The 144,179-nt window shown below is 37.4% G+C and overlaps 10 protein-coding genes and 1 long non-coding RNA gene across 17 annotated transcripts; 4 read left to right on the plus strand and 7 right to left on the minus strand.

Annotated features, from left to right (window-relative positions):
- Positions 1 to 21,407: 21,407 nt before the first annotated feature.
- On the minus strand, positions 21,408 to 23,287 carry LOC104112548 (peroxidase 3-like). Its single transcript, XM_018776501.3, has 4 exons — positions 23,013 to 23,287; positions 22,529 to 22,726; positions 22,148 to 22,310; positions 21,408 to 22,037 (listed from the first exon to the last, which is right to left on the minus strand). Exons 1-4 carry the CDS (start codon positions 23,226 to 23,228, stop codon positions 21,613 to 21,615), a joined length of 1,002 nt encoding a protein of 333 aa, XP_018632017.1. The 5' UTR covers positions 23,229 to 23,287; the 3' UTR covers positions 21,408 to 21,612.
- A 1,769-nt stretch (positions 23,288 to 25,056) lies between these two features.
- LOC104112547 (uncharacterized) lies at positions 25,057 to 27,213 on the plus strand. Its single transcript, XM_009622500.3, has 2 exons — positions 25,057 to 25,196; positions 26,463 to 27,213. The coding sequence occupies exon 2, from the start codon at positions 26,509 to 26,511 to the stop codon at positions 26,938 to 26,940; it is 432 nt and encodes a 143-aa protein (XP_009620795.1). The 5' UTR covers positions 25,057 to 25,196; positions 26,463 to 26,508; the 3' UTR covers positions 26,941 to 27,213.
- A 420-nt stretch (positions 27,214 to 27,633) lies between these two features.
- LOC104112546 (serine/threonine protein phosphatase 2A 59 kDa regulatory subunit B' gamma isoform-like) lies at positions 27,634 to 33,665 on the minus strand. The gene is made up of 2 exons (XM_009622499.4): positions 31,964 to 33,665; positions 27,634 to 28,382 (listed from the first exon to the last, which is right to left on the minus strand). The coding sequence occupies exons 1-2, from the start codon at positions 33,236 to 33,238 to the stop codon at positions 27,993 to 27,995; spliced, it is 1,665 nt and encodes a 554-aa protein (XP_009620794.1). The 5' UTR covers positions 33,239 to 33,665; the 3' UTR covers positions 27,634 to 27,992.
- Positions 33,666 to 37,110: 3,445 nt separating this feature from the next.
- On the plus strand, positions 37,111 to 43,905 carry LOC104112545 (chromatin remodeling protein EBS-like). 7 transcript variants are annotated; one of them, XM_009622496.4, is made up of 6 exons: positions 37,111 to 37,494; positions 38,244 to 38,586; positions 38,713 to 38,781; positions 40,010 to 40,148; positions 43,084 to 43,138; positions 43,490 to 43,905. In XM_009622496.4, the coding sequence occupies exons 1-5, from the start codon at positions 37,422 to 37,424 to the stop codon at positions 43,108 to 43,110; spliced, it is 651 nt and encodes a 216-aa protein (XP_009620791.1). In that variant the 5' UTR covers positions 37,111 to 37,421; the 3' UTR covers positions 43,111 to 43,138; positions 43,490 to 43,905. The 7 variants fall into 7 exon arrangements, 4 of the variants coding, with proteins under 4 accessions (XP_009620791.1, XP_070037426.1, XP_009620793.1 ...); XR_011409518.1 differs by having other exon boundaries at positions 37,118 to 37,494; positions 43,069 to 43,138; positions 43,484 to 43,905; XR_011409517.1 differs by having other exon boundaries at positions 37,118 to 37,494; positions 43,069 to 43,138; positions 43,487 to 43,905.
- Positions 43,906 to 47,633: 3,728 nt separating this feature from the next.
- On the minus strand, positions 47,634 to 55,494 carry LOC104112544 (plant UBX domain-containing protein 4-like). The gene is made up of 4 exons (XM_009622495.4): positions 54,941 to 55,494; positions 53,498 to 53,771; positions 48,312 to 48,407; positions 47,634 to 48,207 (listed from the first exon to the last, which is right to left on the minus strand). Exons 1-4 carry the CDS (start codon positions 55,375 to 55,377, stop codon positions 47,827 to 47,829), a joined length of 1,188 nt encoding a protein of 395 aa, XP_009620790.1. The 5' UTR covers positions 55,378 to 55,494; the 3' UTR covers positions 47,634 to 47,826.
- Positions 55,495 to 56,256: 762 nt separating this feature from the next.
- On the minus strand, positions 56,257 to 58,702 carry LOC104112543 (glycine-rich RNA-binding protein 4, mitochondrial). The gene is made up of 4 exons (XM_009622494.4): positions 58,490 to 58,702; positions 58,306 to 58,374; positions 56,735 to 56,841; positions 56,257 to 56,651 (listed from the first exon to the last, which is right to left on the minus strand). The coding sequence occupies exons 1-4, from the start codon at positions 58,614 to 58,616 to the stop codon at positions 56,535 to 56,537; spliced, it is 420 nt and encodes a 139-aa protein (XP_009620789.1). The 5' UTR covers positions 58,617 to 58,702; the 3' UTR covers positions 56,257 to 56,534.
- Positions 58,703 to 68,506: 9,804 nt separating this feature from the next.
- LOC104112542 (pyrophosphate--fructose 6-phosphate 1-phosphotransferase subunit beta-like) lies at positions 68,507 to 76,968 on the minus strand. The gene is made up of 16 exons (XM_009622492.4): positions 76,659 to 76,968; positions 74,835 to 74,996; positions 74,597 to 74,718; positions 74,152 to 74,205; positions 73,910 to 74,016; positions 73,721 to 73,826; positions 73,348 to 73,411; positions 73,106 to 73,194; positions 72,060 to 72,191; positions 71,693 to 71,863; positions 70,973 to 71,088; positions 70,730 to 70,841; positions 70,546 to 70,630; positions 69,702 to 69,746; positions 69,509 to 69,577; positions 68,507 to 69,034 (listed from the first exon to the last, which is right to left on the minus strand). The coding sequence occupies exons 1-16, from the start codon at positions 76,819 to 76,821 to the stop codon at positions 68,958 to 68,960; spliced, it is 1,674 nt and encodes a 557-aa protein (XP_009620787.1). The 5' UTR covers positions 76,822 to 76,968; the 3' UTR covers positions 68,507 to 68,957.
- A 6,249-nt stretch (positions 76,969 to 83,217) lies between these two features.
- Positions 83,218 to 89,077, plus strand: LOC138896425 (uncharacterized). Its single transcript, XR_011409520.1, has 2 exons — positions 83,218 to 83,348; positions 86,629 to 89,077. It is a non-coding gene; the product is annotated as an uncharacterized lncRNA (long non-coding RNA).
- LOC104086799 (protein NRT1/ PTR FAMILY 6.4-like) lies at positions 85,384 to 88,452 on the minus strand. The gene is made up of 5 exons (XM_009591133.4): positions 88,315 to 88,452; positions 88,103 to 88,223; positions 87,800 to 88,017; positions 86,871 to 87,409; positions 85,384 to 86,446 (listed from the first exon to the last, which is right to left on the minus strand). The coding sequence occupies exons 1-5, from the start codon at positions 88,315 to 88,317 to the stop codon at positions 85,555 to 85,557; spliced, it is 1,773 nt and encodes a 590-aa protein (XP_009589428.1). The 5' UTR covers positions 88,318 to 88,452; the 3' UTR covers positions 85,384 to 85,554.
- Positions 89,078 to 99,656: 10,579 nt separating the features above from the next.
- Positions 99,657 to 105,393, minus strand: LOC104086800 (endoglucanase 11). The gene is made up of 5 exons (XM_009591134.4): positions 104,936 to 105,393; positions 104,614 to 104,826; positions 104,064 to 104,264; positions 103,557 to 103,811; positions 99,657 to 100,490 (listed from the first exon to the last, which is right to left on the minus strand). The coding sequence occupies exons 1-5, from the start codon at positions 105,170 to 105,172 to the stop codon at positions 99,849 to 99,851; spliced, it is 1,548 nt and encodes a 515-aa protein (XP_009589429.1). The 5' UTR covers positions 105,173 to 105,393; the 3' UTR covers positions 99,657 to 99,848.
- Positions 105,394 to 142,055: 36,662 nt separating this feature from the next.
- LOC138895258 (uncharacterized) lies at positions 142,056 to 142,673 on the plus strand. The gene has a single exon (XM_070179930.1). The coding sequence runs from the start codon at positions 142,056 to 142,058 to the stop codon at positions 142,671 to 142,673; it is 618 nt and encodes a 205-aa protein (XP_070036031.1).
- Positions 142,674 to 144,179: the final 1,506 nt, after the last annotated feature.

Here is a 144,179-nt window from a genome sequence, read left to right on the forward strand (position 1 = left end):
AACATTGCGTTCACGAGGCTGCCTTCGTGTTCGCGAAGAAGAAATTTGGGCAGCACAAAAATGTGCTTCGCGAACGCGAGGGAGCTGTCGCGTTCGCGAAGAAGAAACGCCTGGACAGAAACTTTAAGTTCTGAAAATGGGACTTCGTCCTATTTTCCATTTTGACACATTGGAGCTCGGGAAGAGGCAATTTTCGAGAGATTTTCAAGGAAAACAACGGGGTAAGTGTTCTTAAATTATTATTGGTTAAATTACCCGAATCCATGGTTGTTTTTAACATTTAATTGGTGAATTAAGTTGAAAAATTTAGAAAACATTCTTGGTTTAAATTGAAGATTTAAAGGCCGAGTTGACGTCAGAATTTGGTAAAATTTGTATGGTTGGACTCGTGGTTGAATGGGTGTTCATATTTTGTAACTTTTGTCGGGTTCCGAGACGTGGGCCTCACGGGCAATTTTTGAGTTAAAATTCGGATTTTGTTGGAAAATTAGTATTTTCATATGGAATTAATTCCAATAATTGAATCGAATTAAATGTGACTAGATTCGAGGCGTTTGGAGGCCGATTCGCGAGGCAAGGGTATAGGGAGTAAAGAATTACACGGTTTGAGGTAAGTAACACTTCTAAACTTAGTTCTGAGGGTATGAATCCCCGAATTTGGTGTTATATAAATTGTTTGGAGATGACGCACACGATAGTTGACGAGCGTGTGGACGTGCACCATAGAAATTGTGACTTGAATAAATTCTGTGAAGTTGTAAAATTAAAGAATCATGTTATTATCCGAACATTTTCCATGTGTTAGGAAAATTGAGCTAGGACATTTATTAAAGATCATGATTGGGCTACGTGCCGATATTTTGGGACCCACAGGGTCGTGTTGCTGTTGAATTTAATTATTTTAAAAATATATATTTCATACTCAGTCATGTTCATCCATTGTGAGTATATTTATAGGATCGGGGTTGCCCGCCTGCAGCAGGCCATATTGGTTTTATATATATTATTACTATATGGAACGGGGTTACCCGCCTGCAGCAGGCCTTATAGGCTTTATTATTATACGGATCGGGACTGCCCGCCTGCAGTAGGCCATATCGGCTTTATGTCACGCTTGAGCTGAAGGAGCCCCTCCGGAGTCTGTACACACCTCCATTGAGCGTAGATGACTATATATCCGGGATGGACTTCCCAGGGCATGGACTTGCCTTACTTATTTATATTATGATGAATTTCCCTGGACATGGATCTTGTCTGTATCATTTACATATGGGGATAACTTACCCCAGGGCTAGATTGGCCTTATACGGTACTAAGTGACTGACTGTCAGTCAATGTGTGTGTGTGTGATATATATATATATATATATATATATATATATATATATATATACGGGATAAAATATCCTTGGGTTGGATTGGCTATAAACAGTACCGAGTGACCGAATGATTAGTGACCAGTAGTATATGAGGTCTTTCCACTGAGATGTCATATTCCTCATATCATACAGTATTGATCTATTTTGCTTGTACTGAGTTTAACTGTTGAACTTGAAAGCATGCCTACATCTCTGTACCATTATTTATATATACTGGATTGTACCTGCGGAGCTCGTCACTACTTTCAGCCAAGAGGTTAGTCTTGTCACTTATTGAGTTGGTTGTACTCATACTACACTCTGCACCTCGTGTGCAGATCCAGGTGCTTTCGGACACGGCGACTGTTTGATTTCAGAGTGTTATCAGTTGGAGACTATCAAGGTAGTTGTCTGGTGTCCGCTAACCTTGACTCTCTTTCCTTCAGTTATTGTATTGTTCTATACTTTTAGACAGTATTTTATCAGTCAGACTTTGTATTCATATTAGATGATCATGTACTCAGTGACACCGGGTTTTGGGAGTGTTTATATATGTATTTGTGAAATTTCTTCCGCTGAATTTAAATTTTATATTTTCAAATTTAGAAGATATGGTGGTTTATTGAGATTGTTGTCTTGCCTAGTATTGAGATAGGCGCCATCACGATAGGTGAGATTTTGGATCGTGACAAGTTGGTATCAGAGCCTAGGTTACATAGGTCTCACGAGTCATGAGCAGGTTTAGTAGAGTCTTGCGAATCGGTACAGAGACGTGTGTACTTATCTTCGAGAGGTTACCAAACCCTTAGGAAACATTTCACTTTCTTGTATTCTGTCGTACGAAATTGTTGATTTCGGAAACTAAACTTTTTCTATTTTATTCTATCACAGATGGCGAGAACACGTACTACCAGATCGGACGGTCAACCACCAATTAGGGCCGCGAGAGGCCGGGGGTGTAGTAGAGGCCAGGGCCGAGGTAGAGGTAGAGGCGTAACTCATACAGTAGTTGGAGAAGCACCACCAGTTGCTCCAGCTCAGGAGCAGATTCCAGAGATAGCTGAGCTGACAGGACCAGCTTAGGCACCAGCTGTGCCCATTGTGATTCTAGGCCTTCAGAAGGCTTTGGCCCAGATATTGACAGTTTGCACTGGCCTTACTCAGGTGGTTTCGGCTCAGGCCGCACCTGCCACTTCTCAGGCCGGGGGAGGTACTCATACCCCTGTTGCCATACTCCAGAGCAGGTAGTGCAGGGACTTTAGATACCGGGGGCACTACCAGCCTAGCCGGCTACATCTGCTCAGGCCCCGGTAGTCCCCGTTATGGCAGATGATGAGCAGAGGAAAATTGAGAGATTTGGGAGGCACTACCAGCCTAGCCGGCTACAGCTGCTCCAGTGGATGTTTCGGGCAGCGGGTATTCTGAGGACCATTGGGGTCTCGTTAACTACATTCCAATTTTCTGGGGGTGCCTTCAGATGGTGGGAGGCTTATGAGAAGCGCAGGTCAATCGGTGCAGCACCACTTATATGGCAGGCAATCTCTGTTCTCTTTTTGGAGAAGTTTGTGACGTAGTCTCGCATGGAGGAAGTGCGCACACAGTTTGAGTAGCTTCGGCACGATGGCATATCTGTGACCCAGTAAAAGATGAAGTTTTCTGAGTTGGCTTGTCACGCAATTTGGTTGGTCCCCACTAATAGGGAGAGGATTAGGAGGTTCACTGATGGCCTCACGTATTAGCTGCGGTTCTTTATGACTAAAAAGAGTGTATCTGGTGCCACTTTTGATGAGGTAGTTGACATTGCTTGGCAGATAGATTTGGTCTGTAGCCAGGAGTGCGGTGAGAGGGAGGCCAAGAGGCCTAGAGGTTCGGGCGGTTCTGGTGGGGTACCTTCTGGAAGTCAGTTGTAATGACCCAACCGGTCATTTTAACTTTTAGAACCCCGTTCCCTAAAATAAAACTCCCCGTATGTACTTTTAATGATTTATGACTTGCGGGGATAGTTGGTTCGGGACTTGAAAGTGTTCGGGTTGAAATCGGAACACTTGGTTCCTTAAGTTGGCCTTAAAGAGCTAAATTTGACTTCGGTCAACATTTTGAGAAAATAACCCCCGAATCGTGATTTGACGGTTCCAATAGCTCCGTATGGTGATTTTGGACTTAGGAACGTGTTCAGAATTTTATTTGGAAGTCCGTAGTTAAATTAGGCTTGAAATGGCTAAAATAAGAATTTAAGTTTGGAAGTTTGACCAGGGAGTTGACTTTTTGATATCGGGGTCAAAATCCATTTTCAAAAAATTTCATAGCTCTGTTATGTCATTTATGACTTGTGTGCAAATATTGAGGTCAATCGAACTTGATTTGATAGGTTTCGGAACCCAATGTAGAAGTTGGAAATCTTAAGTTTCATTAAGCTTGAATTGGAGGATGATTTGTGGTTTTAGCGTTGTTTGGTGTTATTTGAGTGTTCGACTAAGTTTGTATGATGTTTTGGGACTTGTTGGTGTATTTGGTTGAGGTCCCGAGGGGTTTGGGTGGGTTTCGGACGGCTAACGGATCATTTTTGGCTTTTGGGAGATTGCTGATAGCTGCTGGAATTTTCTTCTGATTTCCTTATACGCGATCGCGTAAGTTGGTCTACGATCGCGTAGTGTAAATTGGACAGAGGCGACTTTGTTCTACGCGATCGCGTGAGATAGTCTGCGATCGCGTAGGCTTGTTTGAGGTAGTGATATTTTTATTCTTCGTGGTCGCATGAGTAGGGCTGCGATCGCGTAGGTGTGGGAATTTGGTATTCGCGACCGCGTGGAGGAGGTCGCGTTCGCGTAGAGTAAGTGGAGCAGCAGGGAAGTACACGTGTTTGTGCTTCGTGATCGCGTGAATTTGTTTGTGATCGTGTGGGCCTATAGGTTAGAACTTCGCGATCGCGTGTGATAGTTTTCTCTCGCATAGGGTTATTTTCTGGGCAGTGAACCACTCGGCAGAGAGTTTAAGTTCCATTTTTATCAATTTGGAACTCGGATTGAGGCGAATTTTGGGAGATTTTCAGAGAAAACAATAGGGTAAGTGTTCTTAACTCAATATTGGTTAAATTACCCAAATCCATCACTGTTTTTATCATTTAATTGGTGAATTAAGTTGGAAAAGTTTGAAAACCCTATTGGATAGATTTGAGGATTTGAGGCCGAATTGTTTTTGAAATTTAGTAATTTTGGTATGGGTAGACTCGTGCTTAATTTTTTATTTAAATTAATTAATTGTTAAAAGAAATTATTAATTCCTCTTATAATAAATATACTCTTCTTCCGGAGGTACATAAGAAAATGTCCTCCTTTCTCGTGAAGCGGGCCGAATGCCTCGGCAGGATAGATGCATCTATGGATCGCGCCGCACGTCCCTCGGCAGTGTACACGATACTCTGGATCGGGGCGTACGACCTCGGCAAAAATCGTGCCTAATAATAATAATTACACGATACTTTAATAGTTTATTGCAGCTTGTGAAGCTAATTGATAAATTAGAAATCTTTGGAATTTAAAGAATTAACTATCTCTGCTTATTGAGAAAATTATTGTTATTCCTGTAAATGAGGCTAATTGATAAATTGGAAATTTATTGGAATTAAAGGAATTTAATTAATATATTGAGAATTGTTGCATTTGAAGGAATTTAATTATTTTTGCTGGTTAAAGACAATCATTGTAAATTCTATAAATCATGTTGATCTAGATATTGCTATTTTTATTTTATTTATTATTATTGACTCTTAGTGAGTGTCAAAGTCGGTCATCTCGTCTCTACCGTTTCGAGATTAGGCTTGATACTTACTGGGTACACGTTGTTTACGTACTCATGCTACACTTGCTGCACTTTTTGTGCAAGATCTGAGGTAGGTACTAGTGGAGGACCTATCATCGTACATCCATGTTATCCAGAGGTGTAGTGGTGAGCTGCCTTGCTGAGTCATTCTGTAGCTACCAGTGCCTCTCCTTGTATTTTCATTCTGTCTATTTTTATTTCAGACAGTATTTGGAGTTTTGTATAATCTACTAGATGCACATACACTTATAACACCGGGTCTTGGCACACACATTGGTATACAGTATTTGGAGTTTTGTATAATCTACTAGATGCACATACACTTATTACAGGAATTATTTCGGTTTGAGACAAAGATGCCTCAGTTTTATTTGATCTAGAATCTATATATTCATATGTGTCATCTCTATTTGCTCCATTCATGGGTGTTTCTCGTGAGTCCTTGAGTACTCCTGTTTATGTGTCCACTCCTGTAAGCGATTCTGTTATTATGAACCGGATCTACCTGTCCTGTATTATTACATTCTGTGGTTATGAAACTAGAGCAGATATTCTATGCTTGAGATGACTGACTTTGAAATTATTCTGTGCATGGACTGGTTATCTCCATATCATGCTATTCTAGATTATTATGCAAGACTGTTACCTTGGCTATTCCAGCATTGCCTAGGCTGGAGTGGAAGGGTTCGTCTGTTAGTTCATTTAATCGAGTTATTTCTTTTATGAAGGCTTAACACATGGTTGAGAAGGGTTGTTTAGCTTATCTGGCCTATGTTCGTGATACTACTGCAGAGACTCCGGCTATTGATTCGGGAGTTCTCCGATGTATTTCCTCTATATCTTCCAGGTATGCCACCTGATCGTGATATTGATTCTGTATTGACTTGGCTCTAGATACCCAGCATACATCTATCCCACCGTATCGCACGGCTCCAAAAGATTTGAAAGAATTAAAAGAACAGCTTGAGGAGTTACTAGTCAAAGGGTTCGTCAGACCGAGTGTATCGCCTTGGGGTGCACCGGTATTATTTGTGAAGAAGAAGGATGGAACAATGTGGATGTGTATTGATTATCGCCAATTGAACAAAGTCACTATTAAGAACAAGTACCCATTGCCGCGTATTGATGATCTATTTGACCAGTTGCAGGGTGCTAGGGTGTTCTCTAAGATCGACTTGAGGTCAGGGTACCATCAGTTGAAGATTCGGGATTCGGATGTTCCGAAGACTGTTTTCCGGACTAGATATGGTCATTATGAGTTTTTGGTGATGTCCTTCGGTTTAACTAACCCCCCTCCCCCCCGGGCAGTGTTTATGGATCTGATGAACAGGGTATTCAGGTCATATATTGATTCATTTGTCATTGTCTTCATTGATGACATTTTGATCTACTCGCGCAGTAATGAGGAGCATGAGCAGCATATGAGAGTAGTGCTTCAGACATTGCAGGAACAAAAGCTATATTCTAAGTTCTCCAAATGTGAGTTCTGGCTAGAGTCTGTAGCATTTTTGGGGCAAATTGTATCGGGAGAGGGTATTAAAGTTGATCTCAAAAAGATTGAGGTAGTTCAGAATTGGCATCGTCCCACTTCGGCAACTGAGATCAGGAGTTTTCTGGGTTTAGCAAGTTATTATCGTCGGTTCGTGGAGGGTTTTTCATCTATTGCAGCACCTTTGACCAAATTAACCCAGAAGGGTGTTCCATTCCGATGGTCCGATGATTGTGAGGTGAGCTTTACAGCACCAGTGTTAGTGTTGCCTTCCGGTTCGGGGATGTATACAGTGTATTGCGATGCTTCACGCGTTGGCTTGGGTTGTGTATTGATGCAGGAAGGGCGAGTTATTGCATATGCTTCACGTCAGCTGAAGCCCCACGAGAAGAATTATCCGGTACATGATTTGGAGATAGCTGTGATTGTTCACGCTCTTAAGATTTGGAGGCATTATCTTTATGGGGTGTCTTGTGAAGTTTACACTGATCATCGCAGTTTGCAGCATTTGTTCAAGCAGAGGGACCTAAATTTAAGGCAGCGCAGATGGCTGGAATTACTGAAAGATTATGATATTACTATCCTATATCATCCGGGCAAAGCAAATGTGGTTGCAGACGCCTTGAGTAGAAAGGCGGAGAGCATGGCTAGTTTGGCTTTCATTTCAGCAAAGGGGAGGCCATTAGCTTTGGATATTCAATCCTTGGCTAACAGACTTGTGAGGTTGGATATTTCAGAGCCCATACGAGTTCTTGCATGTGTTGTAGCTCAGTCTTCACTATTTGAGCAGATCAAGGCTCGCCAATATGATGATCCACACTTAATGGTTCTTCGAGAAACGGTACTACGGGGTGGTGCCAAGGAAGTTACTATTGGAGCGGATGGTATTCTGCGACTCCAGGATCGTCTATATGTTCCTAACGTGGATGGACTGAGGAAAAATATCCTAGAGGAGGAACACAGTTCTCGGTAATCTATTCATCCAGGTGCTACGAAGATGTATCGTGACCTGAGGCAGCATTATTGGTGGCGACGAATGAAAAAAAACATAATGGAGTATGTAGCTAGGTGTCTAAATTGCCAGCAAGTTAAATAAGAGCACCATAGGCCAGGTGGCCTACTTCAGCAGATGACTATACCAGAGTGGAAATGGGAACACATCACTATGGACTTTGTAGTTGGGTTGCCGCGGACCTTGCGGAAGTTTGATGCAGTTTGGGTCATTGTTGACATGTTGACCAAGTCGGCACACTTCATTCCGGTTGTGACTACGTATACTTCAGAGAGGTTAGCCCAGATTTATATTCAGGAGATAGTTCGGTTGCACGGCGTGCCAATTTCCATCATATCAGATAGAGGCCCTCAGTTTACTTCACATTTTTGGAGAGGAGTACAGAGTGAGTTGGGGACCCGGGTAGAGCTCAGCACAGCCTTTCATTCGCAGACCGACGGGAAGTCAGAGCAGACAATTCAGATTTTGGAGGATATGCTCAGGGCATGTGTAATTAATTTTGGAGGTCAGTGGGATCGTTTCTTGACTTTGGCCGAGTTTTCTTATAATAACAGTTACCAATCCAGCATCGAGATGGCTCCATTTGAGGCTTTATATGGTCGGCGATGTCATTCGCCCATTGGATGGTTTGATCTCGGTGAGGCCAACTTATATGGTACTGATTTGGTAAAGGATGCCTTGGAAAAGGTAAAGTTGATTCAGGAGCGACTTCGTACAGCACAATCCAGACATAAGAGTTACGCGGATCAGAAAGCGCGTGATTTATCATTTATGGTAGGTGAAAAAGTTCTCTTGAAAGTTTCGTCGATGAAGGGAATCATGAGATTTGGGAAAAGGGGGAAATTGAGCCTAAGGTTTATAGGCCCATTTGAGGTGTTGAGATGGGTTGGGGAGGTTGCTTATGAGCTTGCATTTCCTCCCAATCTATCAGGAGTTCATCCAATTTTCCATGTATCTATGCTCCGGAAGTATCATGCCGACCTATCACATGTGTTGGACTTCAGCACAGTTCGGCTAGATAAGAGTTTGGGTTATGAAGAGGAGCCAGTTGCCATTGTTGATAAAAAGGTTCACCAGTTGAGGTCCAAGAGGATCTCTGCAGTAAAAGTCCAGTGGAGGGGCCAACCAATCGAGGAAGCGACTTGGGAGGCCAAGGAGGACATGCGGAGCAAATATCCACACTTATTTAGCACTCCAAATATTATTCTAAACCCGTTCGAGGATGAACGTTTGTTTAAGAGGTGGAGAATGTAATGACCCAACCGGTCATTTTAACTTTTAGAATCCCGTTCCCTAAAATAAAACTCCTCGTATGTACTTTTAATAATTTATGACTTGCGGGGATGGTTGGTTCGGGACTTGGAAGTGTTCGGGTTGAAATCGGATCACTTGGTTCCTTAAGTTGGCCTTAAAGTGCTAAGTTTGACTTCGGTCAACATTTTGAGAAAACGACCCTGGAATCGGGATTTGACGATTCCAATAGCTCCGTATGGTGATTTTGGACTTAGGAGCGTATTCAGAATTTTATTTGGAAATCCGTAGTTAAATTAGGCTTGAAATGGCTAAAACAAGAATTTAAGTTTGGAAATTTGACCGGGGAGTTGACTTTTTGATATCGGGCTCAGAATCCAGTTCTGAAAATTTTCATAGCTCTGTTATGTCATTTATGACTTGTGTGCAAAATTTGAGGTCAATCGAACTTGATTTGATAGGTTTAAGAACCGAATGTAGAAGTTGGAAATCTTAAGTTTCATTAAGCTTGAATTGGAGGATGATTTGTGGTTTTAGCGTTGTTTGGTGTGATTTGAGGGTTCGACTAAGTATGGATGATATTTTGGGACTTGTTGGTATATTTGGTTGAGGTCCCGAGGGGCTCGGGTGAGTTTCGGACGGCTAACGGAACATTTTTGACTTTTGGGAGATTGTTGATAGCTGCTGGAATTTTCTTCTGATTTTCTTATACGCGATCGCATAAGTTGGTATGCGCGCGATTGCGTGAGATAGTTTGCAATCGCGTAGGCTTGTTTGAGGCAGTGATATTTTTGTTCTTCGCGATCGCGTGAATAGGGCTACGATCGCATAGGTGTGGGAATTTGGTATTCGCGGCCGCGTGGAGGAGGTCGCGTTCGCATAGAGTAAGTGGAGCAGCAGGGAAGGCATGGGCCTATAGGTTTGAACTTCGCGATCGCATGTGATAGTTTGCGATCGCGTAGGGTTATTTTTTGGGCAGTGAAATTTGTGCTACGCGATCGCGTGAGGAAGTTCGCGATCGCGTCCCATTTTCCATTTTTATCGATTTGGAGGGCGGATTGAGGCGATTTTTGAGAGATTTTCAGAGAAAACAACGGGGTAAGTGTTCGTAACTCAATATTGGTTAAATTACCCGAATCCATCATTGTTTTTATCATTTAATTGGTGAATTAAGTTGGAAAAGTTTGAAAACCCTCTTGGATAGATTTGAGGATTTGAGGCCGAATTATTTTCGGAATTTAGTAATTTTGGTATGGGTAGACTCGTTGTTGAGTGGGCGTTCATATTTTGTAACTTTCGTCGGATTCCGAGACGTGGTCCCCACGGACGATTTTTAAATTAATTTCGGACTTTTATTGAAAAATATAGTATTTTCTTAGATAATTGATTCCTATAATTTTTAATGATTGTATCGAATTATTTTGGCTAGATTCGAACCAGACAGAGTTGGATAATCGTGGAAAAGGCCTTCTAGTGGACTAAATTGGAGCAAATTGAGGTAAGTCTCGTGTCTAATCTTGTGAGGAGGAAATTAACTCATAGATGATTAAATTAATAATTATTGCTAATTGTGGGGGCTACGTACGCACGAGGTGACGAGAGTCCATGCGTAGCTATTATTAATGCTAAAGTCCAGGCAGTTTAGGACTCAAAGCATGAATTACTTGTGCAAGTTGTATTCCTTACTTAATTAAAATTATTTGATATATATATATATATATATATATATATATATATATATATATATATATATATATATATATATATATATATATATATATATTGTGAATTGTTAGGTAAAAATATAAAAGATAAAAATCTCATATGCTTAATTTTCTGTTTAAATTAATTAATTATTAAAAAAAATTATTAATTCCTCTCGAATTGATCTTATAATAAATATACTCTCCTTCCGAAGGTACATAAGAAAACGTCATCCTTTCTTGTGGAACGGGTCGAACGGCTCGGCAGGATAGATGCATCTATGGATTGCGCCGCACGTCCCTCGGCAGTGTACACGACACTCTGGATCGGGTCGTACGACCTCGGCAGAAATCATGCCTAATAATAATAATTACACGATACTTTAATAGTTTATTGCAGCTTGTGAAGCTAATTGATAAATTGAAAATCTTTGAAATTTAAAGAATTAATTATCTCTGCGTGTTAAGGATATTATTGTTATTCCTGTAAATGAGGCTAATTGATAAATTGAAAATTTATTGGAATTAAAGGAATTTAATTAATATATTGAGAATTGTTGCATTTGAAGAAATTTAATTATTTCTGCTGGTTAAAGACAATCATTGTAAATTCTATAAATCATGTTGATCTAGATATTGCTATTTTTATTTTATTTATTATTATTGACTCTTAGTGAGTGTCAAAGTCGGTCATCTCGTCTCTACCGCTTTGAGATTAGGCTTGATACTTACTGGGTACACGTTGTTTACGTACTCATGCTACACTTGCTGCACTTTTTATGCAGGATCTGAGGCAGGTACTAGTGGAGAACCTATCATCGTACATCCACGTTATCCAGAGGCGTAGTGGTGAGCTGCCTTGCTGAGCCATTCTGTAGCTACCAGTGCCTCTCCTTGTATTTTCATTCTGTCTATTTTTATTTCAGACAGTATTTGGGGTTTTGTATGCTCATACACTTGTGACACCAGATCTTGGCACATACATTGGTAGAATTTGAAATTGTATTATTTTCTTGGATTTAAGTAATCAGTATTTTTTTATTTCTTTAATATTGCTAGAAAAATAATAAAATTACTTTCAAAATTATTCTGAAAATAATTGATATATGTTTAATTTATTTGTTGGCTTGCCTAGCTGTAGTGTTGGGCGCCATCATGACCTATAGGTGAAATTGGGTCGTGACAGCAAACCTACCACAACAGGGGTCATCCTTACAGGCACACCCAGATGGGTCGTCCAGTTCACCGTGGTGCATCATCCAGCCATGATTCATACAGTTCTCTTTTGGGTCAGTCATCTCTCAATGCCCTTTCAGCCTAGAGTACGCCCCATGCTCATTTAGTTCAGGGATCATCTATACCAGGTTCTTCTGGTAGTTATTCTGGTTCTCGATGTCCGCCTTAGAACTTGCCACTATTTTTCGAGAGGGATTGGTATGAGTGTGGAGAGCTGGGTCATGTGAGGAAATATTATCCCCGCCTTATGCGAGGTCCAGTTCAGTAGAGGAGTCAGGCTACGACTTCTGCACCAATTGTTCCACCACCCACCCACCCATCTCGGGGTGGGGCTTAGTCAGCTAGGGGTCGCCCAAGAGGGGGAGGCCGATCACGTGGTGGTCAGGCTCGATTCTATGCTTTTTCTGCCAGGCCAGATGTCATTGCTTCAGATGCAGTGATCAAAGGTATTGTCTCAGTGTGCCACAGGGAAGCTTCTATATTATTTGACCTTGGTTCTACATATTCGTATGTTTCATCAAATTTTGTTCATTATATGGATATTCCCCGTGAGTCCTTAGTTTCACCTGTTCGTGTATCTATGTCGGTGGGCGATACTATTATTGTGGACCGTGTGTATCGATTGTGTGTGGTAACTATTGGGGTACTGGAGACTAGAGTTGATCTTTTATTGCTTAGTATGGTTGATTTCAATGTAATTCTGGGTGTGGATTGGTTGTCTCCATGTCATGCGATTCTGGACTGTCACGTAAAAACTGTGACGTTGGCAATGTCGGGGTTGCCGAAAGTCGAATAAAGAGGTTCTCTAGATTATGTTCCCAACAGGGTAATTTCTTATTTGAAATCTCAACGTATGATTGGGAAGGGGTGTTTGTCGTATTTGGCCTTCGTGAGAGATGTTGATGCAGATACCCCTACTATCGATTCTGTACCGGTAGTGCAAGACTTTCCGGATGTATTTCCTACAGACATGCCAGGGATGCCACCCGACAGGGATATTGATTTCGATATTGACTTGGTGCCGAGCACTCAGCCCATTTCTATTCCTCCGTATCGTATGGCACCAGCTGAGTTGAAAGAATTGAAAGAGCAACTTCAGGAACTCCTTGGTAAGGGGTTTATTAGGCCTAGTGTGTCACATTGGGGTGTACCGGTTTTGTTTGTGTAAAAGAAAGATGGTACTATGCGGATGTGCATCGATTATAGACAGCTGAACAAAGTTACAATCAAGAATAAATATCCTTTGTCGCGTATTGAGGATTTATTTGACCAGCTCCAGGGAGCGAGGTTATTCTCCAAGATTGATTTGAGATCTGGGTATCACCAATTGAAAATTCGGGATTTAGATATTCTAAAGATGGCATTCAGGACTCGTTATGGTCACTATGCATTTCTCGTGATGTCTTTTGGGCTGACCAACGCCCCAGCAGCATTTATGCACTTGATGAATAGTGTATTCCAACCGTATCTTAATTTACTTATCGTAGTATTTATTGATGATATCCTGGTGTACTCACGTAGCCAGGAGGAACATGCACAATATTTGAGTATTGTACTACAGAGGCTGAGGGAAGAGAAACTTTATGCCAAATTCTCTAAGTGTGAGTTCTGGCTTAGTTCGGTGGCATTATTGGGACACATAGTGTCCAGTGAAGGGATTAAGGTGGATCCGAAGAAAATAGAGGCAGTTCAGAGTTGGCACAGGCCATCTTCAGCTACTGAGATTCGGAGTTTTCTTAGCTTGGCCGGTTATTATCATCGCTTTGTGGAGGGTTTCTCGTCTATTGTATTGCCTTTGACTAAATTAACCAGAAAAGTGCTCCATTCAGGTGGTCGGATGAGTGTGAAGAGAGATTTCAGAAGCTCAAGACTGCCTTGACCACAGCTCCACTTCTAGTCCTACCTTCAACTACAGGTTCTTATACAGTGTATTGTGATGTTTCTCGGATTGGTATTGGGTGTATATTAATGCAAGAGGGTAGAGTGATTGCTTATGCTTCGCGCCAGTTGAAGCCACATGAAAAGAACTACCCAATCCATGAATTAGAATTGGCAGCCATCGTTCATGCATTGAAGATTTGGAGACACTATCTCTATGGTGTGTCTTGTGAGGTATTTACAGATCATCGGAGTCTTCAGCACTTATTCAAATAGAAGGATCTAAATTTGAGATAGCAGAGATGGTTTGAGCTGCTAAAGGACTATGATATCACTATTCGGTATCATCCCGGGAAGGCCAATGTGGTGGCCGATGCCTTGAGTAGGAAGGCGGTGGGTATGTGTAGCCTTGCATTCATTCCTTTTGGTGAAAGGCCTTTTACAGTTGATGTTTAGACCTTGACTAATCAGTTCATGAGGTTAGATGTTTCATAGCCCAGTCGGGTTCTAGGTTATGTGGTTTCTCGGTCTTTCTTATATGACCGCATCAAAGAGCGCCAATATGACGATCCCCGTTTGCTTGTCCTGAAGGACATAGTTTAGCACGGTGATTCCAAAGATGTTACTATTGGGAATGATAGGGTATTGAGGATGCAGGGTCGAATTTGTGTGCCAAATGTAGATGGGCTGCGTGAATTGATTCTTGAAGAAGCCCACATACGCGGTATTCCATTCATCCGGGCACCGCAAAGATGTATCAGGACTTGGCGTATTACCATGGACTTCGTAGTCAGGCTCCCATGAAATTTGAGGAAGTTTGATGTTGTTTGGGTGATTGTGGATCGGTTGACCAAGTCTACACATTTTATTCCAGTTAGTACTGCTTATTCTTCGGAGCGATTGGCTGAAATTTATATCTGCGAGATTGTTCGCCTATAAGGTGTGCCATTGTCTATCATTTCAGATCAGGGCACGCTATTTACATCACAGTTTTGGAGAGTAGTGCAGTGAGAATTAGGTACGCAGGTTCAGTTGAGTACCGCATTTCACCCTCAGACAGATGGACAGTCCGAGCACACTATTCAGATATTGGAATATATGCTACGAGCTTGTGTTATAGATTTTGGAGGTTCTTGGGATCAGTTTCTGCCACTTGCAGTGTTTGATTACAATAACAGCTACCAATCGAGCATCCAGATGGCTCCGTACGAGGCTTTATATGGGAGACGATGTCGGTCTTCTGTGGGTTGGTTTGAGCCGGGTGAGGCTAGGCTATTGGGTACTGACTTGGTTCGGGATGCTTTGGAGAAGGTTAAATTGATTCAGGATCGACTTCGCACGGTGCAGTCTAGACAGAAGAGTTATGCTGACCGGAAGGTTCGTGATGTTGCTTACATGGTAGGAGAGAAGGTACTACTCTGAGTTTCGCCTATGAAGGGTGTTATGAGGTTTGGAAAGAATGGCAAGTCGAGTCCTAGGTATATTGGACCTTTTGAAATACTTAAGAAGATTGGAGAGGTGGCTTATGAACTGGCATTGATGCCTAATCTATCGGGTGTTCATCCAGTGTTTCGTGTATCAATGCTCCGGAAGTATGTCGGAGATCCGTCTCATGTTTTGGATTTCAACACAGTGCAATTGGATGGTAATTTGACTTATGATGTGGAACTGGTGGCCATTTTACACAGGCAGGTTCGAAAGTTGAGATCAAAGAATATAGCTTCAGTGAAAGTATAGTGGAGAGGCTAGCCAGTCGTAGAAGCTACTTGGGAGACTGAGCGGTAGATGTGGAGCAAATATCCACACCTATTTGAGACTCCAAGTGTAATTCTAAACACGTTCGAGGACTAACGTTTGTTTAAGAGGGGGAGAATGTAACGACCCGGCCAGTCATTTTGAGTATTACAACCTCGTTCCCCCATTTACCGCTCAATTTATGCTTTACAATGGTTATGTGACCGAGGAAATTGGTTCAGGTCCGATGAGGTTTTGGAATGAATTGGAACACTTAGTTCCAAGGTTTAAAGCTTAAGTTAAAATGGTGACCGGATGTCGACTTATGGGTAAATGACCCCGGAATAGAGTTTTGATGATTCCAATAGCTCCGTATGGGGATTTTGGACTTAGGAGCGTATCCGAAAAATTATTTGGAAGCCCGTAGCAAAATTAGGCTTAAAATGGCTAAAATAGAAATTTAAGTTTGGAAGTTTGACCGGAGAGTTGACTTTTTGGTATCGGAGTCGGAATCCAGGTCTGAAGATTTTTATAGCTCCTTTATGTCATTTATGACTTGTGTGCAAAATTTGAGGTCAATCGGAATTGAATTGATAGGTTTCGGCATCGAATGTAGAAGTTGGAATTCGTTAGTTCTCGTAAAGCTTGAATTGGGTGTGATTTGTGATTTTAGCTTTGTTTGATATGATTTGAGGTTTCAACTAAGTTCGTATGATGTTTTAGGACTTGTTGGTGTATTTGGTTGAGGTTCTGGGGGCCTCGGGTGAGTTTGGGATGGTTAACGGATCGAAATGTTCACTTAAACAGCTGCTGGAATTTTCTGATGCTTGTATCTGGTTTCCTTCATCGCGTTCGTGAGAGGAGTCTCACGTTCGCGAAGAGGTACTGAGGGGCTGGCAATATTTTCTTTTCGCGTTCGCGAAGAGAAGACGCGTTAGCGAAGGGTTGGCAGGATGTGCATCGCGAACGTGAGAAGGGTGACGCGTTTGCGAAGAAGGTTTGGTAGCAGTGAAACATTAAAGCTTTGTGTTCGCGAAGGGTAGCTCGCGTTTGCGATGGCCAAGCTTGGTAAAGCATCGCGTTCGCAAGGCTGCCTTCACGTTCGCGAAGAAGAAATTCGGGCAACACAAAAATATGCTTCGCGAACGCGAGGGAGCTATCGGTGAAGAACAAACGCCTGGACAGAAACTTTAAGTACAAATTGGAGCTCGGGAAAAGGCGATGTTCGGGAGATTTTCAAGAAAAACAACGGAGTAAGTGTTCTTAACTCAATATTGGTTAAATTATCCGAATTCATGGTTGTTTTTAACATTTAATTGGTGAATTAAGTTGGAAAATTTAATAAACCCTCTTGGTTTAATTTGAAGATTTGAGGGCTGAGTTGATGTCGGAATTTGGTAAAATTTATATGGTTGGACTCGTGGTTGAATGGGCGTTCATATTTTGTAACTTTTATCAGGTTCCGAGATATGGGCCCCACGGGCGATATTTTAGTTAAAATTCGGATTTTGTTGGAAAATTAGTATTTTCATATGGAACTAATTCCAATAATTGGTATTGACTAAATCGAATTAATTATGACTAGATTCGAGGCATTCGGAGGCCAATTCGCGAGGCAAGGGTATAGCGGAGTAAAGAATTACATGGTTTGAGGTAAGTAACACTTCTAAACTTGGTTCTGAGGGTATGAATCTCCGAATTTGGTGTTATATAAATTATTTGGAGGTGACGCACACGATAGTTGACGAGCGTGTAGACGTGCACCATAGAAATTGTGACTTGAATAAATTCTGTGAAGTTGTAAAATTAAAGAATCATATTATTATCCGAACATTTTTCACGTGTTAGGAGAATTGAGCTAAGACTCGTATTAAAGATCATGATTGGGCTACGTGCCAATATTTTGGGACCCACAGGATCGTGTTGCTATTGAATTTAATTATTTTAAAAATGTATATTTCATACTCAGTCATGTTCATCCATTGTGAGTATATTTATGGGATCGGGGTTGCCTGCCTGCAGCAGGCCATATTGGCTTTATATATATTATTATTATATGAAACGGGGTTGACCGCCAGCAGCAGGCCTTATAGGCTTTATTATTATACGGATCGGGATTGTCTGCCTGCAGTAGGCCATATCGGCTTTATATCACGCTTGGGCTGAAGGAGCTCCTCCGGAGTCTGTACACACCCCCAGAGAGCGTAGATGACTATATATTCGGGATGGACTTCCCAGGGCATGGACTTGCCTTATTAATTTATATTGTGATGAACTTCTCTGGACATGGATCTTGTCCGTATCATTTACATATAGGGATAAATTACCCCACGGCTGGATTGGCCTTATACGGCACTGAGTAACTGACTGTCTGTCGATCGATATATATATATATATATATATATATATATAGGATGGAATATCCCTGGGATGGATTGGCTATAAACAGTACCGAGTGACCGAATGATTAGAGACTAGTAGTACATGAGGTCCACTGAGATGTCATATTCCTCATATCATACAGTATTGATCTATTTTTCTTGTACTGAGTTTAACAGTTGAACTTGAAAACATGCCTACATTTATGTACCATTATTTATATATATTGGACTGTACCTGCAGAGCTCGTCACTACTTTCAGCCTAGAGGTTAGTCTTGTTACTTATTGAGTTGGTTGTACTCATACTACACTCTGCACCTCGTATGCAGATCCAGGTGCTTTCTGACACGGCGACTGTTAGATCTCAAAGTGCTATCAATTGTAGACTATTAAGGTAGTTGTCTGGTGTCCGCTGACCTTGACTCTCTTTCCTTCAGTTATTGTACTGTTCTATACTTTCAGATAGTGCTTTATCAGCCAGACTTTGTATTCATATTAGATGCTCATGTACTCAGTGACACCGGGTTTTGGGAGTATTTATATATGTATTTGTGCGATTTCTTCCGCTGAATTTAAATTTTATGTTTTCAAATTTAGGAGATATGGTGGTTTATTGAGATTTTCGGCTTGCCTAGTATTGAGATAGGCGCTATCACGATAGGTGAGATTTTGGGTCATGACAATACTCATAGCTACAGTCCGAATTGATCAGCACGCCATTAACAAGGAAATTAATAAATTTACTCTCACTTACCCACTCACCACTGTGTTGAAGTATAATTGGAATCAAAATTGAAAAAGTAGTTCCAACATTCACAATCTCCATAGACATTAGTTGAGTTTGTCAATTTTGTATCAATTTCACAATTTAAGAACGAAATCTCAACTCTATTAAACTGATTGTATGCCGCAATTGTGCAAAAACTTTAAATTTCAGCGCGAATTTTTTGGAGCTCTGCTCTGCGTTTACTCTTCAGAAACTCTAGAATTTATTTGACAATGTGAATAATTGGGCGACTTTTATACTGCTTGGGGGTTGAAGATTCCATACTGAAGGCGGGAATTTAGGATACAAAATCGTTTAGGAGTGATTTCCTTTTGGTTTGCGTTGAGCGTATGGTTTCAGGTTTTTCAGTTGCTAGCCTTTATTATTATTTTTAGGCTATGACATGTATGGAGTTATTTTGTGGCTATCAGGTGATATAAGTTTGGCCCCAGTGGCTACAAATGAACTTTGCTCATAATGGGAAAAAAACATATTTAGCCAATATTTAAGAAAATTTTACAGAGTCCTAGCACTAATAAGTAATTAACAAATATGGCACCTAATTAATTACATTTCTAACACAACCCTATAATGCTAAAACAATCATTCCCACAACATTCTCTCCCTCAATTAATGCATTACCTGCTCTCATTAACTGCTTTTAACTCTAATTGTTATACTTATAATATATTAACTTTAATAATATATTGTGTTGTATAATTAGTGAATACATGATGAATAGTAATATTATATATGAATATATATTACATTACTAGACCGAAAAATATTGCAACAATCTCTATTTTTGTTGGAAACTAATTCATATATATGTATGGTAATATCTTTTCCTATTTTTGTTGGAAACTAATTCATTCCATAACGGATTTTATACTTTCCATATATGGATCTTTTTACTAGAAAAAAGAGTACTAGTACCTTTTTATACAACATAAACTCTAGCGAAAGTATACATCTTTATATTTTAAAAAAATAAAATACATATGTTTCATGAAAAAAGTAATTGTATATTTGAGGTATATATACATTATAAATAATGTAATTTTATATAATTATTATACCAGGGAGTACTTTCTTATTAAAAAGATCAAAGGTATATTATTACATTAGTATTTCTTGAAATATCATTATACTAGTTATATATATGTTATACCTTAATACCATTATCATACATTGTATTTCTCTAAAAAAAATATTTTACGAGATATATATAATATTATAACTCAATAAAATTATACCATGTATATTAATACATTAGTATACAAAGAAAGCTGCTATATACACCTTATATTCAGTGAATTATTTTCTATCAACAATCTTAATGAGTTTCACCTTATTCTTTGCCATGTAATTTGCAGTTTACGATAAGAAGGGAAGAGGAAAGAGTTTTGGGTAAGATTTTGCCTTCGTTGATGAGAGAAGGAACGAAAAGAGTGAGATTTTGTGGTGATGGAGATATTAGTGGAGAAATAATCACTTGAAAATTTGGTGGAATATGGAAGACTTTTAATCTCTAATACATCATCCCTTGAATCATGGGTCAGTTTTAAAAAATAAAGACGGATGGTAATGTATCAATTTTGAGATATGCTATATATGTAAATGAATGTGCTACATATGAAATAAAACAAAAGTAATATTGTTTATATAAATATTTGCTTACTAATGGCTAAAAATCTCATAAACGAAACCATCAAATTGATAGGCCCAAAAAACAGAACATAACATGAGTTAAAGAAAATTAAGGATGGATTCGTTCATTTCCTCGTATTTGATCATGCGGTTTTTTTCTTAATTTTTTTGCGAAAACAGCACAAACAAACTAGAGTTATGGGGTAATGTTGGGCAATTTCTCACATATAATCCTACTAAAATAACACCAATATTGGGACAGGGAGGAAAATTATTTTTTTCCCTTTATTATTTTATTTTGGTTAACTAAAAAGGGAAAAAAAAATATTTGAATTTTCTTTCTCATTAATACACTAGTAAAGGATGGCCCATGCCGAGCATGGGTCCAACCACTATATTGCATGTTGAGTTTATTTTTCTAAATCTTTACATAAATAGTCGATTGGATTTACAATTTACTTTTTTTAGCCAGTATAAATAAATTATACAGTTGGTTATTTTTAGTTTAATCGGTTGGGTGGACGCATAGAATAAAATGTTGAAGTTTTAAATAGCAAAAGATTAGATAATAATAATCAAGTATTAAAAAAATTCAATGTTACACAAAATAATATTAAAAATATTCAATAGCTGAAAAAATGCACAGGTCTTTCTTACTCATTCTCATTTTTATCGTATTTTGGACTTTCAGTTTCATTTGTTACTTTCCATTATAACTCTTTTTTTTCCTTCTACTTAAGTATATTTACAAGCTGGAATGCATGGTTGTGGTACTTTTGGTAATTGGAGGAGCAAATAGTAGAATTAAATAATTTCTATACCAAGTGGTTAGTTGCAATAGAAAAAACCTGCCTTAGCTGATTAGCCCATATCACCAATCAAGAAGTGAATAAATTAATAATGCTAACACTAACAAGCAAAAACGCCATAGCTGATAGTCCCAATCAACAAGCAAGAAGTGTATAGATTAATGACTAGGTAAATTTTAAACATGTCAAGTGAAAGTAATGGAAGATGAGAATGTAGCTAATTCTATTTGTATGCCCCATGCCTGGAAATTATTCAGCATGATCAATGAGAAGATGGCTGACTTTACTCCGGAGCTAAAAATGAACTGACCTTTTCAAGCCCGTGAAAAATATATTTTTTCCAATTTCTAACTTCTATAAAAAGCGGCTCTTGAAATCTTAGTTTTATTTCAAGAAAACCATCAATATACAAGAATAAATTGGAAAAGTACATCAGAAAACATGATACACGCAATGCTTCCTAATCTCACCAAGGTTACACACAAATACAAACACAACAATATTGGAAATTGGGAACAAACACAAAGACTACACTTCACTATTCACAAATGCACATTGCTTCCTAATTTCACCAGCAGAGCCAGTCTTGACCTCAATACTGCCCATTTTCTCCATAGCCTTAGCGAATTCAGCGTTGAACTGTTTGAGCGATCCTTGTACTAGCTTGTTGATGTATGACTTTGTTGTCGCACTTGTTGTCAAGGCTGCATCTGATTGGAATAGCCCTTTTCTCTTTAGTAAAAGCTTAAAGTAGCTAAGATCAAAGGTGCTTGAACTGCCAGGATCCATTTCAACAATTGTGGTATTGTCATTGATTGATTTGCATTTCTTCGCCTTAAGATTAGCTGCATAGTCGCTGTCTAGAGACGGATCTTGTGTGCCCAAAACTCCGGTAAAATTGTATAAACGTGTTGAAAATGACGAGCAATGAGAAACTCCAATAGTATGTGCACCTAATAACAAATTGGTCATAGTAATAATGATTCTTGTTAAGAAAGACTTATTAAATATATGGAAAAACTTAATATAGAAGAAGTAGAAATATGAACTAATTTAAACTTACCAGACAATAGGACCAAATCTTTTAGGTCAAGACCTTTGCTAGCAAAAGATGTCTTTAAACTGGAAAAGTTACTAGTTGGAGGAGGGATGTTTGCCAAAGCTTCGGACGCGTTTGATATTCTTCCATCTCTTCTACCAGTTGGAACATTCCAGTAAGGACCTCCCTGTCAAGCAAAGATATAAAGGGAGGCGATGAGATTAAGAACATATGTCATCTAATTTAGCCCTTACATACTTACTAGAACTAGTTACTTCGGATTTTTATTAGTGGATTGAAGTATAACTTCAGCTCTATTTATTGGTCTGAGAAAGATACTACATAAGCAAATATGGTCTGACAAGTTGGAACCAATTAACAAGTTGGTTCTAGTTTTGTACTTACTGTGACCACAACAGAGTCTCTAGAAACTAATGCAACAATATCTGCACAAGAGACAACTCCAGGGCATTCAGCTTCAACTATTTTCTTCACATCATCAATGAATGAGAAGCCTCTCAGTGTTTGATTAGGGATAGCCACTTTTTCAGTCTGGTTTTTCGTGCTTGAAGTGAAATTCAGGAGCACAGATCCATCACAACCCTGTAAAATCCCAAATGAAAGATTAAAAAAATAACTACACTACTTCAAAAATGGTAGTGAAGGGGAGCCTTGACGCAACTGATAAAGTTGTTATCACGTGACCAGGAGGTAACAGGTTCGAGCCGTGGAAACAGCCTCTTGCAGAAATGCAGGGTAAGGCCGCTGTGGTTAGTCCCTTCCCCGGACTAGCGCATAGCGAGAGCTTAGTACACCGGGCTGGCTGCCCTTCAAGAATGGCAGTAACTGTTGAGTGAATATAAAGCTTGCATATATGTGAAAAACTTACCCTGACAAAACAATCGTGGAACTGCAGTCTGAGCAAGGCAGCTGCAAGAGATGGAGCATTTGGGATGTGCTTTTGGACATAATCTTGAATTATCTTCTCTGCTTTTGGACAGCTCTTCGCATAAAAGTTGAGCTGTAACTGAGCATGGCTAGAAGTCACTATTCCTAGTAGAATACAGAACAGTAGAAAATTACCCAAATAGCCAAAGTTAGCCATTTTAATTATAAGTTTTTTTGCAACTTTGAATTGAAAGATGTCTCTCTTTCTTTCTTCGAGTTGCTACACACACATCTAATACAATTGGATCAGAGAGAATTTATAGGCACATTCCTTTAGCTAACTTGCGTTAGTTTGTCATTTTCCATCTTTTTTAGTAGTACACAGAAAAAAATTGATTCGTTATAGACTCTCTCTTTCATTTAGTTAGATTCAAATGTCATGATCACACTCACAGAGCCAGGATTTCAAGTTTATGAATTTCTTTTTACGTTATTGGATTCTAAATTAATAATTTATTTATATTCAATGATTTTTTTAAGATAAATACATTATTTGAATCAAAGTTATTAGGTTCAACCGAACCGTAGTGGACACTCTGATTCTACCCCTAATCATACCAACCAAACTCTCACATATATGTTACAGCCACCTTCATAATGGTGCATGGGAGTCCCAAGTTCTTATGATAATGAGTAGTAATACCTGCTACAATAGTTGACATTTATACAAGTTGATACCTATTCATATTCTTGTTAATTTAATAGAGGGAAAGGTGGCTTGTTTCTTGTTTTTTCTCGGTATTAAGAGATAGTATAAGGTAGTATTTGGTATTAGTACCCCAATGTGGGGATTAAAATTTGTAATATTAGTTCTAAGTCAAAATATAGAAAAAGTTTGGATTTTTGTATAAAAAGTTGGAGCCCGGCAGTATTAAAGCTAACAACTTCACCAGAAACCACCAACCTCATATTAATGTACTTTCTTAGTTTCTTTGTGACTATCTTTAAATCTGTAGAGAATCAAATTAAAGTCCACTAGTTTCTTTGTGACAAGAAGATCGGGTGTTTATATCAAACTATCTTAATTTACTAATAAATTAAATTAAGGTGAGTATGTGTATTAGTTAACTAGTATGATTTAGTGATAATTATGTTTGTGAAGACACGTGTTATGTATTTATTGAATTTATGTATTAATTGGATTGATATAAACATCCGATATTGATAAGTTTTTATTGATACAATTTTAGAGGTCAGTACAGTTGACACTAATGGTTACACAATCTAAAGGAAGAAACAAATAAAATCATCAATCAAAAACAGAACATAATATGAGTTTAAGAAAATTAAGGAGGGAATATCTTGAATCATTTATTTTCTTCGTATCTGATGATATAAAATTAGGTCTGTGTATTTGAAAAACTGAAGGTTTTCGAGAAATATGAGACATCTAAGTCGGTGAAACGCGTAGAGAGCGGAAATAACATTTTCTAATTTTTTGTTTTTATTTTGAGAAAATAGCACAAACAAACGAGAATTATGGGTTAATTTTGGGCAATTTCTCACATATAGTCCTACTAAAATAACATCAATATTGGGACAGGGAGGAAAATTATTTTCTTCCCTTTATTTGATTTTGTTTAATTCAAAAAAAAAATGAGTTTTCTTTCTCATTAATTCACAAGACCGAAATAATTTTCTCTTTCTATTTTCTTTCCTCGTAGCCAAACAACATTAGTAAGAAAAAAAATAGGAAAAAGTTTTTCCTACGCTTTTCTCCTAACTAATAGTTTCAAACTTCTTTTCGGCCGAAAGTATTTTCTCGGGGTAAAAGTATTTTTTTTTTTTTAAATAAATATTTAACCAAGCTTTTAGAAAGCAAAAAAATATTTTTGAGTAAAAAAGAAAATAGCTTTTGAGAAGCAAAAAAATAATAACTTTTTCCCAAAAGTACTTTTTTAAAATATATTTTTGAAAAAAATACCTTGACAAATACTAATTGCTCTGATTTTAGAAAATTGGCCAAAAATGCTTATAAGCCTTAGTTCACCGGCAGGTAACTCTACCATTTCAATACTCTTCTTTTATCTTTTTTTTCAAAGGTTGGATAAGATAAAGCGACAGTTCTCTCAAGGGTTTTAGAACCAATCTACCATTCCCTGCTTCATCTGGGTTTAAGAAAAGGGTAAGCTTATTGTTCTATGAAACCTCCTTTTGCGTTTTGGTTGCAAACATGTATAGATGGGAACCCATTTCTTTTTTTATTTTTTTGCTCCTTTTTGCTTGAACAGAGTATCTTTTTTAGAAATTAGTGCTCCCTCAACTCCCTCTTATATCAAGGTGTTTTAATTGACTGTATAATTTGGATGTTAATCTGATTGTCTGTTATATTTGTGGTATTGAAGGTTGAAATGTTAGTTTATTAGAGAAAATTCACATCAAAATTTGAAATTTGAGTAAATAAATTTTTTTGGATGTGAAGGTTCTATAGAATCATATAATTAATAAATGGTGTAAATATTCTAGGAACATCTCAAAATGAGGAAACTGTATTTTAAATGTGAAGGGGGAGTAATAATTTTGCTGGAAGTGGATGGTACTACTCTTCCCTTAACCAGAGGTCTCGGGTTCGATCCCTGGGTATGGATAAATCATTGGCAGCGAGTGCTCCCCCAATGGGGGCCCTACGCGGCGCTAATCTGAATATAGTCAGGCTCCAATGCGGGTACCGGACACCGGGTGGGAAACCAAAAAAGAAAAATTTGGAAAATAGTTCATAGGCTAGAACTTAACTGAGTCAACTGCAGGTGCAAACCTGAAATTTTACATTTGCTTTAATATGTGCACTAAGCAAGGATGAAACTATCATTCCAAGCCCCCAATAGGTCTGATTGATACCATCCTGTTGCTACCGAGCAAACTTGGTCTTGAATAGGCTTCACATTCACATCTTTCTTTGGAAAATAAGAGATATGGGCCAGTTTCTCCCCCCAAGAAAAAAGGTTTCTTTTGATTGTATCAGGTCAAGGCGACTTACTTTTATGAATTCAGAAACAATTGGGCAAAAGCAGTTAATGTACTTCATGTAAATATATATTTGTTTGTTCTGATAAGTACCATTTGACTAGAAGATTCGAGATGAAATGCATCATAACTTGCTATAAAATGCTCTAGACATATGATATTTGATTGGTTAGTAATACTTTAAACACGATTGAAGGAGCTTTTAAGAAGAGCAAATTAGGGCTGTGGTAGTTCATTTGATTGAGATTCCTACATCAGGACTATTTATAAGTGATGCATCATAATCCATAAATCATGCTTGTGGGATTTGTACTGCGTAATTTGAGATTCTTGTATTTCTCTCTGACATTATGTTGGAAGATACAAGCAGTAATTGTGTGTATTTAATATACTTGCTTTAGACTAACCTTCTGCTGACATTGTGTAGCTGAGGCTGGCTCCTTTTTCTTGTAATAGCAATACATTTGTATCATATGGCGAGTTTCATAACAATGCCTGCTTTAAGCTACTTATCCACCAACACTAGCAGCCTAGAACGAACAAATTTCCGCCCATCCTCCAGGGGATATCAAGGAGTTAGGGCAATGAGGACAGAGAAACCACTGGAAGAGTTGTATAATGTGAGAGTAGAGAGAAATGTAACAAAAGACCGACTAATGGAGCTTGGAGTTCCACGATGGTCAATGTGGAAAACTGGCAAATGTAAGTTACCTTGGGATTGGCATGTGGATCAGTTGGTTTACATTGAAGAAGGTGAAGTAAGGGTGGTACCTGAAGGAAGCCAAAGATTTATGCAGTTTGTGGCGGGAGACCTTGTTCGGTATCCTAAATGGTTTGAAGCTGATCTCTACTTCAATGACTTCTACCAAGAGCGATATAGCTTTCGAGCATATGGAGATAGCTAGTGAATTAATTTCCTGCAACTAGGCTCATAAAGATTTTAATTTCCTGGTTTTTGTGGGGCAGTTCACTTACTATAAGTTATTTGTTTCATTAGCATATTCAGGTTGCTGTTTTTGTAACACAAAATGGCAGAACATTGGTCTGTCTGTATGGGTTGGTGGCCAGATAGCATTCACTTTAGTAACCTTAACTTTTCCTTGGCCTTAGAAATAATGTGTGCACTGTTTTGCATGTTATATCTGTGAAACATCTATACAGATCAACTTTCTAATTCATTTGAGATAGTTCCGCCCAACTAACGGGGAATGAAATAGGTCAAATATAAATAACATTTTTTTTAGTAAAGCACTTGTGAGACATGTTCCTTAATCTTTTCTAGATCTGGCAAAGCATAGGACTTATGATTTTTTCTCTTAACAATAGAACAATAACAATAAAGCTCTTTAACTTAACTAGCCACAAAGGGAAATATCATAAACTCGCATATTCAACTGGTTTAGTACGTACAAGCATACGGAGAAACTTGGAATACAATTCCACTATGCAGTATATGCAGTGTTTGGAGTTGATGGACTCTTTACATGTAAATAAACTTTGTAGAGTCACTGGAGTTCATCAACTATTTGCACCTGTAACAGGGACAGTCCCTCAAAAGGGTTGCAATTTACATTACTCTGGTAGTGCTCAAGATGCTATTGCTGAAATTCAAAATTGAGCATCATATACCAAATAATTATTCCATCTTTCAAAAAATATAACCAAATAAATATTACTATCAGCACCTTAAGTCTATAGTACAAACGCCCCGTGCAGATGGGACCAAAAGCAATGAGCCGAGCACACCAGCTCCTCAGCCCCCAAAAGAAATCAGAAATTAAGAGAAAAATAAGAGAAACTTGGTATCCACGAAACCCATTTTGACCTTCATTCTCTGGCGGCTAAGCTCATTACCATGGATGTGGGACCAAGTAACAAAATACAATTCTTGGGCCCACATCTACGGTTCATTAACTAGTAGAAAATAGTAAATTCTAGATTAGCAAGCAAGCTTTCTTCAACTACCCATATTTGTCCGTGAATTGGTGCTGGTAGCAATGACGACAGAAGAAGCGTATCTAGAGACGAGCACAGCTTCATTGCTCACAAAGTTGGAAGCTGCTACATCTTCTAAACGTTTCCAGGTCAATTCCCGTCTCTCCTGCGTCTCCTTGTTTTTTATCTCATCTTCTTGGAATCTCTCTAAACACTCATCAAAAAGTGCTTGATCAGCATCTGAAAAGATCTTCCTTACATTCGAGGTCAGACTTTGAACAGCTTGGTTCCAGTGACCATGGGTGTTTTTCTCCAAGGGGGAAAAAATTATGGGTAAGATCACTTCACGATTCTGAATTATTAGATTTCTAATGTGATCGTTATTCCACAGGAATAGAGCACGTTCAGCTACCTGCCAATTCAATGGGAAACGGAGACATTCAAGAGCAGAATAGACTTATGCAAATGATGATTCTAGAAGTAACAACTTGACAATCTTTTTCCAATAGGAAATATAGCCAAGGTGTATTTTGAGGTTTCTTACAAATAAAAATAGGCAGTGTGTATTTTGACGTTTCTCAGACAAGATTAGGTTGCTTTGTTATTCTGTTAACAAAGAACACATGCAGCTTGAAATTATCCTCCAGGCTCTAGCCATTTATAATAAAATTCAATTCATAAGTGACTTAGAATCATAATACAGAACCAACCAGGAAAATTGATAAATGGCAGTGTTAAAGAATTAAGGACATCTTAGCAGAACAAGAGAAATGAACCATGCGCAAAATATGAAACAGACAAAGAGGCAAAAGCATTTGACTAATTTGACGTATTCGTTACATTGATCACTGGAAAAAGTCAGGGAAGGCCGCAATTCCCAAGCCAAGCTATCTAAGTTAAATCTTCCTTTCAAAGTGGCTTTTTATGAGGTAATAATTTTATTAGTGTAGTGGGGGGAAATCCAAGGCATAGAGGGTAAACGAAAAGTAGATAACCTTGTGCAGAAAATTGCACCAAAATCTATGCTAATTGGACCTCATGGATGCCCCAAAAACTAACTAGAAGCAAAAGGCATGCCAAAGAGCTCATCTATTTCTTTATGTCCATATAACCCGCATAAGGGCCAAAAGGCAAGGGGTTACATCCTCGGCTCTGCATCTCAAGTTTAAAGTGTTTCAAGGTGATGAATCCTCCATTACACATGAACCCCCCCCCCCCCCCCCCCAAAAAAAAACACCCAGTACTTGAAAGTCAAGCAAACAATTGTCAACTACGAAAGCTGTGAAACAGTATACAACAACTAAGCCTCAATCCCTAGTTAGTTGGATTTGGCTGCATGAATCCTGAATATCATAAATGCTTTGTTTGGTTCCATGAAACAGTTTGTTAGGAAAAGGAAAGGGTGCCTACTCACAAGTAAAGCATGTTCCAACCATGTCTTGGAATTTTTTTTCATCTTTCTCACTCAAGGAATTCCACAATCTGACTAGAAATAGCATTTATTTATCATTTACTTCTTTTTTCTTTGAGATCATTTATATTTTCAAGTTAACTATAACAACATAAAAGCCTTGCCTTTCATTTATAGGTGGAACAATGATCCGCTTAGATAGACGCTCTATCAAACTTAAATCCTAGAGAATATCAAAAAAGTGCTGAGAAAACTCAACCAAGGAGACATAACATAAATCACAAAGGAGATAGCACTCTGCCCATGTGTTGTCGCTAAACACATAAATCACAAAGGAGATTAGCATTCTGACCATGTGTTGCTCTGCAGAACTCATAAATCATTAAAAGATATAGTTTTGCGGGAATAAAAGAGAAAACACCAAATACTACTTACTGTCCCTTTTCCTCATAGATTTTAATCATCCACCCACGGCACGCAATACTTTTACACTTCCCTTACTAGTTTTTGTTATGACTTATCACGAATTGACAATGTTTGAAGTTATCATGCAAGTATCTCCTTCAGCTTCCTCTTTGATTTACAAAAGGCTATACACCTTCCATCTCATTTTGTCGTACCTGCTTTCTGGTTTACTGCATAACAAATTAACCTCTTTTCTGATATGCCAAAATAAACATTGCCAATCATAACAATACTCTACACATACTGGCAGCAATAATAGTAGTGGCAACAACTATAGAACTGTAGTAGTAAATTGTTCTAGCTTCTGCCTCAAAGTTGCACCGCTTTCCAACACCTGTGAAAACTTTGTGAGCTGAAACAATCCACAAGAGTTTAATCGTATTCGTAGGTGCTAACAAGTCAAAATAAATACAAGCTGAAACTCAACAAAGGAATTTTGCCTTATCTTCTTGAAACCATAACCAGGCTCACCAGGGAATGTGAAGGGCAATTGATACCTAAATTCTGCTTCAAAATGAGGGACCTTAACCGTGAGTCATCCTTGATCAATCTTTCTAGCCTACTGCCGGAAATCTAAGAACATGTAAATAATGTCTACAGAAACCATCCATCAACATATAACATGTCAAGATTAATGGATAGACCTGATCTCTATTGGGAAAAAGCAACTATAAGTGAAGCTTTAGCATCACAAATAGCTCGTGAACAAACTTGCCGTGTGTGTGTGTTTACCTGCGTTTCTGTGTCTGTGTCATATAAGGTGCCTAAAATATGACAAGCTGATGAGGCAAGATGTGAGAGCTTAAACTGAGTCTGATCATTTCCTTTATACTTCAGCAATCACAAATATTTTTAATGCATTCTTCAGTAAACAATGCTTGCTAGGTAGACTGGTTATACTCTGCTTCTAGACTCAAATTTCTCCGCCTATTTGCTAATTTGGTATGAAATATATCTGCTGTTCAGCTGATTTGCAACTCTAACTAAGGAGTATTTAAACTTAGCCTAATTGCCTAAACTACTCCCAGTTGTGTATCTATCTATTTAAACTGAAGCTCAACAGCACTTTCTGTCCTCCTCCGTTCATATGATTGATGATATATCACTTGTAAGTTGTAAGCAGGGGCGGATGCAGGATTTTCGCTAAGGGGGTTCAAAAAAGAAAAAGTTAAGAAATTAAAAGAGATTGTGGCTAGTGAAAATTGAACCAGCCACCTCACAAAGGTTTTGAACCCCTTGACCGCTAAGCTATGCTTTTGGGTTGTCTCAAGGGGATTCAAAATATAATATATAGAGGCACAAAACAAATTTTGCCTTATATGTGCAGTGAAATTTTCTAGCGAGCCTGAACCCCCTTCTACCACCCTAAATCTGACCCTGGTTGTAAACCACTCATAAAACCTGGAGCACATGTGCTCGTCAAAGAACTAACAGCACGAGGTTCCTAAACCTATGGACTGGTCAAATTGAACGTTGAATAGGTCTTCCAATCGAAGCAAAAAAACGATATTAACTAAAGGAATGGTGGCGGTATGTGTATCATCAGCCCGTCAAAAGAAAGTAATAACAAAACTTTTTTAAGACCGAAACAGAAGAAGAAAAACAAGAATAACATGAGCAATAATAAGCATATACCGTTATTTAATCGTAATGTTTCACATTCATCCAGACATGACCAGTTCGCCAACTGGAATACCTCGTCATTTCTTCTTTATTATCATTCAAGAAACCACATTTGTGGTATTTCTTCTTTGTTATCTTTCGAATTAAGCTACAGTGAAATTATACTTTCCTCCATGCAGATACTGAGACAAACTTACTGAAAAAAACAATCTCAATCCAGTAGCAAATTTGTTATTAGCTCAGCTAATTCAATAACTGAAGAGATCAGTCATTATTCTCTCCTCCAAATATTTAATAAACCCACACTCCACCTGCGAATTCGTAAAGCACGGGAAACCCACAATAGGTTCCCTCATCTAACGAAGCACCGAACCAGAAAGATTTTTTAGTATGAATTGCCAAGAAGATGGAGGTAGAAACAGGGACCAACCCCAACATAAACTGAGAACTTCAAGCTAACAAAAAATGGAATCAAGAGGACCAAGATATAATACCTGAAAATGCGAGCAATTGAGACAACGACCAATCTGACGGAACAAAGGGACCACGCAACGTTGAAACTCTGCAGCTTGGGTAGCTTCCAGAACTTCCTCCAACTCACCAAGAAACATGACCTCCTTGCCACTATTGGTTACTGGCCAGTACTTCAAAAGTCCTCTGATCACAGTGTCTGCCAACTTGCAGTCTTTCTCCACAAATTGTGTGATGCAATACATGAGCTGTTGGTGATACATGGCTACACATTTAGGTTTGTGAAGGGGAATCAGTGCACGGACAAGAAAAAGCTTGTGCTCTTCCTTTAAAGGGAGAGCAAATCCATTGATTATACTGCCCAAGATCTCCAATAGTTCTGCTATTCCATTGTGCTTCTCAGTCTCAAAGATAAAGCGGTAAAATATATTATTTATGGCTTTCCTGATAAATGGCCTGTGCACCATGAACTTTCCATATACGCGATGAAGAATTGTCTTCAAGTATTCCCGCTCTCGTTGGTCCTCTGAATCAAACAGTTCAAGCAATCTCAAGACAAAAGAGTGGTCAATGTATCTTTTTGCAAGCTTGGCATCCGTCTCTGATGAAGCCACAAATCGCAGAAGAAACTCATAAACAACCTGAAGGTGAGGCCACGAGGGTTCCATAGTGGGCTCATCCTCTTCCGGATCAAACATATCCAGTAGCCCATTGTCATGATTCGGCGAGGGAAATGTCCTAAACAAATTGGCAGCAACCATTTTCGTTATTTCTTGCATCGTAACTTCATTAAACTTGGAATTCACAGATGAAATATAATCAACTAGTTCAAGCAATGTCTGCCTCTTGACATCCTTCTCCTTCAGATTCTTCGTAGGGTCGCCAAAATCAAACAGTACACAACACATTTGCAACTTCTTAATCAAAAGATTTTGCTTTTCTGAACTTGGGACATCTCGAAAACTTGGAAGAACCTCATAGGAGGATAACATGGAGTTCATAACAGAGGTTCCAGCCAGTTCATTAACCCGAAAAGGTTTTTTCCCTTGATTCGGCTTCACTGGGACATGATTCCCATTGCTAGCAAGCTGAGACACACCGGAACTTGTTGAATTCGACATTTTCCCTATATTTCCCGAGCCCTTTGATTTATTACTACTATTAGAGTTCGAATTTGAGTTCACTGATGAGAATGCTGAAACTTCACTATGATTCGAGTCACTGTTAGATGATGATGATGATGATGATGATGATTTTGACGGCTTCCGAGGAAGCTTCCCTAAAATCTGCTTAAACATGTCTACAAAAACCCCAAGCAAAAAACAAAATACTACCAACACTTGAACTACACAAAATGTGCATATAAAAGCCACAAAAATTGCAACTCTGTGGATTCAAATCGGAATTTGTCCATCCCATAGTAAGGCCATGGAAGGGCACAAAAGTAATTTCCTATAAATTGAAACAGACCATAGGCTTAAGTCATACCTTTGAAGAGTTAATGAAGAAATTCAAATCAGCTATCGAAATGGCTCGAATTCCCAAGCCGGAAATTGACAATACATTTTTGCCGCTATATTTGCCGCGGGCGGAGTTGACCATCGGCGAATTGAAGAAGAACAGGACGGAATTTGAATTTCGCAAAACCCTAGAATTTTGAACTATGGAGAGTGATAAGGGGAAATATGAGCTAAATTTTTTTAAGAAAGAAGGAAAATATGGCGAGGAAAAGGAATAGTGCAATAATACATAATAGTGGGACTAAAAGATAAAATCAATTAGTCAAAGGGCCCACATGTTCACAAGATGGGCCCACAACAGACAAGTTATCTCATGCTATTCGTGCTCCGAGGTTGCCTATTTACGCCTAGTCAATTTATGTTTGACTAAAGATGTCAAATGGGTGGATTTATACGGAATGAATTATGACTAAACTCATTTCGAATTTACTTGAGTAAATTAATTTGTCAATTTAAGTTAATCGGTTCTACTCGATATTATTCTTCATTTGTTCATTTAGTTTATAATATGTTTAATCTCTAAACAAAAGAAAATCTTTTAATTGAATAAAGATATTTTAAAAAGCATTTACTAAGATCGGCGAGTTAATAAATATTTTTTCAGTCCAACCCGCTAATTTGACGAAATTACAAAAATAGTTATTTTTGGACTAGTAACTGAAAATATCTGTATATTTAAAATTCGTTCAAAACCCACGATACTTATTATGGTGTTTCGTTGTTAAAAGTGATTGTTTTTCAACAAATTTTCGAACACAAATTATTTTTCAAAAATTGATACAAAATGACTAGACCGTACAATTTTTACTTAATTTGGATGGATTAGACAATTGTAGAGCCCGACTCGTAGTAGATGACTTTGAAATGTACCAAAAGAAAGAAACTTTGAAGTTTTATTTCGTTTTAATATTTTTCAGGCAATTCCATATGTTTGTTCACTTTCACTAATATATGACATTGCTCTATTATTCACATATATACATACAATCATATCATAATTTCGAGTAAACATCAAAGAGCATCATTATTTCTTTTATATCTGTAATCGTTAGTTTCATTTGCTTAAGTTTACTCCACTTTTGTAATATATTTATCGAAAAAGGGTCAAAATGCCTTTAACGTATTGAAAATTGCTCTAATTTGCCCCTCTTCCACCTATTGGATTATAAATGCTCTTAACGTTAATTTTCGGACTGCAAATGCCCCTTCTTCTAACAGAACTATGACACGACATATGTGGGGCTTTTATCAAATAGGTGGCACTGGTTTATTGGTACACATAGAGATATTAGACCCAACATAAATAACACAAGACTAATCCAAAAATCAACCCCTCTCGAAAAATAATTCATCTTCCTCAAAACCAAATCCTCTTTATCTCTAAACAACACTCAAAAAGTGATGGAGACTTTTCATGGTTGTCACTTGTCGATGGGCTAAAGGGGTTTTCTTTCTATGCTAACTTGGTTTTAAGGAGATGATAAAGATTTTTTATCGCTATGAATGGTGAATCTTTATCCATTTTTGTAGCTTCCAATCACTGTTTTTCCCCATTTTTTCCTTCATTCTAATTTTACATTCCATCGCTTATATTTTACAATTCATGAATACACATACCGGAGAAAAATTCATGAATAAACGTGAGATCAAATGTTTAATACTATGAATGAGTAAATAAATTATTGAATTGAACTTACGCTTGATTTTTACTCATATAGTGAGAGGGTTTATATATTAAGGGATGTCAACCTCTTACTATTCTTCTTGGATATTCCAATAATTAAAAGATACGTCGCTAAATTAGAAACCAAATTGAAGTATCTATAATTTATCAACAACATAAAATACAATCACTTCAAACAAAAGAAAAAAAGGAAAGAGAAGAAAAATATAAAAATTTAAAAGGATATAACTCTAAATTTTTCTTAAACCTTCTCTTTTATCGTGCAAGAGAATTTCAACCTTTTGTGACAATGGCTTTCAATCTTCAGATGGAAAATAGGTTTGAGATAAAATGTCTTGGGTTTAAGGTTAGTCTAAATGGGTGGGGTTATTTGTGCTGGGTTTGATAGCTTTATGTGTACCAATAAATCAGTGCCACGTGTTTAATGTAAAGCCTCACGTATGCCATGTCATAGTTCTATTAGAAGGAGGGGCATTTGTAGTAAAAAAATTAACGTTAAAGGCATTTATGGTCCAATAGGTGGAAGGATGGCATATTTGAGCCATTTCCAATACGTTAAGGTCATTTTTGACCCTTTTCTGTATATGTATTAAATATGTTTGTCTTTTATTTACATTTTTGTTGTCGCTTTTTTAGCAGTATATTTTTTACCAGAGATAAAATATAATCATTTAAGGTGTAATTGAACAATATTAAGCTAATTTCAAATACTTACAACCTTGTGGGGGTTGGCGAATCGTAACTAGGGGCGACCAATCCATAAAGCAAGTAAATCTGCTTTAGGCCCCACATTTGTGGGGATTCCATTTTTTGTTTACACCTAATAGGTTATGTATAAGTTTTTAAAAATGTTACGTTAAGTGAAAATGTTTGATTTTTTTCTTTAACAATTATAGAGAAGAAGGATTTGCAATTGCTATGATTTCTGCCACGAAAATTGCTCTTGAAATAAATATCGAACCCGAATTTCGTAAGAAACGTATAATATATAGGAAGTAATAATTTAATAAAAATGTTGATAATAAAATCTCAAAATCTTTCGAATAGTCCTTTGGAGTTGATTACTTTATACATAGTAGACAAAGCTATTTTTTTACTTCAAAATAGGTTTGACCAATTCGAAACATATGAAAATATTTTTGGTTTCTAGTTAGCGTAAAAATTAAGATAACTATATAATGAAAATTTGAAGAAATACTGCCTTAATCTTGAATGTTCCTTAAAGCATAATAATCAATTTGATATTGATAGTTTAAATTTATTTTTGGAATTAAAAATATTAAGAAAAATAATACAATTAGAAGATAACAATTTAATTGATACACTCGGTCAAATAAAAAGATTTGATTCTTTTTCCAATGCCTATATTACTCATGGAATAATGTTAATAACTCTTGTTACCGTTGCTTCAGCTGAAAGAAATTTTCAAAATTAAATTTGATAAAATCTTACCTAAGATCAACAATGTCTCAAGAAAGGTTAAATGGATTAATTATATTGTCAACTAAGAAAGACTTATTAGGAGTTATTGATTATAAGAATATTACTAATAACTTTGTATTTAAGAAACGCTAGAAAAATAGACTTCAAATAATAAATATTTTTTTAAAAAAATGAAGGCCCTTCGTAAAGCTTGGCTTTAGGCCACAAAACTCGTCGGACCGCTCCTTATCGTAATAATGTATATTTCTCTTATGTTTTCTATAAGTTTCATATATTGTAAAGGATTAATCCCCGAAGGGAATATTCTTAAAACGCTCAAATTTAGTGTCAGTTTTCCTTATATAATATGCTTAGGAGTTTGAGACACACATTAACCTCTCAATCCATCTAATATGAAATGGTCCAGGGTAATAATTTTAGAAAACTCAAACGGGAATATTCGATATTATAAAAACCCTATAGGTAAAAAGTGCAAATATCTCATAAATACAATTGAATCAGGGGTTGGACGCACGGTCCTAAATTGTCGCACGTATAGGAACAAAACCTCTGTCTCCGACCCTTCTCCTGCGCTCTCTCTCTCTCTCTCTCTCTCTCTCTCTCCCAGTCCTATGCTCTACTCTCCACCCCCCATTTTCCAGCAACTAGGGTTTTTGCTCCTCTTTTTCAACTAAAAAGGAGTTTTTCAACTGTTACCCCATTTCCATTTTTACAGTTGTCATCACCAAGAAATTTTCTTTAGTTGGTCATTCATTTTCACTTTAAAAAAGAAAATAAAAATTGAGTCTTTATTGCTGGGTTTTGTTCATTCTTGAAGAGTGAGCTGAAAGATTGATGGCTAAGACTAAACCTGGAAAGAAAGACCTTGATTCTTACTCTATCAAGGGCACCAACAAAATCGTTAGACGTAATATAGCTCTTCTCCCCCCCCCCCCCGGCTCTTTATTACTCTACCTTTACGATTGTGCTTGTGTTTAATTTATTTCTTGTTTTGATCAATTTGGATTTTGGTAATCTGATTTGTTATGTGCAAAGAAGGATAAAGTTGGTCCATTTTTGGTGTTACAAGATTTTTACTTTGTCTCATTGAAGTAATACTCTTTTTTTCCCCCCTTCTATGCTTTGTATTATAGATTGTCTATTAGTACTATCTTTTTGTTGAGCAATTTTTTTTATGAATATGGTGTTTGGACCAGCTTCTATACACCTCGACTACCTACCACCAGCATATGTACCGAATAAGTGTGGCCACCAAGACTTGGGCTTTGCCTCTACTTGGATTTGAACCTGGAACCACATGGTTTTCCTTCCACTTCATTAACTACTAGGACACACCCTTGAGTGCCTTTTGTAAAGCATTTATTTGTAGCTCATTGGGCTTTGCCTTCCTAAATTGTTTGGCCATTCTTTAACTTTGCTTTAATTTTTCTACGATCAGTGTGTAGTTGTTGTACTAATACACACACAAAAGAAAAGCACACATATTTTGTGTATTGTGGACTTTGATGAGATTTGGGGCGTTTTCTTCTCTTAAATATTAGCATTTGCACCCCCTCCCCCCTCACCGCGCGCACAGTCCTTTTCAGTTATTTAAGTTTTCGATTGTTGGAGGTCGTTAGACTGAAAAATTAAACTGCTTTGAACTTTCTTTCTCAGCTGGTGATTGTGTGTTGATGAGACCATCTGATTCTGATAAACCTCCGTACGTGGCAAGAGTAGAGAAGCTTGAGTCTGATCACCGGAACAATGTGAAGGTCAAAGTTAGATGGTACTACCGACCTGAGGAGTCTATTGGTGGTCGCAGACAATTCCATGGGGCCAAAGAGCTGTTCTTGTCAGATCACTTCGATATGCAAAGTGCACACACCATTGAAGGGAAGTGCATAGTGCACTCTTTTAAGAACTACACCAAATTGGAGAATGTGGGCCCTGAGGATTACTTTTGTAGGTTCGAGTACAAAGCTGCCACAGGGGGATTTACTCCTGACCGCGTCGCTGTGTGAGTTTCTACTAGCTTTGCTCCGGAACATGAGATCTATATTTTGCATTTTTAGTTTTGAATTTGAAAGTTATGCTCGTAGTGTTTACTAACACCTGGATACTTTGGGATGTTTTTATTTTGAAGGTATTGTAAATGTGAGATGCCCTACAACCCTGATGATCTGATGGTGCAGTGTGAAGGATGTAAAGACTGGTAAACTGACAATGTCGACAAAATTAATCTCCTTTACACATGAACATGTCTTTTTTGCTTGTATGCATGGAAGTCAACAAGCATAGCTCCATTTAATGCTCTAGTTGAACATAAAAGGATATCTTTATATGTGCAATTACTTTCAGTTTAGATCGAAAGCAGCGAAAAAGGCAAATAAATATACAGTCCGCATCAAGGACTCAAAGCTTGAAAAGGAAACAAATATTGCATCTTTCCCCCTTTCTCGTATATCAGCATACGGGGCAAGTTTAGTTGGTTCGTTCGTGCATATTTTATCTTGTAAAGTGGATTGTTAAATTGTATTGCCTTTTAACTGTCCACTATCTACATTATCTTACTATTTCAATCAGGTGCACAACAAACATACATAAATATTACATTTTGCAGACTTATAACTGTCATGATATTTTACTTGCATTTCAGGTAGTCTTGTAGATGAAATTCCTGTGTATCATGTAAGCATGAAATGCTGATCCATGTAAATTCGAGCTGCGACTGCCCTTTGTTAAAAATCCAGTTGAGGCAAACTTAAATAAGAAATTTGAGTTTGAATGCTGATATCACCCACGCATGTGTATACATATGTACTGTACCCGTCTATGTCCATGTCATTGCTGAAGTGAAAAATATTGCTGTGGGGCATTATTAGGTATACAGATACAATATTATATCATATGGAAGTTCCACCAGAATCTGGATTTGTTGCCAAGTGCCCACGTAGAAGACACATGGGTCCTGACAAAGTGACAAGTTTACGTTAAGTTTAAAATGGTTGACTAAAATATCTAGATCCAATTGGTGTCTTTATATCTTATGAATTGGATGCAAAGCTCTGATGGTGCCAGAAATCTTGTATGTCAAAATTACATGTGGTTTCAAGGCTCTATGATGAGTTCAGCAACGTCACATTGGTTAAGCAATACTTGAGGACTGTATTGTTTATATGATATGGCATAGAACTAAAAAAAGGAAGTGTAACTTCATCAGTATGGTGTGGAATGTGAATCAGGGAAAGTGAAAATGTTCTCGTCTTTTTAATTGCCTCCATTGGCTTTGGGTGAAATAGCTGCATTATTCAGCATCTGTATGTTAGGAGGCCTGAGTTGTTATGAAGTCTGTTTATCTTAATCTAATTGTCCGTGTTATGATTATCTGATAACTGTGTCTATAAGAAAGTCTTCTCATTTTCCGCGCAATTTTATTGCAGGTTCCATCCCTCTTGTATGGGTATGACCATTGAAGAAGCAAAGAAATTAGAGCATTTCTTATGTTCTGACTGTTCCTCAGAAGATGATGGCAAACGTCCCTTGAGCTCATTTCATGTTTCACCACCTGTTGAGTCAAAGGTAAAATTTCTGTTGCACACACTTGGTAACCTTTGACATGATAGTATTAGTATTATTTGCAGATGTTGTGTCTCAAGTCAATTAACAAACTGTTGTTGTTTGTGATTGAGAGGGTAATGGTGGTGGGTGGACTTTTTGCACTATGTTCTTATGTGTGGCCTGATGTGAGGATAATTTTGGACGGAGAAGGTTGCACTCAGTAAGTGGCGCATATTTAGTTTGGTTATATCTAACATATCAGATTCTATTAGAGTGAAAGGAGGAGCGGACCTGAGAAAGGGTATCTCCTAAGTCATGATGTTACCTGCTCATTTAATACACTGAGCTACTGATACAATCAATAACTAGTGACCAAACTAAGCTGGTTTCAATCTCTCGTTGTTGAGTTCCTCGAAGGAAAGAAAAAGGTTCAAAACATGGATGACCTGAGGATGGAGAATGTCGCAAGTTTTAGGCCTATGTGACAACTTAGATAACATGAACTTAGATCCTGCGGAACTATGTCATACTTCAGATAGGTTCACCATAGTTAACAAGTGGGATTACTCAAAATACTCGCTATTAGTAGTAAGATAGCCTTTAGAATTAGGAACTGCTTTCACTGACAATAGAAGTACATTGGTTGGGTAGAATCTCACTAGGTTTTACCAACATAAAGAAAATTTCCACTTTCCCTTTTGAAGTGTCCTTATTTGGCTGGACTTGGGAATGAGATATGGCATGAAGATAAGTTATAAAAGTAGGTATAAAGCTGAGATAAAGTTAACTTTTGAGAGATTTATGACTTTAAATAGTGTAAGTCTCTAGTATCACATCCATGTTACCTTTAATCAATGAATTAACTTTGCCTCAATTTCAAACTAGCCACTATTTTTCCGATTGCCATGAACCTACCTCAACCCCTCTTCTTTTATCCAAGCTTGTGACTGAAAATGCTCATATAAGAGAAGTTACCTTTGTATTTGTTTTTTAATTAGTCTTTAGGTATTGGAGAAGGATCTGATAAGGTGGGAAGGGGGGGGGGGGGTTACTCTTTTAGGAAAATGGCATATATTTAGAATAATTCAGAAGGAAAAGTTGGGCAATTACATGTGACATTAATCTGGGGTATTCGGTAATTGTTGCTTCACTAACCATATGTTCACGCTAAGGTGCAGAATTAGCTTCCCTTTGTATGGTGTCGTGTCATTTGGTTTTGAATCAAGCTTGTGAGTACTGTATCTGATTCTTTTAGAATGTCTGTGGTAACTTATTTGGAGATATATAGGAGTTCTGGTACCTTGGAACTGATGTAAATTGTTGCAAAGGTCTTTATAAAAAATAATTAAAAAAGGAAGAATCATTGCAAAGGTTAAATCTCAAAGATGAACTCCTAGATATTGTTCTAATCTTCTATGCTGTCTAGAGAGTTGCATATTACTTTCATTTCTTCCGCTTTAAATTTGCTTCATATAAAATACGCAGGCTCTGTAAGCTTGCACTATCAGGAAAAAATATTTAGGCTTTGTATAAGAGGAGTTAAGTAAGCAGTAAACTTTTAACTTGAACGTGAGGTTTGATGTCATAATGATATCAGGTTGCTCTAGACATCACCAGCAGAAGTTGTAGGACTGGTTGTCAATAAGTGATGATCATGTTATATGATGTTTTTAGGTGCATATAATCATGCATTTCATTTCCACTTCCTACAAATTCTCACCTTCTGATTCTTGTAGATTTCCATAATGTACCCTGGGACAGTTTTGATGGAATTAACAGGATAAATATATCTACTTTCAAAAGCTTTTCAGTTAGCGTAGTGCTGGTTGTGTGGTCATTCATATTTTATATGTACCTTTGGCATGCAACTCGTACACGGGGCTCGGCCCATCATATCAATAAAGTATTAACTTGTAGAATGTTCTATATGTTATTTAATTCATTTCTTGAGTTGCTTCATGTAATACCTTATTGTTCACTCTTCTTCCTTCTTCATATATTTTTTCTGAAGTCGAAGGGGTATCCAATCTTTTGTAGCTGAGGGATCTAGGGAAATTTGCATGTCAATAATTTTGGAGAAACGGAATCACTGAGCACATGCAAACCACGTGGGCAAAACCTCGCTAATCCCCCCCCCCCCCAACAACCCCCTAACCCTTTTGACACGGAGAGTTCTGAACCAGTGCTTGTCAAAGTTGATTTTAGATTTGGATCTTGTGCCCTATGAGACTCGAGTTTCTTAAGGTATTTTTTTTTTTGAGGTAATTGATGTCGATATTTCTTCCTATCATCGTACTTTATGTAAGAATTAAGAGGGAAGAAGAGTAGATTATGCAGTGACATTTAATGTAAGAAACTAAGGGTAGGGAGAGAAATGGCTGTTAACGGAAAAGTAAAGGAGGGTGGTTGATTGACTTCTCAGGTTGTTGATTCAAATCTCTTATCTTCCTGTAACGGTGAATGTTTAATAGAGTGGCAGAATGGTTGGTAATTGGGGTGATATGAGTGGCTGACTGTTAGAAGGAGAAGCGGATATGGGGTGAGGGGAGAGATAGGCTGGGCATGGGCATAGCTGAATAATCATATGTTGAGCTATTTATTGGAATATTACCTGCTGACATGTAGATAGGAATTAAAAAAAAACTACATATGCATCCATGTACATCCTTCTATGTTCCTCAAGTCACATCATTTTATTTTTGATAACTGAGAAATCCACTATTTCCAACTTTGAAACTCGGTGGATAAAGGCCTTTCTCTACTGTCAAAGGCTGAATTCAAACTCTCAACCCATGATGTGCTTATCTTCATTGAACCAAAGCTGTGGGGGTTCCTCGAGGGGATTGCATCATGACAATGCTATCATTGAAATTTAAGCTCTTGTTTGTAATCTTGATTAAAGTTTATCTGTAGTTGGCAACCATTTAATCTGAACTGCCAGTATTCCCATTGCTAGGTGGAGTCGAAGCGAAGGAAGAGATAAATAGCTGACCTTGATGCAGTATGAGGAGGTACGCATTTTCTTGCCTAGCTCTGGCATTGTTGTATGTGTTATCAAATTGTATAGCACTGAGAGGATACTATCCTTTTTCCAAAAGCCAGAAACCCTTCTATTATTTACTGTGGTAACTTGCTATTTATTAAAGTTTATGCACTAGACTGTGTTGTCAACTGAATGCAATTTGTGTGTCCTAAATGCGTAATAACTGTATATTGCAGAGTCTACCAAAAGATTAATCCTAATTGGTAAAAGTCATAAACATTTTAAGTCTAGGTGTCTTTTTCTATGTTTTATTTAGTTTATAATTATGACTTTCCTCTTCCTGTGTCTTCCCCTATTGTTCTTGAAAATGGAGAAGTAGGATGTCTGGTTTAGATAGGAAGCTGGATGTATGATGACAAGTCTCTAGGAGCTGATGCTGATCAAGAATTTCGTATTGACGAATAAGAACTTTGCCTGATCTCGAGTTGCAATATCTCTGGAGTCCTTATTTCATAGCGCTATAGCATTTGCTCTATCTCTATTTTAAATAGCAAACAACTTAAACTAGCACTTCTCGGATCAGGCTAGGCTAGCCTCTCCAGCTGAGTGGTGTCGAGGCCATGTATGTGCTAGCAATTGGTACATAGGAGAATGCAATCTGCAGATGCATATTGAGTTGGTTAAAATTGGTTTAATGAGTTGTGATCTCTTGATCTAGGTCCTGACAACATGCTTGTAAATTAGTGCCAGAGAGCCTGCTTCATCATCTGAAAATAAAGTTATTTTTGCTACTTAGTTGATTTTTTTAATTTAATTTTTGCATGTGCGCGCGCCGGGGTTTGGGGAGGGTATGTACGCAGATCTTATCCCTATCTTGAGTAGGGGTGGGCGTTCGGATTGCATATGGAAATTTCTCTTTGGATTTTCGGTTTTCGGATTGAAGAAATGACAATCCAAATCCAATTCAAATAAGTTCAGATTGGATTGGATTGGATTTTTTAAGTTCGGTTTTGGATTAATCGGTTTGGATATTTTGAATTTTCGGTTTTGAGCATATAAGTTGAGATGTTTCTTCTTTTTACAAAAAATGAATATCCAAATGAAGTATTCATGTTAAATTGTCTGAAAAGTTCCTCATTCTAGCCTCAATTATCAAAATGAAGTATTCAAGTAATGAAATTATTGCCAAAAAAATATAATAGACATTAATACGGCCGATAAGAAGTAGAAATAGTAAAATCATGTCCAAATAAAAAGTGTTCTCACGGTAACTTAGTAATTAATATATTGAATATGGGATAATATCTAATGGGTAGGGTATTGAACTTATTACTATTGACATATGGATAATGGACTAAATATCAAGTTATAAGAATTTCGGATTTTCGGATATTCAAAAATTCGAAGTACCAAATCCAATATTTAAAATTTTTTAAAATTAAATCCAAAATTAAATTCGTAATCTGAAAATCCAAATCAAAAATTCAAAAAATTCGGATTTCGGGTTTGCCCAAACTATGCCCACCCCTAATCTTGAGAAGGTAGAGAGGCACATGAGAATTGAATTTGAGTGGTAATTACACAATTTGGCTTGTTTGTCGGATCATGTAATTACTTGGTGTAATTTAGTCTATTGTAATTGAAGAAATGCGATCACACTGCAGTTTTCAAGGGGAGGGGTTAAGAATTGCTAACAACTGCATATTGTAAATATATTTAAAGAAGGCAACTTTTCAAATTTCTTTCTTATATTTCTATTTATAAATATAAATATAAATATAAATATAGCCTCCATCTTAAACATACTATTTCTTTTCTTATTTTTTGGCCATTTTTTGACAATGAAGTAAATGTTGAATTTTTAATTTTAATGACAAGAGTTGGTTAAACAATGACTTTGTCATTGAATCTCTGACTAACTAGCACAAATCAAAACTCAATAATTAAACAACAACAACAATTACGCCAAGCTGGGGTTGGTTATACGAATCCTCACTTGTTTGTATAAAAAAGTTGGTTTAAATTTTTTATATTCATTTTAGAAGTCAAAAGAATCTGAATATGTATATTCTATTTGCGAACAAATATGACGTCCACAAGCTACCTTGGGAACTTGAAGGAATCAGCCAAAAAATTCACTATTTAGGCTACACCCTGTGAAGCAATCCAACTTTGCTCCAAATTCCTCGTAAGAATTATTTTGAGCGTAAAAACTAGTCATTATTTAAATAGGAAATTGACAATAACAACAAATTCGGTGTATGCAGACCTAACCCTTACCTTGTGTGAGATAAAGATTATTTTTGATATACTCTCGGCTCAAGAAACATGTTTTTAGAACAAGTTTGAAAAATACAAGAATAAAAAAATTAAGATGAAAATACTGAAGAAAAGTTCAATAGGAAATTGATGAACTATCAAATTGATGTGTATAGTTAAAATTACAGTAATAAATATTAAACGTGATTTTTGATCACTCCCAAAACACGATATATCCATTGATTACATAATCTACAACTCATTCGTCGGCAAAAAACCAGAATAGCAATATTCAGATAAACAAAATAACTTCAAAACAACATCTATCTATGATGCCATTAACAGAGAAATTTTTTTCTGCTGATGAACTTCACGCCAACTTTTGTTCAGCTTCTCTTTGGCCTTTACCAATTCCTCCTTTTTGGACTCTAAATTTGACAAAATTCGGGGTAAAACATGTTTCGGATCTTCCTTTAGTCTTTTTATAATAAAGAAACCTTGTTCTTTGTATTCTTCCCTAATGCAACTGAGACTCACATCACTGATATATTTGTCAACAATATTAATAATCTGATATTGTTGTGTTGAGTCCCTCAAGTTTTTCAATAAAGCCTTTGCAGATTGCATAGTTGTTCTCATACGTGACAAGTGAACGTCAATTTCAAACATCTCATCTTCCATTCGCATGTAGATATTTCGTTCCTCTGCAGTTTTTTGCCTTTTGGCTTTGATTTCTTCACTACTACTACTTGGTGAAGATAAATTCTCTTCCTCCTTTTTTCTCTTCTTAATTTTCAAAACTGACGCAAACTCATCCACCAAATCTTGGTTTTCATCACCAAAAATTTTCTTAACTGTATCATAAGCCTCGTTATTGGAAAGTTCACTCTTTGTCAAAGCCTTGATAATCTTCAAGTATGCACAAATAACACCTTGATTATCAGCGAATCGATTCTCCAATTTATTCTGAAAATTAATGCAAGATTTTAACTTGTCCATATCTGCGACTACATTGTTCTTTCGGAATTCCCGAGGTTGGAAAGGCAATGATACATGACATTGAGGAGGCAAGAACATACGACATCCATATAGCAAATCGTCGTATCCTTTGAACAGCGTTTGCAATTCTGAAGCAGCAGTTGGTCCGTCCAACTTTCCACTTACAAAATTACTAAGGAGTCGAATGTAGGGAGTGTATATGTTAGGGTGGGACATTACACGGCGAATGAACGACATTGCCGCGCCAACGCTAACCATGTTTTGTTTTGTTTTGTTTTTTTCTATAAACTTTTAGATTATATAGAGGAAAGTCTGAGAACTCAATCCTAATTACTCTAGGAATATGTTTTATATATAGGAAAATCTAACAACTCAATCCTAAATACGCTAGGAATAGGTTTTCTTTAACTTGGTTTGACTTGTATACACGGATTTACAATATCAGACCATTCAAAAGCAATTAAAAGTAACAAAAAAATGGTAAGTAAAATATTTATTCATTTAGTAAAATTAGTTACGTAAACAATTTGGACATAGTTGGAGGAATAATGACAAACTGACAATTCTAATTGCTTTAATGTTAATTACTAGTATTATTTCTTTGGAGCTAAAGATATTCAGTTATTCCATCTAAATTGATATTGAAAATCATGTTTTTGATTCAATAAAGCTGGTTGCCTATTTTACTACAATTTCATGTACATTTTTATATTGAAATTAGATGCAAAGTTGTTAATTAATTTTTTATTATTGGTTTTTGCTAATAAATTTCTCTCAAATTTTTTATAATCTTATTTTATTTCTTACAAGAGAAACGAGATATTTTTGATAAACGCTTCTCAGGCGTACTTTTATCACGGAATTAGAATAGTTTAATTGATTGGTTTAACTCAACAAAATTAGATAGAATTTGTCATACCTTGTTTGCTCCTTTTCCTTGTTCTTCATATACTTTTTTTTTTGATCTATCATATACTTTTTCTAAGTGAAAGGCGTATCCCAATCCTTTTACAGTTGAGGAACTAGGGAAATTTGTATGTCAATAATTTACAGTTGAGGATCTAGAGTACTTAGAGTTGATAATGACAGAGGACAATGGATAACAGTATCTAAAAATGGGTTTGCCCAATATCTAACAGTTGCAGCTGTTTGAACTTTAGATGTAGTATTGTGATGCCAATCCTATACCAAGGTTTTTATCTTACTACAACATGTATTGGTGACATTTGCGATTCAACAATATGCAAAAAACAAAACGTAGCCAATGGAAAGAAGAAAGAAATTTCTGAGTGCCTCTCAACTTCATAAGATAAATTCATCAGTAGGCTGCAAGAAAAACATCAGCTAGCCCTGGAAGTTACTTGCGATTAGGAGTGCGTATATAGTTTAAATAGAGAGGTAAAATCAGCACGGTTCTTGGTGTAACTGCAGCAGATATAACATAAAATGAGTGCCCAGCTAAAGTTTCTGGATTACAACTGAATTGGCTAGGCCTGCTTGCTCTATTGTCTGGTCCAGATCTGAGAGTTGTTTGGGAGGAAAGCCCACAGTCTGCAGCTGATAACTCCTTGGTCCTCCAGGCCTTGATGCGTCAATAAACCCTCGAATATCTCTGATTGTGTGTTGGAAGTTAAACCGCGAAACCATTCGTGTACCATCTGCCAATCTCAGTTGAATTGAGGTTGAAGGCTGTGATTGATCAACAACTAGGCCCACTGATGGGGTTGGAGCTGCGGTGAATGATGAGACAGCACCAATTGACTCAACTTGTTCAGCATTGCTAGTGCTACCTAAAGTTCTTCCAACACCCTGAAATGTAGCACGGCGCTTCTCTGGAACCTGCAAATAAGATCAAATAAAAAATAAAAGAAGAGCGTCACTGTGAAAAGCAGAGATTTTTAGCAGCATAATCGAGACCCTTTGTTAGAGGAATAAGGACGTACAGGGCAGTCCTCCTCTCTCCTTGTCAGATTAACTCGCACAGATGTACTCCTATCTTCTGGTTCAAGTTCTTTTGGGCATTCAGACTTCCGGATACTCTGTATTACAGATACCAAAATATTAAGAGCAACTCTGGAGACAAAAAAACTACAAAGCAAAAGCATAAACAAGCAAAGCTCATATTGGTTGGTTCTGCCTAACAAGAAGAGCATAAAATTACATAAGAGATTTATCCAATTCCAACAAGCAAAAGGTCTTGTGAAACGGTTATACAGAATATCAGAATTTAGAGCACTCTGCCCAAAAAAAAAAGGGAATAAGAATTAAGAGCTTAATTCACAGATTTAAGTTCAACTAGTCAGAGCCATCACACAAGAAAAGAAAAAGGTTAAAACTTGGGGATATTATGTTTTTACTTTTCCCTATGTGAGGATTGGAGAAAATTGTAGAGGACATATACAAACACCAACATGGAAGTTGCAAAACAGTTTCATGATTTGACACGGCTAGGACACAACAAATGGTTCTCGATATATGCTTCAAGGGAGCACCTAAGACACCCTCAAATTTGTTTCTTCAGCTCCTTCCAGGGAAAGATCATGGATCTCTAGGAAATTCACTACTATTATTGCAAACTCTCTTCCATATCACTACCTTACACGTGATTACCTTCTCTACAATCATAACACTTGAATGATCTGTGTCCAATTAAAGTCCACTAGTTTGTTACTTTTTATTTTTTTTTTATTTTTTATGAAGTAAGGTGTTATATTGCTGGCATCAGGAAGAGGTTGATGCAAATCATTACAAAAGTGGTTGGTTAGCTACATTTACACAAAAATACAGTTCTGACCAGGGAGCTAACCAGAAGCACCAAAAGCCTATGGTTGTCAATCAAGCCAAAGACAAAGAGCTAATAAAATCTAGAAATGGAATTAAATCATTTACAGAGGAAAGGTTGCTCCAGCTATATAGATTCCTAAGGCACTTTGCTTTCAGGTAGCTGTTAGGAGTTGATATTCCATCAAAGCTTTCTGCCCAAATATACCAAAATATACTTGCTGGGATTATCTGCCAGATCTTCTTGATGGTTCTCTCAACTTTCCACTGACTCCAACTTTCAACTGCTTTTATCCCTTGTGGTGTCGTCCAACTTATGCCAATTGTTGAAAGGAACATGTGCCACAAATCTGCAGCCACTCTGCAGTGCAATAGCAAATGGTTTATAGATTCTGAGTTGTCTAGACACATGTAACATCTATTCACAAGCTGGAAATTCCTTCTACACAAGTTGTCTTGCGTTAAAATCGCACCTTTAAGAGCTATCCAGGTGAAGCACATGACCTTTGTGGGGAGTTTTGTCTTCCATATGAGCTTCCATGGCCAAAGCTCAGTTACTTCATTGCTAGCACACAATTTCTTGTATCCTTCCTTCACTGAATAACAACCTTCGTTCAGATTGCCCCACCTTAAACTGTCTTGAGCTTGTGTATTCATTTGAAAGCTTTCCCGTAGCCGAAAAAGATCAAAGAGTTCTCCAAGTTCCCATTCCTGCATCTGTCTTCTGAAGAGGGGATCCCATATGTTCCCTGATCTACATTGGGCAACTTTTGAGTCCGGATCAACTGCTATCAGGTACAGGGCTGGATGAGTGTCTTTTAATGGTTGATTGTGAAGCCATCTATCCTTCTAGAACCTAACTGAGGTGCCATCTCTAATTCTAAATGAAACGTCCCGAAAGAATTCCTCTTTCAGACTGTTGATAAATTTCCAAGGACCAACACCATGAGGGGCTCTACTCTGTTTGGTACTCCAGTGGTTTAGCTTCCCGTACTTGGCATTCACTACTGCCTTAAACATGTTCCTACCTGACCATATCTCCACCACCACTTCATAAGTAAACTCTTATTGTGCTTGGCTAAGTCTCTAACACCCAATCCACCTTGATCCTTATGTTGAATTACCTTAGACCATTTTACCAGATGAAACTTGTGGCCTTCACTGTTCCCTTTCCAAAGAAAGGATCTTCTGATTTTGTCCAGTTGTCTTTGGATCTTTCTAGGCATAGGGAATAAGGACATGATATAGGTTGGTAGGCTGTCCAAGACACTATTGATCAGTGTCAGTCTTCCTCCCATGGATAGGTATTGCATTTGCCAAGTTGCCAATCTTTTTTCCACCTTCTCAAGAACTCCATTCCAAACCCCTATTGCTTAGTATTTTGCTCCCAGTGGAAGGCCTAAATATGTTGTTGGAAAGGAGCCAATTACACAACTCATAATACTAGCCAACTCTTCCAAGTTAGGCACTGTATTCGCAGGGTAAATCACACTTTTTTGCATATTAATGTGTAATCCTGAGATAGCTTCAAAAATCAGTAAAGTCAAATTTAGGTACTGGACCTGAAGCTTCTCTGCCCCACAGAAGATTAAAGTATCATCTGCATAGAGTAAATGTGACACTGCAACTGGGTCAACTGTGTTGTTTCCCACCCTGAACCCTTCAATCCACTGCATTTGCTTTGCCTTATCAAGCATTCTACTCAAACCCTCCATTGCAAGGATAAAAAGAAAAGGAGAAAGTGGATCTCCTTGTCTAATTCCTTTCTGCGGTGAAAAAAACCAACTGGAGCTCTATTCACCAAGATGGAATACTTAACAGTAGTAAGGTTGTACCTGATCCATCTGTCACCAAACCCCATTCCTTTTAAAATAGAAAAAAGGTATGACCAATTAACTTGATCAAAGGCCTTTTCTATGTCCAGCTTGCAAAGAATACCTGGAACACCACTTTTCAACCTCCCATATAGCAGTTCATTAGCTATCAGTGATGCATCTGTGATCTGTCTATTTTTCAAAAAAGCATTTTGCTCTTTTGAAATCAGCTTGTCGATGACTGTTTTGATCCTCACAGCTAGGAGTTTAGCAATTATCTTATAGACACTTCCAATGAGACTTATGGGCCTGGAATCTCTGAGCTCTATAACACCTTTCCTCTTGGGAACTAGAGCAATAAAAGAAGCATTATTGGACCTCACCATATAACAATGTTGATGAAAATGATTAAGAGCACCCATTAAATCCGATTTAACAAAGACCCGTGACCTTTGAAAAAAAGCCATTGTAAAACCGTCCGGACCTGGACTTTTGTCTGGAGCACAAGAGTTGATTGCGGCCAACACCTCATCTTCCTCAAAATCTCTCTCTAACCATGCCTTCTCTGTGAGAGAAAGACTTGGCAGATTTGAACAGTTATATTCTGGCCTCCTTTGTTCATTCTCAGTGTAAAGGTCTTGATAGAAACTCAAAATTTCTGCTTTAATGACTTCCTTGTCTTCACATAGCTCATCTTCTATCATTAGCTTATCTATGCTGTTATTTCTTCTATTGGATTTTGCCATTCTTTGGAAGAACTTGGTGTTCTTATCCCCTTCTTTGAGCCATAGACACCTAGGCTTTTGTCTCCATGAGACTTCCTCAGCCTTTGCCATTCTTTTGAGGTCTAATTTCAGCTGCATGGATTTCTCTTTTTCTGCTTGGGACATATGTCTTGTTTCAGTTGCTTGTTCTAATAATGCGAGTTCCTCTAGCAGTTTGTTCCTCTGTGCTTCCACTCTGCCAAAGGACTCCTTGTTCCAAACTGTAATGTCCCTTTTCAAACTTCTCAATTTTTGAGTTAGAATGAAATCTGGACTGCCCCCAATTGTATAGTTCTGCCACCATCCTTTGACCTTGTCCATAAAACCATCTACTTGAAGCCACATATTTTCAAACTTGAAATATAAGGGATTGGCTTCCCAGTCACCACACCCCAACAATAAAGGCCTATGATCAGAAGTAACTCTTGGAAGAGCTAATTGCTTAATTGCCTTGAAGTTTTCATTCCACTCTGGAGATATTAAGAACCTATCAATTCTTGAGGCTTGCATGGAATCTTCTCCTCTGTACCATGTGTAGCATGGAATCTTCTCCATGTGTAGTGAGCTCCTTGAAGGGGAAGATCAATGATACCTAAATCTTGAATTGTATCTGTAAAGGATCTCATCGCCCTGGACCTTCTGACACAATTATATCTTTTCACTCTCAAATCTGCAGACGTTAAAGTCGCCCCCTATAACCCACTGCTCCTCCCATATACCTCTGATAGCTGCTAGTTCATGCCATAAAATCTCCCATAAATGTTGTATTCAAAATTTCTCTTTCCGAGAAAAGTTTCAGTTAGTCACTAACTTTAAACTGAGGATGTATGTTGGACACCACGATTAGGACTATAACATTTATGTATAACTAGAGGTCTGACTCTGAAGCGCTTGAAAGCAAACAAAATATAAGGGGTGTTTTGGGGGAGGGTTTTTTATGGGTGAAACCATGAATTCAGTCCTCTCACATAGCTACAGGAAGTAGGCATATAGCTGACGGAGAAGCCAGTATAATCTAAAGACTGTTTTTCGAACCTACAACGTGCCTCTTTTTTCAATTTTCTACATGCACAATACTTCAACAGTAAGAAATTTCGAGTTGTACAAGATAAACAGTAAGCACGAGGAATCCTCTACCTACTCCAAAGGTCATTTCTATATGATAATTCCTAATAAAACCCTTGAGTAGGAGAAGCCAGTATAATCTAAAGACTGTTTTTCGAACCTACAACGTGCCTCTTTTTTCAATTTTCTACATGCACAATACTTCAACAGTAAGAAATTTCGAGTTGTACAAGATAAACAGTAAGCACGAGGAATCCTCTACCTACTCCAAAGGTCATTTCTATATGATAATTCCTAATAAAACCCTTGAGTGTATCTCCGTGTAAAGTGTCTCTTTGTTGTGAAGTTTTTGTGTTCAATAGTCTGAATAATGCCATCACATTAACTAGTTTAAAATGGAGGTTTTGACTATTGAAACTGCAAGATCCAAGTTGTGCCCAAAGACCTATCTCTTGTCAAGGTAATATTGGACATAGCCTATTTTAAAAATGCGAAGTAGAATTGATTAAGCTTTAGTTGAGTTATGGTTCATATCAGTTTCAACTAAAAAAGTAGAATGGCGCAAATTTTATGAAACCCTATTTTAACAAACGGAGGTTTAGTTGACTCAGCTGAAGAGAATCACAATCTGTATAGTGAATATAAAACCACAAAGATGAAGAACTACAGGTAGCATTCAAAAGGTAAAACCAACATTGACATTACCTCTAAGAAAGAGGCATTTTCTGGATCATCAAACCTCCGCAAAGACCCATCATCTATAGTGAACCCATTGGTCCAGAAAGTGATAATATGAGTAATACTCTCAGGTGGCTGAGGAGCAGCGGACACAGTCTCACCCGTAAGTCTTCTAGCAGTTCCAGAAAAACTTCTTGAGCCAGAAGATGCAGGAGGTGCTTCAACAGCTGCATATTGTCTAGCTTGATCGAATATTGCATCCACGTTATTTGCTTTAGATGGATCTTGAACAAGCATTCCACTACAAAAAGACTTCGATCAGTAAATTACTAATGAGGGTGCACACTGCATCTCCACAATACAAGGCTGAATAGTATTCAAGTGTATCCATGTAACAGAACATCTTAAGAACCAAGAACTATGCATTTAAGATGTTTGCATTCTCCGTCTCACAACAACAGAACAAGAAATTGGATGATGTAATACAGTGAAAGATGAAGAGAGAACCTGTAGTTAAAATGATCTCCATATGCTCATGGACCAGAAACAAATCCTTACACAGCACTGCATGTATAAATTTTTTGATAACGAGAACCGCATGCTAAATCTTTCATATTCCAAAAAATTTAGAAGTACTTAAATACATGACAAATCATAAAGACCAAACCTCAACCTAAATCGTGAAATCCCACGACATTGTAATCGTAGGAATACTTCCAATAGTTATTTATTTATTTGATGAACGAGAAATCTGTCTGGGCCCAACCATTAGGACCAACCACAGCCTTCTCCACTTAAATACCAGGCTTAGTTCGCATGGTGCAGGACTCAAAACTGTCAGCTAAAGTCATTAGTCCAGTAGTCCCTCAACCTTGACATGGGGGCAGGATATTTCCGATATTTACACCACCAAGTGGCGAAAACATGTAGCATATAGGACACACTAGCAGGAAAAGCACATTGAACCCATAAATTAGACCCGACCCCATACTTCAACAAAATTTGAACCTGATGGTGTCTCAACTCTTTACTCTTATCACCTCCTTCTTTAACTAATAGGCCAAGGGTCCATTGGCTTAGAGCAAAAAGTTACAAAGCACAAACATGTTACATTGATAGTGATAAGCAACTATAGTGCAACATTATGATTTCACGATACATAACGCAATCCAATGAGCTGGAATGAAAGGAACCAAATCCTAGCAAAGGCAAAAAATATGATTTTGTTCTAATCCACCTAAGCATTGGAAGTCACCCGGTACCTAGTGGGAGGATGCAGGTAGCCGACTGCATAGTCAAGGTGATGTTTTCACATATTCCTCGAATTATTGCCTCAAATTTCTCTCTCACACATTATCCAATTCTTACTCAAAAACAAAAGTACAACATAAAGACCAATACTTTATTACTGAATACTAAAGAAGCAATAGAAAACCAATAGTAAAGTAGCAGCAGTAGTAGCGGCAATACCTTTTTTCTCCACCGGTATAATACTCTTGAGGCTCATCGGAGTCACTACCAGAACCAGTAACAGGCCGACGATTCAGATCAGAGAAAGTGTGAATTCCACCAGTTCTCCGCCCAGCAGCAGCAGCAGCACCACTAGAGGTAGAAGGGTTTCTAGGTCGAGGCGGAGACGGGGATCGGGAGCGCGATGGCGAACGGCGTTGGTCAGCGGCGAGGTTAGCGGCGGAGGAAGCAGGGGCATCGTTGTAATCCTCGTCAGCGGCGGCGGCGGCGGGGAGAGTATTGTTCTCGAAGAAAGTGGAGACGGCGGAATCCAAATCGAAGTTGTGGCTTTCGAGGAAGAAAAGGGCTTCGGGTTTTGAAGCAGAAGTGATTTCACAGAATGTGTTGACGAGTGCTTCTCTTTGTGGATCGGCGGTGAGATTTGCTTGATTTTCCATCTTTTTCTGCTGTTGCTTCTTCGTCTTTCTCTCCTTCTGCTTCTACTAGGAGTACTAGTATGTACTGTACTAATTTTTCTCTTTTTTAACAAGAGGCAGAGTTTGGTATATATTCGTTTCTTCAGGTTTATGACTTCGAGTCTCTTTATAATTGGATTTATTATGACTTGTAAGGGAAGAAAAGCAAAAACGTTAATATAAATAAATAAATAAGAAGAGAAAGTTTTTTCTTAATTAGTGATTTTTTAAAGATATTTACTTTTAAACGTATAGAGATCGGAGTCGGTACTGGATGCATAGTTAAGTCAATTAATTTATTTTACTTTTGCAAATTAATGTGCATGAATGTTTTAGATAATAAAGTTTCAAATAATATGGTGTCAAGTTTTAATATTTAGGTAAGTGTAAGGTCTGCGTACACACTATCTTTCCAGACCCGATATTACTGGATAGGTCGTTTGTTGTAGTAAAATAGTCTAGGAATGCAATGCAAGATGGTATGTTTAATTAATTAAAATATTGAATGAGTAAGCAGCTTAATTTAAGTTTTAATTCAGATTGTAATTTCAGAAGCTCCTGCTCTTTACAAAAGCGAAACATAATTTGGCACCCTCAATTACTATTTTGTATTCCAATGTTTTGCTCCAAAGTGACCTATTGGCCATCAGATTAAGCTATCCACCGAATTGTTTTTGACAATCAAATAGAAAGCAGTGCAGCTTCAGCCTGTTTAACCTAAATAAAAATAGTATGATTAATCCAAATGGCCGCTTTACCAGACAAATAAGGAAATTATGTCAACTAATTAGTATCTAAAGAATTTATAATAAGATCTTAGCACTGTCAGACGACAAAATGACCAAAAGAAGAAAAGCTACAAATCGGTAACAATTTCCTGGTTGCATCATAAGATTTTCTCATTGTATCTTAGGGATGTATAACAAGTATAACTCAAATTAACACATGAATTTCAACACAAACTACCTCAGCACTTGCTTCATTTCCTAGTAGCTTTTGAATACAATAAGCGCCTTTGGTTAAGTGTCCATAGAATTACTCAAGTACATTGATCCAGTAACAAATGGTATATTCACTTAACTATAAAAATGCAGCAGAAACCCACTCTTCAATGCCAGGACACTTCCAAAAAACAGAATTCAACGAGTCTTATTTATCTCGCCATTTCCAATGCCTGTTAGTCGAGGGACAACGACAGGTGCACCACGAACCTTTTCAAGGGCAAAGCTTACCCTCAAGGGGCGACCTAGAAATGCCTGAAAGAAAAAATAACATCAAATGGAAGTTCCATGCCATTCTGACGAGGCTGAAATATCACAGTATATAGTCGTCAGCTCACCTTTCCGTCCATGGCATCTTTTGCACAGCTGGCCTCGTCGTCTTTTGAAAAGTGAACAAACCCAAAGCCTCTTGATCGGCCAGTTTCTTTATCATACATTATTCTTACTAGACACATGAAAACGCAGATATTCAAGCAATTTAAGTTCAGCTCAGAAATACGTGGGAATGTGCATGTATGTTCAAACAAAAGGAAACAAGAAAAAGGATCTTGACAATCAGTAATATCATGCAATTCAATGTTACTGTCTGATTGTTGAAGAGACTCGAGTGGCTGCTATGTTAAATAATCTGATACTTAACCATTAAGAACTCTGCAATAAACCTCCTTCATCCCAGGGGAGTGTGTTCTAAAAGCTAATTCTTACAGTTTATGCTTTGAGTGAAGCAGAATCGGGGGTGATTACCTACTTTAGAAAAAAGATTTGATTGATTGATGAGCTAGTCAATTTTTTCCCTAGTCGAGTAAAGGCAGAGAAAGTTTGTCAGGAGCATCATCACGAAATGGGCTCTGGGGTGTGAGTTTCTACTCACCAAAGAGTGAGTTCCAATTGAATAATTTCTAACAACTGTGTTCCAGAGGCAACACAACAACAACAACAACAACCCAGTGGAATCTCACAAGTTGGGTTTGGGGAAGGTAATGTGTACGCAGACCTTACCCCTACCCTGGGGAAGTAGAGAGGCAATACGAAAAGGTTAATCAAGAAAGGATAATTAGTAGAAGACAAACAAAATTTCTTGTCAATTGCAGCCTCATGCTTGTTTGAAGGATGTGAAAACCATAAACCATTTGCTACTCCACTACTTTTGTAGTTGGCTGGGCTCTCTAGAGTCTTAATTTTAGTGCCACCTCATATTCATGCGTTGCGTGCAGAAGACTTTCTCGCTGTGAACCTTTCAGGTATAGTCTGTTCACATTCACCGCTATCTCTCATCTTTTATTAGTATGATGATTTCTTAACAATTTTTTAAGCTTCATCGAATTATACCATGAGCTTAATTTTTTTATGAGCTGACCGCTGGTCCACAGCTTTCTACACATTGGTGGTACCTAGCTCCTTCTGTCCTTCAATTCATGCCCTCAATAATAAAGACACTTGCTGCTTGTCTATTAAAAGAAACAAAAGCCATTAAGTCCTACAGGTACAGATTACCTTACCAAAAAATAGTTCTTAAACTGTGCCACCTGTAGCCAGGGGCGAAGCTATGCGCACCCTTCGCCGAAAAATTATATTGTATATAGGATAAAATGTGTATAAGGTAAAATATTAGTAGTACTTGTTATTGATAAAAAAAATTAGACTTTGAACAATCTTGCATAACCCACCGGCAAAGGGTGTGCTAGAATTTTGGGTTGATGTTAAAATCTTTTACACGCATAATTTGACCCTCAATCTCCCTCAACCAAATGACCAATTAGTTTCATATGAATTTATCTTCATGTAAAGTACTAAGCATAGAATTTCACAAGGCAGTTACATTTCATAAAGAGTTAAACCATTGGGGCATTTTATCAAAAAGGTAAACTACAACATATATATACTACCAATCATACGCTACTTATATTACCTTCTGTTACTTGCCCGAAAGAAGAGAATGCATCGTTGAGCGACTTCTCATCCACAGACCATGACAAACCTGTATAAGTAATTTACAATATGATAAAACTGATATAATATACCCATTAAATAACAACATGAGCTGTAAACAAGTTGAAGTTATAGGTTATTTGAGTAAAGAGGATTAATCATACCAGCGACGAAGAGCTTGTTATTGGGAGGTTGGGAAGAAGCTGAAGGATGAGAGAAATACAATCGCCCATTTAGAATGTTTGGAAGTCTTATTACTCTTCTGGAAATCTGTATCAAACTTCCCTTCATTTTTCTTTCCTTAATAATAAATCTCCAAAGTGACTACTATACGCTCCTTCTAGAAAAAAGGAAATTAAATCCCCAAATTTCATGATTATATGAATTTGTACGGTAAGAGATTAGTTTATTATTTTAAAAATTATTTTTATAGGTGAATTATATATATCTTCCTTCATGTTGCCTACGTAACATTTCCTCCCATTTCATATTAAATACTCATTTTTAATAATAATTTTTTTAAAAAAGTACAGAATCCAAAATTACTAGGGTTAAAATATCTAATCATTTCCTCTCATCACAGGTCGGCATAACATTCAATATAAATTTATAAGTGATCATAAAAATTAGTACGGAGACCTCTATTAATATTTGACTATTTCTTGAAGATATTTGCAAGTATATATGGAGTTTTGTTAGTATACTATATTTGTAAAAAAATTCTGGAGAAGAAAAATAACGAAAAAACAGAAATGTAGAAGAAGTAGAAATTAATCTGAGCCCACTAAATTCATAGTGTTTCCTTAAGGAACTTAATCCCCTCCTAGTACCCGAGGTTATGGATTATTTTCTCCCATGATAGAACGGATTACACACTAGTATAGTGGTACTTCAAACCCCAGTGTTTCAACGAACACAAATGGAAGCAGCAATCACACTTACGTTATTTGTTTTTGTACGAAAATAATGCAGAAAGGAAGAGGAGAATTCAAAATTTTCGTAAGAAAAATATGAGGTAATGGCCTGCTATTTATAGCCAACAAGTTGGGTTTAAATTAAGAGGTGTAGCTCTTCAAGATGATCGTTCATGTAAAGTGGCTATTACGTAAATGATTATTTACGCAAAATAAAACGGGAAAATAAAATCAGAGAGAAACTTTAAATTACCATTACAAAAACGGTCGATTTGGATTAAATATTAATATTTAACAAATAAATTTGGTCCAATCAATGAATTAGATCATTTGACCAAATCCGAAGCCGAAGCCGAGCCGAGCGAGCGACAACGACAGCGTAAGGCTTGCCTTCTTCTCAACTCTTTAAGAGCTAGAAGAAGTGTAATCATATATATATACTCAACAAATGAGCTTTTCTCCTCCATTATGGGACAATGTTCCTTTGTAAAGGAGGAAAAATTCAAATTTTATTTTTTCTTCCATTTTTCATTCACCCTATTTTAAGCTAAACCAAGCTTAAACACAATAATGCCCCACATGAATGGGGAATGGCTATATCATGAAAATATGCATGAAAACTGCGTGATTCGCCAGCAAGGATTAATCGCATCTTGATAAGTAGGTTTTCCTTTGAACTTTCTGTAGTGAACTTATGTCGAATATACTCGGTCAATAGGTAGATTTGATATCTTTGAACCGTCGAACTTTGGTGTATACCTAGACAACCATAAGTCACACAATCAACTCTTAACCGTCTTTGGTTCTCATTGTTATGTTCATTTCAGCCATGAACACTGCTTGGTTTCATTAGAGAACTGGCCTTGCAAAATTCTCCTTGAAGCGGCTAACACTTCACACTTACATAGGAGATTCCTAAACGTGTCATCCCGTAGATATACTCTTTAATATACCCCGTATCAAATTTAGAAACCATTAAAAAGCCTTAATGTTTTATCCTTGGTACTGAACATTGTCTCATCACGAGAATGGACTAAATATTTAGTTGACAATGTTGAACCGTCATTAATGACTTTGTTTGATCTCCTTGAACCTAGATCTTGGGATCTTTAGTCTTCTAGGTAGAGTTACCGCCACAATGACTTGTCCTCAGCCATAGTTCCATTCCCTCGATGATCTTTCAACTACCTTTCTAGTTAGGCCTTTTGTAAGCGGATCCGACATATTATCGCTTGACTTTACGTAGTCAATTGTGATAATCCCCCTATAGAGTAGCTGCCTAATTGTTTTATGTCTTCATCGTATATGACGAGATTTACCATTATACATAACACTCCCATCCCTTCCAATTGTCGCTTGACTATCGCAATGTATGCATATTGGTGCCAACAGTTTGGGCCAAAATGGAATATCTTTCAAAATATTTTGGAGCCATTCAGCTTCTTCACCGGCTTTATCTAAGGCTATGAACTCAGTCTCCATTGTAGAGCGGGCATTACAAGTTTGTTTGGACGACTTCCAAGATACTGCTCCTCCACCAATAGTGAATACATATCCACTTATGGACTTAGAATAATTTGAACCGGTGATCCCATTTGTATCACAGTATCCCTCAATCACCGCATGATATTTACTGTAGTGCAAAGCAAAGTCCTGAGTTTGTTTTAAATATCCCAAAACTTGTTCCATTGCCATCAAATAAGATTGACCTGGATTACTCATGTATCGAATCAATTTACTCATAACACAAGCTATATCTGGTCGTGTACAATTTATGATATACATTAAATATCCCAACACACGAGCATAATCCAATTGTGATATGCTTTGGCCTTTGTTCTTTGCTAGTGCAAGATTCACGTCAATTGGAGTTTTTGCAACTTTAAAATCTAAGTGCTTGAATTTTTCAAATATTGTTTCAATGTAATGAGATTGCGACAATGCTAGACCTTGATAAGTCTTATGGATCTTAATACCCAGAATTAAATCGGCAACTCTCAAGTCTTTCTTATCAAATTTGCTAGTTAGCATACGCTTAGGCGCATTTATGTTGGCAATGCCATTACTCATTATCAGCATATCATCCATATATAAGCAAACAATGACTATGTGATTTGAAACATTTTTAATGTACACGCATTTATCACATTCATTTATCTTAAAACCATTTGACAACATTGTTTGGTCAAATTTCGCATGCCATTGTTTGAATGCTTGTTTTAGTCCGTAAAGCGACTTAACAAGTCTACATACCTTCTTTTCTTTACCTGAAATCACAAACCCTTCAGGTTGTTCCATGTAGATTTCTTCCTCCGAATCTCCATTTAAGAATGTCGTCTTAACGTGCATTTGATGAATTTCAAGACCATATACCGCAACTAATGCTACTAACGCTTCTATGGACGTAATTCTTATAATTGGAGAGTATGTATCAAAATAGTCAAGACCTTCTCGTTGTTTATACCCTTTGATCACAAGTATTGCCTTATATTTATCAATAGTGCCATCGTCTTTCATTTTCCTCTTAAAAATCCATTTAGAATCCAACAGTTTATTTCCAGAAGGAAGATCAACCAATTCCCATATATGGTTGTTCAATATGGATTCTATTTCACTATTGACTGCCTCTTTCCAAAATAATGATTCTGTAGAAGGCATAGCTTCATTAAATGTACAAGGATCATTTTCCAATAAGAAAGTCATAAAATCTGGTCCAAATAAAGTAGACGTTCTTTGACGTTTACTACGTCTCTGATCCTCCTGATTAGATGCACTTTCTTTTGTTTCTTCCCGAGGTCGTTTAGATCTTTCACTCATCTACTCACATTCCTTTTTATACGGATATATATTTTTAAAGAATTCAGCATCATCTGATTTTATAACCGTATTATTATGAATGCCGGGATTTTCTGATTTATGAACCAGAAATTGATATGCTTTACTATTGGATGCATATCCTATGAAAACACAATCAACGATTTTCGATCCTATCTTTACCCTTTTGGATTTATGAACTTTCACTTTTTCCAAACACCCCCGCACTTTAAAATAATTTACGTTGGGCTTCCTTCATTTATATTTTTCAGATGGAATGGATTGCGTTTTGCGATGGGGTACTTGATTTAGTACCCGGTTAGCCGTAAGAATGGCTTCCCCCCATAAGTTCTGTGGCAAACCAGAACTTATCAACAAAGCGTTCATTATCTCATTTAATGATCGATTCTTTCTTTTCGCAATCCCATTGGATTGGGGCGTGTAAGAGGCCGTTGTTTGATGAATAATTTCATATTCTAAACATATTTCTTCAAAAGGAAATTTGTACCACCCCTATCGCTTCTTTTTTCAACTTCTTTTTTTGGTTGCTTGAATGCATTTATTGCTTCATCTTTACTACTAAGTAAGTAAACATAGCAAACATATGCAATCGCCTATAAAAGTTATGAAACTTCTTTCTACCACGAGATGGTATTGACTTCATGTCGCAAATATCTGTGTGAATTAAGTCTAAAGAATTTGAATTCCTTTCAACGGATTTATATGGATGTTTAACATACTTAGATTCCACACATATTTGACATATTGATTGATCGCATTCAAACTTAGGCAATACTTCCAAATTAATTATTTTTTACAAGGTTTTATAATTGACATATTCCAAATGTCTATACCATAAATCATTTGACTCAAGTAAGTAAGAAGAAGCTGAAATTTTATTATTCTCAATAATCATTACATTCAGTTTGAAAAGGCCCTCAGTGAGGTAACTTTTTCCTACAAACATTTCGTTATTACTTATTATAACCTTATTAGATACAAACATGCACTTAAACCCAATCTTGATGAGAAGTGCAGTAGAGACTAAGTTCTTCCTAATTCCAGGAACATAAAGGACGTTGTTCAGAGTCACCACCTTGCCAGAAGTCATTTTCATAAAATATCTTGCCAACATCCTTCAATCTTGACCGTTGCAGAATTTCCTATAGAAAGCGTCTCTTCGGGTCCAACGGGAGCATATGTAGCAAACGCTTCTCTAACAACACAAATATGGCGAGTGGCTCCAGAATCAATTTAACATTCCTTGGGATTTCCCAACAGGTTGTATTCAGAAAGCATAGCACACAAGTCATCAATATCCTCATACTTTTCAACCATGTTTGCTTGAACCTTCTTCTTGTCTTTCTTTGGAGCACGATAATCTGCAGATTTGTGTCCAGCTTTCCCGCAGTTATTGCAATTTTCTTTGAACCGCTTCTTGCTTGGGTTACTTTTTGGTCCACGAGGCTTCTTTCTCTTTTAATTATTTTTTGGAGCATCCTCAACAATGTTTGCTCCCATTATTATTGAGTTTCCACGTCCTTTCTTTTCAACAACTTTTTGTCCTCTTCAATCCTCAACCAAACGATGAGATCTTCGAGTGATATCTCCTTGCATTTGTGTTTCAAGTAATTTTTGAAGTACTTCCACAAATGAGACAACTTCTCAATCATCGCTGTGACTTGGAATGCTTCATTGATGACAAGATCTTAAATGAAAATTATATTAGTAATAATAATATAATTAATACTTTTAACAAAAGTATTAATTCGACTTATACCTTCAACAAGGAGATCATGAATAATAATTTGCAATTCCTAGACTTGGGTAATAATAGACTTGCTATCTACCATTTTGTAGTCCAGAATTTTTGCGGCAACAAATTTCTTCAACCCGACATCCTCAGTTTTGTATTTCTTTTCAAGCGTAACCCACAGTTCTTTTGACGTCTCCATATTACTATAGACTTTATACATATCGTCCTTCAGTCCGCTACGAATATAATTCTTGCATAAAAAATCAGAATATTTCCACGCCTCAGTCACGAGGAAACGTTCATTTTCTGGAGTTTCTTCGGGCAGAACAGGAACATCCTCCCTAATGAACTTCTGTAGACTTCAATTTGTCAAATAGAAGAACACCTTCTACTGCCACCGCTTGAAATCAATCCCTGAAAATTTTCCGGGCTTTTCTGCCAGTGCCAATGCCGGTGTTGTTCGGCTTGTCGATGCATTGACAGTCACCATAGGAACAGACTGATTTCCGTTCTCAGTCGTCATTTCTGTAAAAAAAAAAAATGACGCAAATAAATGTTTAATATACAGTGAAGTTTTTATATCTTCAAACCGAATAAAACTGGAGTAGAAAATCACGTAGATTTTAATTACCAATAGAGTAGAAAATCGCTAGGATTTTAGTCTCAAAAAATAGATAATAAGACAAAACATAATATACATTAAGATATAAGAATGGAGTAGAAAACCACGAAGACTTTAATCTCCAAAACTGGGAGTAGAAAATCGCACAAATTTTAATCTCCAGAACAGTATATAGAATACAAGTATAGAATATAAATTAATTTCCTTAAGCTTGTTAGTATACTATATTTGTAAATTAATTATGGAGAAGAAAAACAACGAAAAAACAAAAATGTAGAAGAAGTAGAAATTAATCCCCTCCTAGTACTCGAGGTTATGGATTAGAAGTTCCTTAAGGAACTTAATCCCCTCCTAGTACTCGAGGTTATGGATTATTTTCTCCCATGATAGAATGGATTACACTCTAATGTGGTAGTACTTCAAACCCCAGTGTTTCAACGAACACAAATGGCGGCAGCAATCACACTTACGTTGTTTGTTTTTGTAAGAAAATAATGCAGAAAGGAAGAGAAAAATTTAGAATTTTCGTAAGAAAAATCTGAGAGAATGGCCTTGGGTTAAAATGAATAGGTACAACTCTTCAAGATAACCGTTCACGTAAAACGGCTATTATATAAATGATTATTTACGCAAAATAAAATGGTAAAATAAAATCAGAGGGAAACTTTAAATTACCGTTACAAAATGGTCGATTTGGATTAAATATTAATATTTAACAAATAAATTTGGCCCAAAAAATTAATCAATCAAATCTTTAGTGAACCAAATCCGAATCGAAATCCGAAACCAAAGCCGAGCCGAGCCGAGCAATGATGACGACGCGAGGCTTGCCTCATTCTCAACTCTTTAAGAGTTAGAAGAAGTGTAATCATATATATACTCAACAAATGAGCTTTCATCCTCCAATATGGGACAATGTTCCTTTGTAAATGAGGGAAAATCCAAATTTCATTTTCCCCTCAATTTTCCATTCACCATATTTTAAGCTAAACCAAGCTTAAACCCAAGTCCCAACAATCCCCTACATGAATGGGGAATGGCTATATCACGAAAATATGCATGAAAACTGTGTGATTCACAAGTAAGGATTAATCGTATCTAGATAAGTAGGTTTTCCTTTGAACTTTTTGTAGTGAACTTATGTCGGATATACTCGGTCAATCGGTAGATGTGATATCTTTGAACCGTCAAACTTTGGTGTATACCTAGACAACCATAAGTCACACAATCAACCCTTAACCGTCTTTGTTTCTCATTATTGTGTTCGTTTCAGCCATTAACACCGCATGATTTCATTAGAGAACTGGCCTTGTAAAATTCTCCTTGAAGCGGCTAACACTTCACACTTATATAGGTGATTCCTAAATGTGTCATCCCGTAGATACACTCTTTGATATAAACCGTTTCAAATTTAAAAATTATTAAAAATCCTTAATACTTTATCCTTAGTACTGAACATTGTCTCATCACGAGAATTGACCAAAATTTTAGTTGACAATGTTGAACCGTCATTAATGACTTTATTTGATCTCCTTGAACCTAGATCTTGAGATCTTCACTCTTCTAGTAGAGTTACCTCCACAATAATTTGTCCTAGGCCATAGTCCCATTCCCCTCGATGATCTCTAGTTAGACCTTTTGTAAGCGGATCTGACATATTATCGCTTGACTTTATGTAGTCAATTGTGATAATCTCCCTAGAGGGTAGTTGCCTAACGATTTTATGTCTTCGTTCTGTATGACGAGATTTATCGTTATACATAACACTCCTAGCCCTTCCAATTGCCGTTTGACTATCGCAATGTGTGCATATTGGTGCCAACGGTTTGGGCCAAAATGGAATATCTTTCAAAATATTTCGGAGCCATTCAGCCTCTTCACTAGCTTTATCTAAGGCTATAAACTCGGCCTCCATTGTAGAGCGGGCAATACAAGTTTGTTTGGACTACTTCCAAAATACCTCTCCTCCACCAATAGTGAATACATATCCACTTGTGGACTTAGAATAAGTTGAATCGGTAATCCAATTTGTATCACAATATCCCTCAATCACCGCAGGATATTTACTGTAGTGCAAAGCAAAGTCCTGAGTATTTTTTAAATATTCCAAAACTCGTTTCATTTCCATCCAATGAGATTGACCTATATTAATCGTGTATCGACTCAATTTACTTATAACACAAGATATATTTGGTCATGTAGAATTCATGATATACATTAAACATCCCTAACACATGAGCATAATTCAATTATGATATGATTTGGCCTTTGTTCTTTGCTAGTGCAAGATTCACGCCAATTGGAGTTTTTGCAACTTTAAAATCTAAGTGCTTGAATTTTTCAAGTACCGTTTTAATGAAATGAGCTTGCGACAATGCCAGACCTTGAGGAGTCTTATGGATCTTAATACCCAGAATTAAATCGGGAACTCCCAAGTCTTTCATATCAAACATGCTAGTTAGTATACGCTTAGTCGCATTTATGTTGGCAATGTCGTTACTCACGAGCATATCATTCACATATAAATAAGCAATGACTATGTGATTTGGAACATTTTTAATGTACATACATTTATCACATTTATTTATCTTAAAATTATTTGACAACATTGTTTGATCAAGTTTAGCATGACATTGTTGGGTGCTTGTTTTAGTCCGTAAAGCGACTTAACAAGTCTACATAACTTCTTTTCTTTATCTGGAACCACAAACCCTTTAGGTTGTTCCATGTAGATTTCTTCCTTCAAATATCCATTTAAAAATGCCGTCGTAACGTCCATTTGATGAATTTCAAGACCATATACTTCAACTAATGCTACAAACGTTCGTATGGACGTAATTCTTATAACTAGAGAGTATGCATCAAAATAGTCAAGACCTTCTCGTTGTATTACCCTTTGGCCACAAGTCTTGCCTTATATTTATCAATAGTGCCATCATCTTTTATTTTCCTCCTAAAAATCCATTTAGAACCCCAACGGTTTATTTTCAAGAGGAAGATCAATCAATTCCCTTGTATGGTTATTCAATATGGATTCTATTTCACTATTGACTGCCTCTTTCCAAAATAATGATTCCGAAGAAGACGTAGCTTCTTTAAATGTACGAGGCTCATTTTCCAATAAGAAAGTTACAAAATCTGGTCCAAATGAAGTAGACGTTCTTTGACGTTTACTACGTCTTGGATCCTCCTTATTAGATGTACTTTCTTTCGTTTCTTCTTGAGGTTGTTTAGATCTTTCACCCATCGACTCATATTCCTTTTATACGGATATATATTTTCGAAGAATTCAGCATTATCTGATTCTATAACCGTATTATTATGAACCAGAAATCTATATGCTTTACTATTGGTTGCATATCCTATGTAAACACAATCAACGGTTTTCGGTCCTATCTTTACCCTTTTGGGTTTACGAACTTGTACTTTTGCCAAAGACCCCCAAGTTTTAAAATAATTCAAGTTGGGCTTCCTTCCTTTCCATTTTTCATATGGAATGGATTGCGTTTTGCTATAGAGTACTCGGTTTAGTATCCGGTTAGCCATAAGAATGGTTCCCCCCACAAGTTCTGTGGCAAACCAGAACTTATCAATAAAGTGTTCATCATCTCCTTTAATGATCGATTATTTCTTTCCACAATCCCCATTGGATTGGGGAGTGTAAGATGTCGTTGTTTGATGAATAATTCCATATTCTAAACATATTACTCCAAAGTCGAAGCCGAGCGAGCGAGCGACGGCGTGATGCTTGCCTTCTTCCTAACTCTTTAAGAGCTAGAAGAAATATAATCATATATATACTCAACAAATGAGCTTTCTTCCTCCAATATGAGACAATATTCCTTTATAAAGGAGGAAAAATCCAAATTTTATTTTTTTTCCTTCATTTTTCATTCACCCTATTTTAAGCTAAACTAAGCTTAAACCCAACAGTTTATACCAAAGTCTTCGGCAAAAACTAGAAAGTAGTGCACATCACTTTATGAGTTTGAGGATCAACAAACATTGATGAAAAAGTAATGCATATCACAAGTTTTTGATGAAATTACTTATCAAATTTTTGGAAAAAAAACGATAAAGAAAGACTGTTTGACTCCTTTGATAGTAATAGTAATTAGTGTTATTCTTTTGAAATGAAGAGAATACTAGTAGCAATTTAAGCTGGTAGTGTACACTTCGGCTGCCGGTTCTTCAGGGAACACAAATTTCCAATGGCAATATTAATAAGGATTTAACCTAAAGAGAAGATTATCTCTTTTTAACCTTAGCTTCAGAAATGTGCTAGCTGCTAGTATAGAGACCATAAATCTACAACAGGACTAAAACAATTTGCTCAAAAGATAATGATGAACAATGTGGTAACTTTTCTCCCCTTGAAAATAAGAATAATTCCCCAGGAGATAATCAGCATGTGCTGATATTAAGCATTTTGTTTGCCATTTTGAGTCCATCTCCTATATGGGATGAATGTATTTTGATGAAGATATCCGAGGAACAGAAAGCTCGAGCTCAGATTTGGGAATGACTTAAGCTTTGGCTCCCAACTCCAGCATTAAAGTGTGATTGATTTCATTTGATGTTGGGCCGACAAATTGAAGTGGACCTGCTCACAAATACATAAACAAGCAAAAAGGATCACAATTAAACACAATCAAGGAACACATATGCTGAACTTACAAATTCAATCTGAGCAAAATTGAGTAAACGAGGGAGAGTCGTTGCTGGGATTAATGTACTTTAATTATGCAAGAAAGTAGTAAAAGTATCAACAGGATAATCAGAGAAGATATTATCTTTATGGTTTTTCACTTGATGTACTCAATGATGGTTCATTGCAGTGAATCTGTTACTTGTAAGGTACAGGTATTAGAGAGGAGGGTATATTGGCTACTATACTCAGTAAAGATTGTGCCAGATAACATAAGGCATCACACATGGGCATAAAATTTCGCATTAACGTCATCAATAGTATGCTTTGTATGTGGAAGATCATGTCAACGTTGTGGCTAAAACATGCCCTTTCAGATATGAATATTGAAAACTTAAGAAGTGGTTAGAACCAATTGTAATGACATACCAGGGCTAAAGTATCGATTCTTTAGAGCCCACTCTTCTCGCAAGGAAGCAAATTTTTTGAAAGGAGCACCTGGGGATTGACAAATGCTTATACAACTGTGAAGCTTTAATCACCCAAAAATTACAGGAAAAATGATTGATCCACTAAAATAAGTAACAGGTAACATATGGCTTGTAGGTAATGGAGCTTTTACCATCTAATTCCACCATTGCCTTCTTAATCACAGGCTTGAACTTACCTGCAAAAGTTTGATCACTTCATCACAAATGCAGTATAGAATCTCAGCCAAAACCTATTCCCCTCGTAAAACATGACAGGTCTAAACAGAGGTTAGTCCGAACCCACTGGTTTCCACTACGAACTTGTTTATGTATGTGTATCTATTACGATATAAAGTTAAACAACCCATTGCTGCAACTGAGCAGTGGATGCCGTGGCATTTTCTCTTCAATCCAGATAGAACTTCGAACTACGTACTAAATCTACATTCTAGATCTGCTCCTGCAGAGAGATTCACCATTTCATCGAGCTAAATACCATTAATTTGATATATGTGGCTCCAAAACTCCACAGCCTTGTCTATATAAATTGGTTACTATCTCATCATGTAAGCAAGGGTCTCTGATCCTTCAAACTCATAATCTTAAGCATACAAATTGAATAAGTGTAGCTTTTCATATTGTGTAAAACTGGGTACTTTTACTTTTACTTAATTATAGTTGAGGAAATATCTGGTTGCTCTTTATTAGTAATTCGTTTATCTTTTGTGATGGTTGCAATATAAAATAGAAGAGTAAGACACTTGTCCTTAGGTGAGAAATGTGTATACCGATGCTTGAAATGACTAAATAGATGCTTCAAAATAGACAAATTCAAACCAGTTTGTACTAGGGTATTCAGCTAAATCTCTCCTAAGAGAAGAGCAAGAGTCTGAGCAGCACAACCAGGCGCTTAAAACTTCATCAAGCTAAGACCTTTTCCTATCAAAAGGGAGAATACACCATATACAGAGAACAAGAGAGGAAGGAGGTTGATACCATGTCTCCTTTCCACATCCATCAATGATGTTAGTGCTGTTCCACCTACAGTCCAGTCTTCAACTGGAGCTCCCAAATTTCCCACCTAAATATGAACAAGGGTCTCAGTATAAATTGAAGTTCAAAGGTCCTGATGCTATAACATACAAGATACTTAGAAATAAGGAGACATGGGAACACCGACCGAGGAAATCAAGCCTGTTTTTCCTGAATGAAGAAGTGCTCCAGCCCCGTAACCCAATGCATAGCAATAGTTGGAGTCAAAACTCGAAGGCAAACCACATCTGCCCTCATAACTATAAAGCAAACGCAGAAAAATAACAACTACTATCAAGATAAACTTAAGAAATTGAGGTACTAAGTACTCTACAAATTATAGGTTACTAAAGCAGAACTGCATAAGTCAAATGGAAGTGGTATCAATTACCCGAAAAAATGAGACTGCCCTTTAAAATGTTTGGTATAAGAACCTTCCTTCCTCTTGTTCTCCAGTTCAGCTTCCACCATTTGAATAAGCATTTTCTCGGTTTCTATTTTGGCAACCTGTAGAAATTGCAAAGAAAATGTACCAGAAGGAAAAGAACATAGCATGACTTGACTAAATGAGCAACAACAACAACAACCCAGTATAATTCTACTAGTGGGGTCTGGAGAGGGTAGTGTGTACGCAGACCTTACCCCTACCCTGGGGTAGAGAGACTGTTTCCGATAGACCCTCGGCTTCCTCACTCCAAGAACTCCCCACCTTGCTCTTGGGGTGACTCGAACTCACAACCTCTTGATTGGAAGTGGGGGTCTGGGGAGGGTAGTGTGTACGCAGACCTTACCCCTACCCTGGGGTAGAGAGACTGTTTCCGATAGATCCTCAGCTTCCTCACTCCAAGAACTCCCCACCTTGCTCTTGGGGTGACTCGAACTCACAACCTTTTGGTTGGAAGTGGAGGGTGGGGTAGAGAGGCTGTTTCCGATAGACCCTCGGCTTCCTCACTCCAAGAACTCCCCACCTTGCTCTTGGGGTAACTCGAACTCACAACCTCTTAGTTGGAAGTGAAGGGTGCTTACCACTAGAGCAACTCACTCTTGTCGACTTGACTAAATGAGCAATTGCCCTATTTTGCTAAACATCCATCGAAAAGAAGAAGAGTACCTGGACATTTCCATGTGGATCTCTTTCAAGAAGTAACTGCTCCTGAATTGCTTGTGGTAGGAATTCGAAGAGCTCATGAGACTGGCTTCTGAGCTTCTTTTTCCAATTGCCACCTTCATCAATAACATCATTAGCCAGTATTTCATTGAGCTCTGCAATCAACTGTTGCACCTGCAAATAAGAGACATAATCTTAACAACAACGTATTGCTTCTCTGTTCATGCTATTAGACGACTCAACTGAATCAGATGCAAAAGACTGAACAAGCTTAAAGGAGAACTAAGTGAAATGGAGGTAACCATGATCAGAAGTTATAAAAATTAGAAATTGAGTGGGAATCTTGATTTCTACAGTTGAAACTTAAAACCTCTGGGATGAAGTCAATCAAGCCTTCGGGTATTAGTATAACCCCATAATTATAGCCAAGTTTTGCACGTTTGCAGATTACTCCTACGATATAATCTGTAACACTTTTAAGTGTTTGCTTCTGAGCTGCGACCTGTAGTAAAATGAAACCTTTGTAAATATTGGGGAGGAATCACAAAACAATTCCTAAAAGGATAATTCTAACTTTCATACTTAACATGTTCCTCATTATAAAATAATATTCACAAACCATGGAAATGAAATTTTAATTGTCTAAATCATCTTGATGACATGCATTGAAGTCCCTTCCTAGTAATACAAGTGGTAAAGTTAAGGTATTTACCTTAGACATGGTATGTATAAAAATTTAGATAAACTCACTGAATTAAATTGAACTTCAGAAAATAATCCGATTCCCATTACTTCAAATTTCTTTCATTGGTTCTTTGAGAAAATATACTCTACTGGGCCAGCAAAACGCCAAGTTCCTCCCCAGAAACAAAGGAAATGGATAAAAGAAAACAATAAAAAGACTAACAGAAGAAAAGAATGACCAAAGGCATCATGTGAATTAACGTTAGAAGCTAGGTTTATCATCTACTAATTAAGACCAACACCTTTTGCTGATATTATGTCCATCTTATGAGAGCAGCTTTTCCAAAGTCAGAGGAGAAAAGTGAAGATTCAAACTTCAGGCAAGTTAAAAATATGTGCCTCATAATTGAGGCAGTGGAATAGGTACTTACAAGTAACTGAAATATGAGTGGGATGTACAATAATCTAGGACATTGAAATAACTCTATTACCAGAAGTAATACCATAAACTTCGCATGTAGTTACAGATAGCCTCTTGAAAGAATTTACGTCATGAAAAGAACATAGTTTTCATAATAGATTCATCCAACAGAACAGTTCTTCTCAGAAAACTGATTGGTAATGCAATCTAGGAAAAGATTGAATTCTCTCTTTAGGTTTTGGACACATATTAAGTAGAATATGTTGCATACATGCATGAAAACCATGTCAACGACTTGGCAAACAAATTACCTCTTCACCGATGATGGTAATGTTCGAATGCGTCTGTAGAGCACACTCCAATGTGATGTGTGATGCAGCACGACCCATAAGCCTTACAACTAGAGAAACCATAAATAGCTTAAGAAAAGGATCACAAATAATGTTATTGAGAGTTAATATTAAATTTTCATTTAGAAGAAAACACGTGCTATATTCTCAAAGTTAGGAATATATGAAGTGTAGTCCTAGTCGTCTGCAACTTATGTACTTACAGTGATAGTATTTTCCTGTTGAACGCGCATCTATCATGACATTTCCAATCATTTCTGCATATATCTGCACCGTAATTGTGAAGTTCGAAGTTATCAACTTTGTGGTGATAGTAACTCATTACTAAGAAAACTAAGAATGCAACAACAATTTGAATGAAATACTTCCATATCAGTTTGAGTATAAGACGATGACACATAATATTCTTCTTTGAAACACTATTTTGTTTCAAAAAGGTATCCTTATCACCTCTACTCGCATGCTAGAAGTAAAAAAAAATTAAAGGTCAAGAGAGAAGTGTTAACTAGATGTTATTTATAGAAGTAATGTGAAGTAAAATGGAGCTAGGCATTAAGACAAGCGGAAAACAATTACCTTGCAAGCAGTATCAAATCCGAAACTAGTAGGAACTTCTTTGCATTTCAAATCACCATCAATTGTCTTTGGGCATCCAATAACCCGAGTTTTAAAGCCTTTACCCCTTTAGTTGTACCAAATAAACAAACTCCCATGAGAGGCATGCCAATGATGAATACCATGAGTCAGTCAAATGAGAATACTTACCTGAAGTTCTCAGCTAGAAGACAAGCATTCGTGTTTGAATCATCTCCGCCAATCACAACTATCCCATCTAAGTCAAGTTTCTTAGCTGTTTCTGCAGCTTGTTTGAACTGGGAAAAAACACAATAATTAATATACAGATTAAGTTCTAAATGAAACGTAGTTTGCATAGAACAAATAAAGATCAGTGATAAAGTGTGGAATTTGATGGTCCCTATTTGAATATAAAACAAAAGAAAGATAACCTGTTCATCGGTTTCTATCTTGTCTCTACCACTAGCGATCATATCAAAACCACCCTGTCAAAAAATTGTCAATTACACATGTTCTGCAGAAGTCAAATTAGGCAGAAAACCAAAAAGAAAAAAACAATAAACAAAGGCAGCTATTTTTCTTAATCAAGTTGCAAAAGTTCCCAAATCATAAGCTAAATAAGTTGCCATCATATTGCTACGAAAAGCTTTAAATAGAAAAAAAATGTCCCATGGAAGTCCACATCCACATTTTGTTGAAGAAAAGTATTCTGAATATGTGCAAACAGACACATATATCTTAACTGGATGATGGAAATTGAAACATCCACATCATTTCAATTAATGTAATTTCACTAGGAAACTGACTGCTGCCTTAGGAGAAAGTTTCTTAGTCATATTTATGAACTTCAACCCTAAAGATGAAGAAACTTCTTACTTGATTTCTGTAAGGATAAACGAAATCCGCTGTCAACTCTACATATTTACAGTTCATTATTCCTGCTGGACCTCCCCTAAATCCATAGAGTGTGCTACCTTTCGTTTTCTCCTGCAAATAATCTGGAAGAAAAAGAATCAACTAATTGCTGAGGTACATCCGCGCATTATGTTATGTGCTAGTACAGAACAGCAAAAAATAATTACCATAAAGTAAAAATTATTGGAAAAGCACTCACCAAAAATTCCAGAGATGACATTGTGCCCACCAGGTGCCTGTCCTCCAGACAATACAACCCCGATTTTAAGATTATGATTCAATGCAGCTCCTGATGTGTGACCTGGCAGTAACGACACGGAAGGCTGCCCAAACAGATTTGGGAAAAGCTTTGCAATTTCACCTGCAATATTGATGTCAAACTGAATGTGAAGCTAAGCATAAAAAGCTTTGTTAAGATTAATGAGTTTTAAATTAGAATAGTGGAAATATTTGGTATCATATCAAAATGGATAGAGTGTCATAATAAACGAAATGGAGGTCTAAGCATATTGCTAGAAATCCTGTGTTCCATGAGCGGACTAAGCATATTGAAGTCGATTGCCACTTTGTGAGATCCAAGCTCCAAGAAGGTCTCATCTCACTTCATCACAAGGACTGGTGATCAACTAGCTGACATCCTCACAAAGTCCCTCACTGGGATCAAACATGCTACTGTTATGGGCAAATTGGTTGTGCTTCCCTCACCTCCAACTTGAGGGGGTATTGAGACTATATTTATTCCAATGTTAGTTACTACTGTAGCTGCGGCAGTTAGTTGTTAATTTCTTGTAGCATTAGCTGTGTAATATGGCCATTAAATTGGCTTCTTCTCAAGTGGGGGCCAAATTTTAATGACATTTGCCATGACATAATATCCACTATAACAAAATTTGTAGATCATGACATTTGCCATTACATAATATCCACTATTAGGCCAAGGATTTCTTACTATAAATAGAGGAGCTTCTCCTCATTTGTAAACATCAATTCAAGATCTTTTCACTCTTGTCTTTCTTTCTCCTCCTTTATTTCATTATAGAGTATTTTGTAAGAGAGTGAATGTTGGGAAATAATTGTGTGAACCCTTTCTTTGGAGTGATCTTGTGAGGTTATTCTTCTCGGGATATTTGGGACTAATTAGAGTATTTACTCTAATTTTGTACTTTCTTTTGTACTTTTGTTGGTACAGTAAAATTGCTCATCTTCGTTTGTGGACGTAGGTCACCTTGACCGAACCACGTTAAATTTGTGTCTTCTTTATCCTTTTTAATTTCCGTTATTATCAACTTGCATTGTCTTTGTTATTGTCATTATAACATTGTTTGGCTGAATTTCGCACTACCCGGTAACCCGATCCTAACAAGCTGTTATTAGTTAAATGTTAGTTGTAGCTTAGCTGTCATTTTCCGGTTGGTTAGTTAGTTATTTAGTAATTCTTGTATATAACAGACACATTGCATCATAATGAATTTGAGTTTCATTTTCCTCAATTAGAGAGTAATCCATCTCTGCTCTTCTTCTTCCTCCCTTCTTAGTCGATCCTCCAGAAGTTTCTGGCTTTTCTCCATTGTAGCTAGGAAGCTTTTGCATCCTTGGATTCCAAAGCTCAACAAGTATTTATAATCTCCCTTTTACATCTTTCTATTTCAAACAAATTCAGATCATCCAAGATTCCAACTATTTAAAATCAAGTTTATATCATGTATTCAGGTCTTTGTATGAAAATCATAAACTAATCCAAGTTCCATAAAGCATCTATTAACAGTTATATATATTTATGAAAATTTATTGGTAAAGCACCGCATTTTCCTCGCAATATGTCTCGTGTTCCATGATCCTACAGTTACACATAATGCTAGTGTTATACATTAAGCTTTTGCCAGTAATTAGCTTCTATTTCATAGCACATTCAACGGTATACATTTAACAAACATCAATTCAAAAACATTCAACACAATGTATATGCACAGCAGTAATTTCATTGGACATAATGCAAGTTAGCAATAAAGGAGAAGAGATTAACCTGGATTTCCAGCGGCAGAACTAGGGGGGCCATCAACGACAGAAAATGGATTTTTGAGAACGGAAGGAAGAGGAAGCGATACAATGAGACGGTTGCTTTGGACTTCGCTGTACGCCGAAGTCGATCGTCCTGGCTTTGCTGCTGCTTTTGCTGTTGCTGCCATTTTTCCTCTTGTGTGCTTAACTAATCCTCTGCAAATATGTGTGTGTGTGTGTGTTATCTGCGTGACGAGAAGGAGAAGATGCGAGATGTGAGAAATTTGAAGGGTTTTTAAGCGAATTCGTAGAAAGTGGAGAGTTAGTTATGGAGGTTATGATTTGAATGCCCTTTTTGAACTTATCTTAAGCGGGAGGAAATTGAGGAGTACAAATAGGATCATTTAAGATTGCTATTTAAATCTTAGCCCTGTTAAAGAATTTGTATAAAATTAACCTGCCGGGTCGTAATTTCCATATTGTAATTTGCCCATTCATCTTTCCATTTTTTTTTAAATTTATTAAAAAAAGAATATCTATTTTAAAAATAATTTAACTTTAAATTTCTAATTCAAAGAACCTATAAATTTGTTACTAGTAGTACCTTATACATTAACCCACGCAATAAGCTCTTTTATATTATAAAATAAAGATAATAAAGTAAAGATAAGATAAGTATAGAGAGAAACTAATATATTATTCAAACTGTAAACTTATGTACATAATGAACTGAATTCTCCTCTATTTATAGAAGAAAGCAAGCTGTTGTGTAAGCTGCTACTGCAAGTTGCTGTATAAGCTGCTACTGTAAGCTGCTACTGCAAGTTGTTGTGTAAGCTGCTTATAAGTTGCTACTCTAAGCTGTTGTGCCAGATATAGATAATCTTCTACCATGGGTAATATTTATCTATAACGGAGTACCGAAAGAATAAGCTTCTTCAGGAGGCTTATTTCCAATAGAGTACTAAATAGATAAACATATTTACGGCGGAGTCTCATATGATAAGCTTCTTATCTACAACGAAATATTAAATGAACATCCATAATATAATATATTTATAACACTCCCCCTTGGATATTCATTAAAGGATAATGTGCCTCATTAAAACCTTACTAGGAAAAAATCCTGTGGGAAAAAAATCCTAGTGAAGGAAAAAGAGTACACATATTTAGTAATACACATTGCTAACTGCCTCATTAGAAACCTTATAAGGAAAACCTGTGGGAAAAAATCTTAGTAAGGAAAAAAGAGTACATCGCGTATTTTACTCCCCCTAATGAAAACCTTGTTTCAAATATTTAAGTCTCCGCATTCCAATCTTGTATACCATCTTCTCAAAAGTTAAAGTTGGTAAAGATTTAGTGAATAAATCTGCCGGATTATCACTTGAACGGATTTGTTGCACATCAATGTCACCATTTTTCTGAAGATCGTGTGTGTAGAATAATTTTGGTGAAATGTGTTTCGTTCTATCTCCTTTTATAAATCCTCCCTTCAATTGGGATATGCATGCAGCATTGTCTTCGTATAAAATTGTGAGTTTTTTCTCACATTCCAAACCACATTTTTCTCGAATAAAATGAATTATTGATCTCAACCATATGCATTCCCTACTTGCTTCATGAATAGCTATTATTTTAGCATGATTTGAAGAAGTAGCAACAATAGATTGCTTTGTGGAGCGCCATGATATGATAGTACCTCCACATGTAAAAACGTACCCGGTTTGAGATCTAGCTTTATGGGGATCAGATAAATAACTTGCATCTGCATAACCAACAAGATCTGCACTATCTTTGTTAGCATAAAACAAACTCATATCAAGAGTTCCCTTTAAATATCGTAATATATGCTTAATCCCGTTCCAATGTCTCCGTGTAGGAGAAGAACTATATCTTGCTAGTAAATTAACAGAAAATGCTATGTCAGACCTTGTAGCATTATCAAGATACATTAGTGCACCAATTGCACTGAGATAGAGTACTTCGGGACCAAGGAGTTCCTCATCCTCTTCTGGAGGTCGGAACAAATCTTTATTCACTTCAAGTGGTCGAACAACCATTGGTGTACTCAATGGGTGCGCTTTATCCATGTAAAAGCGTTTTAAGACCCTTTATGTATAGGCAGATTGATGGATAAAAATCCCTTCTGCTAAATGTTCAATTTACAGACCAAGATAAAGCTTTGTCTTTCCAAGCTCTTTCATCTCAAATTCTTTCTTAAGATATTCAATTGCCTTTTGGAGCTCTTCTGAAGTTCCAATAAGATTAATGTCATCAACATAAACAGCAAGTATAACAAATTCTGAAGCCATTTTCTTTATAAAAATATATGGATAAATAGCATCATTTATGTAACCCTCTTTCAGCAAATATTCACTGAGGCGATTATACCACATGCGCCCAGATTGCTTTAAACCGTACAGAGGTATTTGTAATATGATTGAGTACATTTCCCGAGATTTTGAATATGCTTCAGGGATTTTCATGTAAATTTCATTATCAAGTGACCCGTACAGATAAGTTGTAACCACATCCATTAGATGTATTTCAAGCCTTTCACGTAAGGCTAAACTGATGAGATATCGAAATGTTATGGCATCCATAACTGGTGAATATGTTTCTTCATAATCGACTCCAGGTCGTTGTAAGAATCCTTGTGCAACAAGGCGAGCCTTGTATCTTTGAACTTCATTTTTATCATTTTTTTTTCGCACAAAAACTCATTTATGACCAACTGGCTTTATACGAGCAGGTGTTTGGACTACTGGTCCAAAGACCTCTCTTTTAGCAAGTGACTTCAATTCCGATTGAATTGACTCTTGCCATTTTGGCCAATTAGATCTTTGTCGACATTCTTCGACATATCGGGGTTCAAGATTCTCACTATCTTGCATAATGTTAAGTGCAATATTATATGCAAAAATATTATCCACCACTATTTCAGATCGATTTAAATTAATCCCATCACCAGTAGAACTTATTATAAGTTCCTCACTCACTTAAGTCTCGAGTTCATTGATTTCTTCAGGAATCTCAGAACTAATCAGATCTTGGGTCTCTTCAGGAGATCCCTTCATAATATCATTTTGATCATTTGTCGATTTTTTCTTTCTAGGATTTCGATCCTTAGAACCCAAAGGTCTACCACGCTTCAGGCGTACTTTAGGTTCACTGGCTCTCATGCTAGTAGATGGTCCTGCTAGGACATCAATTCGGATAGGCACATTCTCTGCAGGGATATGCGACTTAGTTATCCTTTTCAAATCAGTAAATGCGTCTGGCATTTAATTTGCTATATTCTATAAATGGATGATCTTCTGGACCTCCTGATTACATATAGGGGTACGTGGATCAAAGTGAGATAATGATGAAACTTTTCACACAATTTCTCTTTTGATTTCCTTTTTCTCTCCCCCTAATTGTGGAAAATTTATTTCATCAAATTGATAATCTGCAAATCGAGCAGTAAATAAATCTCCCGTCAATGGTTCAAGATAGCGAATAATAGAGAGTGATTCAAACCCAGTATATATTCCTAACCTTCTTTGGTGGCTATCTTACTGCGATGTGGTGGTGCTATTGGCATATATACAACACATCCAAAAATTCGTAGATGGGCAATATTTGGTTCATGACCAAAAACTAATTATGACAGAGAATATTTATTATAATGTGTTGGTCTGAGACGAATAAGTGATGCTGCGTGCAAGATAGCATGGCCCCAAACAGTAGTGGGCAATTTTATTTTCATAAGTAGTGGTCTTGCTATCAATTGCAGTCGTTTAATAAATGACTTTGCAAAACCATTTTGAGTATGAACATAAGCTACAAGATGTTCAATTTTTATTCCAACTGATCGACATTAATTATCAAAAGCTTGAGATGAGAATTCTCCAGCATTATCAAGGCGAATAGCCTTTATAGGATAATCTGGAAATTGTGTCCTTAATCGAATTATTTGGGATAATAACTTTGCAAATGCCAGGTTGCGAGATGATAGTAAGCACACATGAGACCATCTTGAAGATACATCTATTAGGACCATAAAATATCTAAACAGCCCACTTGGTGGGTGAATATGTCTACATATATCCCCATGTATACGTTCTAAAAAGGCAGAGGACTCAATGCCAATCTTCATTGGTGATGGTATAGTGATCATTTTGCTTTGATAATAAGCATCACAAGAAAATTCATCATTTGTAAGAATCTTCAGGTTCTTCAATGGATGCCCACCCGAATTTTCAGTAATTCGTCTCATCATTATTGATCAAGGATGGCCCAAACGTCCATGCCAAAGCACAAAAGTATTTGAATCAGTAAACTTCTAGTTTACGATAGAGTGTGCTTCAACTGTACTAATCTTTGAATAGTATAAGCCATAAGATAAAGTTGGTAACTTTTCTACAATGCATTTCTGGCCAGAAATATTCTTTGTAATACAAAGATATTCCACGTTCATTTCATCTATTGTCTTAACATGATACCCATTTTGGCGGATATCTATAAAACTCAACAAGTTTCTTCGGGACTTTGAGAAGGACAATGCATTATCGATAATAAGTTTTGTTCCCTTAGACAGAAATACAGTAGCTCTTTCGGAGCCTTCAATCAAACTTATATTACCAGAAATTGTTGAAACATTTGCTTTTTTCCTTATGCAAATAAGAAAAGTATTTCTGATCTTTGAATATGACATGAGTTGTTCCACTATCAATTACACAAATATCTTCATGATTGGTCTTTGATCCAAACATAATTTGAGGATTATCCATATTCTTCAAAATGACATAAACAAAATAAATATGATAGTAAACATCATTTTCAAAGCATAACTTTTATTTATGTACAATAATTACATAACCATACTATCGACTACAAATAATAAAAATTAAAATATTTACATTTCTACAGATTCACTACCGATCACATGACTTGTTTCTCCTTCTGGGAGTGCAAAATCACCAGCTACATCCAAATGATGAAGTCTAAATTATCTTCAGAAATAAAATTTGCTTCAGCATTTTTCTCTGTCTTCTTCAGGGAGGCTTGATACAGCTCAACCAGATGCTTTGGCGTACGACATGTACGTGACCAGTGCCCTTTTCCTCCACATCTATAGCATGTATTTTCTGGCTTTGCTGCTTGCACCGCCTCATACTTTTGTTCCTTCCTTTTCCACTGCTGGTGGTGAGGAGAGTTCTTTGGTGCATTGTTATTACCATGATTAGAGTTTCCTCTCCGACCACGGCCATGACCACGGCTGGGGCCACGTCATCTTCCACGCTAATCTTGGTAGAAGTTCGTCTCATTCACTTCAGGGAATGGACAAGAACCAGTAGGTCGGCTTTCATGGTTTATCATTAATAGCCCATTATGTTGCTCGGCTACAAGAAGATGTGAGATAAGTTCAGAATACTTTTTGAATCTCATCTCTCGATATTGCTGCTGCAGGAGCATATTCGAGGCATGAAAAGTGGTGAAAGTTTTCTCCAATATATCATGATCAGTAATATTATCACCACATAGTTTCAATTGGGAAATAATTATGAACATAGCAGAATTATACTCACTGATAGATTTAAAATCTTGTAGCCTTAGATGAGTCCAATCATAACGTGCCTGTGGAAGAACGACCATCTTCAGGTGGTCATATCTATCTTTCAAATTATTCCACAGTATGACTAGATCTTTGACAGTAAGATATTCCATTTTCAGGCCCTCATCAAGGTGACAGCATAGGAATATCATTGCTTTGGCACAATCTTGGTTTGATGCCTGATTTTTATCTTTGATAGTGTCTGCCAGACCCATCGCATCAAGATGAATTTCGGCATCAAGCACCCAAGACATGTAGGTTTTGCCCGATATATCCAGGGCTACAAACTCAAGTTTAAAAAGATTTGACATTATTTAGAAAAAGAAAGTTCGTACCTCTGATACTTTCAAAGTATTTTCTCGAGATGGCAGGGTCTCGTGCTGATAACGTGTTATAAAATAAAGACAGTAAAGTAAATACAAGTATAAAGAGAAACTGATATATTATTCAAACTTCAAACTTATGTACATAATGAACTGAATTCTCCTCTATTTATAGAAGAAAGGAAGCTGCTACTGCAAGCTGCTGTGTAAGCTGCTACTGCAAGCTGCTGTGTAAGCTGCTTGTACGCTGCTGTGTAAGCTGTTTGTAAGCTGCTACTCTAAGTTGTTATGCCAGATATAGATAATCTTCTATCATGGGTAATATTTATCCATAACGGAGTACCGTAAGGATAAACTTCTTGAGGAGGCTTATTTCCAATAGAGTACTAAATATATAAACATATTTACGGCGGTGTCTCGTATGGATAAATTTCTTCAAAAAACTTATTTACAACAGAGTATTAAATGAACATCCATAATATAATATATTTATAATATTTTATAATTATTTTATTATTTTGTTTCAATTTATGTCATACTATTTTATTTTAAAGATATTTAATTTTATACTTTTTATTTTATATTATTTTATTTTATGATGACACAAGTATAATAATGGTACTTTAAAATGGAAAGTTCTAAAATTCCTTCTCATGAATCAACAGAGTTATCAAAAACGCAGGAAGTAATTTTTTTTTTTCATGAATAGAATCTACTATTGTTGAAGTGCGGCAGGAGCTTAAGCTGAATCTTCATTCTTCAATGGTGTTTTAGCAGAGAGCAAAGAGAGGTAAAGCTACTATCGACTGCTCTGCTTCTGTTTCATTTGTTCTTCGTCTGAAACATAGGGTTTGTTAGATTATATATAGCTCTATCTGTAAATGGACATTACTTTACTTATTGAGGGCTATATTGTTTTATTTTCCCGTTTCTCATAAAATGTTTATGGAATTGAACTCTTCTATAGCAATAACTGGAGCAGGGATGAGAAATTTTCTAAATCATCTCTTTGATTTTATATTTGGAGAACGTTAAAACCTCAGTTCAGAATTGAGAAGGCCATATAAGTAATAGGGCGAGATGGTTTCACACTTTTACGGTCTTTTTTCGTAAGGTTCAATAATATGGCTGATGCTTTCTTGTAACAACAATAACAAACCCATTATAATCTCACGAGTGGGGTCTGGGGAGTGGGGTCTGGGGAGTATAGTGTGTACGCAGACCTTACCCGTACCTTATGTTAGAGAGGTTGATTCGGATATACCTCGGCTCAATGATGCCTTCTTTGTAAGCATAGTAAATTTCAGAAGATATATTGTTCCTAAAATTGACATCATACAGATTCGGTACTAAAATTGTAGAATGGAGAGTAATACTTTGTAGTAAATTCCAAAGACAATACTCCCTCCGTTCCAATTTATGCGAACCTGTTTGATTGGGCACGAAATTTAAGAAAAAATGAATGACTTTTAGAATGTGTGATCCTAAACAATTCAAAAAAGGGCCCAGAGTATTTGTGTGGTTATAAAAGCTTCTCATTAAGGGTAGAATTGTAAGTTTAAGCAAAATTATTTCCAAATTTGGAAACGGATCATTCTTTTTGGAACTGACCAAAAAGAAAATAGGTTCAAATAAACTGGAAAGGAGGTAGTAACTTTTAAGGAAAGCCCAATGAGGGAAACCCATCTTCAAGCTATATTAACAGATCTCATCATAGTTTTCGTTGATAAAAGTTATGAGAAACTTTATGTCCTAGTATGTAAGTTTATTCAGTAATTTCAAGCATATTCTTTTTCTGGCTCGAATGGTCTTCCGGAATTCAGCAATGCACTTTCCGTGGCTGAGCAATCCAGGCAGGGGCGGCTCAAGAAAAGTTGTGGCCTAAAGCCAAACTTTATTAAGAGGCCTTAAGCTTTTAACCAAAAGTTCAAATATATTTTTATTTTAATTCTATTTTGTCTAATTTTTTGAGATGTAAAATTATTAATGATATGTGTATAATTTATTTTAATCGTTCTTTTCTATTTGACAATATAAATAACATATCTAATCTTTTTTGACCACCCATGAAAGTATTAAAGTTCCAATAATAATCTTTTTTAAGTCGAGTAACCTTATTCATACTGACATATTTGAATTCTAATTTTTAATGAAAAAAAAAATTACATCTATGAAGTGAAAACACACAAAAAATCCAAGCAAAGTTTCACTGCTTTAGTTAATTTTGATTGTTATTGTGCGTGCTTGAAAACTTGAGAAATAGTAATGACAATGAATGTACAATTTAATTTATTCAATGTCCTTGTTTTTGAGAGAATAAATAGCTTTGTAGGAGAAAAAAATAAAAAAAAATACAAGTTTTATTATGAAAAAAGGAGAAGACAATATTAATGTCATACTGTAAATTGACCAACATTCATTTTCAATCCTTGAGTAAATAGTTATCTATTCATCTTCTATAAGTATTTTATACTTTTTACCTTATATTATTCAATATTTTTGAAATAAAATCAATCATAAAAAACATAATTTAGAAAATGGGGCCCCAGAGAATTGGGGGCCTAAAGCCATGGCCTTACCGGATTGGCCCTTCAGCCGGCCTTGAATCCAGGTAAACGTAATTATGGCGTTACTTAAAGCAAGAAATATGACCAGGTTCTAATTTCAGCCTGCATTGTAGTGTCAATATCACATTGCACTTGCTGAATTGATCATTTTTTTTTAACAAGTAGTTTAATTGATCATATTTCTTCACTCTGATGTCCTTACAGCATCCAATATATCAGGAATAACGAATGTTTTAACTTAAACGGAAGCTTAAGACATTTGGCAAATTAGTATTGATGTCTTTGAGAAATCAATATGGTCCTATAATACAAACTCTGGAAATGAATGATGTGTTGAAAGCTTATACGACGTGGTACGCCATCTTAATGAAGTACTTAGCTGTATTTGACTATAAAAAAACTTGTATCGAAACTATCTTAATAGAGTATTTAAGCTTCCTCCTTCTCCTCTGCTCCGAGTTTCTTTTCCTTGTTGCCAAGGGTCAAATCCTTCCAATCCTTGAGCTCTTTTGTGGAATCCTCAAGACTGCTAAGGCGTTGTACCTTGTATTGGTGTCTCATTGAAAAAACAATAAAAACCAAGAAATTAATTACTCCAAGCACTGCGAGCAGCCAGTAGAAGAGGTCCAGCTTTCCTTTGTTTAAATTGCTTTTAAGCCAGCTTCCTTTTGTTACTTTTGTTACAAGGGACACTAGCAAGCTACTCACAAAATATCCCATTGAGAGTGTGCTGAGAAATAGGCCTGTGCTCATAGATTTCATCCCTTCTGGTGCCTCCCTAATGAAAAATTCAAGCTGACCTACATAGGCAAAAGCTTCCCCGGCACCTACAATGAAGAATTGAGGGACTAACCAAAAAGCTCTTATTTTGAAGTTGTCATGGATGGCACGGTCCCTCCTTAGTCGTTCTACCAAAGCTGAAGCTACCATACCAGCAACGGAGAGTACTAGTCCAATTCCAACTCTCTGAAGGCTTGTGAGTCCTTGGATGTTGTGAGTGAGTCTTCTGGCAATACGTACAGTGACCCTTTCATTTACTGAAGTAAAGAGAAGTATGCTAATAAAGAGAAAGAAGGAAAAGGAGCCTGCAGGAATGGCAAAGTTGCCGACATTCCGGTTCATGAAAGTAGCTTGTTCAATGGTGAAGGTATTCATCTGAGAGTATACTGTCCAAAACAGTATGCATGTTGACCATATGGGAATCAGTTTAAGCACCATTTTCACTTTTTCAACTTCGGTAACTGTTGAAACAATCCAACGGTTCTTGCTATTTTCATTTGCCGTGGCACTGTCATCAATAATGGCTGCCTTGTCAAGACACCTGTTTGATTACAATTACTAGTACTGGTTAGCTTCTATTTAAATGAAATATTGTTTTTTACTACTAATTTCATATGATGATCCTTAACTGTCCTAAAACGACTGCGGTCAGGTTAATTCTGGCCGTATATGTTAAAATTTCACTGACTACATTTTGATGCAATTGCCTGTGAATATATGTAGGTTGAAGATTCCATACTTGTGATGCCTATTGTCTATTTTGTGCATTCTGTTGGGTATGATCAGATCTGCCTAGCGAGTAGCGATCTTCTCATTGGTTTTCAATTAGATAATCAGTTAAGTAATGCCCTCCCATAATTATCAGTGTTTTACATGGATAATAGATAATAGTCTGATTTAGGTGATTGAAATTAGTTCGTTAAGCATCTCTAGGCTGTTACTTCTACTTTTAATATCATGCTTACCTGAGCATATGTGTATGTTGTACTTTTGCATTGTGATATTCATTCAAGAATGCAGGATCAGAAGGGTAGGAAAGCTTTCTCTTCCTCCAAGCCAAGAACAAAACTCTCCATATGATAGTCAAAGGACTTCCTTGAGGCTTCTTGAATCTATAAAATGTCGTTCCACCAATCAATACAGCCACACCCAGGACCATCGTGCCTGCTGATATCCCGTATCCCCATCCTCTTCCTACATTATCTTGTAAATACACCAACACGGTCACTGCAAACAAAGAACCCAGGCTTATGCAGAAATAGAACCTGTTGAAGAAGTATATCATGGATTTGTTTTCCTTAGGATCTGATGGGTCAAATTGGTCCGACCCAAACCCAGAAACGTTTGACTTGATTCCACCTCCACCAAGAGCTAGGGTGTATAGTGCTGTATAGAGTAGAGCAAGTTGCTGGCTACTGGCTGCAATGCAGTGACCTTTTCTTGAATCACATTCAGGGGGCTTCATGCTTCGAATGGATGTCGCCAGTGTCAAAAGTGTTACCCCCTGGTTAGACACGAGATACATATTATGGATGTTCAAGTGTTAAAACAATATTTATTGCTTCATTTATGAACTGTAATACATAGAAAAATTTAAAAATCTAGAAGCATTTAAATGATATAGGCTATAATATGTAGAAACTTCCTATTTCTAAGAGAAACAAGTAAGCTTTACATGTAATGCTTTCAGTGAATAGCAAATCTTTTAGCAGTTGGAAAACCAGACACAGGCTAGAATTGCGCACAGGTCTTGTTTCCTTTTCAGATCATTTTCTTTTACTGAATCTAGGCTACATGTTGTCTATTAATGTGAGGATTCTTTCTTCCATTTCAGATTTTCCTTGTTGATATAGGAGACAACTTTTCTATCTCTAATTTGGCTCAAGAATCTTACCAAAGCAGCAATTGAAGCAAAGATTGCAACAGTCAAATAACGGCCAAGTTTAGCATCTGCAAGGAAACCACCTAGAAGACCAAGAAGATTAAGTGTGCCCATGAAGTTGGTGACAATGTTGGCAGATTTGGAGGCTGGAAGATGTAAGTCTCCAACCAAGTATGTAACTAAATTCATCGATATCCCCATAACACATATCCTTTCTGATAACTCCGTTCCTATAACAAAATTTTCAGTTATAAGACTGCAAAAACATTTGTTACACTCAAGATATTAGACAAAGTTTTATGGTAGGAAGGGCACCTAGAATGAGTCCTGCAGCTAGCCATCCCCCTGTTCGAGACTTATCAACTGGATTTCCTCGAAAATCAACTAGAGTTCCATCTTCTGCACCATCTTTGGCAGCATGGTTATCAACCAAAACCTATGCATGATTAAAAGAAAGCCTAGATGAGATATGTAAGCATAAAAATAATAATATTCTTGAATGGAAGAGAATAACCGAGTCTAATTACCATTGCTGTAAGAGGGCCTTCACAGAAATGGGAATAGAAACAGAGGTTTAACTATGAAGGAGGGGATGATATTATATTTGGATTCTTGACTATATAGTTTAAAGAAAAGATAGAGATGAATAATTAGGCCAAAAGATTAGAAAGGTAGGCTGTTGCAGAAGCATTCTATTGCCTCAATATGTTTTAAAGCAGGAAGGTACTGACTGATAATTGCAGTTTTGTTTGTATTTGGAAGGATAATATTGTGGTTGGAATAGCTTACAACCTACTGAGCCATTAGATTGGAAATTGACATATGTTTGAATGAACGTGCTTCTTATCTACACAGAATGGGACCAGCTGTTTCAGCCCTTCAGGTTATTCCCTCTTCTTTTTACAAATTACATCTGCTTACTTTGATCTTTGACAGTGAACTTGATATAGGCTGGATTCAGCTAAAGGTTGAGGTGAATATCATGTTAAATCTCAGTCACAGAAAAAAAACCTTTTTTAGCTGAATGGCATATTGTTTCTCAATCCAATAGTCAAATCACCTTTATCTATAAATAATGCTGTCATTTCTCCCATGTTATTGGAAGAACTGTATAGTAAGAATCAAGCATATAACTTTTGCAGAATTGTTCACACATGTAACTTTGCCATAAACAACTTCGCATCATATCAGGAAAAACTTAATTTAGACGTTAACGAATCAAGTAATGCAAGTGTTGATTATGTTTTGGTACAATGGATACAGTTATTCATTTTTCGATTTTTTGGTCTACCATTATGTGTATTAATTGGTCACTTATTTGGCCATATATTGCATATTTTTCTCCTCATTAATCCTACCCCGGCCCCCCATTCACCGTCCTTATCCCAGGTCTCTCGTCTCTCCCCTCATTGATACAGTATGTATGTATATACTGTGTCAAGAAGTTTAAATACGCTAAGTATACTTAAAGTTTGATATGTTTAAGATAATGGGAGAAGATGGCTAATTGTCTATCTTTGTTTTATCTTAATCAACAGTCTAGATGCAACAGCTGTTTGATACGTTGATAAATTTGAGAGGATTTACGAAATAGTAATCAGAATTTGTGGGAAAGTTAGGTAATTTGTTGAAAATGTTGAATACTAACATTAGTAGAAGTAAATTGAATTCTTGGGACGTGAAGCTAGCTGCTATATTAGAAAAAGAGGTGGTATTTATATTGGTTTTTTTCACTCCATATTTATTGTGAACTAGAAATAAGTTAAGAACATTAACTACTAACATTATCTTCATTATAAATTAGAACAAGGACAAGTACTAACAATACTGAGGTTTATGTAAATTTTTCGCCAGTATGGCGCTAGCTAGCTTTATTTCGTCAAGCATCGAGAACTTATGGAATTATTTTATTTTATTTTTGAGTTTAACCATCTTGTATTTATAATCTATTGGTTCGATTAATTTAGATTCATATCGAGCAGGTTCGTTTAAAAGGTAAAGTGTTCCTATCATAATGTTTCATATTCCCTAGGCTCGAATCCGAGTTTTTTGTTTAAGGTTAGAGAAATCTCAACTATTCCACCTCACCTATTGGTGACTACGAATAATAATAGCTGAACCATAGTAAATGTTGCAACTGCTCCATAGCTAATGGCCTTCAGCTAGCTACTAAAATAGCCTTAACAAATTGACATCTAAGTTCTGCATTAAGTGAATGCTCTTCTATTTTTGTATCAGCGGTTGTGTTTCCAGATCGTCATTTCCTTTTGCGTGCGTATAATTACTTGCACAATAAATGTGTAATCGAGGTTCGATTCTTGTCAAATTTTAATATTTGAGTAGACAAATTCACGTCATTCTTAGACGTCCCGTTGGAAATTGTTGGTACTATTCAGGATCAACCACACAAGAGAACCCTTGTCTACTTATCTGTCCAAATTGCCAATGGTGTCAATGGGACCATGTTTTTGTTGTAATCCTCATTTACAAATCGCACATAGTACAAATAGGGATTCTCAATCGAAGAGACTGCTGATAGGGTTTCTGCAAAAACTACTGGATGTTTTTTTTGTGTGGCGTGCTATGTGAAGCCAAATTAATGAGTTAATAACTACTAAACCATGTAACTATCCATTGGTTATATTAAATGCTTAAATCACTAGCTTTACTCCATATTTTGAGACAAATATAGCTTTAAAAATAGTTTCATATAGCATATTTACGCTTTAAGCCGATGATCTTCCGGAAATAACTTTTTTACCTCCACAGGGTAAGGATAAGGTTTGCGTACATGTTACTCTCTCCAAACCCCATACAGTAGAAATACACTAGGTATTGTTGTTGTTATTTTTTCGTTTAAAGGGACCAAAGTTGAACATCCCAACTACATCAAGGTTTAGTAAGATTTTATGAGGATCAAATTCAAAGTTTATGTATAAGTGATAAATTTTTATGTAATATATATATATATTATAAAAGTATGAATACAATGTCGGTTTACAAAAATAATCTTATAATATTAAGCGTAATAACTCATAATAAAAGGACATAACCAGAATGCTAGATATTATCCTTATAATCCTATTAATTTTAGGACATAATACTACACGTTAGGAATCCTACATGATTACCTTTAGGAATCCCATTAGTATAATTACTTTTGGACGGTCTAATTCATATAAAATTGAACAAGTAAATATCCTTAGTCTTGTAATCCTATTACTTTTAGGATATACTTCTTAAAAATTCATATTACTAATTTAATTTGAAAATGTATTATATTGTCCAAATCCATTTAGAAAAAGAAGAGTATTTTATTATAAAAGCACAAATACAATATTAATATACCAAAATAGCCCTAAAATATTAAGCGGAAGAACTCATAGGGAAAGGACATAACTGCAATAACCTATTTTTTGGACTACAATATCTTCTTTGCTAATTTTTAATATTTAAGATTTAAAATTAATAAAATTTTATCTATTAAATTCTTATTAAAAATATGTAGGAAGGTTTAATAAAATCAATTTCATAAGAATCCTCCATATTGGCAATACATTACCACTCCATAATGTCCAATACCAAAAAATATAAAAGTAATATTAAATGGACTGCATAAAGAGTTGAAATTGAGAAAAAATACCACAACGATAATATATTTTTATATTATATTTGAACTATTTTCCTACTCAAATAATATTTTTTTTATCAATTTTTTGCGTAATATTGAAAAATAACCAATTATTAAACAACAAAAAAATTATTTAAGAATATAAATGTGTGAGAAAGAGAAAAAAAACGGTTGGTAAGAGTCAATACCACTAATAATTCTACAAACATAAAGATCTAAAAGTGAAATGTCATATCAATCTTTTACTCTTTGAAAATAAAATTTATAGTGGATAAAATTATAATTAAGATTAAATATTCAAAACAAGAGATGAGCTAATATTAAGATCTGAATCAACATAGAATAAATTATTTTTTATGTTAAAACTAAATAATTAAATTTTTAATTAATTATTTAGCAAGAGAATCCAATTCAATTATTTTTTAAATTCATCATACGAGTAAAATTCTTATTCAAGTTAAAAAAATATCTTAGGATACATAAATTTATTCCATAAAAAGAGCGTTAGAACACAAAGTAAAAATGTTAGTATATTATTAAGAATCACAATGTTATACAAGTGAATGAGGAAGCACAATCAAAGCTAAATCATAATCAAGAACAAGCTTTCAAGACTATATTATAAAAAGTCGACTATGGTATAACGAGATTATTCTTTGTAGATGCCTCCGGCGTAATCGAAATAATATTTCTATGTTATGCATTACTTGCAAATATAACATCAAGAGGCATGACACTGTTAGCGATAATAGCAAGTGGTGTACCAAGAACGATTTTATTGTGAGGCCACCCACTTTAGATTTGATATACCTCTTCAAATAACTTAAATAACCATCGCAAATATATCAAAGCAGAGCCATGATACTAAATTTATCAGGAAAGCAAAATTGATAAATATTGTATGAAGCACTTATGGCAACGTGTAAAACGATCAAAATAATTGCCCAGAGTTCTTATTAATGAACCGTTTGGTAGAAAATTAATGGTTTGGGAGGTGATTTCTATCAAGTACTACAAGTAGTTCTAAAATCGACAAAAGCTTGCCAAAGATATACTTCTGGTCTCAAATGAAAAAGATTCAACTGACAATAAATATAAAGTAAGAACAGATCCAGTATTCAGTGTCTTCTTACTTCGTGTCGGAAACGAAGAAGAGCATCCAATAAAAAATAATTTGTTTTTTTCCTGAACACTTCGTTATCAATCCCAATGGTAATAGTAGTACATTTAATAAGAGAAATATTTCTATCATTATATTAAAATGTAATTTGTGCAAATCGCAAGATAGAATTAAAAAGATATATTAATTAGCTAGCAGAAATGCATATGTTGATCAACTAAATAAAAGGTTGATTGCAAAATTTTATAATAAAAATAAAATATTTTTCAGTTTTTGACTCAGCTGAAAATGATATCAATAATTACTACCAAAAAGAATACTTAAATGCTTTAATACCAAATGGCCTTCTACCATACATGTTTGTTGTCAACTTTATTATTTCTTACGCATGTTAGTGTCACCGTATATATAATAGACTAAGTTAAAATTGATTTTTCATTGTATGTAGGTTAATTTTGAGAAAAAAATATGTTTGTCGTGCTACTGAAAAAACTTAGATACGTTGAATAGCTTATGTAATAGCACACATATGGTATATAGAAGTTTTGACAATAACGTCATACATACAAAAATTATGATACTGGTCAATGTGCTTCTAAGTATATTGTTGTCCCTGAATTCAACTTTCGTCTTCCGAAACTAAGGAATATCCTTTTAAATTTGTGTGAAAATAATTTTTAGTATGTTTATATTTTGCAAATATAACAAATAAAGCACAAGGACAAACACCCTAAATATTGAACTATATTTACCGCAATATGTTTTCTCGCACGAACAACTGTATGTTGCACTTTCAAGAAAGATATCAAGATCAACAACAAGGGTTTTGGTTAAGGCAGAGCAACCAAAGCATTAGGAGAAAACATATAGAAAAAAAAATATCGTCCACAAACAAGTGTTTGTTAAGATACCATCACATTAAATACTTTTAAATTATAATACATAATTATCCAACTAACATGAAAAAATTGATAATTTGTGTAAGTTTTGATGATGTCCTTTTATTTTAAATTTATTTATTATGCTAATGTAATAATGTTTTTCGGCATTTAGATGATTGTTGTATTATACATAAAATTTATCTCATTAATTAAATTTTACTATCCTTCATATAAATAAATGTTTAAATCATCACGTGTCATTATTAATAGATACTATATATATATATATATATATATATATATATATATATATATATATATATATATATATATATATATATATATATATATATATGTCATGGAAAGGTTGGGCCCTGCTCCGATCACAGTATATAATTAAGAGGGGGGGGGGGGGGATCAAGAGACGTGCATATCTTCTGCGTGAAGAAGAAAAGATAAGAAGAGATCCTTTTCATTTCCTCCTCCTCGATTTTGGAAGGTCCAAAATGAAGTATTGACTGGTGAGCATTCAGAGTCAAAAACTCATGCAAATAGCGAGGGTGTACAAAGAAAATTGATAAACTGGATCAAACCGATAATTCAAGTTAAACTTGGAAAAAAATCCGATTATAATTTGGTTTGATATTAGACAAAAAAATTCGACCGTAATTGATTTGGTTTGGTTTTAACTAAAAAAAGACAAACCCAAATCAAACCAACCCGATAATATATTTATATAGTTTTAAAAAATATTTTATACATATAAATATTTATTGTAATGTAATTTATAAATATTTCTTAAATTTTTTCACAATTTTATCTTTTAACGTATTATTTCAAGTTTGGACTTAATATTCTTGAATAGTAAATAAATTTTATAGCCCATAAATGTAACAACTCAAACAAAGTTTAAATCAACGGAAAAGGGTCATATTTGCCCCTGTACTCTTTAAAAAGGATTATATTTGTCATTCGTTATACTTTTTAGATATATTTATCCTTATCGTTATACTTTAAGATCATATTTGCCCATGTACTCTTCAAAAGGGATATATTTGCCTTTCGTTATACTTTTTTGACATATTTATCCTTACAATTATACTTTAGGATCATATTTGTCCCTCATCCGTTAGATCGCCATGTCCCACCTTTGTTTTCCTACATGACACCTATGCGGATTTCTTTTTCTTCCAATTTAAATGTGGTCACCTATTTAAACTAATTTAACCTACCCACCCAATTTAAATAAGACACACTAACTAAAATAAATGAAAAACCTAATTCCCCCCCCTCTCCCCCCTACTCGTCCATCTCTCTTCTCTGGATCAGCTCCATGTTTTCCGGAGAGCGAAAAAAATTTGGACAGTGAGTGAACAAAATTATAGTGTTATCTCTAATTGATTTATTTAATTATTTCACCTTTGTCTATGTTAATTTGTTTTCCTTTAATACTTAGGAGTTACGAGACATGATCACTCAATGATGTTTTAAAGTGTTTGTAGAGATACAACTATGTAAAGTCTAAACTTTGTCAATTGACCATGATTGATCCAAGAAAAGTAATTTTCTGATATAACATTTACGAAGATTGTGCGAAATACAATAGTGATATAGCAGCGACAACATATTGGCAAACAATAATTTTGAACTCAAAATCACCAATCTAATACAACTCACAATTGTTGTAGTAACCAAAGTAAATTGAGAAAAGTTGCACAACAATGGAGTTAATGAAGTCTTATTTGAATTGCGTGGACGAGTTAAATTAGCTTAAATAGGTGACTATATTTGAATTGGAAGAAAAAGAAATCCACATAGGTGTCATGTAAGAAAACAAAGGTGGGACATGTCGATCTAACAGATGAGGGGCAAATATGATCCTAAAGTATAATTGTAAGGATAAATATGTCAAAAAGTATAACGAAGGGCAAATATAACCCCTTTGAAGAGTACATGAGCAAATATGATCCTAAAGTATAACGATAAGGATAAATATATCTAATAAGTATAACGAAGGACAAATATAACCCTTTTTAAAGAGTACATGGGCAAATATGAACCGTTAAATCAATACTAATGCTAACAAAAGAAATTCAATTCAACACTAGGAATGCCAATAATGTTAAATATCTATTTTTTTAGTTTTACATTAATTTATAATAAAAATGTATAATGTAGTTTATCTTTTTCTTTAGTGCTTAGTTATGTAATTAATAGTATATATTAGCTATACTTATTTTAGAATGACCTATATAGTATTTTTAGATTATGTTAATTTTTATTATGGCTTATTAATTAGTAATATTTACTTTATGCAATTTTATTATCTTTATTATTGAATATTTTAGTATAATGCTATGACTTATCTCGTATTATTGTGTTATTTTCTTGAAAAATACATTATATAGTTATATCTTACTAGAACTAATAAAATATTTGGAGCACAAGTTACATATTTTGTGCTATGAAGATTTTATCAGGAAAAAACCCAAAAATCCGGAAAAAATAAAAACCTCGAGAAAAACCGAGATTGAAAAATCCGACACCATTGATTTGATTTGGTAATTGAAAAATTAGAACTAACCCGAAATATATACAGCCAAGGGAATTCAAAAACTCAATCCAACAAATCCAAGAATGACATTGGATTTGGAGCCTAATGTTGCATATGTACAAAAAGTATCATGTAAAATGATTCTAATGTCTTCTCCAGTCCCTTTCGAAATGATATTGTTCTGAACCAACGGCATTGAATGAATTCCCTAATAATGTTTGTGAGTGCTTTTGGCAGCGATTTCCCAGAATGCTGAATCCTACTATTTCCCAGAAAAATTACATCATGAATAGTCTAACCAATTTGATGTTTGTGTACGTGATTAAATCCACATGTTATGTATCACTTCAATTTTATTAAAAAAGCATTTTCCTCGTGATGTAAGTACACAACCAACTATGATAAGTATCTTAGCTTTTGATATGTGACCAGGGGCGTAGCTAGGTAGAGGCAAGGATTGAACCTTTTTGCTGAAAAAATTATATAAATAAGATAAATGAATTTTTTTAATTATGTATAAACTATTGAATCCCCTTCACAGGCGAATCCACTTACATTGTTCATCTGAATTAAGTAACTTCAGCTCAAATCCCTATATATACGCTACAGAATTCATTAAGTTCAAATAAAAGATTTCGTAAATTGAATTGTGATAGAACTCCAAACTCAAACCCACGTTGTTCAACTTCTGAATTCGTCTATAATTCCTTTGACATAAAGAAAGATTCTAGTGTGGGGCAAAGGAGGTTCAAAAATTATTTTAGTTCACACGTTCAAATCACGGTGTGACATTCTTTTTTTTTTAATCACCTTGTATAAATTTTTGACCGTGACATTGTGTGTAACGTAGAAGTGTCTCAACTTAGCTTACTATAAAAGTCGAATCTCTTTAGAGGCATCTCTTTTATTTACCTATGAGTGCCGCATAAGTGCTAGTTTGGGTTAATTAAGGTCCACTTCATGTTTTTCCATTTTACTTTGTTGTTTATTCCATGTTTTCAAAAGAATGAAGTTACATGAAATAGACATGCATTTATCGATGGATGAGATTAGGAAGAAAAAGAATGATGTGATGGTGCCATTGAATTTGAAAGTCATTAATAAGTTGATTAGATGGATGGGATTAGGAATGCAAAAGGAAGAAAAAGAATGATGTGATGGTGCCATTGAATTTGAAAGTCATTAATAAGTTGATTAACACACACTAATTGAGGTTTTCATATTAAGGACCTTTGCCTTAATATTGTTGAAAGTAGGGGTGTACAAACTGAATCGAAAAATCGCACCAAATCGAAAAATTAAACCAAATCGATTAAAAAATTCGATTACGTTTGGTTTGATTTGATTTAATTTGGTATTGAGTAAAAAAACCAGAATCAAACCGACATATAAATATATAATTTTTATATATACTTTTAAGATTTTATATAGAACTTTCTTTGAAAATTGTGTAGAAATATTTGGGATTCTCTTATGGGATATAATATTTAATAAAATATGAAGTGCTCCATATTAACCTTAAATAATGGTTTGTATGATCACTTTCTTATCAAGTGTTACTGAAATGCGTCAATCTCTTTGTTCTTCCATATTCATATGTCAAGATCTATTAAATTCTTATATCTTTTTCGCATTTGAAGTGGTTATTTAAAGTGGTTATTATTATGTAGGTATCATATTAATTTTTATGTTTAATTACTAAATTCGGTTAACCTTGAAAGTGTACATCAACGAAAAATTATTGTCAGACGACCAAAATAAATAACTGTCATGTGTTGCTAAGTAAATTCTCCCATAAGAATATTTAATAAATAATATGTTTTTTCAATTTTTTAAATTTTTACTAAATATATATTTACTTATAAAAAATTTAATAAAGTAAGATTAAAATAATATTTAAGTAACAAAAAATTCATCAAAACTGAATCAATCCATACCGATATAGTTAGTTTGATTTGATATCAATAAAAATTGAATTAACCCGATTCACGTACACTCCTAGGTGAAAGTATAAATGAAGTGTTTAAAAAAGAGATCTTTACCGTACTCTTAGAAAATGATAGAGAGCGGCTGAGCAGGGGTGTCGGCAAGGGGAAAACAACAGTTTATTTTAAGCTTTTGATTGAGACTTGAGAAGGTTGAAAAAGGAAATTTGAGTTGGCTTGACACAAGATTCAATAAAATTGGGGTCACACAAATATTACCGAGTACTTAGGAAACGCGTTTCAAAAGTTTTATAGTGCACAAATAATATGACATATTAATACTATAAATTTTAAAAACTTTTATTTATTTCTTAAGTTCCGTAGTGATTTAAATTATGTCACATAAATTAAAATAAATAAAAAATAGGTAAGTGTTTATATTTCATTCTGTCTCAATTTGTATAACATGCATTCTTTTTTAGTATGTTAAAAAAGAGTATCATTCTTTAAAAATAATTTAACTTTAAACCTTTTATTTTAATATTAATGAGATTATTATACCCATCCAAGTGTCTAAAGCTTATTTTAGATTATAATTTTTTTTCCCTTTCTTTTACTTTTCTTTGTGAGAGAAAGTGCTAACAATTTGTCTTAAAATAACGTGTTTATATCCTATGCAACCGAGCATTGGAGCACTTCTTAAGAGTAACAAAATAAGTAAGCAGCCTAATCAACAGGGCACTGTCTAGCTTAGGCCCCTTCTTCTATTGCTTAATAACAGAGTCCCTCACTTGCCTTATTAGTCTCATGGAGGTGGCAAAATGGTGGATCGGGTCGGATATAAGCGGGTCAAAATAGGTAATTTAATAAATTATCTGATCCGACTCGTATTTGAGACGGATAAAAAACGGATTATCCGACGGATAATATGGATATCCATATTATCTATGGCTTCTTGAATATGATCACTTATGGGAGAATTCCTAGTCTCCCAAACTTGGAACCCCCAATTTGAGACTTTACAAATATAAAAGTTAAACACATTAGTTATCCATTGGTTAACCATTTTCTAAGTGGATAATATGATTTTTATCCATATTCGACCCGTTTTTAAAAAGTTCATTATCCAACCCATTTTTAATGAATAATATGGGTGAATAGATGTTTTCTTTTAACCATTTTGTCACATCTAGCCCCTTTTCTATTGCTTAATAACAGAGTCCCTCACTTGCCTTATTAGTCTCATACCAGGCATAACTTAGTCCCTTTAACAAAACTATTAATGAGTTTAAGTTTTAAAGGCTGATTATATAAAAGAATACTCACACAACCAGGTTACTTAGTTGGTAATTACAAATAAATCTCTTGATAAACTTAATTAAATAAAAATTACCTGCAAGTGTTGGCTGAGTTGGTTGGGTGAGTGATCGATTTCTCTCGTCAACAGCCTCCTCAATGAAAGCTCATCGCACTAGTGCAGTTTACATCTCATGTATGGTTTGCGAGCTATTGCACAGTGAACATGTCAACCAGTACGCCCCAAATGGTAGGGAAGCTAATGTATAATGAGCAGGTTACCCATTGCATACCCGAATGGTAATGGCTGCGGGTTTCTCAAGGAATTTTCCAAAAGAATCTAATAAAAATTGTAACTTGCTATCACATATTACAATTCATAAATTTTGTGCTGTCTATGTATATAACTTATATCCAAATATTAAAATAAACAAAATATCGAAAATGCATAGATTTAATACATAAGTTAATACTTACTATATTATATTGCATTATCAAATATGCACAATTGGGGTCACACAAGGTTGGGGTGGGTGGTGGGGCATGGGGCTGTGCCAAACTATTAGCCACCATAAGAAAACCCCAAAAAAGAGAAATACAAAAACATTACATATTCTATGAATAATAATATTGCGTGTAATACTTACTCGTTTATTAGAAAGATGCAATTAATGGCGGATTACTCAAGAAATTCAACTTTGCGAAAATTCCAACTAGAGGTGCTGTATTATATGTACACGCCTCCGTCTGCACATAATTTGCTCTATCATCTTCAAAATTATCTTGATTATCTGGCCCACCAACCAAAGCCCCAATTAAAATATTTGGGTTGGGCTCATCTCTGTTGTACCAATAGTCATACCCTTGAGTACAACCAATAAAGCCTTTGTTTTCCCTATAGGACACAATTGAGGCCCCTCTGTGGTGGACTCTTTTTGGGTAATTTGGGCCAAAGCCCACAAGATAACTCATGTTTCTTGGGTTAAGGCCCAATATGTAATCCACTTGAGATTTTGCAAAATTGAAGAGATCTATATGATCAACTATTCCTTCACTGCAGCTGATTTTCTGGTTGGATTTTTGAAGAAAATCTGAGTAAACTGTGAGTAAAAAAGCCGACGTCGATACGTACTGCATGTTGTTCCATTGCCGGACGTATAATAAGCCGGCCGGAGTGCGCTCGACGTTGCTACTACCGTTGTTTTTGTTAAGACATGAACATATGTAGTGTTCGGCTTTTGATCGATATTGTTCCAGTATGTGGCTGTGTTCCTTGTGCTTTTCCTCATGCAGTAACTGTATTGACATAATCAGCAACTACGTCTCGGTCTCAAATAAGTCAGGATTCACTATACTTTTAACCGACCAAAAAGAGAGAAATAAAATCATTTAATTGTCAAGTAAAATTAGATAGTTGCATCTTTTTCTCATTTTGTTTTTTCTTGGGTATTGATCATGTGCTGCTAGTCAGCGGGTTGTCAAATCAATTTATGAGCTGTTTCCTTATTAAGTTTACTATTTTTTGAAGGGATAGGGATTTTTATCATGCTAAAAAAGAGAGTGCTCTATTAAATTCTGAATTTAAGTATGTACCCGAAACTCAATTATTTTTACATCAATTTAAAGATATGCTAGTATAAACTTCAGGAAGTTGAGATAGAGGGGGGCAAATCTGCTTATAATTTTCAAGTTGGGTAGATGGCAATTCAATGTTGTAGGAACTCAAATCAGAACCACAAGCAGTGATTTCACCAGACATTAAATCATATCATATGCAAGAAAAATGAAGGGGAGGAAAATGACTATTTATTATAGTGTATGCCCAACTATAGTTATTATCAGAACTAGAAATGCAATCTAATGATTACAATTTCATTTTCTATCACATAGATGCATATTTCATAAAAGCTCTTCCTTTTTCTACTTTTCATTTCACTATTGATAATCAAGGAACATTCTCTTTACCTGGCAGGAGTGAGGTATGCGTACATATTACTCTATCCAGGAGGGGTAAATCTATAACTTTAATTATGGAACACGTGAACCCATAATTCCTTCCCCAAAATAGGTATTACATATATGTATTTTCTAGAATTGGTCCAATATTATATATTGGCACACATACTTCGTAAAGGTTGAATGATGCACTTAGTTCAATACTTAATTATTTACTCAAAAGAAACAACAATCAATTCTCACTTTATACTTTTTTTCCCTCCTTTCTTTTGTGGTGCACCTATGTTATAGAAATTCTATTATCTTCTTATACTCTCAGACGCCACTTGTGAGACTAAACCAGATATGCTATTATTGTTGTTGTTGTATTTCACTATTCATCATCGGGAATTATAATTAGTGTCAAATTCAATTTGTGCGCACCTCGACTAATTCTACCGGTATATCTAACAACTGAAGATCCCACATTAAAGGCACTGTCATATGCCCAATGCAAAGGCATCATATGCACGTGACTTTGTTCTCTTAAGGCCCTATACCTTTATTCACCATATCTTAGTAGTAGTCCTCATTTATTAAGATACCTTAATTTGCGCTCACTTCACATATCTCTCTCAACTTTATATAGTACACTAGTTTTCCATAAAGTTAAAAGCATATCCCACCCAGAAGTAAAAGTATAATTCCACATTTGACTTAAACAAAAGCCACCACATAAGATTTGACACAAAGATATTAAGGAAATGTTACTGTTTAAACAATTTAAATTCAAAGAAAATAGGCTCTTACTTTATAAAGGTGTACATTTTCTTCTTTTTTTTGTTTTCTTATGGATACACGTTTCATAAGATTGAAATTGAAATATTGGAAGCTAATGCAGTACAAGAACATGCTGGCCCTAGAAATTCAAACATTTGAAAATGAAATCTTGTGCAGTAAAAGCACATGGTATAACCTATGGAATGCACATCTACCCTAACATGATTAAAGAACTACGTATATATACTATACTCAGTTACTAACAATGTGAAGATTACCATTACATAATATAATACTTATGTAATAGCAAGTCGTTTACCATTTTTTCCGACTACCATATAAGACTTGCTAACGTTTGTTATTTATAAGTCACTTAACTAAATATCTATCCACCCTCTCCAAATCCCACTTTATGGGATTACACTGATTTTTTATTGTTGTTGTTTAACCAAATAATATACATACATTTAGATATCTCTATAATAGTCATTCTTTATAACATTTTACTATACAACTAAGTTTTCTTTGGAACTGATTATTCATATAATGTTATATTATATGTTCTTTATAATAGCATTTCGCTATACAACAACAAACCCAATGTAATCTCACAAGTAGGGTCTGAGAGGATAGTGTGTACGTAAACTTTACCCCTACCTTGTAAAGGTAGAGAGCCATTTCCGATAGACCCCTCGGCTCAGTAAAAATATAGTCAAACCATTATTAAAAAGAAATAGGAGTATATTAATGGATACAATAATGAAAATAACAACATTTCAATATAACAATCAATAAAGTTCCAGACAGGGGTGTTCAAAACGAACCGAAAAACCGCACCAAACCGAAAAGTCAAACCAAATCGATTAAAAAACCCGATTAGATTTGGTATTGAGTAAAAAACCCGAACTAAACCGATATATAAATATATAATTTTTATATATACTTATAAGACTTTATACTGAATTTTCTTCAAAAAATAGTGTAGAAATATTTGAGATCCTCTCATGGGACGTAATATTTAATAGAACTATGAAGTGCATTCATTTTTATTTACTATAAAAAATAGTTGTATCACTTTCTTATCAAATATTACTGAAATGCGTCAATCATCTCTTTGTTCTTCCATACTCATATATTAAGATTTCTCATAATTTTTTCGAATTTGAAATGGTATTTTGATAATTTAAAATTAAATAGAATATATCATTACTTAGGTATCATTTTGATTTTTATATTTAATTATTAAATTCGGTTAATCTTGAAAGCGTACATTAACGAAAAATTATTGTTAGACTACTAAAAAAATAACTATCATGTGTTACTAAAAAAGATTCTCCCATAATAATATTTTAATAGATCATATGTTTGTCAATTTTTTAATTTTTATCAAAACTTTACCTATAACTTTAACAAAGTAAGATTGAAAAATATTCATGTAACAAAAAAATCCAAAAAACCCAATAAAATCGAACCAATCCAAACCGATATAGTTGATTTAGTTCGGTTTTGATAAAAATCGAACCAACCCGATCCATGTACACCTCTAATTCGTGACATACAATGTTATTATAGAAAGAATTGAGTACAATTAAATAGAATGAAAGAGAGTTAAGCTCTAAAAAGTCGATAGGAACAGTTAGGCCGTACCTTGGAAGCAATAATTTGGAGACCAGCAAACTTTACGTCCCAACTGAACTCAGTAATAGCCCAACCAATACCCCCAAAGGAATTTGCATTGTTAATTACATACTTCAAATACTTCTCATTGTCGGTGGCTTTGTATAGCCACAATGCTGCCCACAACAACTCATCTTCGTACCCACTCACTGATGCATAATAGCTCTTCACTTCTCCCACACTGTTATCATATTTCCCTCTGTATTTTTCACCAAACTCAAACAACTGCACAATGTTCATATAACCCCATTTCATTAAATACATACTAGCAAATAATAATTTTACATGTCACTATATGTAACTTAAAAGGATAGCTCGACGCACAAAGCATCCAGCGTTCACACAGTATTCGAAAAATGGTCGCACCCGTTGCACCTCAAGGGATGCGTTACAGACAGCCTTGCATTAGGGGCTGCGGTTCCAATATGTGACCTATAGGTTAGTATATATAACTTAAATTATTTAATTATTAGTTACCTCTTGGGCGTGGTGCAATAGTAAGTGAGAATAATGTGGATTATTTTTCCTAAACACAATCGACGCCGCTGCCATTGCCGCCGCCGTCTCTCCGGCTAGGTCGGAACCCGGGTTATTCTCGTCAATTTTGAATGCTTGCCTAGAAGTTGTCATGTCCTCCGGCCGTTGCCAACAGTAATGATCAGTATCTCCATCTCCCACCTATATCAAACAAAATTTCCAAATTTCATTATCTAATTAACCACATATGTTTTAACTTTAACAACAACAATAACAACAAATTCAGTATAATTTAACAAGTGTAGTCTGTGGAGCGTAGTGTATGCGCAGACCTTGAGAAGATAGAGAGACTAGTGGCGTAGCCGCATAGAACACCCTTTATCCGAAAATTATACTCTATATATAAGTCAAAGATTATTTTTTATAAATATATATTAAACATTGAATGCATTTTTACAAAATTTTTGATTTCGCCACCGAGAGAGACGGTCTCGGGTCAAGAAATATTTTAGCTCTAAATTATGTTTAAACATTTATTTAATCTAATTACCTCTGCCCATAACACATTTGGGCTAGTATGTGCTTTGATGAAGTAATCAGTACCCCATTTGATAGCTTCAAAAGCATGTTCCATTTCCCCTACATAAGAAATCTCTTCACCATATTCAATTACACCCCAAGACAACATTGTTACTGTAAACGCCATTGGCAGCCCAAATTTAACATGGTCTCCAGCATCATAGTACCCTCCAACCAAATCCACCTACATTATAAAATTCCAAACAGTAACCACAAATCATAAACATTATAAAAATCAAATCTTTTTTAACCTAAGAAAAGAACAAGACATAAAAAAGGGTAGAGGAATTTACTCCTTGTTCTAAGCCATCAGTTAAGCCAGAATTGTCGCGCCAAGTGACACGTTGGTTATAAGGTAAACGACCAGACCTTTGAGCTTCAAAATAAAGAAGACTTTTGGAAAGAGCATCTGCATAATCAAAAGCTCTAACAGAAGAAAAAATGGTGGAGAGTAAGAGCAGAACAGAACAATGTTTAAAAAATCTGTACAAAGAGAAAGAGGGCTTCTTCTTCTGCATTATTTCAACCATTTTTTGTTTAAACCTTCTACTCCTAAAGAGGTTTTAGGAGTGAAGGAAATGGAGAAGCTCTACTCTGTTTTGCTCTGTTTCTTCACTTGGGATCTACTCTACTGGAATATGTAGTAGATGTCTAGTATGTCACTTTCTTTCCCTAAGTGAGGAAATTTGTTGTGTTTCTCTCTCATATGAATAAGGAGGAAATTACGTGGGGCTTTGGAAATTTCTTTCCCTAAGCTCTCTCTCATATAAGAATTGTGAAATTTCGAAAAAAAATATTTGAAAATTAGAATCATAGTTGGACATGAATATAATTTAAAGCTATTTTTGAATTTTTGTAAGGGATTTGAAGTAATGTTTTTGAAAAAGAGCTATTTAGAAATTTTTAAATTTTCAAAAAATTCTGAAATACAAGTTCAAATAGAATTTTAAATAAGCATTTGGCCATGAGTTCTGAAAGTTTTTCTTTTTTCAAAAAATAATTCAAATATGTGTTTGTTTATAGAATTAATCTTATTTTTAGGAGATTTTGAAAACCAAAACTTCAAATTCCAAATATAGATTAAAACCTTTTTTTGGGTTAAATCATGATCATTTGAGATATTTTAGCCGTAAAAAAAGAAAAAAAGAAAAAAATGTCAAAACTTGCCCCAAAATTCATGTCCAAACATATTTTTAATTTCAAATCAAACTTCATTCAAATCAAATTTTCAAAAAATATTTGTAAATCTATGGTCATAAATATTCATGGTCAAACACTCATTTCAAAAAAAATAAAAAATTTCCATAAAAGTAAATTTCTTTTATTACCAAACGGGCCCTACAGTTGTGGACTTTGGGGTAAAATTCCAAAATTCTAATGTTGTAACGGTTTGTTACTTGGAATTTTGTTTAGGTTTTGAAAATGGAAGCTACATTTATGATCCCCATGTCACTTCTTATTTTTTGTTGAATATGAATAGGAGTAGACAACTTTAACTTTTTGTCAACGTGATTCTTGTCCCTGATTTTGGGCTAAACCATTCCGCTGTCATATATATTCTTGAAAAAGTACTGCTATCCCTTCTACCACTACCGCAGCCGTTGGTTAAAAAAGGAATTATGCCACAGCCACTGAGGTTTCATGATTAAAATTAGTGGAGATTGAAATAAGAAACATATTCATTCAATCCTCGAATTTAAATTTTATGAACTTACTGTATAATGAATATAAATTTATTCAATCATATCAATTATAAGATAATCACAAATAAATATTCCTACGACAAATATTACTTCCTTTGTTCCAATTTATTTCTCGGTGTTTGACTCAAATTTAAGAAAAAAATAAAGATTTTTGAAACTTGTGGTCTAAAACAAGTCATAAATATTTATGTGGTTATATAAATATTAAGGATAAAGTATAAAGTAGTAACTTTAAAGTTAATTTGTCTCTAAATAAGGAAGTATAACTTTTTTTTTCTATAACAGACCAAAAAAGAGTATGATACGTAAGTTGAGACATAGATCAGTTATATAATTAATTAATAATTTGATAAAAATATGATAAGTAACATTTTTAGTGGACTAAACTATATTGATGTGTAAAAAAGTTAAATAACTAGTATATTAGTAAGAGCGAATGTTGGTCAGTTCAGTTTGATTTTTTAATGCTATCGGTTCGACATATTAGTAATCGATTTTATAAATATACTAAATCGATCATCGAACCGATAACATATTGTACATGATAAAATATGCTATGACACGTGGTCATCCGAGAAAGGGACACGTGGAACCCAAGATAGGAGATGGTTAAAGACCGAAGACAACTGTTTCATTTGTCGCCGGAAAGAATAACGATCATAAAAGTATGATAAATGCTCTTCTCCCGGTAGAATTTAATAGAGAATATTCCATGGCATTAAGAGCAGTTACCTGTTATAAAGAATTTGACATTTATGTTCACCGTTATATCTTCATCAATGCTTCTCGTAATTGACGTTAAGGAAGGGCACGACCCTAGGACCTTCTTCATAGCTATAAATAGTGAGCTCAGTTGTCATTGTAAAGGACACGAATTTTCTGGCAAACTTATGATATACTCTATACAAAGCTCAATCCAATCTTATCTTCTTATTTCTTGATTTTCTTTGTTGTTGTGCCGGAAACCCTGTTCCCGGAAGTGCTGCTTCTGCTATTTTGTCTATATCCTAAGGCTAAGTATTGTGTAATTCTTCAATTATTTATTTATTTCAGGAAATCGCGTATAAATTCAATTATATCATTTTATGGGTAAACAGTTTAGTGCCCACCGTGGGGCCTAGATAGCCGTGTAATTAAATTGATCCTTGCCTTTTTTACTAACGTATTTTGATTGTTTTTGTCTTAGAAAAGATCATAACACATGACAGATAACACTGTTAACGACATGCACAACCCCGAGATTCGAGGGGATCGGCCTCATTCCGAGGACTCAATCAGTGACACCCATAATGAAGGGAATGACGCTACACCAATGCATGACAGTTAATATCCTCGACATGTTCGGGGGACCACTCATGATGATGCTGATGAGGAGCATGTCGTCGACGCGGTAAGGGTCTTGAAATAGCAACAAGGGTTCATTCTAGGCCACCTCACGCGACAAGATAAAGTTATGACGGAGTTGAAGCAAGCACTGTCGAGAGCTTCAAATAATGCAAATAGACGAGATCCATTCCTTTCGGGGTTCCCATGAATCAAACGACGCGGAGGATCAACAACAACACTCCCATGGGTGAAATTAGCTTCGATGTGGCGGGGGGAACGGATATGGCCTCAATAACGAGAATGATCCTGTCAAGAATGAACGTTTATGGTTCATGAGGGAAGTGAACGCCCGCATGGTCTAGATCTCGGGCGTGCCACCAGTTTTGAAAGGTCTGTACTCGAAAACGTATACTCAATTGTCATACAAGCCAAGTGCGACACTAGAGTTATTCCCGAAGCAGTTCAAAATGCCTGAAGTGCCAAATTATGACGGAGCTTCAGACCCCTAGGAGCATATTACCACATACACAGCGGCGATAAAGGGAAATGATTTAGCCCCTCAGGAAATTGAATCTGTGAAGCTGAAGAAATTTGGAGAAACCGTCACGAGGCGAGCCTTGACATGGTATTCGTTGTTACCCGAGCATTCCATAGATTCCTTTAAAATACTTGCAGATTCTTTCATCGAGGCTCATGCCGGGACAAAAAAAGTACAAGCCCGAAAGGCTGACATATTCAGGATTGCGCAAAGAGAGTCCGAGCTTCTACGAGAGTTCATTACCCAATTCTAGAGGGAGAGAATGTTGCTCCCGGCTGTCCCGGATGAACGGGCGGTTGAGGCATTCACCGAGGGATTGAATTCGAGGAGTTTAGATGCTTCCCTAAAATTAAAGGAAAGCCTACTCGAGTTTCAAGCAATGACCTAGGCGGATGTCCACAACCGGTACGAATCAAAAATAAGGATCGAAGATGATCAGGTTGGTTTTTCGTTGTCGACCAAAGGACGAGAAAAGAACAGGGAAAAATCAAAGGATGATTATGACGCAGACAAGCAGACTTCGAGGGGTCGGTTTTTTCCCTACAAACGAATCAAAGGCCATAATAGAGGTTTCCGGACAGCTGATAGGTTCACCATTGACAACAGGACAAATCGCGGTCGGAATAATCTATCACTGCAAGATCAAGAAGTGGAAGGATCGCGGGATTCTTCTTACCCCAAATTCTCAGAATACAACTTCAACGTGAGTATAGTGGAGTTGGTATCGGCCATGAGAAACGTCAAAGAAGCACGGTTCCCAAAACTGATGAGATCGGATTCCATACAGCGGGATCCCAACATGTGGTGTGACGGGATGAATGACCATCAGATAGGGGACTGTCGACATCTCGAAGAAGAAGTGGCAACATTACTGAAGAATGGTCACCTCAGAGAATTCTTGAGTGACCGAGCTAAGAACAATTATGGTCATAACCGAGACAACACGGAACCCTCGAAAGTAGGAGAAGATTCCCCGCATCAAACAATCAATATGATCTTCGGAGGGAATGAGATTAATGGGGTCACCTTTTCAGCAGCAAATATCAATAACGCATAGCAAAAGGCTTCGGAAAGACGATATCACTTTTACGGAGGAGGACGCAGACGTATTGCTGCTACCACACAATGACGCACTGGTAATTTCTTTAAATGTCATAGATTTTAAGATTAAACGTGTTCTAGTGGATTCAGGGAGTTCATCTAATATCATACAATGGAGGGTATTGGAGCAAGCTAAACTCACCGGAAGCATTATTCCAGTAAGAAAGCTCCTCGCCGGATTCAACCTCGCAAGTGTGACAACTCGGGGAGAAATTTTATTACTCACAAATGCTGAAGGAGTAATGAAAAAAACTCCTTTCGAAGTGGTAGATGGTGATATGGGATACAACATCATTCTGGAAAGGCCATGGTTGCACGAGATGAAAGTTGTACCATCAACGTAGCATCAATTGCTGAAGTTTCCAACGCCCGAGGCAATTAAGCAGATAAGGGGTGACCAACCGGTGGCAAGGGAGATGAATGCAATTTGGGTCTCCAGTAGCAAAGGAAAGGAACACGTGGCATAGTAATTACAGGGATCCTCACCTACTCCTGAACTAGATGAAGTTAGCTAGGCGTTGGAAAATTATGAGGTGCCGAGATATTTTCAAGTTCCAGAAGAGATCGATGCAACGAAGTTCACCGCGGAAGAGCTGGAGCAAGTGGCATTGTTCGAAGAATTCCTAGAAAGGAAATTCCACATGGGGACAGGACTGCACCCAGAACTCATGTCCGATTTCATTAAATTCCTTAAATCTAACACCGATTATTTTGCATGGTCGCATGAAGATATGACATGCATCCCGACAGAGGTAGCCGTATACAAGTTAAGCTAGGATCCTAACATACCTCCGGTAAGACAAAAGAAGCTCCCGATCTCCGAAGCTAGAAATAAATTCATCAAAGAAGAGGTAACCCACTTACTTAATATCGGTTCGATCCGTGAGGTAAGATATCTTGTCTGGCTAGCTAATGTAGTAGTTGTTCCTAAGAAAAATAATAAGTTTTGCATGTGTGTAGATTATAAACATCTTAAAAAGTCGTGCCCGAAAGACTCGTTCCCACTGCCAAACATTGATCAAATGATTGATGCCACGTTCGGGCACGAATTAATGAGTTTCCTCGATGCTTATTCCGCGGTACAACCAAATTAATATGAACCTGGAAGATCAGGAAAAAACGTCGTTTATAACGAATTTCGGTATATATTGTTATAATGTGATGCCCTTCGAGTTGAAAAACGCTGGAGCCACTTATCAGCGGCTCGTGAACAACATATTTGAAAATAAAATAGGAAAATTATGGAAGTTTATATAGATGATATGCTCGTTAAGTCTTCAAATGCAGGTGATTATCTTAAACATCTGCAAGAAACTTTTGATATCCTAAGAAAGCATAATATGAAACTTAATCCCGAGAAATGCGCGTTCGGGGTTAGCTCTGGTAAGTTTCTGGGATTTCTGGTATCCCAAAGGGGAATTGAGATAAACCCCGATAAGATTAATGCCATAGAAGATATCCCGGACCAACTATCAAACGTAAAGGAAGTCCAAAGGCTTACAAGGAGATTGGCAGCTTTGAGTAGATCCATTTCCTGGTTGTCAGAAAAATGTCATCATTTCTTCGCACTGTTCAAAAAGAAAAATAGTTTTGAATGGACCCCTGAGTGTGATGTCGCCCAAACTCACACCACTAATTTAGGTTGCGAGGTGGTCGATGCAATAATAAAAATCCAACGCGAGTCGGGGTCGATTCCACAGGGAGCTTGATGTGGGATTAGGTATATATCTAGTGTGAATGTATGACGTGCCTAAGATTACACTTTCACATTTTCAATTGTTGTTTCTACTTATACTTTTACGCTAATGCTTGCAATTGTAAAGCTAAGAGACAATGTTTTTGGTTTTGGTTATTTTTCAAGTTATAAAAGATCTAGGGTTGTGACTTCCGCCTAGTCGGTTACCTAACAGATTTCTAGCTTTAGGGCATGTTTGGTTGATCGGGATACAATATAGCAATCACACGTAATTACTCACTTTATACCTCTCGGTAGTTTGAGTGATTCTGCCCAATTCGGCTTTCTCAAGTCCAAATGGGTATCTCACGAAACAAGTGATAAATGCTCAAGTCGGGTCTTACTATCTCTAGATTAGACCCTTTAATTGGGGCTATCGATTTCTTGAGTTCACCCTAATTTCTTGTTAGCCAAGTTTTTCTAGACTTAGTCTCACTTCCTCAAGTAGAGACTACGTCAATTAGGCATGAATCAATGTTTGCAACCATCAATTCTCAAAATCAAGAAAGAACTAGGCTAAAATTCATATACCCAATCACAAATAGGGCCTAAATCAATCACCCATTAAGTACCCATACTAGAGTTGGGTCACAACCCTAGCTAAGAGTTTAGCTACTCATGGAAAATAAAGAAATTAAAGAAGAAACTAACATAAAATGCATAATAATTGATTAAGGAAAGAAAATCTAATGTTTAAATGCTAAACTAGTACAAAGTTGCCCAATACAGTAAATAAAAATGGATCTGAATGTTCAGGTGCACCCAACTTAACCTAAAAATGACAAAAAAATCTATTTATACCCAGCTAAAAATATCTGACAAAATTGCTCCTGCAAAGGTTGTGCGGCCGCACAATTCTGTGTGCGGTCTGCACTTTGAGACTGACTGGTGGGTATGGCTTTCTGCGGTTGCACAAAAGTGAGATGCGGCCGCACTTCCTCTCATTGTGCGGACCACACATATTTGAGTGCGGCCGCACTCTTGCTCTTGGACTGGATCAGGGTCCCATTTTGCGGTCGCACAATAGTAGTGCGGTCCGCACATCTTCAAGTTCCCAAACTTCAGCTCTCTCAATCTAGTCTTCTGCGGCCGCACAATAATCGTGCAGTTCGCACTCTATGAAGAAAATCTATCAGAGCCTCTTCAGAGTTTGCGGCCGCACACAGTATTGTGCGGTCTGCACTGTAGCCCTTTTGGTTGTTATCCAATTTTACTCCTTTTTGAGTTGATTTTTACTTCTTTGGCTCATTTCCCAATATTCCTGTAAGAAGCCCATTTTATTAGTTCTCGGGAGTACCTTTAAGCATTTTTGAGCTAAAACATAAGTAAAAGAGAGTAAATAAGTGATCAAAATCCCTACTTATCAAATCCCCAAAACTTAAGCTTTTGCTTGTCTTCAAGCAATTAAGGCAATTTCCCACCTCCACTAGAAAAGGGCTATTTCAGCTGGCCTAAGTTGAGTCAAACACAAATCAATTGGGACCAACAATTACCCACACGCTCATGAATTATTAACAAGCCTATGAATTGAATATTAAAGCACAAATATTTCTAATGTGACGCTTGGGCATCAAGGGTTGACTTTGTTCATCAAGGAAGCTCGCACTTTCATGCAGGTCACTGTAGATACCAAACTCCTCCTCCTATATCTCCGGAAGCTCATCTCACTCACGAATGAAGAATTCAATTCAATGACTCGAGAAAGATTCGCTCATCACTCTCAAAAGAATCTCACAAGCCCGGCTCTAAGTACCATATGCTTGCCCCTCATGTAGATCACCACTAATGAAAGCTCGCTCGGCTTGAAATCACGTATGGATTTTTCGACATGTAATGAAGGCTTTTGGACTAAGGAGGGAAATATCGGATTGGAATTGGTTCATCTTCCCTTTAGCACTTCATATTCTCTTTTTGGCTATTACTTTGTCGACTCTTTGAGTCATTTTCTTTTCCCTTAGGGGGATTAGAGGGACTTGACATCACTCTTTCTTTGCGATGCTATTCATACTTTCCTTCTTTGTTGTCCATGCTTTGAACTTTTGCTTTCTTTTGCATCTTTTCAACCCTTTCACATTACTCACTTTCTTTTTGTGTTTTTCTTTAGTTCTTCCTATCGTTTTCTTTGCCTTTCCTCATCTTCATTTCTTTTCTCTCTTTTTTTGTGCCTTGAGACCATCTTTAAACTCCTCGTCTCTCCTCCAAACTTATGTTTTTGCCATTTGAATCACATGAGTGCTAAAGAAAGTTCGGGTACTAAGAGAGAGTCACTATAAAACGGGTAAAGGCTTGTATTGTGGTTATCGAATAAAAAGGCTTTAGGCTCAAAATGGTTTACTAAGTATGATATCATTGGTGGGCCATGGAAGATTTTAAAAAGGGTCAATGAAAGCCTACAATCACTTCTCAAGCCAGGCTAACTTAGAATTTCGCCTAGAAACACATTCGGGGCAAGTTCTAGACCACTCGCATGGGTACTTGGACTTGTAACAAAATACCTCACCTCTCACACAACCGGATTGTCAAAGATAAATGAGTCAAGATCCTACAACAACCACATTCAAGATTGAAAATCGCTAATGGTTCAACTAAACCACCCGATGATTTCCTAAGTCAACACAAGAGTCACAAGGTCACTAACTAGGGCTATTTCTTTACAAAAACTTATTTTTAACCGTAAGCGCGTAGTTAAGTGCGTTGGTACCAAGTGAAGCATGCTTGACCCTTATTTATTCATTAATACTACTTGTTTCTACCTAATCATCAAAAACTGATTCAATCTCTTAAGAAGGTTGTCACACCATCCATCGTTGGAATGAGCCACCCGGTTCACACAAGACCCACCTTTGGAAAGAACCATAGCATTAAGAAAATCAAAGGCTTATTGTTTACTAAAACATAAAAAGAAGGTAACAAATCAAAAAGAAGCTAATAAAGTAACTAAGAAGCTATACTATTAAGAAAACAAATTGAAGAAGCTATGAAATAAAATACTGAAAGTAAGGCAACTGAATATACAAACTGAGAGGAATAGAATATATACAAGCGAGATGAATATATACATAATGAGGGAGAAAATAAAAATAAAGATAAAAGAAAAAGAGTATTAAAGTTATTACATGCCCAAATGTAATCAAATGTCATCACAGTCATCCAAAATGAACCAAAATAGACCACCCCCCATAATAAGAATAAGCATTGTCCTCAATGCTTAGCAACATCAAAACAAAAGAGGATAGAAAGTAAAGAAAACTCCCTATGTGGTCTCAGGGTGACTGGCAGCATCACCATCCTCCGTCTCCTCCAACTGTATCTCATCATCACCGGGCTAAGGGACAACAAGGTTGGTGAGCATCTGAAGCATCTTCTCAGCAGTGGGGGCAGTGAGATCTGGCTCGTCAGACTGGCCAGCTGGTGCCTCTGCTAATAGTGCTGCTGCGTCAGCTGGTACTGATGGATATGTCTCCATTAGTAGATCAAAGAGCAAATCACCTGTTGCTGCTATCTTCTTCACCTCTTTGCTCAAACTCTCCACTGCTTTCTTTGAAGCCTGGGATTTCCTCATCTTCTTCACCTGCTTGCTCAACTCCTCAATAGCACCCCCGTGAGCCACCAGAGTATCCATAATGATCTTCTTGTTGTCCAGAATCTTCTTCAATGTTTCCTTCACTGACGGAGGGACCTGTGGTGCTGCTGGGGTGGAGGATTGTGCTGTAATAGTACTGGACATATCAGACAACTTAGAAGTGGCTGTCTGCATCCAGTTGTTGAGACTTGCCAAAGTCTGGGAGACTCGCAGCGCAGTGAGAGGATAAGTGGATGAGGCTGGCATTGGTATTGCATTTGATGGCCTAGAAGATGAAGATGGTGGCATGGTGGCTATCCTGGTGGAAGGCCTGGCTGCTGTGGAAGGCATGAGAGCTGTAGATGGCTCAGCAGCAGCCTCAGAACCCACCACCGATGGCTCCTCAGACTAACCAAAGGTGGTAGTGATCTTACCCTTGACCTTTGGGTTGTCAGCACCCTGCAGGTGGTACCATGAGAAAGGCTTCTTGGCCTTTGCTTTTGTGTCATATGGTCTCGGCTCCACCTTGGCATCATTAAAATACTCTGTGAGGGTGTTTGGGTAAGGGTTAGACTTTTCACTTTTTCGGACCGCCGGTGTGATGTTGGTTGACATGATTGCACCCATATTGATCGGGTTCCCCACCATAATAGAAGCCACCAAAACTGCCTGGGGAAGTGGGGGGTTGTTCTCATTTAGACTCGGATCAATCCGGCTACACACAAAGGTTTGCCACCCTGTAGCTTCAAAATTTAGGGTGTCCCGGAGGATAGGAACTCCTGTTGTAATTCATGGTGGTGATGGTCCTCGGGCGGCCAAAATCTCAGTTGCCACGGGTGAGCTGCGTCACCGAGAGCCAACTTCTCTAGGTACTGGACTGCCTCCGCGTCTTCGAATCCCACATAAGTGTTCAAAGAGCAGGCGTCGAAGCGGACTTTCAAATTTCTCACCTTTGTCACTTTCGTCCCCTTCTTGAGGTGAGCCACATTGGCGTAGAACACACTGACCAAGTACTCATTTGCATCGATGACACTGTGGGTGAACCACTCTCACCCCTTGCGCTCGTGATTGTCTAAGGATATTTGGATTATGAATATCCAAATCCTTCATTAAAAATTATCGCTCAAGTGTGAGCGACCTCTGGGGACACAATTTTCGGAACTTGTTAAAGGCGGTCAAACTCACGAACCGATCCTCCCACATTTCCTTTTTCTTTAACCTCTCAAGGCCAGCCACTTGTATGTCCCGCCCTTACCATCATCCGAGACATTATCATCATCGATATCAATAGGTACTGGTGCTAGAGGAGTAGGTGTAGAGGAGGGCTCAGAACCCTGGATTCCCGCGTCAGAGCCTCCAGAAGAACTAGATGTAGGTTCGTCGGGCAATTGAAAATGCCCAGCGGGTTGGGACTCAGGTTGTACCTTCATTGAATAACCCTCGGAGGATTCCCTGGATGGGGTATAGGAACTGGATTCTGAGGGCTCGGTGGCCCTTCCTCTCCCGATGGTCAGCTTTTTAGCAATGGGCTTCGATTGCACTCATAAAAGGCGAGTGCCTTTTCCTCTGCCTCGGGATGGTTCACCTCTCCCTTTTGATGTATCGCCTCGACCGCGTGATCTAACCATTGTCTACAATACAAGCTACACAGGTCAGTTGAGTTCAAAACACTTCAAACATTTACAGAACAATTGCAGCACAACAGTCATCAAAGGAGAAAGTGCGGATCGCAGAATTTTGAGTGCGGCCGCAGACTGTCTAGTGCGGACCGCACAATTTTGAAGTGCGGTCGCACACCATTAAGTGAGAACCACACAATTTTAAGTGCGACCGCACAGGTCCAGTCCTGAGATATTGATTCTCTAAAGTTCACAAGTGCGGTGCCCATATTTTTATACGGCCGCACAATTTTACTACGGACCGCACAATTTTGAGTGCGGCCGCACAAGTCCACTCCTAAAATACTGATTCTCTGAAGTTCAAAAGTGCGGTCGCACACATTTTTATGCGGTCGCACAATTTTTTCTGCGGACCATACAATTTTGAGTGTGGTCCGCACTTTGCAAGCACAATATTTACCCTAATCAAGTGGTCTGCAAACCGCACAAATTTGTGTGTGGCCGCACAATTTGAGCATTTAAGACAGTAAAGTTAGGGTTCATGCAATGTTTTCAAAATTTAGACATGGCATGCACGAATTAACATGATTAATGGTCTACCCAGTCCTTAATGAACATTTATGAAACTACCCACATGATTTTAAGCACCCTTGACTAACAATTGACAATTTAGGTCTAACAATTCACACCACAAAAGAACAAAAACTAAAAGAAAATTTAAATTCTAAAGATGTAATGAACATACCAGTTATGAAGGATGCATATAAGAATCTACACTGATGAAATTAAGGAAGATTGTGAATTAATCGATCGTGCACTGTGTTTGCTTAGGGTTCAAGACTTCAGAGTTGTAAAGTTGTGAATAGTGTCTCGAGGTTCTATTTGTAGGTTGACCAAGTCGCCCCAGACTTAAGGCAAGACAATTTTGAGTGCGGACCGCACTCTTTACCTGGATCTCGTTGCAACTCTGCGGTCCGCATAAAAGTGAGTGCGGCCGCAGAATTTGTGCGGACCGCACAATTTTGTGTGCGGCCACAGATTGGCTATGAATTTTGACAGGCCAACTTCAGAGAACTTGCAATTTTTGTCTTCCAGTTGTGCGACCGCACACAAAATTGTGCGGCTGCGGAGTGATTTCTGCTGCTGCCTTTAGAATTGTGTGGTCCGCACAATTAATGTGCGGTCCACACTCTTTTAACACTTGGCCAAAAAGTTTGACACAGTCCGTGCAATGCACATCCATTCCTGCATACACTTCAAAACTAGTTAGCACAAAACAAAGCCTATCTAATGAAAAAGAAAAGAAAAAAGACACATGGGTTGCCTCCTAAGAAGTGCTTGATTTAACGCCGCGGCACGACGTAGGTTACCATCAATCACTTGAAATGAATTAACGCCACAACGTGGCCATCATCAACTTTGCCAAGATAATGTTTCACCCGGTGACCATTGACTCTAAACACTTCATTATTCTTGTTCTTCAAGTCTAATGTACCAAAGGGTGTCACATGCACAACCTCAAATGGACCACTCCACTTGCATTTCAACTTTCCCGGAAACATCCGCAACCGAGAATTGAACAGTAGTACAAGATCGCCTTCTTTGAACTCCTTGTTCCGGATGTACTTGTCATGGAGGTACTTCTTCTTGTCCTTGCACAAGGACGAACTTGAATATGCATGGAACCGGAATTCATCAAGCTCATTCAATTGTGCCACCCTTAAGTTGGCGGCTACATCCTATTCAAGATTAAGCTTCTTCAATGCCCACATAGCCTTGTGCTCAAGTTCCACTGGTAGGTGACAAGCTTTCCCGAACACTAACCGATACGGAGACATACCAATCGGTGTTTTGTAAGCCATCCTATAAGCCCAAAGAGCATCATCAAGTTTCTTTGACCAATCCGTCTGGTTGGCATTCATGGTCTTTGACAAAATACTCTTGATCTCCCGGTTGGAAACTTCAACTTGCCCGCTTGTTTGAGGATGATAGGGGGTCGACACTTTGTGAGTAACACCATACTTTGTAAGTAAGGTATCAAAAGCGTTGTTGCAAAAGTGCGATCCCCCATCACTAATAATGGCCCTTATTGTACCAAACCTTGTGAAGATGTTATTTTTCAAAAATGCCACCACACTCCGAGCTTCATTGTTGGGCAAAGCCACGGCTTCAACCCACTTTGACACATAATCCACAGCTACCAATATGTAAGTGTTCCCACAAGAGCTCACGAACAGACCCATGAAACCAATGCCCCACACATTAAAAATGTCAATCTCCAAGATGGTGGTGAGGGGCATCTCATTTTTCTTAGAAATCCCATCGGCCCTTTGACATTCATCACAACGCTTTATGAGATCGCTAGCGTCCTTATAAAGAGTAGGCCAATAGAATCCACAACTCAACACTTTTGTTGCCATTCTAGCTCCACCATGGTGATCACCATATAGCAAAGAGTGGCAAGCCTCAAGAATTTCCATTTGTTCCTCCTTCGGTACACATCATCGAATCACACCATCGGTACAAATCCGGAAGAGATAAGGCTCATCCCAATAATAGCCGAGGCAATCCTGTTTGAGCTTCTTCCTTTGGTTTGAAAAGAACTCATTCGGTACAATTCCACTCACAAGATAATTGGAAAAGTCGGCAAACCATGGCATCCCGGTCATAGAAATGGCTAGGAGTTGCTCGTCGGGAAATGAATCATTTATCTCAAGGCCATCATGTAGCCTCCCCTCCTCCTCCAAACGAGACACGTGGTCCGCCACTTGGTTTTCACCATCTTTGCGGTCTTGAATCTCTAGATCAAACTCTTGCAAAAGAAGCACCCACCGCATTAGTCTTGCTTTAGAATCTTTCTTGCTCATCAAATATCGAAGCACCTCATGGTTGGTGTGAACAATTACCTTTGTACTCATCAAGTACGGGTGGAACTTTTCCATAGCAAAAAAAATAGCAATGAGCTCTTTTTCGGTCACTGTGTAGTTGACTTGGGCATCATTCATGGTCTTACTAGCATAATAGACTAGATGGAAGATTTTGTTGATACGCTACCCCAAAACTGCTCTGACCGCCACATCACTAGCGTCACACATGAGCTCAAAAGGTAAGCTCCTATCCAGTGCGGTGATAATAGGAGTAGTAGTCAACTTGAACTTGAGCAATTCGAATGCCTTCATACAATCCTCATTGAAATGGAACTTGGCATCCTTCTCCAAAAGTTTACACAAGGGGTTCACCACCTTAGAAAAGTCCTTGATAAATCGGTGATAGAACCGTACATGACCCAAGAAGCTCCTAACTCCATTCACGGATATAGAGGGAGAGAGTTTGGAGATCACCTCAATTTTGGCCTTGTCGACCTCAATACCATGCTTTGAAATTTTGTGTAAGGGGACTATGCCTTCTTCGACCATGAAGTGACATTTCTCCCAATTCAAAACCAAGTTTGTCTCCTCACATCTTGCCAAGACCTTATCCAAGTTGTTCAAGCAATAATTGAAGGAATTTCCAACCACGGAGAAATCATCCATAAAGACCTCAAGAAAATCCTCCACCATGTCGGTGAAGATGGCCATCATATACCGTTGAAAAGTCGCTGGTACATTGCATAACCCAAATGGCATCCGCGAGAATGCAAAAGTACCATAGGGACAAGTGAAAGTAGTCTTTTCTTGGTCCTCAGGAGCAATGAGAATTTGATTGTAGCCGGAATATCCATCAAGGAAACAATAAAAAGCTCATCCGGCCAACTTATCAAGCATTTGATCAAGAAATGGAAGCGGAAAATGATCTTTTCGAGTGACTTTGTTGAGCTTCCGATAGTCTATGCACACTCTCCACCCGGTCACCGTTCTTGTAGAAATCAATTCGTTCTTGTCATTGGTGACCACAGTCATGCCCCCTTTCTTTGGGACACATTTCACCGGAGAGGTCCACGAGCTGTCGGAAATTGGGTAAACTACCCCGGCGTCCAACCACTTTATGATCTCTTTCTTTACCACCTCTTGCATTGCTTCATTTAACCTTCTTTGATGTTCAATGGAGGGTTTGGTATCCTCTTCAAAAATAATATTTTGCATGCAAAAGACGGGTCTTATACCTCGAATATCCGCCAGTGTCCATCCTCCAAAATTCATATACCCAATCACAAATAAGCCCTAAATCAATCACCTATTAAGTGCCCATACTAGGGTTGGGTCACAACCCTAGCTAAATGTTTAGCTACTCATGGAAAATGAAGAAATTAAAGAAGAAACTAAGATAAAATGCATAACTAGTACAAAGTTGCCCAATACAGTAAATAAAAACGGCTCTGAATGTTCAGGTGCACCCAACCTAACCTAAAAATGACAAAAAAATATATTTATACCCAGCTGAAAATATCTGACAAAATTGCTCCTGCGAAGGTTGTGCGGCCGCATAATTCTGTGTGTGGTCCGCACTTTGAGACTGACTGGTGGGTATGGCTTTCTACGCTTGCACAAAAGTGAGATGCGGCCGTACTTCCTCACATTGTGCGGACCACACATATTTGAGTGCGGCCGCACTCTTGCTCTTGGACTGGATCAGGTTCCCATTCTGCAGACCGTGCATTTATGAGTGCGGCCGCATTTTGGCATCCTGCGGCCGCAAAATAATAGTGCGGTCCGCACATCTTCAAGCTCCCAAACTTCAGCTCTCTGAATCTAGTCTTCTGCGGCCGCACAATAATCATGCGGTCCATACTCTATGAAGAAAATCTATCAGAGCCTCTTCAGAGTTTGCGGCCACACACAGTATAGTGCGGTCCGCACTGTAGCCCTTTTTGGTTGTTGTCCAATTTTACTCCTTTTTGAGTTGATTTTCACTTCTTTGGTTCGTTTCCCAATATTTCTGTAAGAAAGCACATTTCATTAGTTCTCAGGAGTACCTTTAAGCATTTTTAAGCTAAAACGTAAGTAAAAGAGAGTAAATAAGTGGTCAAAATCCTTACTTATCAAAGTGCCAGCAAGCTTTGAGGGATTTAAAGAAGTACTTGTCAAGCCCTCCATTGCTTTCAAAACCATAAGAAAGGGAAACGTTGTTGGTTTACCTCGCGGTCTCGAAAGTTGCGGTAAGTGCGTTTTTAGTCCAAGAGGACGAAGGTATGCAATATCCCATTTATTATGTTAGTAAAATTAACGGGAGCAGAAACTTGTTACCCACATTTGAAAAAACTAGCCTTAGCTCTCGTAGTCACTGCTCGAAAGCTGAGGCCTTACTTCCAATGCCACCCGATAGCCATGGTGTCTACTTTTCCTTTGCAGAACATCCTCTATAAACCCGAGCTCTAGGGTAGATTGGCCAAATGGGCCGTCGAAATGAGTGAATTCGACATAGATTATAAGCCGAGGACTGCAATTACGTCGCAAGTCTTGGCTGACTTCGTGGCCGATTTCAGTCTGGGATTGTTGCCTCTGGAAACCAAGGATGCAGTAATGGTATCGGAATCGACATTAGGGGTTTGGACCTTATTTACAAATGGAGCTTCCAAATTAAAAGGGTCCGGGCTCAGTAAGTTTTAATCACGCCTTTGGGGGAAACCCTAAGGCAAGCCATCAGGACGGTCCATTTAACTAACAATGAAGCAGAGTATGAAGCTTTGATTGTGGGACTCGAGTTGGCCCGGGGACTTGACTCTGAGGTCATTGAAATCAAATACGACTTACAACTGGTGGTAAATCAGGTCTACAGGATCTTCGAGACCAAAGAGGAGTGCATGCAACAATACGTGGTAAAGGTTCAAGCTCTGCTAGTGTGATTCCGAGAGTGGTAAATTACTCATATCCCAAGGGAAGAAAATACAGAAGTAAACTCATTGGCAAACCTAGGATCATCAACAGAAATAAAGGTATCAGAGTCCAGGACGGTAGTACAACTGATGAACTCAGTCCTGGATACAGATGGTTACTACAAGTTAAATTCAACTAATCTGGTCTGGTACTGGAGGAATGAAATTATCGATTATCTCGAACATGGGAAGCTACCTGAAGACCCTAAAATATCCCGGGCACTGCGCGCTAAAACAACGCGATATAGCTTCAAGGGAGGCACCTTTACGGGAGCCGGTAGTAGTGGTCCGATGATGTCCATCCCCCATTTCATGAACGGCCAAGGAGATTGGACCGAATGTAAGGGTTCTTCCGGTAGGGGAACCCACCTTGAGATACTTCCAGACAGATGAAGAATCGAACAACTCGATGAATGCAGGGACTTTGCGCATGTAAGAATGGTAGCTCAAAAGCAGAGAATTGAGCGGTATTATAATCGAAGAGCCAACCTCCGCTATTTCAAAGTATGAGACTTGGTTCTAAGGAAAGTAACCCACAACACTCGGGAGCTCAACGCGGGGAAGCTAGGTCCAACGTGGGAAGGCCCCTACCGGGTTTTAGATATCAATGGAAAAGGTTCATACTAGTTAGAAAACCAAAATGGAGAAAAGTTGCCCAACAATTGGAACGTGGCACACCTCAAAAGATAATATTGATGATGAACATTACCCAATCAGAAAATATATGCTGCACTCTTCTGGCAAGGTTTTTAGTGAGGCAGCAACAGAAAGCATACCACGAATACAACAACAATAAGACCTTTAATAACAAGGCACAAAAGAAAATATCCACTTAGGGATGGTTAGATAAGCTTTTGCTTTATAGCAGATTCTCATCGGGAAGTTAAGTTTGCTATTGAGCAAAGGTTACCCGATCGTTCACAAGCACAAATCACTAGAGGGTTATTAGATAGTCCTTCGCTCGATAGCATAAGTTCCTAAGGAGAAGTAAAGTGTATTACCAAGTTAAGGATTATCTAGCAATGCATTAGTGGAATCTTCGAAGATACAAGACTTCCAGGGTTTCAATTCGCACTTTTCGCATTCGAACACTGGGGGAATGATATGAGGATACGGCAACAATGATCGCCACGTTGAACGGGAAACAAAAAACTGGAAATATAATTACATCATCGGGACCGGGGATTGCGTGGTCAGCCTCAAAGAAACAAGTTGTACAAGTTAGCCACAAGTAATGGCAATTTCTTTTCAGCATAGGAAATGCTTTTGTATTTTTTTTAAAATAGAAGGAATAAAATGAAATCCTTTTGTTTTTATCTTGTTTCTTGTCTGAACGATGAATTAACTTTGTCATTTGAAAGTTAAACAAGTACTTCAAATGTTAGTGTCGTAATAGGGCCCTCTCTTATAAAAACCCTCACGTTAAAGGGTTGGTTCCGGAAGAATTTATGCCCGGAATAAAAAATGCCTTCGGGAAAGATACACCCGAAGCTGTATACGAAAAGACGCAAAAAGTAAACTTGCGCAAATACTTATCAAAGCCCTCATGAAAAAGGGCTGATGCCCGGAGCCAAAAATGCTTTTTGGAAGAATACACCAAAAAGTTTCACATAATAAGACGCAAACAAGTTTGCGCAAAATTCTTAAAGAAAATGCAAAGATTAAAGACTTGCATAAATATTCTAACGAGAAGAAGATTCGAACAATACTTGAGCAAAAGATGTTTGTATTTACAAAAACATGTCAAAAATGGCACAGGTACAGAATTGAAAAAAGAAAAGGAAAGCTAAACTGCAGTATCTCCGGAACTAGGAGGAAGCGAAGTGTCCACGCCCCCGGAATAAGTAGACGGACCCACCAATGGCTCAATATTTTCACCAGTTTGGCCTTCAGCATCATTATCCTCCAATTCTTCTTCAGTTCCCGAAAACTCGGAACCAGAACCAGAAGGATCAGGTGCATCAGACCTCGCTGTGAGTCCACTTTTAGCAGCTAACTCAAGCTCGCAGGCCTTAGTATTTTCGGCATCAAAATCAATGACACTAGCTATGGCCTCTTCCAAGATTTTTCACCTCATACTGTACATGGCGTAAGTTTTTTTTTATCAACGAGGGAAGCCGCTCGGTGCTTGAGTTCTTCTTTGAGTTGGGTTACCTCCGTAGAAAAGTTTTCCAGGGCGGACCTAGCAGATTTGAGGCTGACATCAAGGTCGCGGATAGTTGAACTAAAAAGCCTATTATGCTCAATAGTTTTCCTGTACTTCTCTTCCAGCTGGGCGTGTTTCACCCCCACAACAACAAACTCTTTAATTTTGGACTTCAAGGCTGCCTCTAAGTTAGTCACTCTTTCAGCGGAGGTAGCCTCACGTTCGGTTGCAGCAAGAACGGCGTTATGGACTTCAACCCATTTGGCCCTGTCTTCGTCAAATCTAACCCTCAGTGGGCCAATTTAATGGCTAAGGGTTACCACTTCTTACTCACTTTGCTGCAAACGAGCTTCCAATACAACAACCTTAGTGACTTTGGCTTCCAGTTCCGAAAGGCAAGCGACATGTTGCTCCTGCTCTGCCAAAAGCTGATCCCGTGCGGTGGTAATCTCTTCCTTTTCACGAATCAACCTCTAAAGGCCATTGGAAGCAAGAAAGTTGGCTTACAAAGTAAGAAGGGTAAAATTCAGGATATGTTCACACCTAATAATAGAAGAAGTAATAAAGGAAGAAAGGAATTTACCGTTGCGGTGTTGAGCATAGCATTTTTCAACAAACACCCCCCCAAGAATGCATGAATCTTTTCCCGGTCTTTCTCTAAAGCCAAAGGCTTCAGATAATTATCAAGCTCCACCGGCCAGGATAGCAAGTTGCATCCGGTAGATACTGAAAGAGTAACATTCCTCCTCCTTTGTGGATCTTCAGAAGGGGCAGCATAATTTTGCCCCAAATTCCCATAAATTGGGGACCGTGGAAGAGAAACACCTTCTTTATGGTCATGTGCGGCCGGTGGAGGTGATGTAGCAATTGCTGGTGGAAGAGTGGATGAATATGGAAGTGATGTAGCAGTTGCTGGTGTTAGTGAAGATAGAGATGAAGCTGATGGGGTTGAAGAATGAGAAGCAGCTGCATCAAATGCAGTGCTGGTTGTTGGGTGCTCGGCAACCAAAGACGACAAGGGCTCGATGCTCATCCTCGCAATACCGGACACAACAGTTGGGGCCCGAAAATGGGTGACATTATCTACCAAATCAAATTCTTACCAAAGTGCCGAGGCATCGTCCTCGGTTGGTGTAACCCTCTCAATAGTTTGAGCATCCTGTTGAGATGATGAGGATCGTTGTCTTCTATGTAGAGAAGCTCCCTTATCACTAGCTTCTTCATCATCGTCGATCGTCACGGTGTCTATGACCGGCCTAGAAGGAAGGACAATCAACATCGCTACCGGAGATGACTCGAGGACATCAGTCCTCGCCCTCTTATTATTTTCCCCGGCTATAGAGGAGCGTCTTCTCGTTGGTTGTTTGTCTTCTCGCCGGGGACTCCGTAAAGAAACATTTGCTCTCGAAGCAGGCCCGGAGCCACCTGTTCGAGTAAACGCCTCCTGAAGCAGCCTCACTGCATCAGCAGGATCAGCCAAGACATCCTCCTCGAGAACAACAAAAGAGCCCGCGGGTAGACCTAATTTCTTAGACAGGTTAGGAGGGATCAATCGAGTTCTTCACATGAAAAATGAAACAAGATGAGTTTGAGTTACCCTGATTCTTGGCCTTCCACCCGTATTTAGGGGCCAATTCTTTCCACAAGCGAGTCTCGAGCCTCATAACGTCCAAGATCTTTTGTACCCATCGGTCTAAACCTTTAATCACTGATGGGATCCATCGAGTTGCTGAAACAAACTAAGGATGTAGGATCAATACGGCTATATAAAAATATTTAGTAAAAAGGAATACTAAACAAAGAGCTTATGAGTGCGGTTCCTAGCGGCCGAAAAGAAGGAAGTCGTTACCGGAATGATGTCGTTGGTGGCAACTGTAACGAATCGTTCCATCCACCCACGTTTATTATCATCATCTATGCTAAACAACAAAGCATGATGGACACGCTTGCAGAGGTTTATCATTCCCCCGGAAGATTTTGGGAGAATAGAGATTCATCATATGAGCTAAGGTTAGCTCCTCTCCAATTTTTCAGCACAAACGCCGAAGGCAAGTAACTGTCCTCCACACAGAAGGGCTTTCTTGTGCCAAACACTCTTGGTAGCGGAGACAAAACTCCGCAATCACGGAGTCAAACTCTTTGCTCAAAGAGAACGCACCCAAAGTAAAGGGATACGTGTAAACATATGTAAAACCCTTCTTGGATAGGGTGATTCGCTCTGATAGATCAGGAGCAATAATTTCCAAGTCATGGCAGCGGCAGTCTTCCTTCACAACAGGAATGCTCGAAGGATATATGGAAGAAGGATACCTGCTAACGGCCCATGTACAAGAGTTAGCAGTAGGAAATTTCTCTTCGAAGTGTTTTGTGGTAATAAGACTTCTAGGGATGATAGAGCCCACTGTTGGAGGAGCAGAGTCCTCAGCCTTGTTTTTGTTTTTTGAAAAATCGGTACGTTTCGAGGAAGAAGCCATTGTATCAAAAAAGGAGAAGGTTTTTCGTTTGAAGAGAATTAGAGAAAAGATGAAGAGCAAGATGCGAGTTAGATAAAGGAAGCTTGAAAAATTATGAATTAAGTTGTGCTGAATCATGGGACGATGCGTGTTTGGGGCATTAAATGCGGAGAGACATGCGTCTAATCAATCGCCAGAAGCCTTCAAGGGGAATTATAGTAATTTCCGCCAAAAGAGTATATCTACCAACTTCCCAGTAACACAAAGTCATATCACCGGAAAGCAGGGAGACTATCTCTATAGGGTAAAATATGTTATGACACATGGCTGTCCGAGAAAGGGACACGTGGAACCCAAGACATGGGGATAGCTAAAGACCGAAGGCAACTATTTCGTTTGTCACCAGAAAGAATAACGCTCATAAATATGTGATAAATGCTCTTCTCCCGGTAGCATTTAATAGAGAATATTCCATGGCATTAAGAGCAGTTACTCGTTACAAGGAATTTGACATTTATGTTCACCGTTATATCTTCATCAATGCCCCTCATAATTGACATTAAAGAAGGGCACGACCCTAGGACCTTCTTCATAGCTATAAATAGTGAGCTCAGTTGTCATTGTAAAGGACACGAATTTTCTGGCAAACTTATGCTATACTCTATACAAAGCTCAATCCAATCTTATCTTCTTATTTCTTGATTTTCTTTGTTGTTGTACCCGAAAACTCTATACCCGAAATTGTTGCTTCTGTTGTTTTGTCTATATCCTAAGGCTAAGTATTGTGTAATTCTTTGATTATTTATTTCAGGATCAAATTAATTCACTTATCTAAAAACCACGTATAAATTTAACTGTACCATTTTACGGGTAAACACATATCAATTATTGGATATCGGTTATTCGATTATCAATCATCAACGATTCGATTATCGGTTTACCCCGATAAAATAAAATAATGCTTTAAGTGATCAAGAAGATAACAGAATGATTAATGAGTTTTTGGTTAGGAGCTTCATGAGTTAAGATGGATATATAGTAAGTAATGCCTTAACCGATCAACTACATAGGTGGTTGGATGTTATCACTTAATAGCCTCGTATGTTGCTGCTTTTTAACAAAATATGGGCGTTTTAGAATGGAAACCCTTGGGCATAGCTAAGCAACTAGGTATGCCTGTGTCATACTTCGAACAGAACAGGAACACGTTGGATCCAGATTTCAGACTAGTAAGCATCTCTGCATTGTCAAATTTTGCATGAGATTTCAATAATTCCTGGAGAGTGACATTTAACTCGGGTCCAACATATTCAGGGATTCATAATTAAGCAATAATATCAAATACAAGTAGTATTCTTTTAGTAATAATTAACAAGCATCTCTGTTTATCTTCACCCAAATTACATATAATAACCACATACACTAATCTCGGAATGTCTCGACTTTATAAACATAAGGGTAAAATTGTAATTTTAATAATGTTTATTGACTTATTTGTTAAACTGTTAATCTAAAAGGGTAAATTTCGCAACATATCAAACGTTTACCCTGTATTTATCATTCGTAGCTATATTTTACAGCAAATTTAACATTCGTAATTATATTTAAATTTTATAATAAATCCATGAAATAAAAGATTAATTATTTTAAACCGAAACAAGGCGCAGCAAGCTCTCATAACTTAGTTAGTTTGAATGTCTGTTTAGTTAGGGAGGTCTTGAGTTTGACTCTCAACCAGAGTATTTTATTTTTTTGTATTTCTGTATTTCACCTTAGTTGTATTCGTTGCGCTAACAAATATAGTTGATATAAGTTTTATTCATTGTAGGAACAAATACAGTTGACGCAGGTACATTCGTTGCGCGTTTGAATACAAGTGATACAAGCTAGTAAAATTTGAACAATAACTACGAATAGTAATTAGTCAAATTATAGTTACTAGGCTCTAAACCATAGTGCTTTAAAAACATTCCTCTTAATAACACTGGACAAACTGAGTCCGTGACCAATAAACCAATAGAATTTTTTTCCGTTCGGGTTATCGATTTCACCAGAAATATGCTCAGTCCTAGTGCCTCGTGAGCTAAAAAAATAGGTTGAGAACCTTATTATAATTGTAAAAACTCAGTGTCAAATGCATATATTGTTACACTTGTTTTTACCTTCAAAAACTCAAAATAGAAGTCAAAACTACTCTACTACACATTGATACTATATACGATCGAAATCGAGCTCGTGGTGCATCCTAACCTCCGACAGGGTAAGCCAAGCCCGAGACTTAACAATAAAGTACTGAAGATCGACCCCAAGTCCCACCAGGCTAGAACCCAGGGGCAGGACGCCTACCTTCGAGAATATGAAGGCCATGATCCCGGAATCGGCCCTAGCCTCGAACGACTTCGAAGAAACATTGTCAGCATAGACAAAAGAAGAACGAAATATTGGTGACCGGCCGGATGTTACGGCGAAAATCTTGGCACGTATTAATAAAGAGCCGACAATCAATAAATCAAAAGTTTTTTTTATCTTTTATAGAATTGTACCTAAAGTAGGACTACTCTACTATATAAAGGGCGTCTGATAATTCATAAAAGATATTGTAACACACACTCAAAAGTAATGCATTACTATTTTATGTCTGTAAGCTCTTGCTATTTTTGATCAACACCGATCGTGGTAAATCCGGCTCGAGGGTGATTGTTTCCTTCTAGGCTAAAATTGTCCAATTCGTGTGGTTTGAATTTACTTTATCATTACTTATTCAATTGCAACTTAATTTATTGCTTTAAGCCAATTTAATCCTCGTATCCATAAAACCACTTACAAATTTAATTGTTATCCGATTTTGAGGGTTAACAGTTTGGCGCCCATAGTGGGGCTAAGGATAATAGCGGCAATTTGATACAAATTCCCGTAATTCACCCTATTTTACGCTTGTTCTTTGAAGTGTCTTTGATTCCAGGTTAAAAGCAAAATGTCAAACCCACAGTCTGCCCCTCTAAACAGTCTGCCCCCTCTAAACACGGATACATAGTCCGGCTACCATGGTGAAAACAACAATGTAGCACCCGATAACGAGGTGCCCCTAATTAATCTCGACGGAGTCCCGATGGCGGATCTCATCGACGCTAGTTCGCATGTGGCCATCAACACAAATTTGCCTACCGATCCCGAGAACAGTGTACAGAGGGAAGTCTGATCAATTGCCCAGAATAAGTACGACGGTGAAAATGATGGGATCAACTTGCGAGTGATCTTCGAAATGTTACAGGCTCAACAGGAGGCGATAGCCCACTTGCAGAACCAAAGCCGAGCGCCGAGAAGAGTTGAGCCCGATCCATCTCAGGAAGTCACCCGTAGAAATAAATCGATCACAGAGAGGCCAAATGAAAATAAATCGGGAACTAACCCCGAGATCATAAAAATGCTTGAGGAATTGACTAAACGAATATAATCGGGGGAGAAGAAAATCGAAGTCAATGACAAAAAGGTGGAAACCTATAATTCCAGGGTCGACCACAAGAGCACCTCTGATATTGAAGGGCTAGATTCCAAGAAATTTGTTCAAAAACCTTTTCTGCATGCCCAAAATTCCTAAGTACAACGGAACGACCGACCCAAATGAGCATGTGACCGTCTATACATGCGCCATCAAAGGGAACGACTTTAAAGATGACGAGATCGAATCTTTCCTGCTGAAAACATTCGGGGAAACTCTATCCAAGGGAGCTATGATATGGTATCACAACCTACCTCCTAATTCTATTGACTCGTTTGCTATGCTTGCAGATTCATTCGTAAAAGCACACGCCGGGGCTATCAAGGTCGATACTATAAAGTTAGACCTTTTCAAAGTGAAGCAGAGGGATAACAAGATGCTCAGGGAATTTGTGTCTCGGTTTCAAATGGAACAGATGGACTTGCCTCCGGTCGCAATTGATTGGGCCGCTCAAGCCTTCACTTGGGGACTCAATCGGGCCGAAAGAAGCGCCAAGACTATCGGAGTACAACTTTGACGTCGCCGCTGCCGCCATCGTATCCGCCATTGGACAGAAGCATTGTACCTCATCGTATCCGCCATCGTATCCGTCGCTGCCGCCATCGTATCCACCACCTCGACCTTTACAATATGATCCATCTCAAAGGGATCCTAACCTAATGTGCAAATATCATGGCACTCACGGTCATAGGGCAGAAGATTGCTGACAATTGAGAGAGTAAGTAGCCCAGCTATTCAATAGTGGGCATCTCCAAGAGTTCCTAAGCGACCGAGCCAAGAACCACTTTAGGAACAAAGATTCTGGTAAACAGACCAAACAAGAGGAACCTCAGCATGTCATCAACATGATCATCGATGGGGTCGATGTTCCCTAGGGGCCGATGCTGAAGCGCACCAAAGTATCCATCACGAGGAGAAAACAAACTCGAGATTACGTCCCGGATGGAACCTTGTCCTTCAACGACAAATACACTGAGTGGATCGTGCATCCCCACAACAATGCACTGGTAATATCAGTACTTATAAATAAATTTCGGGTTAAATGTGTGTTAATTGATCCAGGTAGCTCGGCCAACATCATTAGATCAAAGGTCGTGGAATAGCTCGGTCTACAAGATCAGATCGTGCTCGTGGTCCGACTCTTAAACGGGTTCAACATGGAATGTGAGACCACTAAAGGGAAGATAACATTACCAGTAAACACCGCCGGTACCATTCTAGAAACAAAGTTCTATGTGATCGAATGGGACATGAGGTACAATACTTTGTTCGGCAGACCATGGATTCACAACATGAGGGCGGTACCATCGACTCTTCATCAGGTGTTGAAGTTCCTGACGCCGGGAGGAATAAAAATAGTTTACGAAGAAAAGCCGGCCGCAAAAGAGATGTTCAGAGTTGACGAAGTGGTCCCGATATCCACACTTTCGACACTAAAAAAGTTGGGTACGGTCATCAAGGGAGAAACCAAATAGCAATTACTCACACCGACTCCGTCCCAACTGGAGAAATATGAGATGGGTGAGGACCACAACTACGGGGTTCCCAGGTCTTTCATAGCCCCCGATGATTCCGACGCTACCCAATCAATGGTCGAGGAAATGGAGCATGTCGTACTAATCGAACAGTTGCCCGGTTGAAAGGTATATCTGGGCACGGGGTTGAATCCCGAGCTCAGGAAAAAATTCATTCAATTTCTTATAGCTAAAGAAAATTGTTTCGCTTGGTCCCACCTTAATATGACTGGGATCCCGCCGGAAATAACCACTCATAGGCTAAGCCTGGACCAGAAGTTTCACCCGGACAAGCAGTAGAGGAGACCCCAGTCTAAGATCAAACATGCTTTCATCAAGGACGAGGTATCTAAACTCCTTAAAATAGGATCCATCCGAGAGGTTAAATACCCGAACTGGTTAGCAAACGTAGTAGTAGTTCCCAAAGAGGGGAACAAATTAAGAATGTGTGTGCACTATAAAGACTTGAATAAAGCGTGTCCCAAGGATTATTTCTCTTTGCCTAGCATCGATCACATGATCGATGCAACGGCCGGCGATGAGATCTTCAGTTTTGTCGACGCTTATTTCAGGTTCAACTAAATTCGAATGGACCCGAGGGATCAGGAAAATAACTTCCTTCATCACCAAGTATGGCACCTACTACTATAACGTGATGCCATTCAGACTAAAAAATATCGGTGCCATTTACCAATGCCTAAGGCTGTCCAACGGGACGGGACGGTACAGGACGACATTTAGTCGGGACGGGATAAACGGGACGAAACGGTAGGCCTATACCATCACGCTAACAAACGGGATGGGACGGGACCGGACAGGACGGTTTTGCGGGCCTTAAGTGGGCCTTGTTTTTAAAAAATAATAATTATTTAAGCATTAAATTTGGCAACGATTGACAATGACTAAGTTTTTAAAATTTACAACAACTAGTTTTTGACTTATTTAATAAATTATAAGAAAATTAGGAAACTAAGTAAAGAATTATAAAATATTAAAAGAAAAGGCTTGTATTGAAATATTTTAATAATTATAATAGAGTTGTAATTTATTTAATATAATTTCAAGCCATTAAGTAACTAAGTAAGAGTGTAAGACAATTCATAAAAACATTCAAGGCTTAGAGACTTTTCTTTTTTTAATAGAACTTTCAAATTTCACATACAAATATAATTCTTTTGAAAAGCACCTAATCTACGCAGCTACCTTCTAGGAAAGGTTCTGTTTGAACTAGGCCTACTCTTAGTACCCACTTATAAATTATCATACTAATATTTGTAAGCTCCTATATAGCTTTGTTGTAACTTATCTATAATTTTTTTCGGACATTGTTCTGGAATTGGCAATGTTGATTGATGTTCCATGAGTTCCATGCTGTCATCGCTCCTAGTACTAAGTATCTTATTGTATTCTTCTTCTTCCCTAGTGGTTAATTTTTCAAAACTAAGATTTCTTCTTTCTGAATTAATCCAATCTCTGAATAAAATAGAAATCTCTAGGTTGTCCTCCACTAATGAATGCCGATGATCTCCGATTTGAATGTCTATGTCCTCCCCCACTAGATCCACTTGGAGCGCCAGTACCAGTGCTAGGATCCGTAATTTTCCGGCTTCTATTTGATCATGCATCAATAAAGAATTATGCTCCTTAAGTAAGTGCCTGGCTAAACCCCCCGTCCCACCACTTGTATTGTATACAAATCGTTGCTTACGTTTTTCACATATAGCACGTTTATTGACTTTATCATGTTTAAAAACTTTCCATACAAGTGATGTTTTGGCACGTTCACCCTTAGGCTTACTCCTTATAGGAGGTACAAGGGGTAAAGCTCCAGATCGAGATTGACTCTGAGTTGGAGCTTGTATTGCGGGACTAGTGGGTGCTTCATCTAATTCTTCTTCCTCATACGCAAAAATTATATATTAAAATTAGGAGATGGAATGAGTGCACCGTGATTAAATATTGAAACTTCAATAAATTGCCCAAAAAATTGCTCCAAATACTTGAAGAATTAATTTGAAGCTTGAAAGTTTCTCCAAAAATTTGCCTAAATACTCGAAACTTAGTTGATCACTTGATTGTGAGAAAATTGAAAGAATAATATAGATAGAATATAAGAGATTTGAGAGAGAATGAATGATTTTTGTGAAAAAAATAAAGAAGGATGGGGTATTTATAGTTAAAAATAGGGCGAAAGTATAATTTAATAAACTTAGGGGTTATATTAAAAGTTTGGGGGGGAGGGGGATTTGGGGGTGGGGGCCAAATATGGCCGTTTATAGACGTTTATGGTCGTTTCCCAACGGCTATAATTCAAAAAAAATTAATTTAAAAAACATGCGGGGCAGACGGGATAGGCGGGACGGGACAGGATAAATGGGACGAGATAAATGGGATGAAATGGGCATCTCGTCCCATACCGTGTACCGTTTAATATGGGTCCATCCCGTTTAGATTTAAGTGGGTTGGGACGGTACGGGACGAGATACGGGCCGAGATGGGATGACCCGTCCCGTTGGACATCCTTACCAATGCCTAGTTAATCCGATGCTCGAAGAACAAATAGGAAAATCAATAGAGGTTTACATTGACGATATGTTGGTTAAGTCCCTGCGAGCAGAGGACCATTTGAAACATTTGCAGGAAACTTTTAGCATATTGAAGAAATACAATATGAAGTTGAACCTAGAGAAATGTGCATTCGAAGTCGGGTCTGGTAAATTCCGCGGATTCATGGTATCCAATCGGGGAATCGAGATCATTCCCGATAAAGTCAAGGCCATTGAAGATATCACTATTGTGGACAACGTGAAGGACGTACAAAGGTTAACCGGACGCATATCCGCCTTGGGATGATTTATTTCGAGGTCATCCTACAAGAGCCACCGGTTCTTCTAACTGTTAAAGAAAAAGAATAACTTCTCATGGACCCCGGAGTGCCAACGAGCCTTGGAGGATCTCAAGCGGTATCTATCGAGCCCACCGCTGCTTTACATGCCAAAGACAAATGAACAGTTGTACCTATACTTGGCAGTATCGGAGATAGCGATAAGTGGAGTCTTGGTCCGGGAAGAGAAAGGTACGCGATTTCCAATTTACTATGTTAGAAGGACTCTAGGCGAGGCCGAAACTAGAGACCCTCACCTAGAAAAGTTGGCGCTTGCTTTGCTAAGCATCTCTAGGAAGCTAAAACCGTACTTCCAATGTCACCCCATATGTGTCATAACAACTTACCCATTAAGGAATGTAATACATAAACCCGAGCTCTCGGGATGGTTGGCCAAATGGGCCGTAGAGATTAGTGGGTACGATATCGAATATTGGCCTCGGACCGCCATTAAGTCTCAAATTTTGGCAGACTTTGTGGCTGACTTTATGCCGACCTTAATACCTGAGGTCGAAAGAGAGTTGTTGTGGAACTCGAGGACTTCTTCGGGAATTTTGACCCTCTTTACGGACAGAGCCTTGAACACAAAAGGGTCCGGACTCGGAATTGTATTGAAGCCACCAATAAGTAATATAATTAGACAATCTATTAGGACTGTAAAATTAACTAACAATGAAGCCGAGTATGAGGCCATGATTGCAGGTCTCGAACTGGCCAAAATCTTGGGGGCAGAGATGATCGAAGCTAAGTGTGACTCCCTCCTTGTGGTGAACCAAGTTAATGGGACGTTCGAAGTCATAGAGGAACGAATGCAAAGATACCTGGATAAACTACAGGTAAGGTTACATCGGTTCAAGGAGTGGACTCTACAACATGTTCCTCGGGATTAAAACAGCGAAGTCGATGCCCGTGCTAACTTGGGATCATCGGTTGACGATGATGCGCTCAACTCGGGGCGGTCATATAACTCATGAGATCGGTAGTGGAATAAGGTCATGCCGAGATAAACTCAACAAGCCTAACTTGGGACTGGATAAACAAATACATAGAGTATCTGAAGACCGTAGAACAACCCTCGAACCCTAAGGAATCGAAAACTCTACGTACAAAGGCAGCCCGGTTCAGCATGTCCGAAGACGATACACTGTTTGGGAGAATGTTCTATGGCCCACTCGCAATATGGCTAGGACCAAGAGACACCGAATATGTTCTGAGGGAAATCCACGAAGGCACCTGCGGAAATCATTCGGGTGTTGAATCATTAGTTTAGAAAATAATCAGAGTCGGTTACTATAGGGTTGACATGGAAAAGGACACGAAGGAGTTTGTACGAAAATGCGACGGATGTCAAAGGCATGCTCTGATTATTCATCATCCCAGGGAGCTGCTACATTCGGTCTTGTCACCTTGGCCATTTATGAAATGGGGGATGGACATCGTCGCCCCCCTCCCATGGGCACCCGGTAAGGCTCAATTTATATTATTTATGACTGACTATTTTTCTAAATGGCCGGAAGCCTAGGTGTACGATAAAGTCAGGGAGAAGGAAGTCATCAATTTTATTTGGGATCACATAATATGCTGGTTCGGTATGCCAGCCAAGATCGTGTGCGACAATGGGAAATAGTTCATCGGCAGTAAAGTAAGCAAGTTCCTTGAAAACCATAAGATCAAAAGGATCCTATCAACACCCTATCAACTTAGTGTGAACGGGCAAGCGGAGTCCACCTAAAAAAACATACTCCAAAACCTCAAAAAGAGGTTGACCGAGTCGTTCGATTCTTTGGTCGCATATCGGAATCTGAGACTTGGTTCTCCGACTTCGACCGGTATTAGGGCTTTGGCGTAGTAAACCAACGAGAAAGGGGTGACCCTGGTACTGAAATTCGAGGTCGTATGGTATGCCCATAGGACTTTGGGAGCTGTTAGATGAAAGGCGCGAAGCAGCCCTTGTTCGGTTGGCCGCCCAAAAATAGTGTATCGAGAGGTATTACAATTGAAGAGCCAACCTTCGACACTTTAATATCGGGTACTTAGTGTTAAGGAAGGTCACACTTAGCACCCAGAATCCGAACAAAGGGAAACTGGGGTCGAACTGGGAAGGTCCATATCAAATTATCGAGATCACCTGAAAAGGATCATACAAACTCGGAGAAATGCAAGATGAGCGATTATCGAACAACTGAAACATAACTCACTTGAAGCGATACTACTGCTAAGTTACGATCCAATTCATTCCTTTTATTTATTTACATTCTAGAATAACATTTGCAGGTGACCGGCAAAGAACGATACAATTTTTAGGCCTGAAAGCACGCGTTGCACTCTTTTTCCCTTGAACCGATTTTGTCCCATATGGGTTTTTCGGCAAGGTTTTTAACGAGGCAACAATAAATCATGCTAACTTAGAATTGAAAACCAGCTACGAACATGTGTCAAAAATCACGACAACAGTATTCAAGTCTTATCTATGATCGGCCTCGAACACTAGGGGGCATCACCATCGGATAATGATTTTAGCAATGCAAGAAATTTTGTGCTTGAATAGTCTAGGCTCGATCGATAGGATTTACTGTAAGGGCCAAACAGTCGAATGAACCGTGCCCACATAGACCGCCTGAGCCCAGACACAAAGCTTTAACACATGTATAACTTTGTATATTACGTAAAAAATTGAAAGGAAGTTTCTACCTTGCGGATAAATAATTTGCCCCTTGAAATTTTTTCTTAAATTTGATTTCCTAAAGACATCGAGCCCAAGGGCCAGTTCACTTGGGGAATGGCTCTTAAGGTAGATTCGGATAGCCCAAGATAATGAAGCCCGGGGGCACAAAGCTTATTTGGCAGTGCCTAAACTTTAAAGTCTACGGCCACCCACATTCAGAACGGTTAACTCGGTTAAGTCCGGATGACTCGGAGCAACAAGCCCACTGGGCAGCACCCGAACTAGAAAGGCCACGGCTGTATTAAAATGGCTCGGAGACGTCCGAGACCCGTAACAAAAATGAAGGCCTTCAAAATTTCTAAAACTGGTTCAAAAGGCTACCCTCGGCAAATTATAATCTAAAAGGTTCTAAGTATTTTTGGGAAAGTTTCTGGTCATATCGAGCCCCCACGAATCATAAACAACATAATATTGAAAGAAAGGTTTGTTCGAACATCCGGTCAAGACCTAAATATTATATGATAAGGCATCTCAATATCTTTGCAAACATAAAGAATAAAGCAAAGGGAAAAGACATAAAAACTGTCGAAGGGAAAAAGAAGCCTTATATATATTATTTATGAAAAGATCTTTACAAAGTCCAAACGACCTTGACAAAATAAAGTACAAAAGTACAAAAATATAAAAACAAAGGAAAATATGCAAGGCACTTATACGGCCTGGTCTTCACCGGAGCCCGCCTCATCACAGGATCTTCGGAGTCCCCTCCGCCTTCGGATCCGCTCGAACCCTCAAAGTATTCTTCATCCTTGGGATACGCCAATTTCTTGGCCTCAGCTTCATGTCTCTTATAACCCTCGATCTCAGCCAATAAATCGAAACCCCGAGCATGAATTTCACGAGGGCCTCCCTTCGGGACTGTCGCTTCGCATCCTCGATGATATCTTTCAGTCGGTCCTGAGCCACCTTGGCATCAGCCTTATACTGGGCCACCATCTCGTCGGTATCGGCTTTGGTCACTACAACCACCGACTTAGCCACTTCGAGCTCCTTGACAAGAGTTTCCCAATCGAAGACGACCGAGCTTAGCTGAGACTGGAGCTCCTCAATTTTTTGGGCATGCACCTCGGCCTTTTCCTTTGTCGCCCAAATCTGGACCTCTACCGAGGTCAACTGCACCCGAGAAATCTCATTTTTTCGAGGCCATGCAGACCATCCTGCTTCTCCATTCGTCGACCTCGGCCTTGACTGCATCCATCTCGGCTCGAAGATGGTCGATTCGATTGATCTTTTGTTGGACCTGCGGATTCCAACCATTAGTCATTGTGTCTAGCTCATCGTCACTAACTTCAAATATTTTTACCTGTTCAACCAGGTCGGCGTGCGCCTTTCGAGCCACCTCCAATGCAGCTCGGAGACTCTTAGCCTCTCATTCACGCTGCTCTGTCACGACCCAAAATTTTACCATAGGTGTCATGATGGCACTTAGTCTCTAAGACTAGGTAACCCGATTATAATTATATTTCAAGCTTTTTTTTTTAAACATATAATTTAATAAACAAGTGTCAAAACCAAAAGCGGAAATCAAGTATAACAACCTCATAAGACTTGTACTGAGTCACGAACTCTAACTGAATACATGCAATAATCTCAAGGATCGAATATAAAATATTATTCGAATAAAAGATGACAGTACAATAAAAATGAAAATGCTCCAAGGGACTGCGACAACCAAACAGCCCTACCTTGAATCCTTGCGATTAACACACTAACTTTGTCCGGGTCTGATATCTCCAATTCCTGGCTCTGCACAAAAATGTACAAAAGTGTAGTATGAGTATACCACAGTCGGTACCCAGTAAGTATCAAGACTAACCTCGGTGGAGTAGTGACGAGGTACAATCAAGACACTCACGAGTCTAATAACCTATGCAATATAGTATACAAAAATAATAAAAAATAAATAACAGTGATAGTAACAATAATCAACTAGTGATGTAAACAGCAAGGCAGCAAGAACTCCATAAATATTCCTCAAACAGATAATGAACACAGGTCCAACCAATAATCAAGTCCTTCAAAATATACATCTTTTATCTATAAGTTTTTCAATAAAAGTCTCTAAAATATAATCCTTTCCAATAAATATGTTTCAAATATACTTTCTTCAAATAAATATCTTTTGAATATAATTCTTTCAAATAAATATCCTTCGAATATAATTCTTTCAAATAAATATCTTTCGAATATAATTCTTTCAATAAATATCTTTCGAATATAATTATTTCAAATAAATATCTTTCGAATATAATTCTTTCAAATAAATATCTTTCGAATATAATTCTTTCAAATAAAAATCACCATGTGACACCTCATTTAACTTTTCTGTGTGAGAAATATATTCAATATATCACATCAAATGGCACGACAATACCATTGTGCACTTGTCATATCCTCACCCAATATATATATATATATATATATATATATATATATATATATATATATATATATATATATATATATATATATGTAGATCAAATCAATTGACACGGCAACATCCTTCGTGCATTTATCTCTTTCTCAGCGTGCATACATATAACAGTACTAACTAGGTGGGAGAAATGCCAATAACAATAAAAGAAATAAAGTGGGAGGCACATAGGAAGCAACAACGACTACAAGTCACATAGAAAACATAGGTGCACAATAACATCTCAAGATAAAGGCATGGATATATACACCACGAAAAGATATCATAATATAATGTATGTCTCTTGTCCTCGCATGCACGGAAACACCCTTCGTGCCATGAATATATGATAATATAAAAATAATGGCACGGAATAACCCTTCGTGCTTTTACTCTCATCCTCACGTGATAATATAATTGAAATGGCACGGCATCACCCTTCGTGCTTTACACTCTCAAATGGCACGGCATTACCCTTTGTGCTTTACACTCTCCCTCACGTGATAATATATATGAAATGGTACGGCATCACCCTTCGTGCTTTACACTCTTCCTTACCAAGCACATGTATATCATTAACAAGCAAGGTATGAAGCATAAATAACACCAAGAAGAGTGTTTAAACTTATTTAATAATTATTTACAGATAAGGAATGCATAATAAGATTATTTCCAAGAAATGTCAACCCAACTAACCACGGTATTTTACATAAAAATCAAAGTGGCAATCACACCAAATTATCATATAAAAATAACTTCGGCAAATAAGGAATGAGGGATAACAAATAAATGATTTAATAAGTGCCAATAATTTCCAATTTAACACATAAAGGCATCTATGAATTTTAACCGATATAATTTGCACATAAAAACTAAGTACGTAGTCGTTACCTCGCGTACATGGTTTTCATTTACACAATTTTCACATAAGACTCAGTGACTAAGGGGTAATTTTCCCCACTCAAGGTTAGGCAAGATACTTATCTTTTTGAAGTTTGGTCGATATTCCAAAATATCCTTCTTGCTTGAATTGACCTCCGGACAACTCAAATCTATCCAAATTAATTTTATAGCTTCATTAAAATTCATCGGAAATAATTCCGGATAATATAACTGTATTGGATAAAATACGTTATGCTACATGACCACCTAAGAAGAGGACACGTGGAATAAAAATCAGGAGGATGAAAAATTGGGCACAACTACCTCGTGTGTCACCGAGAAAGGCAAGTTCGTAAGGGCATTAAGCATGCTGCGCCCGATGGCATTTAATGAAGAATATTCCACATCATTAAACAGTAACGGGTCATTAAAGAAATTTGAGCATTTATGTTTACCGTTAGGTTTCCATTATCACACTCCAATAATTATCATTAGTGATGGGCTCGACCATTACGACCATTGAGCTATAAATAATAGGCTCAACTATCATTGTAAGGGACGGTTTTTTTGGAATACATTGACTAAATTCTACACAACAATCCGATACCCTTTTTCTCTCTTTCTCGCTTGTTAATCTTATCATCATTGTGTTCGAAAACCTTATTCTCGAGCTCTTCGAATCCATTATTTCATCTACATTTAAGTATCGTACATTTAATCGATTAATTTATTATCTTTGGGATCAAATTGATTCATCTGTATAAAAACCGTGAACAAATTCAACTGTACCGTTTTACGGGTAAACAGTTTGGCGCCCACCGTGGGGCATAGACAGTGGTGAGATTAAGTCAATCCTTACCTCTTTCACTCAAGGGCTTTTGATTGTTCTTGCCTTAGAAAAACAAATCACAGAACATGGCAATTAATACCATCAATAACACTCGCAACCCTGAGGTTCAAGAGGAACACCCACATCATGAGGACTCAATCAGCGACACTCGCGATGGGTAAGAAGATGCCACACCGGTATATGACGGGCGGTACCCCAGACATGTATGGTAGACGACCCCCGATGGTGCTGACCAGGGACAAGTAGCAGATGCGGTAAGGATCCTACAAGAGCAACATGCAATCATCCTAGGCCACCCCATGCGGCAGGATCAGGTTATAACAGGGTTAAAACAGGCGCTATCAGGCGCTTTAAATAATACAGACATGCGAGATCCAGTTCCTCTCGTTGTTCTTACAAACCAAACAACGCAGAAAATCGACAAAAACACTCCCATGGGCGAAGTCGGCTCCGACGGGACTAGGTGGAGTAGATCTGGCCTCAACAGCGATAACGATCTATTCAAGGAGGAACTCTTGCGGTTCATGAAGGAAGTAAACTCCCGCATGGACCAAATCACCGATGCAGCTCCAATGTTAAAAGGACCGAAAGTACGTTCAATTACCATAAAAACCGAGTACAGCCCCGAAAATGATGCCAAAATGATTTAGAATGCCTGAAGTGCCAAAATACGATGGGACTTCAGATCCACAAGAGTACATCACCACCTACACAACATCAGTGAAAGGAAATGATCTGGCTCCTCATGGAATTGAGTCTGTATTATTGAAAAACATTGGTGAGACTCTCACAAGGGGGGCCTTGACATGGTACTCATTATTGCCTGAGCATTCCATGGATTCCTTCGAAATGCTCACAGATTCGTTCATCAAGGCCCATGCCGGTGCTAGAAAGGTACAAGCCCGAAAATCCGACATATTCAGGATCGCGCAGCGAGAGTCTGAATTATTACGAAGGTTCGTTAGCCGGTTCCAAAAGGAAAGGATGTTGTTACTGGTTGTCCCGAACGAATGGGTAGCTGAAGCGTTCACGAAAGGTTTAAACCCGATAAGTTCATATGCTTCCCGGAAGTTGAAGGAAAGTCTGCTCGAGTTTCAAGCAACAACTTGGGCAGATGTCCACAACCGGTACGAGTCAAAGATTAGGATCGAAGATGATCAGGTTGACTTCCCGTCATCAGCAAAGGGATGGGAGAGGAGCAAGGAAAAAATGAAAGACGATGTCGACTCAAATAGACGAGTTTCAAGGGGCCGGTTTCTACCCTGCTAGCCGACGGAAGGTCACGACAGGAGCTTCCGGTCGGTGGACAGGTTAACCAATGACAGGAGAACTGATTGCGGGTGAAATAACAGATCGTTGCAGGATAGAGAGACCCCAGGGCCACGAGGTCCTTCCCATACAAAATTATCAGAATATAACTTCAAAATCAGTATAGTGGAGTTAGTGTCGGCCATGAGAGATATCAAAAAGGCATGATTCCCAAGACTCATGAGATCTGATCCCAGCCATAGGGATCAAAATTTATGGTGTAAATACCACGACACTAATCGTCACTGAACTGGGGACTGTCGGCATCTCCATAGGGAAGTGGCAACGCTGTTAAAAATGGTCACCTTAGGGAATTCTTGAGTGACCAAGCCAAAAACAATTATGGTCGGGATAGGAGCGACACGCAAACCTCGAGAGCAGGAGAGGAACCTCCATGCCAAATGATCAACATGATCTTTGGAGTGAACGAGATTAATGGTATCACATTCTTGGCCGTAAAGAAGACAAAAATATCGACAACCCACAGTAAGAGGCTCCGGGAGGATGAAATCACGTTCACGGATGAAGACGCGGGCGTATTACTACTACCGCACAATGACACACTGGTAATCTCTTTAAATGTGTTAAATTTAAAAATTAAAGGTGTTTTAGTAGATCGAGGAAGTTCCGTCAATATCATATAATGGAAATTTCTAGATCAAGCAAAACTCACCGGGAGCATCATCCCGACAACAAAGCTCCTTGCTGGTTACAACCTCACAAGCGTGACAACATGAGGGGAAATTTTACTACTTACGGATGCCGAGGGCGTAATGAAGACAGCTCTCTTCAAAGTAGTAGACGAGGACATGGGCTATAATATCATCCTGGGGAGGCCATGACTGCACGAAATGAAAGTTGTTCCTTCGACGTACCACTAATTGTTGAAATTTCCAACACATAAGGGGATCAAGCAGATAAGGGGTGATCAACCGGCATCAAGAGAGATGAATGCGATCTCGGTCTCCCATAGCAAGGGGAAGGAACCTGGGGCATAGCAGTTACCAGAATCGACTTCCGACCCCGAGCCAGAAGAAGTTTCTCCGGGGGTAGAAGAGTCGGAGCAATATCATATACCAAGGTATTTTCAGGCACCGGAGGAAACAAATGCAACAAAATACACGGCAGATGAGCTAGAGCAGGTTGCACTGTTCAAAAAATTCCCAGAAAGGAATTTCCATTTGGGAACAGGACTACATGTGGAGCTCATGTCAGGTTTTATTGAATTCCTAAAAGTTAACACCGATTTTTTGCATGGTCACATGAGGATATGACAGGAATCCCGACTGAGATAGCCGTACACAAGCTAAGCTTGGACCCGAGCATACCTCCAGTAAGGCAAAAGAAATGCCCTATTGCAAAAGCAAGGAATAAATTCATCAGAGAAGAGGTAACCCGTCTACTTAAGATTGGTTCAATCCGAGAGGTAAGATATCCGGACTGGCTAGCTAATGTGGTAGTAGTTCC

Source organism: Nicotiana tomentosiformis, chromosome 7 (assembly GCF_000390325.3).
Source record: "Nicotiana tomentosiformis chromosome 7, ASM39032v3, whole genome shotgun sequence".
In the NCBI taxonomy this organism is placed as follows: Eukaryota; Viridiplantae; Streptophyta; class Magnoliopsida; order Solanales; family Solanaceae; genus Nicotiana; species Nicotiana tomentosiformis.

Bases quoted from the DNA above. Each gene is read 5' to 3' on its own strand.
- LOC104112542 (XM_009622492.4), bottom strand. From the start codon at position 76,821: ATGGCAGCAACAGCAAAAGCAGCAGCAAAGCCAGGACGATCGACTTCG. The intron at 73,827-73,909 runs GTAAGTATTCTC...GTACAACTAAAG, and splicing joins CTTCTAGCTGAGAACTTCAG to GGGTAAAGGCTTTAAAACTC. The intron at 72,192-73,105 runs GTAATTTGTTTG...ATTTTACTACAG, and splicing joins TTACCATCATCGGTGAAGAG to GTCGCAGCTCAGAAGCAAAC.
- LOC104112548 (XM_018776501.3), bottom strand. From the start codon at position 23,228: ATGGCTAACTTTGGCTATTTGGGTAATTTTCTACTGTTCTGTATTCTA. The intron at 22,727-23,012 runs GTAAGTTTTTCA...GGGATTTTACAG, and splicing joins TCCACGATTGTTTTGTCAGG to GGTTGTGATGGATCTGTGCT. The intron at 22,038-22,147 runs GTAAGTTTAAAT...ATTTGTTATTAG, and splicing joins AGATTTGGTCCTATTGTCTG to GTGCACATACTATTGGAGTT.
- LOC138895258 (XM_070179930.1), top strand. From the start codon at position 142,056: ATGCCTGAAGTGCCAAAATACGATGGGACTTCAGATCCACAAGAGTAC.
- LOC104112543 (XM_009622494.4), bottom strand. From the start codon at position 58,616: ATGAAGGGAAGTTTGATACAGATTTCCAGAAGAGTAATAAGACTTCCA. The intron at 58,375-58,489 runs GTATGATTAATC...TTACTTATACAG, and splicing joins TAACAAGCTCTTCGTCGCTG to GTTTGTCATGGTCTGTGGAT. The intron at 56,842-58,305 runs GTAATATAAGTA...TCATGTGTCTAG, and splicing joins TTTCGGGCAAGTAACAGAAG to TAAGAATAATGTATGATAAA.
- LOC104086800 (XM_009591134.4), bottom strand. From the start codon at position 105,172: ATGGTTGAAATAATGCAGAAGAAGAAGCCCTCTTTCTCTTTGTACAGA. The intron at 104,827-104,935 runs GTAAATTCCTCT...TTTATAATGTAG, and splicing joins CTGATGGCTTAGAACAAGGA to GTGGATTTGGTTGGAGGGTA. The intron at 100,491-103,556 runs GTACGGCCTAAC...ATGTCAATACAG, and splicing joins TCCAAATTATTGCTTCCAAG to TTACTGCATGAGGAAAAGCA.
- LOC104112547 (XM_009622500.3), top strand. From the start codon at position 26,509: ATGGCGAGTTTCATAACAATGCCTGCTTTAAGCTACTTATCCACCAAC.
- LOC104112544 (XM_009622495.4), bottom strand. From the start codon at position 55,377: ATGGAAAATCAAGCAAATCTCACCGCCGATCCACAAAGAGAAGCACTC. The intron at 53,772-54,940 runs GTATTGCCGCTA...GTCTTTTTGTAG, and splicing joins TATACCGGTGGAGAAAAAAG to TGGAATGCTTGTTCAAGATC. The intron at 48,208-48,311 runs GTACGTCCTTAT...TCTTATTTGCAG, and splicing joins GGAGAGAGGAGGACTGCCCT to GTTCCAGAGAAGCGCCGTGC.
- LOC104112546 (XM_009622499.4), bottom strand. From the start codon at position 33,238: ATGTTTAAGCAGATTTTAGGGAAGCTTCCTCGGAAGCCGTCAAAATCA. The intron at 28,383-31,963 runs GTATTATATCTT...TTGAATTGGCAG, and splicing joins TCAATTGCTCGCATTTTCAG to GTAGCTGAACGTGCTCTATT.
- LOC104112545 (XM_009622496.4), top strand. From the start codon at position 37,422: ATGGCTAAGACTAAACCTGGAAAGAAAGACCTTGATTCTTACTCTATC. The intron at 38,782-40,009 runs GTAAACTGACAA...ATTTTATTGCAG, and splicing joins TGTGAAGGATGTAAAGACTG to GTTCCATCCCTCTTGTATGG. The intron at 40,149-43,083 runs GTAAAATTTCTG...TCCCATTGCTAG, and splicing joins CACCACCTGTTGAGTCAAAG to GTGGAGTCGAAGCGAAGGAA.
- LOC104086799 (XM_009591133.4), bottom strand. The intron at 88,018-88,102 runs GTGCCCTTCCTA...ATTTTGTTATAG, and splicing joins AGCTGCAGGACTCATTCTAG to GAACGGAGTTATCAGAAAGG. The intron at 87,410-87,799 runs GTAAGATTCTTG...GTGTCTAACCAG, and splicing joins TTGCTTCAATTGCTGCTTTG to GGGGTAACACTTTTGACACT.